This window comes from Calypte anna, chromosome 2 (assembly GCF_003957555.1).
Source record: "Calypte anna isolate BGI_N300 chromosome 2, bCalAnn1_v1.p, whole genome shotgun sequence".
In the NCBI taxonomy this organism is placed as follows: domain Eukaryota; kingdom Metazoa; phylum Chordata; class Aves; order Apodiformes; family Trochilidae; genus Calypte; species Calypte anna.
Genome location: NC_044245.1, coordinates 107,547,762 through 107,669,657, shown reverse-complemented (window position 1 = coordinate 107,669,657; position 121,896 = coordinate 107,547,762). Strand labels below are relative to the sequence as shown.

The window sequence follows — 121,896 nt, the reverse complement described above, 5'->3', positions numbered from 1 at the left end:
ATCAAGGGATGGGGAAAACTGCTGTATGAGGAAAGGCTGAATGAACTGGATTTATGCAAGCTGAGAAAAGAAGGCTGAGGGAAGACCTTATCACTATGTTCCAATAGTTCAAGGGTAGCTACCAAGAAGATGGTGACTCCCTTTTTACAAGAAGTCACATGGAAAGGACTAGGGGTAATAGGTATAAGTTATTCCTGGGGAAATTCAGGTTGGACCCAAAAGAAAAATTTTTCACAACAGTAAGAATCAGCCATTGGAATAACCTCCACAGGGTGGGCTCCCCAACATTGGACAGTTTTGAGATTCAGCTAGACAAGGTGCTGGGCCATCTTGCATAGAACGTGTTTTTGCCAAGAAAGACTAGACAAGGTGATCCTTGAGGTCCCTGCCAACACGCTATTATATGATTTTCAGATGTAAAAAAATTTAAGTCCTAGATTATTTCTTTAGTCTTCAGTTGCCAAGGCATATAACCTACAGAAGTAATGAGTGTTTGTTTGGGGTTTTTTTGTGGAATGCAAGGATGAAGTTTCCTTTACCATTTTGGTTAAGGTGAAGTCTATCAGTGTTCTTACTACAAGCTCCTCATTTGAGAAAAAGTAAAAACATTAAACACAAAGCAAAAGGAGCAGGTCTTTAGCTGGTTGGCTGCTTTTCCTTTTCTTGCAATTCTTTGCCTTGAACATGTTTCACAACTTTTATGGGTGCTAAGCTATCTAATGAGCCCTGAGTAACTATAAGAGACACCTGCAAAATCTGAGCTTTTGCCGGTCAATTGCATTTCTTTCCCCATGGACCCACATGTTTCCATACTTCTGGTAGGAGCAACAAGGGGGAAAAACATCAGAACTTGATGTGGATCTTGCTGCAGATCTATTGCAGTGACTGCTTAGATCTCCTGCTAAGTTCATTTCACTAGCATCAGACAGATGGGGAGCCCTACAGCAGAGTCAGTGCATTCCCCTGGACAGGCACTGTCTGTGTGTCTGTCCAGCAGCACTGCTGCCAGTGGGCATTACTGCAGCACAGGTAATAATAATACCACAGTGCCTATCCCACTGCCTTGCTGTAGAAGAGGGAACATTAATCAGACATTATCCAATGCAGATGGAAAGCAACACCTGCTCTAGCCTGCTTAGTAAAGCTATGTCTGCAGATAATAAGACAGTAAATGTAGGCAGAGAGATTGAAAAAAAAAATGAGCAAAGTGCAGGAGAATAAGAATGCTCTTTTTAAAAGTCGAAGGAACTTAATTTCAAAATGCAATATTGACTAACTACAGAGAACCATAAACCAAATTAAAAATAGCTCCATATAGACAGACATTTTCTAGCTCTTTTGGTAGGTAGTGAGCTGCTTGAATAGCTTTGTTGATCTTCTGTGTTCCAGCACAGATGATTTGTTCATGTTGTGATCAGTATACTACTCAGTGAACAACTGTGATTCAGTTGTTTGTTGATATTTGGGTGGAACCTGACTGATCATGAGTTTCAATGTCAACTGCAAGTGAAATGAATTCATTAAATAATCTTGGAAAGTGCTGGCAGGTAGAGCATTATCTAGCTCACTTAGCAGTGCTTATAGACTATATGTTAAAGAGCAGGAGGATATTCAGATGGTGTGCTACTCTCAGTGGATTGTTCCTTGCCCTGTCTCAAATTCCTGCATTATCTTCCACAAATAAATTTCACTTTTTCAGTTAACCTCCCAGATGGGGAAAATGATTCAATACTACCTCTTTGGCTGATGAGGCAAAAGCAGCAATGAAGATAAGGGTTGTCACATAAACCCACAAGATAAGAGATTCAGTCAAATACAAAATGTTTTGAGTTCAACACCTAAGTGTTTCAAGATGGAAAACTCCAATGTTTACAAACATAGTGGATGTCATAAGGAACATGGAAGGAAATTAAAATTACAACAGTTATCAAATAAAAATGTTCCATCTTCCTGCAGAGGAGCAAAAAAAGACATGTTTGCTTTGATTAAGAACTATCAAGAAAATTTAAAAGGCCCTTGGTTTCCTCCAATTTCTTAGCTACAGGTAAATTAAAAGCAAGGTTTAAAAGCAAACAGCTTGTGTTTATAACAGCACACCCCTTAATGCCCACTACCATTTCAGACGTGTACTTTAGCCACTTTCTTTTGTGTGAGAACATTATCTTTCACCAATTAAATAGTTATATGTGGTTGTTATATGTGGCCATGAGGTATCAGGCCACTGCAGAAGCATACTCCAGGGATACTTAGTTCTCTCTCAGATGACAGAGCCTGAGCCTGATCTGGGCAAATTTCTGATGCCTGTAGCAGCCCCAAACGACTGCATGTGGAACCAGAGAACAATTTAAGAGACCTAAGGAATAGGAAGAGATATTGAAGCACAACTGTACTTGACAGCAGCCAGGCCTCAGCTCAGCAGGTGGGAAATGTCATTGGCGAGGTCATTGACAACGTGTGCGGTTTCAGAAAGCAAGAACTCAGAAATGAGCCAGGGCCCCACGGCTGTCACAGAATGCAGCAGTCCTCAGATGCCCCCGTGTGATCCTTCAGCGCACTACAAGGTTTTAGTATTAAAGACGACCAAGAAAAGAACGTGGGTATGGGGAAGGGACTTGCAAGTACCTGGAGTTTGCAGAAACACGCTACGTTTTTTTGTTCACTCATTAATCGGGGAGCACTCAGATCTTCCCAGAGAGGAATCCTGGGGGAACACAGCTTTGGTTGCCACAAAGCAGAAAGCGCACAGGTAAATCTTATTTGAGGTGTTAAAGTAGGGTTAGAAATATTCTTTCTATAGGTTGAAATGACCCCAGTCAGTCTCTCAACCCCCAAAATATATAAATGATTTATGTCATTTTATGAAACACCTGGATGGAAATCCCATCTCTAAAACTGTCCCAGAGTACAACTACTTATTGTATTAACATCCTTAAATGCTATACTTACATAGAGAAAACTCAAAAATATTCAGTGCCCTCTTGTGGTTTGAATTATGAAAGAAGAAAATCTGTAAGAGAAGCTACTGAAGTTCACTCTTACAGCTGAGGTGGCACATAACTCCCACCTTCTCTTACACCAGTGCTACAAACATTAGCCTGGAAAAAAAAGCCACCACCTCCCTACCTTTTTCTGTCCATAGCTGCAAAAAACAGAGAACCTAAAGCAAGGCTTTCTTAAAAAACAAATGCCCATTCCTGTTAAAGAGCAGGTCTGCATGACACATGTTTGATTTTAAACATCATCCTAGTCTCTTCAAGCAAAAAAAAAAAAAACCAACAAAAAAACCAAACTCAAAACCCAAAAAACAAGCCTAAAAAACCCTCTGATCAAGGAAACCAACAAAATAAATGTTTTGAGCATAAAATAAATAAATAAAGTTTTAAAGACCCCAAACCAATTAAAAAAAATCTAACTGGTAAAACTTTAAGATTCTTTCAAACTACAAGCACACTCTGAGAAATATAAACTTCTTCAGCCATAGATGTAAACATGGCAGGCAAACTCTGGAAGTTATTGATACCAAGTTTCTTACTTACTCTTCTCTGAGGCCCACATCAGCCCCAAGATATTGAGGGCACAGCCAGAGGAGCTTACAAAACATACAGATTAAGAGGCAAAACATAGCAGCTACGTAAAATAATCTTACCTGTTTCATTGCTGATTACTTTAAAACACAGATCAGTAGGGGGGGAAACAGGGTAAACTTATGAGAATTGCTGTAAGGAAATACCTACAGAGAGAAAAAGAGAAACACAAGAGTAGAGAAAGACTAGAAAGCTATAGTGAGGATCACTTTTCTCAGTGACTGTGTCCTCATGAGCTTAAGCAAATTCATAAAAACAGTATTTCCTCACTAAGCCCTGGAAAATGACCCACAACTTCATTGAGCTTAGGAATGCATCCTAAAAGCATTCAGCAAATTTAAGGCAAAGATTAAAATCAGATGCTTGCCACAGAATGCATTTGGCAGTGATGAGTTTCCCTCCACCCCCAAATTTCCTAATAGCTTGGAGGTGTTTGGCAATAAATATAAAATTTACTCCTAGCATCTTGTCCAGAAAAACAGATAAATGACAGGAGGGGGAAAAAAAATAAAGGTGAAAAATGAAAGAAAAACATTAAAAGTACTACAGATAGAATAAGGCTGGTTATGGTTGGAAAATGAAGGGGTGGAAACTGCTTCTTCTCAAAGCAGACCTACAATTTGACAATAAAAAACAGTACAGACCTACTTAACTCACACAGAAGGAAAAAAACAAACAAAACCCAAAAGCTACACACACACACACACAAAACAACCCAAAACCCAAAACCCAACCAAAAAAACCCAAGCAAAAGAAAAAAGCTCTTTGACCCTAGGTGTGTTAATTGTGTGGCAATTTTAACATTATTGAAAAGCCTTCTCATCGTAGAGGCCCTGAACTTTGCACGCTGTTCTGAGAACAGACTTTGTGCTCTTCCCTTGTTAGTTTCTCCAATTCTAATAGCACCCCAAAAATGCTTTTGTCAGATATTCTTGTGGCTCTGCTTGCCTACAATAAAACAACCTTGGCTGCCAGGTTCTGGAGTGATTTCACAACCAGCACAATGTTTACAAGATGTAACAAAGCACGTATCTCTTAAGAGCACCTGTGAATTACTGTGGCTGTTTCAGAATAAAAAAAACAAAAAAATACACTAGCTTTTATAGCAAAGTCCTCACAGACACTCTTGTCCAAATCTCACTGAACTTAAAAACTGTATCTAAGAGGAGGAACCCAGGAATGTTTCCCAAATAGAGAAAACCTTCTACTCTCCACTACCTGTCAGAAGATGACCTGTGCACACTCAAGTCCCACTCCCTCTCTGGGAATGAAGCCCTCCTGGCTTAGGACTGGAGCAGAACGAAGAGGAGTTCTGCAGAGGTTACTTATCCTGTAACCAGCATACTGCCCATGAGAATTAAACACATTAAGTGCATTCTCTCTAAATAATGAAATATGCATTGCTATAGTAAAAGAAAATTAAATGGAATCTCTAACAAAGGGCTTACAATCAGATTTAGGAGATACAATAATCTATTTAGAGTTCAGAAAACTACATTCTAAGGGGAAAGAAAAGTAAAGTAATAAAAGCTAAATTGACATTTTTACTGTATTTCTACCATTCAAAGTAAGACATAAGCTCCATTTCATAAAGGTATTATCATCTTTCTGTCCTTAGAATATAAAAGCACAAAAATAACCAGCTCAGATACACAGGACAGAAAGATAGATCACCTAGATGCCACCTTGCTGCTCCAATAAAGCAGCCAGCACAAATTTAATGACAATTCTTTCCTCAGAAAAACTTTAACCCTTCTTAGTTAAATCTATCCTTAGGTAACAAGGTTTTGCCATTGTCTCCGTTACATACTGCATTCACTCTCCTTTTAGGAGGTTATTTCTCTATTAACATAGCACGGAACAGCAATGTACAAACATGGGAGGCAGAAAAGAAGCATGAACAAGTTTTGTCCAACCTATCATCTTTTCTGCTGGTGGAAAGATCTTCATATGTGATACAAGGTAACTTGTGAGGTGATGAATGGATCATGAGACAAAAGTCACCAGTTCAGCAGCACACACACCACTCTAACCATGCAAAGCGTGAAGGCATGCAACTGACCACATACTTAAGTTGAGAAAGCACCTGAAAAAGAAGTAGTAGCAGCAAGGGGACTGATCATCTTTATTATGCACCAAAGAGACAAACATAAAATAAAATACTTTAATAGAAGAAAAAATAGAAGGTACAATTCAAACATAACATACCCTTCTGAAACCATACGCAATGCAAACATGAAAACATTGTTAAACAGCAGTCTTCCAGTAAAGATTGCATGTTTTGAGTACAAGCATCACTCATCACAAATACACAGCTTTTTGTGTATGTCTGAGTTTCAGTGAGAAAGATCATGACCAGCAGCAGCATATTTAAATAGACTGTTACATTTCCATTAAAAGCTTACCTAGCGAATGTATCGAATGCAATCTTCATATTAAAAGTATAAAATCTTAACCAAGGCAGCTCCTGCCAATACAGATTTTAACATATGCAAATAGAGGCTAAACACTTTGAAAGGGTTTTTATATTGCATTTATACACATTTGTTGCTTTAAAATGTGCATTCAAGTCTTTCAGCATTTAAATATGACTAAAATGCTCAGCAACTACACATTAAGTGACAACTAATTATTGCTGTAGAAAAACTTGTTTCCCAGAGTTTTAAAATAGAAGTAGTTTCATTTGCAATTCTCAAGATATGTTCAAGTAATAGAAATTATTAGTTCCAGTGTCCATGAGGCGTTCTGAATCTGTATTGGCTGTAGGCATTTATTGCCACATCATATAAATATTTTATCGAATCTAAAAAAGTTAACTAAACTTACAGGTACTTATCACATTCAATAGGAAATGTATGCACTAATAAGATCCCCACGGTATGTATGTATTTTTACTTTAAAAGGAAAAAAAAAAGAAAAAAAACCCAAAAAACTTTAGCATCAGGCTACCTTGAAATTCCTTTCTAAGGGCACTATTTCATTGTTGGCTTTAGAGAGTATAAGAGAAAATGAAAAATCCAAACAACCTTTCCAGCTGGATCAATGACCCACTCCAAATCAGTAAGCAGTCACACAAGCACTAGAGCTGACAGACAAGTGAGAATATACAAACAAGAGTATGGGAGGGAAATAGGGAAGTTTGAGTACAAAATCAAAGCGTGGCCTGCTGCCAAAATACGGTATTAAGCCAGTAACAAAATGAAATATGTGTAGTTATAAAAAGGACATAACCTTCAGACATTTCTGAAATAGCCAGCTTTCTCTGTGTTTTAGCCAGCCATGCCTTTAGAGATGTTTTACTCTTCAAAAGCAGATAGAAATGTCAACTTAGAGAGTATCATCTTTTAGTTCTAACACTCAAGATATCCAAACTAAGATTCAGTTCTGAAACCCATTACACTGCAGATTGAGGCATTTCAGCCTTATCAGTTTTGGCATGTGAAATATCCCAGCATTTAAAAGAACCATCAAAACCTTTATTTGGGGAGCAAATGGGAACCAGGGCACCAGTAGACTGTACTTTGGCTGCACAACTGACATTACACAGAAATTGCCAACTAGAGTAAAAACCACTGGGGATGTTTTCTACCTTGTATACAGTCCCCATTAAGAACATGAGTGATGGTGACACAGGATAAGTCAGTCCTAAAAGGTACACATTCAGAACAGTCTGTATTTAAACCTCTAAAATGTAAACTGTGCAGCTTTCTTTTTGCTTCTCCACATCAGTGTTAAATAAGTCAATAAGTTAAGGTTCTTTTACAAATGGATTTTCCATTTAAATTAAAAACTGCATTATTGCTGTTTCCTCTGATTTTAATGATGGTCCTGCTGGGAATATGGTAATCTAAAACACAAACTCTTAAAATATATTGGTAACTTTTTTAGAGCAGATTTTTCTTCTCGACTGTTTTTTGACTTTGGATGTAAATGTCCAAGTTCTAGACAGTTTTACCAAAATAAACAAGTTGGTAGGTCTGAAGCCAGTTAGTCCTCTAGTTACCCATCCTTCCATGAAAGATAAGACAGACCAAAACTTGAATTCCAAATGCAACAGATGTTCTTAAAAAGCTCCAATAAAATGAAAAACAAGCTGGTCACAGTCATTTACTGAAAAAGTGCACCTTTTGCATGTCATCTTGAATACTTCAGAAAGTGTCATCTTCCTTAGCAGTTGGGAGTAAAGGGAAAGTCCTCATCCAGCACTTTAGCAAGCGTCCCATTTCAGTTATTCTCCAAAAAGGGGAAAAAGTAGATGTAATTATTCCTCGGCAATGTCACCGTTCTTTCTCAATGAAAGGTGAAAAAAGCCAACTTGCTCTGCATAGTTGATGTACACAACACAAATATTTTTATTTCTTCAGTTGTTATTTTCATTAACATAGTAAAGGTGAAAAACAAATCACAACATCAAACAAAACTTTGTCCTTGGATAGGAGAAGAAAAAAACCATTATCATCTCATAGATAACTTAGCAGATGACACCTGAACTTAAAGAAACTCAACATTGCAACAGAGCATCCTTACATGTCTTTCTAAAGATACTTTCAAAGTTGTTTTTGGTGAATTAAAATATCTGACATTAATAAAAGAGACCATGTAATTAATAGAGTAGTAATAGTCAGAGAAAATCAAAACAACAGTGACAAGTTCCAAAAAGGTCCCTAGCTCCACAGGGACACATCTCAGTAAAGATGTCATGTTTGAGTTTCAGCAAAATAATTCATGAAAGTCTCTATGAGCATGGAAAAAAATTAAGCCTAAAAAGTGGTTACAGCATACCACTTTTATTGTTACAGACTTCCAATCACCAACAGATAGAATGTAATTTTTCTCTCAGACAATCAGTAACACGAAGGAGAGGATATACTTTAAAAGTTCACATGACAGGATTCTTGAACTGCGTTTTGGTATTGGGCTTCTTCATCAAGCTGAAGATTCTAAACAAAATGAAAACAGCATCAAAATGGACAAATACTCAGCATGCACCATAGTCCTTAGTTTAATCATTCATTTTCCACATTTTTACATAGGAATTGCTACCCAGATCTTTATGTGTACCATATGATTGGTTATGTGGCACAGTATCTTGCATTTAACTAAGAGATACATGAGATAGGAGAAAAGGCTCATTAAGCAAAAGGATCCATCTTTTCTCCCTGGCTCCATTCCATTATCAAATAGCCAGTCCAGGAAAACTGACTGTATCATATAATTCTTACAGCAAGGCTTCCAATCAGCCATAACATCCTCCATTAATAAAAACAAAATGAGATCCCCAGACAACAGGAATCATAGATTGTTAAGAATATACTGCTTAAAATGAAAAAGCAGACACGTATCACAAAAGAGAGGTGGTTAACTCTGCTACTTTTGAAGAGCTGCCTTCCAACTTGCTAATATGCCACAGTAATACTCTCTTTAGTGCAATTCTGACAACTTCCCAAAATAAGAATTCCAATCACTAATTTTACATCCTCAAACATGGAAGATGCACTCGTGTTGAAGAGTGTAATCCCTTTTTTTAATCTCCTAGCTTTTTATGCCTTTGTCACACATCATTCAACACAAAAACATGCATCCTCTGCTGTCTTTAACCACTGAAGCTGCCTATGCCTCAAACACTATGCTAGTTCTGCACAAAGTTCAAGCAGTATACCTCAAAGCCTGTCAAACTCCACAGAATCTACAACACCAACTCCCCAGATCTGATCCCACATGCAGAACTCAGCTGCTTGGCTGGATTTATAATCCACACACCATCTACACTTGTGTGTGTGGCAAGTACTCCAAGTCCACTTACTCAAACTGAGCCTGAAAGAAGGCAACCTGAACAATTATTTAATGACATCTCTTTTTTCACACTGCAGCCTCCCTCCTGACATACTGGAATAAGAGGTCATAGCAGCAATGCCAGCAAGCCATGGTGCACGTTGACTCCTGAGAATTGTGATTTAGCCATATCTGCCTCAAAAGGTCAAAAATGTCAATAAAATAGTGTAGCATCTATTTTATTTTCCCCAGAAGCAGCAGTAATAAACTGTTCTGGAGGAATTAATAGTTCCATTTGAGAACACTAAGCTAGACTTAAGTCATCAGTTTGGAGTGGAACTTAACTGCTGACAGCATCTATTCTCATTAGCACTTGATAACAGAAAGCTATATCAAGTTATAACAAGCAGGCCTACTTTTGAGTTCTGTACAGAGCAAGAACATAGCATGTCCAAAGCACAAACAAACTTGGCAGAGATTTTTTTATTTTGCATTTTTATTTAGAGAAAAAAAAAAGTTACCATTTATTCCCCTACACATCAAAGAAGAAAAAACTTACCACAAATTCTCCGTAGTCAAACCGGTGTCTTAGATTGAGATGATTAACAAGATTCCTAGTAACCTGGTTAGCATCTGCCCAAGGAAGAGATACACAAATAGGACAGATCTGAATTTGGAGGGGAAAGAGAGAGAGAAAATTTTTAAAAAGTTATTGGCAATACAGAATGCATTGAAGACATGTTCTACAGGAATAACTAGTCTACTACTCATCCACTACCAAATACATCAGAGATGTTTGCATAAAGTCATAGTTCTAAGTGTTCTTTCCCTCAATTGTGTAACATTAAAAAATTACATTTCAACTTGCCAAATTTCTTAGTGTTTCTCTTAGGAACGGAGGGTAATCATGTCTGTGTGCCACTCTTATCACTTTCAATTATTTTAAATTTAGAAAATAAAAGTGATTACTCCATCCTACTTACTGTTTGGGAGAATTCTCATATAACCACATAACCACAGAATAGTAGTGAAGGAAGTTCATAAAGTTCAAATTCCCTACTAAAGCAGGTTCCCCTACAGTACAGGATCATGTCCTGATGGGTTCTGAATATCTCTAGAGGAGACTTCACATCTCCGGGCAGCCTGTTCCAGTGCTCTGTCATCCTCACATTCAGATGGAACTTTGTGTGTTCTAGTTCATGCCTTTTGCCCCTTGTCCTGTCACTGGGTCCCACTGAAATGGTTCTGACCCATCCACCTGACACCTGCCCTTTAGATACTTACAAGCATTGATAAGATCCCCTCTCAGTCTTCTCCATGCTAAACAGACCAAGGTTCCTCAGCCTTGCTCCCTAAGAGCAATACTTCAGCCCCTAACCATCTTTTTAGCCCTAATTTTCATACAATTAAGATGACAGAGTAAGCCAAAAGAAAAAAAATAATAACACACACACTATAGAAGTGAAAATAATAAAATACCAAACATACTTTTCTCCTTCACTCCTTTTGATTACCTTAGAGTACTTTTCAAGTAACTGTAGGTTTCACATGAAACAATAATTACATTGCAAATGGGACTCTCTAGACTATTCTGAATTACTAAATGACAAGAGTAAATGTCAGGCACAAAAGCTGAATTTGTTTCACTTTAAGAAAATGAAACAGCTAAGTTGGAAATGCCTTAGAACTGACAAAAAGTTGGACAAGAAACATTTTCAAATGAAGGTTACTCCTCAAGCTAAAGGCACTGCATTAAGTATATCTTCCTCAGACAAATGATTTTTTTCAGACATAGTCTAGCTACCACACATTGAGTATTGTTCACATAATTATAATGCAAGTAGCTTGAGAAGTGTACATAAACAACTCTACTTACAACAGGAACTATCTGATAAAGATGTCTATTGTTACAGTGATCCAGCAAACGCTGTCTGGTAAAATTGGCTTCCTGACACAGGGGGCATTTGAAGGTTGGATGTCCACTGTAAACAGAAAGTATTAAAAAGGAAGAAGTTTAAGAAGCAAAGTTAGAGAAAGAAGCAGTTAGAGAAAGCTTAATTAATCTGTTATCTTGTCACTATTTTTCATTATTTTGCTAACAGCAAAAGTCCCACCCTCACTGACATCATAGTGGATCTAATGGAGTTCCATCTGCTACTTCCAAATTGCCATTTTAAACTATGTTTATTATTTGTACAACTAGAAGCATTATTCTGAGACTTCAGAAAATTCTTTTGTTCCAACTGCACCCTCTTAATTGCTGGTAACAGCCTTTAGCTCAAATCCTTCAGGAAAGTACAGAAAAAACCCACAAATTCTAACGTCTAGATGCAAACGCAGAAGAAATTACAGGTTTTTAAATACAATTTGTTGGAGGTGTTTGTGGTTTTTTTCTAAGCTAGTAAAAGCATGATTGGCTGGATGTATTTTAATAGTGCAGAAATAAAAGCAGCCTACCTTGTTTCTCCTTGAAGCATTTGATTATTAGCCATCTCGCCATTATCAGATATTGTGTCACTACTGCTGCTTTAAATTAAGAGAAAAGAAATTAAAATTGAGATTAATTTACTTCAGTCAACATATTTAGAAATTTAACAGTAACATATATATATATAAAAGTCCTATGAATTTCAAGGCAAAACATATAATGGCTCATAGTTTCAAAACTTTTCCTTTGAATCAATGGATGTCTCAGTATTTAGTTACCATGGTGACCCTTTGCTGGAATACGACACAATTTTGCTGAAAAGGGGTGTATAAGGCAGCAGACATTTAGTCAACAGGACTGGTATTGGAGATTACAGCCAAGTAGCTCTAAAGGCTATGAACTATGTCAATGTAAGACAGATAGCACTTTCTATGTTTTTTTTTTACTTAAGATTATGTTAATAGGCATTTAACTGACCTGTGTTAACACAATTGATTTACAGCTTTCAGTTACAGCAAGATAAATTCTCTTACACTGTGCACAAAATAAACTATTTCCTACAGTAAGGGTGAGAGATAGAAACACTTTAGGAACTAAATTTTACCATATATGCACCTCTAGCTAAACCAGAAGAAACTGTTCAGACATTCTTATCCTAAAAACATGGATATTTACAGTCACAAATCTGGTCACAGGACATTGTTTATACTTCTGTAATATTATAAGCATGAGTATTCAACTGTGACATAGTCAAAAAATACTGATATAACAATATCCAGACACTTCACAGAAACATTGCTGCAAGTAGTTCTGGTAATAGCTTTAACTTCTGTGTTCAATATACTGATGGGTTGAAAACCAAATAGAGAGATGTTTGGACTGCTAGAAGTAGAAAAATATATGTAAAATAATAGTAAATACAGCCCTATGAAACTGGTATGTAAAAAAAGGTCTTCAAAAGTAAGCAAAAATCTTCACCCAAACCTAATACATCAGTGAGAAGGTATGGAAAAGAAAATTCTTCAGCTTTACTGCTTGAAGAAAAATGGTAAGTGGCATTTGTATCATATGGTATGTATCATACTACAGTTCCTTATATGTTTCATAAGATACCAGTTCAAAATAAATTCAATCAGAAAGCAAAAGTTTGCACAGTAATGTTTTGAAACAGGATACCCATTAAAACAGACCTGAGAAAAGTGGGGGCAGGGAATAAAAAGAGAAGGAAACTTCCCTGGGGCTAAATGTTTATGAAATCTGTTACAAGGTAAGCTGCTCAGCCACTGTCAATGCAAAGGAAAGCAATGTACAAATACTATAAGCTTTTTAGAAGTCCCTAGAAGACATTCCAAACCATCATGTAGAAAGGGTTTCTTCCATCTGCTAAAAGAAAAAGACCTGCAAAAACTGACATTTTTTAAAGCAGAAAAACATGGACAATGATTATTGCAAAAAGAAGGCCTGCCCTGGAAAAAAAATACTTTCCCTGAGGGCAAGGGAGAAGGAAGAAGACACCCTGATTACCTGTTCCCTGTTGAATCTTGGGAAATCTGTAACTTTGGAATAACAGAAGAAACACCATATTCATCCTGATACTTCTTACACGTTTTATAATGCTGTCTCATCCAGGAAAATCTAACCTGTAAATGAAATGTCAAATTATTGAAATTGCACTAAATAATCCAGGGACAGAAGGAACAGCTAATTCTGTCAACAGAAAGCAACGCATGCAGGAATTGCTTCTACATTTTATGCACTACAGAAACCAGAACTTCTCTCTCCCATCTCAGCATGAACATTTTCTTCCCCAACAGATCTTCAACACCTTTTTCCATAAAGCCTCCATCACTCTGTGAGACTGGAGAACATTCCCAGGCTTCAAACCCCACCAAGAGCTGTTGGGGAAACAGTTCAGAAATATCCAGGTTGTGAGCAATCCTGACTTACTTCAATTTAGGCCACATTGGGTTAATGGTTATTGAGGCCTAGTTAGAGGCTTTCTGAGAATGAGCTACTGGGAAAGAGATAACTTAATTGGCAACAGAAGAGGAAAATAATTATGTGAGAAGAATCTTTCCGTGAGAATGGTATGTGTAATTGGAATACAAAGCCACCTGCATGATAAGATGGTGTAAACAAAGCTTCTCTATATATAGTGGATGTGAGTTCTTAATAAACGATTTTTCCTGCAATCATATTGATGCGTACATGGAATCCTTAAGCCTCCGCAGACTGTTTTCCCACAAAGAGCCAGGCAACCGAGAGCTCCCCCAGGAGTGAAAGATTCAAGTGTAAACTCCATTTAACTGAAACAAAGTCACAGGAACTACACCTCCAAGATCCAAGATCAACGACTGATAAGCTACAACAGAGAGGGTACACAAGTATGGAATAAACACCACCACTCCTTCTCTGGCCTGTAACCTTGTTCAGAGCAAAACCTGTTTGCAATAAGTGTGTTCTGAGACTACCTTAACTTTTCTCTTTGAGAAAGAAAAAAAAAACCCAAAGTGAATGAATACCAATTTAAGGCTGCCTATCCAGCTTAAATGCAAGGTAGGACAATGAGTTGCTTAGATTTGTCAGAAGGCATCTGTGCTGGACATGCCCTAAATCAGAATTTCAGGTCCAACAGCACTGTCAGAAAGCTCTTACAGGTTTAAAGGATGAACAGGATGACACCTCATGTGTCTGTGCATGTCTCATGTGCAATTTAAACTGTTCTGGGGTTCTGTTTGGTTCTTTCTTCCAGTTTACCAACTTACTTCTTTCTCCTAGATTTTCATCCTAGTGAATCACATGAGCAAGCAGCTCAGGTTCCACTAGTGCTGATCTTCACATTGGTAGAACTAAGTCCCAAATGAAACATAACAAACATCAAGACAACTGCCTGGATTTGACGCAATTTGACGTAAACAAAACATGTGTGGCTGAAATGCTGCATCCATTCACATTCAAAGAGATTACTCTTGATTTCAGTAGGGGTCAATATTTCACTCAGAGTTCTGAAAATAATGGCCCCTTTTATGAAGGGAACGAAGGCAATGTAAACTGACTGATGGGGTAGGTGGAAATTACAGATGATTGTATGTACACTGAGAGTACTCAGCCTATTTTTTTTTTGTTTTAAGTTAAATTTAACAGTAGCTCTAAACATCTTCATTTCCATAGTGAAAGTTTCTGAGGTTTTCCACAGATCTGTAACTTCCAGTCTAGCTTTTCTTTTGCCAGTTCTCTGGCTATGTTCAGAGTTTTGGCATTTTGGGGGGACAAAACTGGCACTACACTTAAGAAGTCCTCATAGACAATACAAGATCCTCTTTCAGTTTATGTCTGTTGGGCATATCTATCAGGCACTGCATGCCTAGTATATTCACAAGCCATAAAAAGCCAAGTTTAACCTGCTATAGGCTCTTAAGCTCCAAGACATGAAAGACACACAGTAAAAATGTGTCTGGTCAAAAAGAAGAAAAAATTATCCAACTTTTTGTAAAGCTTTACTCTACCTGCTTCTCACAGCATCTACAGCCCCCAGAAGCTTTCTTCATACTGTTTTCAACATCTAGAGCCCTTTTGGGATATGTTCTTTCTTTTTTAGTCACGCTTCCACGGCAGAGAGGACAATGTGTTCCACTTTCTCTGATAGCTGTCAAGAAGCACTTCCTGCAAAACCTAAATCAAAAAGTTAACCACAAACACAGGTTAGCAAAGTCAAGAAAGTTAGAGACTTGGTCCTTGAAGAGAGCTGGGCAATTAGGAGGAGAAGATACATACCAGAGTAACAGTCCTACTAAATAAAAGCCTTTATAAAATAACAATAAGCAAAATTAAATAACAGAATTTACGAAGTATACAGAAATTAGGGGAACCTGGTAGCACTTGAGGTAAAGATCTCACTATTTACTGCCAAGAGTTCCTGAGGTGTGCACCCCATTGCTCATTAAGGAGATACTAAATGGTGCAGCAGACACGTGATTTATTGTCCTAAGCAGAGAGAAAAGTACTGCAAAGCTTCATTTAGCATGCATTTCCAAAGGCCTTAGTTCATCAGCTTTTGCGGTTCTCCTCTTGTACCAACTGCCCAAAGCTGTTTTGCTTTTCTACAAAGTAGCCCTTTGTAATTAAACGCTCGTCTGAAAAGTACAGAGTGGACGAAGTGAAGCGAGAGCACAACCGACCTACAGTCCTCGTTTGAGAAAACGAACAGGAAACTATGAAGTTTAAAAAAAGGTGAGTTAGGTGAGACGTGTACGACGTTTTTCATCAGCTGGGAAACTCGGCCACCACCTCTCAGGCAACCGGGGGCTCGCTTCAGGAGGCGGCTTTCCTAGCAGACAGCTACAAAAGAAAGAGGCGAGGGGAGCCTGGGGCAGCCCTTGGCATGCAAGCCTTACAGCCAGCTCCCGGCGGCCAAGTGTCCGTCCCTGGGGAGCCGCGGGGCGACGAGCTTCGGGGGTCCCCGTCCCGCCCCCCGGCGCAGCTCCAGGCCGAGGGTCGGTCAGTGGGCTGGGGGGGGATGAGGAGGAGGCGGAGGACGGAGGAGGAGGGGAGGGAAAGGCTTATGGGGGGGGAAGCGGAGGGTGGGAGGGGGGCGGCGGGGGTGGGGGGAATAATACCCACACATGCTGGCAGTTCGCGGTCCTCACGGGCGTTTTGAAAACCTCCTGGCAGACGGGACAGTAAAAATCATCCTCGTTGAAGCACGCCGGCGCCGCCGTGGCTCCCTCGGCCATGGCAACACGTCAGGGCCTCGGCCGTCAGGAAAAAGAAAGAAGGCCCGCCCTGCTGAGCTGAGCTCCGCTCCCACAGGGCCACCGCCGGGCAGCCGCCGGATCTGAGTGAGGAGCGGGGAGTGTAAGAGGGGCGGGGAGGGGGAAGGGGGAGAGGGTGGCCGGCAGAAAATGGCGGGTGGGCACCTGGCAGTAGGTGCGAGGCCAAGCTGCGGCGTAGGCGGGTGGAGGAGGGGGCTCGGCCTGCGCGCCGCACGCTCCGCCCGTCTCTCCTCCCTCTCTGGCCCGGGAAGCACCCCCGCCCCGCGCTCTACCTGCCGGTACCTAGCGAAGGAGCCGCTGGCGGGGCTGCCACCTTCAGCCGGCCCGGCCCGGTCGCAGTTCCGGTGGTACTCCCAGCCTGCACCGACTTCCCACCGCCGCTCTCCCGGGGGAGAGAGGGGCGGGTGTGGGGGGGGACGGCAGGGGCGGGACCGGGGCCTGGGTTTCCATGGCGATCGTTTCCAGGCCTGGCGGGGCTGCTGCCTCCTTCCGCTCCGCCCTGCCCCGGAGGCTTCCCCGCTCCGCCTACCCCTCTTTGCCGGCCCCACAGCCTTCCTGGGGATTGTCGCCGCGAACCTCCCCTTCCGCTGGCGCCTGGGGCAGCGGCGCCTCGGGGCAGGGCTGATGCTATTTCTGGCGCCGAAGCTCTGTGATGGGAGACGGGCCCACCCCTCCGTGTGTTCCTTCCAGGGCTGGGGAACAGCCTCAGCACCGTTCCCCGGCCCAGGCTGAGGAGATTCTTTTGTGTCTGCCAGTGTTCGGCAGCAAGAGGCAATGGCCACGCCACCACTTAGGCTCATGGTTGGGAATGAAACTGAAGCTCAGGCCTCTCTCCCTCCAGGTGAGGGTAAGTGGTGAAGCAGGCTGCGATTCTTTGAAGGATACTGGGTTTGTTTTCCTATTCAGGATCTATCACGATTACTGTTAGCTGAAAATGGTACTATCTTCCTAAGCTAAAGCGTGGGCAGCAGAGCAAATTCCAGTGACTGCCCAAAATACCTTCTAATACCTTCTTTTTTAGACCACATGGAGGCAAAATTTGAATCCCTCTAAATACCAGGAGATCTGTGTTGTGGTTTAACTCCAGCCCCACACAGCTGCCTTCTTGCTCCTCCCTGGTGGGACTGGGGTGTCAAGAGGAAGAGTAAAAGGGAGGAAACTCGTGAGTTGAGATACAGATGGTTTGATAAGTAAAGCAAAAGCCATGCAAGCAAAGCAAAACAGGGAGTTAATTCACTGCTCCCTGTTGCCAGGCCATCTCCAGGAAAGCAGAGCTTCATCACATGTAATGGTGACTTGCAAGGTCAAGCACCAGTCAATTCTGAACATCCATCCCTTCTTCCTTCTCCCAGCTCTGGTTGCTGAACATGATGTTGCATGGTATAGAATATCCCTGTGGTCACTTGGGGTCAGCTGTCCCAGCTGTGTCCACTCCCAACCTCTTGAGCATTCCCAGCCTAGCCCACTGGTGAGATGGGGCAGGAACACTCCATACAAATACTGCTCAACAGTAACAAAAACATCCCTGAATTATCAACACTGTTTCCAGCACAAATTCGAAATACAGCCCCATACTACATATTACGGAATCATGGAATCATAGAAATATGAAAAAGGCCTTCAGAATCATTGAGTGTTGAGAGAGTTTTTGGAAGAAAATGGACATGTGAGCAATTCTGACTATTTAGCTTTAGCCAGAGTGAGCTAAGGGCCTTGGGGCCCAGCTGCAAGGTCATTAAAAGATCAGCTATGGGCAAAAGATAAGGGAGTTGGCAGGAGAAAAGAAAAATAACAGGATGGGAAAGCATCACATAGACAACACATAAACAGTTGTATTTAACCCATCAGATAGTGCACTGTGGCATATGAAGAATGTGTTCTACCAATCAGCAATATGCTTATGTTATCAGCCTGACTGTGTATAAAAGGGCTACTGCTGCTCTCAATAAACAGCAAGGCTTGGATTACATTAATCTGCGTGTTGTCCATTGCACTCTTCCTGACAATTGAGTCCAACCATTAACCTTACACTGACAAGATCTTAACTAAGCCATATCCCCACGATCTATGCATATACAACTCTTAAATACCTCCAGGGATGGTGACTGCCCTGGGCAGACTGTTCCAATAACCCTTTCAGTGAATAAATTCTTTCTAACATCCAATCTAAACCTCACCTGGCACAAGGGCATTACCTCTTGTCCTATCACCTCTAACTTCACTGAACAGACCAATCCACACCTCATTAAAACCTCTACTTGTAGAGAAGGTTAAGGTTTTTCCTCAGCCTCCTCCAGGCTAAACCACTCCAGGTGCCTCAGCTGCTCCTCATAAGACCTGTGCTCCAAGCCTTTCAAGAGCTTTGTTGCTCCTCTTTGGACACATTGTAGTAAGAAGCTCTCTGTCCTTTCTGTAGTGAGGAGCACAGAACTGAACACAGTACTCATGGTGTGGCCTCACCAGTGCCCTATACAGGGGTAAAGAAAGTTATCTCTGTCCTAGCAGAACCTGAAACACTGAATGGAAGCAAGCAGATCTGAAGTGATGGGTCAGTCCAGTGTGAGAATTAAGTTGCCTGGACTGGGATATTTACTGCCCAGACTTCGGGTCAGGAGAAAATCTGCTGGAAAAGGGAGAGCTTCCTGGGCAGACATCTCCTAGGAGAGGACAGGCCTGGGATTTGAGGAGCAAGATACCCTCTTGTAACTTGTGGCTCTACTAGCTCAGGAGGTTACTGCTCCCCTGTGCTCATCACTGCTCGTAGAGGCTGCTGAGCTGTTCATCAGCAGAAAACCCCCTACTACTGAAAGTGATTAACCAATTATTTTCTTTCCTGAAATTAAGAAGGAAGCCAGGCCAGTAGATCAGAGTTGGCATAGTGGCAGCTGTTGGTGCCAGTAACTTCATTAACCATGTAAATACAGCCAGAAGAAGAAACAGAGCTACACCTGAAGTGGTAAATACCCTGCAAAACCCTTCTTGTGGGGTTTTGTGTCAATTAGGACTTTTCCACATCTGTATAGCCAGCTTCAGGCATTCCCTATCCATGCCATGACAGTACATTAAAAGGAAGAATTACAGAAGCCTCAGTTCAGATGCTACACAAGCACCTTCCATTACTCACTGGCAAAGAGGCAGCATGGTCTTCAGCCTCAGCATGCAAGAAGCTGGCAGAAGTGGGCTTCCAAGACTCTTCAGTCTTCCTGTATGCCTTCCACAAAGTATGTCCTTATACCTGGCTTCCTCAGTCTGTAAAAGGGGAGCAGTTTTTAATCACCAAATAAGGCTTCTGAGAAGTTAATTACTGCAGGTAGGGGGTTATGTCCTTTTGAAGGCAGGTGTTAAACAAAAGCGAGGATTTATTACTAAAGGAACATGATGGGCCCTTTTGAACTTTGTTGGGCAATATTTATTGATTAGAGGCTTTTGGCAGGGGGAGAAATTGCTCATCTGACCTCAGGGAAGTAAACTACAGGAAGGTGTGTGTGGAGGCATTCATGATTTTGGTACCGTTATTGTAAATCTTGAGCCTTTAATAAAGCTGTGACCTTGGAGATGACAACCAGCACACCACAGAGCAATATATAGCATGGCACTAGCTTTGTAAATCTTGGATATTTTTTGCCATTGACACAGAGAACATGTAAAGAGAAATCAGGCAGCTGAAGTTTATGAAACACATTTATATGTCAGAAAGCATTCTAAATAAGATTTTTTAGGTGAAATTAAACCAATGGTCCTGCCAGCTTTTTATTCCTCGTGATAAAATATGTTTGTGAAATGAAACCTCAGTGGTGAAAACATGTGGAACTGCTCATAAAATTTTGAGGTTTGCGGGGGGCAACTGCCAGTGAAGAGGTACATTTTATATTTTCTTTGCACAGCTATTGTACAGCTTTGTACAAATACTTTTTGAACAACTATATTGATTGTTTTTTTGACTACATGGCTGCAAGAACAGTACATATCCTTGTCAATATGAAAAAGGGATTTGTTCTGTGGGAGTGGTCAGATATGGACACTGAGCAGAAAGGAAAAAGAAAAGGGAAAGATAAAGATCTGTGTAAATGCTGGGGGATCAGAAGATGGCATGAGAAAGAGGAAGGACATCTTCCACTCTTGCCAGGTGCATCTGTATCACTACTGACAAAGAGCACTTGCAGCCACAGACAAAGGTAAGGACAACACTCCTACAGCAGCAGCCTATTTCATACAAATAAAAAGCTGTTTACATATTTTTTTATTAATTTCCTTACAGTTTTGGCTACTTTTCTCTGGCAGATCAGATTATATTTTTTTTCAGTGTCTCAAATATTTTCACAATTTTCAGCCTTTGGAGTAGCACTGTACATGACTGAGGAGTTTTTATTCTGAAGAACAGTTCTCAAAGAGAGAAAGGAATGCAGCTTTCCCAGGCACATGAAACACTGCATCTTTCTCTTCCCAAAAAGGAGCCCCTTGCAGATTCCAAGAAAAAATAGTCAAGACCATAAGTCTATTGTGAGTTTCCTTGTTAACATGTTACCATGCGACTAAAGCTGCTTTGATCACTGTACATCCTTTAATGCATGAATATGAATTTGAATTTCTTATAGATCATCTGAATCTTTGAAAGTTACCATATTATCCAGCATTTGTAAAAAAATATGTATTTTTTAAAACTCACATAGTAAGAATAAGGGTTAGTTAAACAGTGCTGTCACTCTCTTGAACAGGTTTCTACTTTTTTATTATTAACATAATATTCACATTTTGTAGACCTTGCAATATGTCTGTCACTCACTTTGCTAATTTTGAATCTCATCTTGCAGTGTAAATGGAAATTTATGTGCAGTCTTATGGGGTCAAGTAATAGTGTCCTCGACAGTAGGTAGTATGCCTGGTATTGCTTCAAGGTGGGGTTTGTTCCAATTTGTTTGGCCCTTTAGCATCTGAAAAGCTGTTGTAATTTCCATCCAGCACAGTGTTGTCATCATCAGTGTATAAAAGACTGGCCTGCTCCTGGAACAGAGCTGTAAACAAATAGGAAGAGCTGCTGTCAAAGCCAGTGTTTCTGTATACTGGATTAGCAGTGAGTTAAGTACTGTTGTGTTTTAGAAAGAGAAACTGGCAGTATTTTATTTTATCCATTAAAAAAAAAAAAAGGCATTTTTAGGAAGCAAAATTAATTTTAAAAAATTTTAAAACAAAACAATGCTTAAGAAAAAAAACCAAAACAAACAACCCACCATTTTTAGGTCCACAGAAGCTTCTAACACTCCACTAATTGCTAAATTTTAATCATGAAAGAACACATTCTCCCACTCTTTTCCAGGAGTTCTTATGCTCAGTTTGGATGACTCATATGCACGTATGCTGAGAATGACCCATCAAGAACTCTTTCAACAAGAACTTCTCCAACAGTGTTTATGTCCTGAAAAAAAAAAGTTATTGACTGTCAAGGTAGTAATTAATGTATTAGTTGATTTAAATTTGACTGCAGATAAAATACTGCAGTTAACAAAATACTGTTTTCAGTGGGTTAGCATCCATGTGTAAAGTTTACTACCTAACTTTCTACTCTTCAATGGTAAACACTGTAACATAAAGCAAGATAAGTCATTATCAAACTTGAAATAGATGAGAAAGTCAAACGCAGAAACAGACAAATTCAGTGATTAAGCAAAACCTAACAATGCTAATGCTATTTGTTAAAGAGTCCAATTTGGTTATGCATATTAGTGTGTATAGAAATAAATACTCAAGTCTTACCTATACTTTATGAAGCTTTCTATGTGTGAGCTGTCATTAAAATGCTATCATACATAGGTCTGATCCCAACATGTGCATGAACTATAGGTTAAAATTAAGATTGCTTTTTTGCAGCAAAAAAAGCTGCCCTCCATTTGTACATTTTCTTAAGTGCTTTTGCCCCATTAAAAAGTGTTATATCTTTCTGTGATTTTGTCTGGATGAACATCAAACATAAATATAGGAAAGCACTAACTGATATTCTTGAGAAATTCTAATAGCATGATAATGCTCATGTTTCATTTTCCATTTCACAGCTCAGACAGCAAATAGCTGCAGGACCTTGCAGAAATGCAGCTTCTTAGGTCCTTACAGAATAAGAATGGGTTATTAAATCATGGATTGTTTTGAGTTGAAAAGAACCTTAAAGATCATCTAGTTCCAAACCCCTGCTGTGGGCAGAGACACCTCCTACTAGAACAGGTTGCTCAAAGCCTCATCCAGCCTGGGCTTGAACATTTCCAGGGAAGGGGCAGCCACAATTTATCTGGGCAACCTGTGCCAGTGTCTCACTACCCTCACACCAAAGAATTTCTTCCTAATGTCTAACCTAAATCTACCCTAAGCAACTTCCATTCAAAGTACATCAGTTTTCATGTGAGGATCTCCAAGTCATTTATGACCATGACTCAGATGTGTAATACCATTAAACAACAACAGAACTGAGGACAGAATCCATAAGCTTGGACCTCTAAGTATCAGATTATGCTGGATCTGTACACATCTGCTGTGCTTTTTGACTCTGTGGTGCAGGTACATGCTCTGTTCATGACCTCTATATTATAAAAGGCATGGAAGAAGACACACACAAAGAAATCAAGTCCAGTAGTTTGCAAATACCATTACTCACTATGTCGTCTTCATAATGGAGTGGATGTCTGAGTTGAAGATGCCTTATAAAATTTCTGCTGATATAGCTGGGTTTTCTCCCAGGGGTTAAACAAAAATTGGACAATACTATAAATAAATGGAAGGAAATACTCGATTTTCATCTTGCAGGTCTTGCAAAAGAAATATTATCAGTGTTTAAAAACAAAAATGTGATATAAGTGGATGTGTAATGGCCAATCAGCATTCTCTGAGCAAGACAAATACTGCTAGGCATGGGGCACTTCCAGATCAGCTGTCAATTATGCTAATCCTTTCTGTGTATTTTCTGTCTGCAGACATTCCAAGGACTGTCCTCCTATATAGATCTAGTGGTTAATACATTCCCTCCTGCTACAAGAGGACAGTCATGTAAAAGCATTTGTTTTATCCAAAACAAAATTTGCTTATCATTCAAACAGTCCATGTATCAATTTGTTTAGCATTCAAATTAAGTAATAAAAATTAATCCATTTGTTTATCATCCATAGCCACTGTTTGGTTCATAAAGCAGGAAGAAACATACAGGATATCTCTGGTAATCAATAACAATTCATCTGTGTGCTTAAAACAGAAGTGCCTAAGACACTTCATCAAAAGATAAGCTGAGCTACTTCCTCTGGGTTCTCTGTAATACAAAAGTTGCAGTTGTATTTCTTCAAGCAGTATCATAAGAACACTTCATGTGCTAAAAGAATGATTACCATGAAATACACCATGTGGGAATATCCTGTATGAATATATAACTTCTATAGTCAAAACAGCTTTATGACATGTTGTGTTTATGAACATCATGCTACAAAACACAAAAACTTTTTTAAGTTGCCTTTTTTAAACTAGAAGTCCAAGTCTCATGTTTATTCCAAGTTTGAAATAAAAAAGTTGAAATAGCTATGCTAAACAATGCTGGCTTTTTCACTGAAATCCTGAAACAGTTACTCCAAAAGTATTTCAGAATTAAAGGGAAGAGTCAGAGTGTCAGTAGCAAACAACAAAGTGCATTGCTCAGCATGTTCCCTCTCTTTGCTTTGTATTAATGATATGGTGTCTACAGTTTATACACTGAGTAAAAGCAGTTTATTAAACCTGTATGTTTTAAGAGATCTCATTTTCATTTCCTTGCTTATAATTTTTACATTATTTGTAGGCAAGAATAGTTCTGAATAATGTTTTTTTTACATTAATTTTCAAAGAAGTATACAACAGAGGCAGTATAATCCATATTACTCATGAGTCTTTCAGGATAAGCTTGAATATGCAACTCTGAATTGAGCAAAAGATTTTATAATTTTCTTAGTTTTAAGGCTTAATTCTCCCCTACAGCTACACAAAACAACCATGTTTGAATTTGCACTAAGTGAAAAAATTTAAACTTATAGAAAATTAAAACTTATAGACTGACAAGTGTGATAAAAATTACTGACAATTATTTCATCTGACCAAAGTAAACAGAGTCTAATCCTAAACCCACAAAATCTGGTAAAATCTTACACATTAAAGCATTATCTCAAACAAAGGTGGATACACTATACACTCATGAATTAATGCTTCCTTTAATGCACTCAAGAGCTCTGGGTCCAGGATAATTTAATGAAATGATTGTGGTTAAAGCAGTGAAAACTGACCTGCAAAACAGAAGGAAATGGAGTGGGTTTCCCCCATCTCACCCGCTGCAGAAACAGGGGTGTTGGTTGATTTGCCTACAGCTCCTTCAGTCTGTAACCTCTCTAAAATACCTCTGTGAGACGTGAGAATTGGAGTCCAAAGTGCCTTGGCAAATAATGATCAGGGAAGTAAAGACACTCATCGAGATCCAAGTCTGCAGCCTATGGACCTCAGTCCTACAAACAGGGTCACAGAAGGACTTGCATCCTCTGTGGACCTTCAGAATGAAGCCAGTAATGTGAAGATAATTTAAAAAAAAATTATGAAGCCCCACTGTCCTATATGAGGCCCCATAAGAAGGTCTCAAATTATAACCTCAGTCCCCAGACTGGATTACACAGCAGATGTTGTACATGCATCTGAGTCAGGGCAGTAGAAATAACACACACAGAATTTAAAAGCAGACAAGTCACTGAACCTAACAATGCTCATTCTCTTGGCTGTAAATAACTGCATGCTGTATCAGTTGTAAGACTTCCTACACCATTTCCAGTGCTCCTACAATAATAGTGCACTCACAATAATAGTAGTGGCGACATATTAAGTATTACATTCTGAACACTTGTCTGTGAGAGAGGGGAAAAAGGAATGACTATAGCTAAGTTTTTCCTCTACTGTCAAAACCCATTAAACAATTAAAATATTTTATCTTTACTGATTTTCTGCTATGAGTAATGCTTGCTAGAATTAATCACTTTAATGTGTATTCAGTAAAATATATACTAATGCACATTACCACTGCTCTCCTTTCTGATCTATGGTGAGACAATGGTCCATTAGCTCATCCTCATTTACTTCATACTGGCAAAAAGGACAGGAATATCTGAGGATAAGAGATAGTGTATTGTTATTGGCTGCAGATAGAACTGATATTTTCTTAGTGCTACAAGCAATAAAAGTAGTATTTAGATTTCTTTGGTCAGATATTGTTAGAAGCTTATTTTGCCATAGCTAAACCACAGCACGGGCATATGACATGTACCTGAGTATGATGTATGTTGTTCTGACAAAAGGTCAACCTTGCTAATGGACACTGCAAACACTGCACAGAACTGTGCCAGAATTTCAGGTTATTGATCCAGAGAAGCACTCTTTAAGATAAATGTGACCTTGGAGATGAATGGATGAAAATACTGAATGCTACAACTACAGATACTTGATAAAAGCATTATTTAATTGCTGTGATACACTTGGAGCACGTGTGACCAAACTACCAATTCTCAGGAGCCATCGTTTACTACTGACACTTTCTCAGAGAGTATTGCTACTTAGTTTTCAGTACAGAGTATTGTCTTTTTGCACAGTGGAAATGCTATTTTCAGGTTATTTCTATTTTCAAATATCTGTGAATTGATGTTTGAGTTTTTTGAGCATCAAAAGAACAGTAACTGAGAGGGAGACAAGTCTTCTGAGCAAGCAACCTGAATAATAGGTCATTTAAGAATTCAAGAAGCAGATAGGGACTTCAAATTACATATACCAAAAAATCACTCTAATAATGGTAAGAAAACTATTCCTATTCATTAATAGACAAAACTAAAGGCCATTGAATTTTAAGACCTCAGTTATTCTAGAATTGCTATACACCCAAGTGATTACTGTAACAGGTCCTGACATGAAAGAGAATGAACAGGTCAAAGAATGTGAACTTTTCACATCTGATACACATACATTCTGTAAAAATATATATTCTGTATATACACTATAATTATATAAATAAGAAAAGCTGTTAGTCTTCTTACTTCAAATCTACCTCTGAAAAGCAAAGTATTAAATCATAGAATCACAGAATGGTTTGGATTGGAAGGAACCTTAAAGATCATCTGGTTCCAACCCTCCTGCATGGGCAGGGACACCTCCCACTAGAAAGTCCAACACTTCAGGTGGCCCCATCCAACCTGGCCATGAACACTTCCAGAGAGGAGACATCCACAGCTTCCTGGACAACCTGTTCCAGCATCTCACCACCCGCCCAGGAAATATTTTTTTCCTTCTATCTAATATCTATCCCAAATATCCCCTCTTCAAGTTTTAAACCATTGCCCCTTATCCTATTGCTACACACCCATGCAAGAATTCCTACCCCAGCTTTCTTGAAGTCCCTCTTCAGATATTAGAAAGCCTCTATAAGGTCACCTCGGACCCTCCTCCAGGCTGAACATGTCCAACTTCCTCATCCTGTCTTCATATGGGAGGTGCTCCAGCCCTCTTATCATTTTTGTGATTCTCTTCTGGACACACTAAGGGGCTCTATGTCCTACTTATGGACATAAATGACAGCCAATTAAATGTAGATTGTAATTAGTCTTATTCATTCTGGAAATAACCAACATTTTTGAGGAGTTCTATTTGAAAGCAAACATAATTATTCCCCAAGAAAAAAATAAAAAACCTGCTGAATTGGCAAAATACTGTTGCTATAAAACATGGCACTAAATTCTATCAAAATAAAACTAATTACAGGTAAAATGTACTATTTTAAAGTGATAACCAAAAAAAAGGCATCAATTTCAAGTACTATTTGAGTATCATGATTTTAAAATACTAGTAAAGGGTTCATGATTAATTCTGTAAAACAGAAGTTCCAATTAAAAAACCCAAAATCTGAGAATCCTTGTACTAGTTAGACTTCACTATGTTGGGATAACAAGTTCAAAAGTAGTTTTGCAATGTCATCATCACTAAGGTCTACCTTTTTCCTGCATCACCCAGCTCCTGTAGAGGTCCATATTTTTCTACATATTTTTCACAAGTTCTTAAATGAGCTCTCATTTCACTCAGACATACCTAAGTAATGAGAAGAAGCAGCTTGTTATGTTTTATACCATGACACATTCATGCTAATACATCATTCTGAGTATTTTCTAGTTTAAACCTTATTACAACACTGTGACTACACCTTGGGAAGGATACACATCTCCTGCTACTACTGGCTCAGACACTCAAATATTATGTTACTGGTTCAGTGTCTCTAATACATTTTGTAATAATAAAATTCATCTTATGAGAGTAAAGCCATTTAGAGTGGAAAAACTATTAATTTTTGGTAATTGTATTTGTTCTTTACATTGGCCCTTAATAATTTGGAATGAAATTCAAGTGACAAAAGAGAAAAATTTCTAGCCTGAGGAGGACCCTCATCCAGTTCACTTCTTGCTCTTTTTTTAATAGTGAAAATCTAGACCAACCCTATTAAAAATAATTTACTGCTTGAGGGCTGGATTCTGACAACACTGAAGTCATCAGCAAAACATTTTACAGATTCATTAAGGAAAAGATTTCCGTTTCATATTGCTGCTGCTAATGCTATTTCCTTTAGCTCAGAACCTCTAAATAACAAAACTAGGGAAGCAGAGGTATTTTCCTGATGTACTTTCTATGATGGGGAATGATATGAAATGATAAAGAGTCACCATGTTGAGGTATTAAAATAATATTTGCACAGAAACAGTGCAGAGACAATGTTTCTTATAGGTTATTCCATATGCTTAACCTTTAAACATTGATAACCAGTTTCAATGAGCCTTGGTAAAGAAATTTAAAACAACCCTGTCCCAGATATTAGTTCCATGATCATCCTGACTGCAGATGCAGCAAACTGAAATGTACCCATCCCTCAGCCACTTAATTGTGACTTCCACTCCCCGAGCCATAATTGCAAATGAAATTGGGTTTATACCAACATAGCAATCCATGCACTGGTGTGACTGAGACACCACAAGAGACTTTGCCAAGGGTAGTCTGCCAAACAGCAATAAAAATATACAAAGGTGTCTCGCCTTTAAAATGCACTAAATGCACTCTCCTTTCCAGCATCCCTTAGTGGACTCATTGTTGGCTTTATGCAAGAAATACAGCAAATCCTTTCTTCAACTGTAAGAAAGATCATAAACCCCTGCAGACACCCATATCCAGGTCACTTCTTATGCTCTGCCGCTGAAAAGCAAAAGGCTGTGCTTAACCTTTACCAAGTACTGAGAAGCCCAGCTCTGTTACAATCAGGTTTCTTTTGCAAAGCCCAATTTTTTTTAAAAATGAAATCATTATTTAGCTACTGTTAATAACAAGGTGTTGCAGTTCATGTACCTCACTGTTAGACTTAAAGGACATCTTTCCCAGATATAAAATCCATGAGAAAAAAAAAACTCAAAAAGATAAAGAAGCTGTAGTGTTAACAATAAGTAAACAGTTCTGCTGCTTTTCTTCTGTTCCTGTAATTCCTCACAAGACTGCAAATAGCCTTTTGAAAGTTCACACATTTACTTGCTGGCTTACATTTTATGATATTTTATATGGCCAGACAAGAAATATTTAAGGGTGTTGTTTTGCATTTGGTAAAACAGAAGTTACAAAGCTAGAAGGGAATCAGGAAAATTCAACAAAAAAAAGGGGGGGAGTCACATTTAAGCCATACAATCTCCTTCCACAAAACAACACAAATACAAAATTATGAGGGGAGAGCAAGACTGAAGAGTGCTAATTAGACTGGAAAAGGTGTAGCGAGACGAACCTTTCTTAGGGATCGGCGCTTCAATGTCTACCCAAGTGCCATAATAGAGACTTGGGAGCGGTGCTCTAAGTCTATAGCTCAGAGTGGAACTAGCCTAGATCAGTCCTGTGGCTCAAAGAGCTACTGACCTCTCTGTTGCCTAGCCCAAGAATGAGCTGCTCTGTAGGTGTGAGCCTCACCTTTTATTGGCCCCCTGGTCCTGCTCATGCTCAGTAGGGGGCCTGCCCTAACCGGGCCCAGGTGGACTTGATACGAGCTCACACCCACTCCTTGGCAATTAGAGGTACCTGGTTGCCTTGTTACTCTACAAAAGGTACAGAGTAAATATTTAAATATTCACCAACAGAGAAGAAGATACTTGGGTTTATTTGAAATTTGAGGTTAACAGATATAAATTCAATATTGATTAACTTTTACCTATTTGTACATGCCCTCTCCTCCACCACAAAGTCCTGTTAAACTTTTGCTCTTCACCTTGTTTTAATAAAACAAAATTAACGTTTTTCCTGTTCAAACAGCAGCATTTAAGCTTTGTTTTCATGTAAGTGATATTTCAAAGGTCTGATTTAAATTAAAGGAAAAAGGCTCAGTTTAGGTAGCTTCACCAAAGGGGCAGGCGAGGGGTATTTATAAAGAAAAAAAATCACAGCATTTTATATCTTTGTCCTGTATATTGACAGATGCAATTGTGAACAGGATTTTTACAATTAGGCAGCCTTAGTATATATTAAAAAAAAAGTGGTTTGTCCTTTTTCTAGCCAAAACCAAGGTAGGAAGGCAAGAATCACTGAGTCATTCTGGTGGGAAAAGATCCTAAAGGTCCTACCTTAATTCTGGCTAGCCTGGTGCTAAACTATCTCCCTAAACACCACATCTACGTCATTTAGCTACCTCCATCCATCCAGACTCAACCATCCCTGTGGGCAGCCTGTTTGATAACCCTTTCCATGAAGTTTTGTTTTGGTTTGTTTTTTTTTTTTTAGAATTCTAATATCCAATGTAAACCTCCCCTCATTCAATCTGAGCCCTTCTACTCTTCATTTTATCAATTGTTTCCTGGGAGAAGAGACTGACACCCACCTTACTACAGCACCCTTTCAGGTAGTTTTAGTGAGAGAAAAGGTTTCCTTCCCCTCAGCCCCCTTTTCTCCCTTTCCTCTGGGCAGCTTTTCCAGCACCTCCTCCCCAAGGCTGTAGTGTTCAATGGTTGTGACCCAAGTGATCTGACACTTGGCCTCTTTGAATCTCATAGAGTTGACCTCAGTCCATTGATCCAGCCTATCCAGGTCTGTCAGTAGAGCCTTTCTACCCTCAAGCAAATCAACACTCCTGCCCAACTTGGCATCATCTGCAAACTTACTGAGGGTGCCCTCCATCACCCTGTCTAAATGGTGCTAGTTCTCATGCATGGATACACCTCTGGAAACATGTCTGTAATTATTTAGTAGTTAGTGTTCAAGGCTGCAAACCTGTGTTTGACATTCTGTGTAGTTTCTGTGTGTGCTCTCCATCGTCTTGGCAATGTCAGTGGCTGGAATTCCCTCAGAAGGAAGGTAAGCACAGCAGCAGGGGCATGTCCATGCACTGTTCTTTAAACTTGCAGAAATACAGAAATGACAGAAGCACAGACCCTATGAGGAGAGGCTGAGGGAGCTGGGGGTGTTCAGCCTGAAGAAGAGGCAACTCAGGGGAGACCTCATCACTCTCTACAACTCCCTGAAAGAAGGGTGTAGCCAGGTGGGGGTTGGTCTCCTTTCCCAAGCAACTCTCAGCAAGGCAAGAGGGCATGGTCCTAAGTTGTGCCAAGGGAAGTTTAGGTTAGATATTAGAAAGAATTTCTTTACGGAGAGAGTGATCAGGCATTGGAATGGGCTGCCCAGGGAAGTAGTGGATTCTCCGTCCCTGGAGATATTTAAAAAGAGACTGGATGTAGCACTCAGTGCCATGGGCTGGTAACTGCAGCAGTAGTGGATCAAGGGTTGGACTTGATGATCTCTGAGGTCCCTTCCAACCCAGCCAATTCTATGATTCTATGAATCTACATATAGAAAGAAATGAGAACAAATGTAATCTCCCACAAATATGCTTCAAATATGGTAGTGTAACAAAAAAAGAATGAAATTTTTGCAACAAATCATCCCTGGTGTAAAATTGCAGGATATTTATTCTTCTTACAATGTATTGTTAAGATTATTGTAGGTATTGTTCTTGCAGCCCTATTTGCATTGAGGAGCACTGTAAACAGACAAGCTGAGCTTCCTGGTGGCACTGAAATGTAGGTGACTGTGAGGACTCAGAGCAGAAGTGAGCAATCTGCCCACCATGGTCCAGGCAAAGATTGCAGTTCATTATTTCAGAACCTGCGATCACAAAAATTATTGGTGTTTTTGTTGTTGTTGTTTGGGGGGGTTTTGTTGGGGGTTTTTTTTGTGTGTTGCTGCTCTACAGTGTCACAAATGCATCCTCAGCTAAATACCGCAGCCCTGTGATAGAGGCAAACATCAGGAGCAAAGTGCTGCAGGAGCATCAGGAGCAAACTTGTGCATGTAACCCCAGCTGTATGAATGCAAAATTTCACTTGAATAAACTGCTGGCTTGGCACTGAAACAAGTAAGGAGCTGGAGCAACACCTGCTTTACCAGTTCTACCTGGAGATTTAAATGCCATAGCTTTTAGAAGGCAGGCACCAGCCTTCTTCAAGAAATCTTCAATCACTGTGGTCAAACCAGCTGGTACCGGTGGTCATGCTGTACCAATTTAGGATGTTGCTACTCCCTTCCTCCTGTGCTGCCACCCAGTTGAAGGTTACCTACCTTTCTTTCTGTCTCCTCTCTCAAACCAGAAGGATTCATGTGTTTAACTGCCACATCTACTCAGGTGTGGGAAAACAATCTGCAGAGGCTTAAGGATTCCATGTACGCATCAATATGATTGCAGGAAAATCGTTTATTAAGAACTCACATCCACTATATATAGAGAAGTCTTATTTATATTATGTTATCAGGCAGGTGGCTTTGTATTCCAATCAACATACCATTCTCACGGAACCATCTTCTCACATAATTATTTTCCTCTCCTGTTGCCAATTAGTTATCTCTTTCCCATTAGCTTATTCTCAGGCCTCTAACTAGGCCTCAATAAGTATTAACCCAATGTAGCCTAAGTTGAAGTAAGTCAGGATTGCTCACAACCTGTATATTTCTGAACTGTTTCCCCAACACTCAGGTTGGTGTTGTAGTGCAAATTCAGCTGCTTTTCCACTTGCTAAAATCCCAACCTTTGCACCAGATCTTCTATGTCCACATTGTCCCCACCAGTTCTGTTATGTAGATAGCAACTTCAGCAGAGGAGTGGGGTTGGAAGCTGGGGAAAACCTCCTCAAGCCACCGTAAAACAACTTGGCAATGCACTCTGCAACAGCATTTCTAACATACTTGACAGTCCATGATTGATCTATAGGAGGATTTCAGATGTCATCTCTTCTGTGGAAGGCTTCTTCACATATAGCTCCTTGAAAAAAACCCTTTCCTTGTAAAAAACAATCAAAGCCTAACTCTGTAAGTTGGTATTCTGCAGTTACTTCACAGCAGTATAAATAATTACACAAAGTGCAAAGAGAGTACAGCCAAGACCCAACACGTTCCCTGTCCAAAGATAATCTCTGAATTGTTACACACGGTTTGCCCTCAGGCGGGTTTTAACTTAGATTATTCTTGTACTTTAGATAGGGTTGAAAAGGTTTCTTTGTTTCTCTGAGGAACAGAGAAGTCTTCTATAAATAACCCTGTACAAGCTACTGTACCACACACCCTGTCTGAGAACTCTCCCCTTTTAACAAATGTAACAAATATAAAATCAGATTACTATTTGCCAGTTTGTTCACCCTCTTCACAAAACTGTTAGTAGCAGGAAAAAATTTAATATGGAATCATAGAATTTTCAGGGTTGGAAGGGACTTTTAAGATCATCTAGTTCCAACCCCCCTGCCATGGGCAGGGACACCTCCCACCAGATCAGGTTGCTCAGAGCCCTGTCCAGCCTGGCCTTTAAAACTTCCAGGGATGAGGCTTCCACCACCTCTCTGGGCAACCTGTGCCAGTGTCTGACCACCCTCATGGTGAAGAACTTCTTCCTAACATCTAACCTGAATCTGCCCTCCTCTGGTTTGAATCCATTCCCCTGTGTCCTATCACTACCTGGCATCCTAAAAAGTCCCTCACCAGCTTTCTTGTAGCCTCCTTCAGATACTGGAAGGCTACAATAAGGTCTTCTCAGAGCCTTCTCCTCTCCAGACTGAATAACCCCAGCTCTGTGTCTGTCTTCATCGGAAAGGTGCTCCAGCCCTCTCATATATATATATATATATATATATTAGAGATGCAAGGACTGATGAAGAACTTCTACACTCATGTATTATATTCAAATAGTCATTTGCTACAAGTCATCACTTTGCTCAGTTGAGTATAAAAACAATTTGCCATTGCGGGAGAACAGTGGACAACAGGCAGATTAATGTAATCGAAGTATTGCCGTTTATTGGGAGCAGCAGTAGCCCTTTTATACACAGTCAGGCTGATAACATAATACAAGCATATTGTTGATTGATACAACACATTTTTCATATGCCACAGTGCACTATCTAATGGGTTAAATACAACTCTTTATGTGTTGTCTATGAGATGATTTCCCAGGCTGTTATTATTCTTTTCTACTGCCAGCTCCCTTATCTTTTGCCCGTAGCTGATCTTTCAGTAACCTTGCAGCTGGCCTCAAGGCCCTCAGCTCACTCTGGTTAGAGCTAAATAGTCAGGATTGCTCACATGTCCATTTTCTTCCAAAAAGTCTCCAACATTCAGTAATTTTAGGTTCAACAACAAAAACCTTAACTCAATTTATTACTCTGCTTTAATTGCCCAGTTGGTACCTAAACAGGTAAAACAAACAAATAAGCCAAACTTAAAACACTGTAGGTAGATGAAATAAAACATAAGCATCTCAGGATATGTACCAGGAACACTGTTAAAGCCCTGCTTTTATTTCCTCTTCTGTTTAGCTTCCAAAGAATTGCCTCAAGTCTCTAGTTAGAGGCTGCATAACACTTCTCACCTTCAACAAAAGTAATGTATTAGTTCTAGAATATACTGAGAGTACTGCAAACAGTTTCACTTTTAGACATATATATGTTTAAGTCTCACCTGAAAGGCACATAATTTTCCATGATCTGTAACCTGGAGTAAATAATAAAAACAAGCCTCACTAGGCAAATAGTAGAAAAGGCCTAGCTGGTTGTTAGGAAAGGGGTTTAGGTTCCCTGTGGTTTCTGAGATGAAAAAGTAGACCTGGAAATGAAGAAGAGGCACAGAAACATGTTAGAAAGTCTTTTATCCTTTCTTAATTTTTTCTGTATTTTTTTCAAAAATTATTAATAAAGACTGGCTTAAGCCATACTTCAAGCTGCTGTTATCACCAGAAAGATGCCTGTGCCAGGTGCCACATTTATTTGTAAATGGAGTCACTACAAAGTGGTTGTTGTTTGCTCTTGCATTTTACACCAGTATACATGGTTCTGTGCTGATCCTAGACAAGATTTTTATGTTATGCTTGCATGTGGACCAGATTCAGATTAGGGGCAATACTTTAACTATGGCTCACATTAGATTTGGGATGAAAACAACTATTAGAAATACTCACTTGGAATCTGAGCCAGAAGCACACACTAACTCTGGAATAGCTAGTCTTTACGCACAGATTTTTTTTTTAAGTAAGTGGCCCAGAATAACTGGCCTTATCCTAAAAGAGCTATCCCAAAACTGATTTTCTGGCATAGCCTGCCCTTAAGCAGAGATCGATCTGGGATGAATCTAGACGTATTTCTAGGTATTTAACAGGGAGGTAGAAAAAGAAAAAAAAAGCTGAGCACTGGTGTCACAACCTCTCTCTCTGCCCTCGGCAGAGAAACAGACACAATTTAAGGTAATTCGGTTTTAAATGGGCTGACTCCTGAGTTGCTTTCTGGGCCCACAGTCTACGGGGGCACGCGTATCCCACACTTCTACTTCACGCTTCCCTATATACAAACTGCTGATGAAACATGGTTACATTAAGTCAGTTCAAAGCCGACCTGTTCCCTTTCCCTCTTCTTTTTTTCCCAGCCCTTTCCCCTTCCCGTCTGGTGCCCGCACCCCACACCTCTCCCATTGCCAGACCCCACACCCCGACCTCCTGCTTATCTCCCCCGGCAGAAGAAATCCCGGGGCCGAGCAAGCAAAAAGCCCCGGGCTGGGGTGGGTGAGGCCGGGCCATCGGCGTCTCCGGCGGTTCAGCGCTGGTCCCGGGCTCTTAGACGTGTCCGCAGGGCGTTCACACTGGGCGGTGCAGCATCCCCAGGCACACGAAGCACTCGAAGGAGGAGGCAGGAGGCTGCCCTGGGGCTGGGGACGGCTGATGCTGATGCTGTTGCCGCCGCTGCTCCCCCGCCATCGCTGCCCCGCGGCCCGAGCCCATGGCGCCGATGGGCCGAACCGGCCCAGCCTGCGGGAGGCCCTCACCGGGCGCCGAGTGCCACCGCCCCGGCAGGGAAGAGGGAGTTCGGTCTGGACCCGGAGCCTCGACCCTCCTAGCCACCGGGTGGTCACTGTCCCCCGTGCGGGGAAAGGGGTCGAGGGAATGCCATTTTTCGAGAGAATGGGGTCAAAGATTGAGGTCTTGTAGTATCCGGGACATAGGCAATGCTGTGTGGGTTTTTGTTTTTGTTTTTTTTTTTTAAGGTTAAAAAGCATTAAAATAAAATAAACCTAGAGTATTGTTTTGGTCGAGGGAGGTGATTCTGCCCTCCTCTTGTGAGACCCCACCTGGAGTACTGTGTTCAGTTCTGAAAGTCCCGATACAAGAAGGATATGGTTCTGCTGTAGTGAGTCCAGAGTAGGGCCACGAAAATCATAAGGAAGGCTGGAGCACCTCTCCTATGGTGGGAAGCTGGGAGTTGAGGTTGTTGAGCCCGAAGTAGAGAAAGCTCTTGGGAGACCTTATAGCAGCCTCCCAGGACTTGGAGTGGGATACAGAGAAGCTGGGGAGGGACTTTTGATAAGGGCCTGTAGTGATAGGATGAGGGGGAACAGTTTCAGGCTGGAAGAGGGGAGATTTAGGTTAGACATTAGGAATAAATTCTTCACTGTGAGGGTCAAAAGACACTGGCACAGGTTGCTCAGGGAAATTGTAGATGCCTCATCCCTGGAAGTGTTCAAGTCCAGGTTGGACGGGGCTTTGAAGAACCTGGTCTAGTGGGAGGTGTCGCTGCCCATGGCAGGGGGCTTGGAATGAGATGATCTTTAGGATCTCTTCCAAACCAAACCATTCTATGACTCCCTGTTGTCGCAGTGGGTGTTTGATGCAAACAGATGCGAGACGGAGACTTGTTTGATGCAAACAAATGTCCAACTTTATTGAATCAGAAGGCAATATTTATACACTAATCTAAGAGCTAATGCCACGTATACATATTGCTGATTGGTGATTTCTACATCTCGTTACACACGTTTTAACTTGATTGGCTACAAAACCTTTAGCAACAATTAACTAACAAAGCTTATCTTTCACACATTCGAGCTTCTTCGTGGATGTTGTAATCGTGCTGAGTCCCTTAATCTAATCGTCTTGCTTACTCCTTAACCTTCAAATGTTCTAACGTGCTGTTCCTTGTGGTTACAAAATATGCTTTAAGCAGCACTGTCCTTGCACATAGCTCAAAGCTTATGTTGAAATTATCAGCAATTGTTTGGTGCTGACAGTCTGAGGCTGTACTGCCTCAATTCCCCCTTCCGATTGGACAAGATAAACTCGTTTCATGGCATGATCGAGCATCCGTTGAAAGCATTGAAAAATACAGGGTAGCAAGGTTAGAGAAAGTAAAAAAGCAGATAAAGCATAACAAACAGTCTTAACCAAACTTCACAACCATCCCGTTAAACCCCATCTTGAAAAAAGTTTATCAAACCAGTCCTAATTATCCTGTGATTGCAAATGTGCAACCCCTTCTTTAAGTGATCGTATTGCAGCATGTATAGATTGAGAGTGATCAGAAAGATTCATACAACACATTCCATTAAAATCTTCACAAATATGACCTAAAAGCTAACAATAAAAAGAGCAGTGCAACAGAATAGCACAATCAACAATCAACATATAGACGAGGGATCCCTTAGTCAACATATAAACGATCACATGAATTACAACATTAACAAATGCCTGTTATCAACACAATACTAAAAGCACATTTCACACTGCAGTGGAAGGACTTAAACAACTTTTTAGTATGAGGAAGTTCAGATGTCCACTGGCGCATAGAACCAAGGGGGTAGAGGAGGCTTATCTGACAAAAATTGGTTGGGGGGCCCCAAAAGCGTCCCCAGACCCCTCCCGGATCACAGCACGGTGGAGTCATAGTTTCCTTCATGGTTGCCAAATAAAAACCTAAAAAGCCTAATAAAATTATTTACAGACAAAATTCCAAGCCTATAAATAGCAAAGGCATACACACTCTTTTTTTTTTTTTTTTTCTTTCTCTTTTTTTTTCTTTTTCTTTTTCATTTTTTTCTTTTTTTTTTTTTTTTTTTTAACTCTGTGTTCTCTGTATGAGGAGCAGTTCTCATTCTCCTCAACAACTTTCAGGCCATGGTCTATAAAAAAAAACAAACCCGGGGGAAGCAATAAAAGTTTGTTAGTGGATTTAGATACATTTTTAGAGGTATAATTATAATAAAGTGAGCCACATATTTTCTTTAGGTAGCGTAAAAGTTACTACAGGTGAAACAGTAATAACAGGAATTATTAGTCCTGCGCGGCTCGTAGCCTGTAGGGTCGAACATTTTTCGCTGGAATCCATCTAGGTCCTTGATCTGTGGAAACACAAGCATAACCCCTCCCCCATGTTATGAGTGAATATGGGCCTTTAATTTGTCCCGTTTCCATATCTTTAATAAGGACTGGAGGTCTTTCCTGGAATTGGAAAAGATTATTACTCGCAAAGTGTTTAGCAATGGGAGGCACATCTGAAGTATAACAATTTAAAAAATTAGAAGTATATATAGCCTTGAGCAGTCTCTCTTCAGGTGTTGATAATGCTCCAACTCCTCCTTTTTGTTTCTGTAATATAGTTTTTAAGGTATGGTGGGCTCGTTTTCTGAGCAGCAGCAGTGTGTGCGGGGGGTGGGGGGGGCGAGAAGCGGCTGCGGAGGCAGGAGTGGGAGTGCTCTCCGTACCAGGAGCAACTCTTGCTCTCCACAGCAACTTCCAGCCTCCAAAAAGGCATACTCATTCTCATAACTGTGTTTTTTTTCTTACTTCTCACCAATATATAAGAAAAACTAACAACCACCACTAGAAGATTCAAAAATGAAATGATATTGCTACTAAAATCTGGTAAAGTCACCATTGACCTCCTCCTCCTGGTCCCACAATCACTGGAAAACCATTGGACTCATATTGGGAACCATTTCTCCTTCAACTATAGCATTTTGAATAATTCCCTTCCATCTAGTTACTGGATACACATTACCACCTCCCCCACTACCCTCCCCTCCCCATGCTGGATCTGGAAGAGGTAGAGCAGTGGGTGTTAAAGGGTTAAGGGAAATAGGAGCAAGAATAGGGAACGGATCAAGGGGTAAAAATGGATTAGTGCCCCATTGTTTGGGATGTTCCCCGGAGCAAAAACTAGAGTTTTTTCAGGGGTATACTCATCCTTGGTTTCCAGTTCTGTCAGCTTCTTCAGCAGTTTCCTTAGTTGCTTGTCTCCAAGTCCCAGTTCTTTCCTTGATTGTTGCTCTATAGCAGGCACTGATGGTGTTGACAGGTGGAGCAGAGGATTAATTGATGGCAACTGTGGTTAAGAAGATAAATCAGGCTTCCGAGGTGGAAAGGTGGCAGAGCAGTCGGGAGCTGCGGCAGGCAGGCACGAGGTCAGGAGTCTGCATTCCAAGATTCCTCGCCTGTGTTCTCCGGCTTCTCTCCCTCTGGGAACTCCGATGATTCTGGTGGTGTTTTCGGTCGCTTTTGGTTTTGCTTCTCAGTCCCGTTTTAGTTTTCATCCAACCCCCAGGGGGGGTCTGCATTTGTTTGGTGCAGACAGTCTGAGGCTGTACTGCCTCAGCTGATTTTAATCAGTGTGCACTAGGGTTGAAAAATCTATTAAACCGAGTAGAACTCTCCGATTTTACATGCAATTTGGACTGTTTCACCTTTCCTTAAACACTCCAGACATGCAGAATTAAAGGAATGCCAGCTCAGAGAAGCTTTTTACAAGAGAATTTTTGACTGTGCCATTATTAAAAAGATGTCTCTTTCATAGTGATTCTCTTTTGCTTTTCTCCTGCTCTTCAGTTTTTTTGGTAATATTTTTTTTCCTTTATAATTTACAATTACAGACAGTCTAACCAGGGTACTTTATAGGAATACTGTGAACTCTATTAATTAGAACTCAAAAAATGAAATGTTGGTTTAGAAATATTGCTTCTCACACATTTACATACAGCAAAGGCAGTTTAAAAAATATCTTTCTCTTCAATCAACCTGTGGTGTGATGAATTGCATCTTCTTCCCTGTGACTTAAATTTCAGCAAGCTTGAGACTGCCTTTTTATGGCTACTTAGTTGTTGTTTATGGCTACTTATACACAGTAAGTATGGCTACTTATTATCAAAATACCTCTTGCACTGTTGATTCAAGATGTTGAAATACCTCTACCCTGTTGATTCAAGACTGAATTTCTTAAAATTTTGAGGAAAATTTTAGATTGTTTTCTTAAATGTGATAAAAGAAATCTGTTTGTGGAAAGACAGAGGGGCAATTCTAATCATAGGAAAGACAGGAAGTCTCTAGTTGATTTTATCTCCTGTAGTAATACCTGGCAAACGATGGAAAACTCTGGTGTTATCCTCCCAAGGCATTTTATTATCGTATGACTTTGCATTAGGTATCACTTAATTTATTTAAGTGAAAACCTTGAAAAAAATTTTTTTGTGAGCTTGGTAAAAAACAATTGCTAAGTGAGAATCTATAGCTTGGCTCCTTTTCGTCTTCTGTCTCTAAGACTGATTACTTTATTATGTTGAAAAGCAGGAGAGAAAATCCATCTGAATACAACAGTCATGTGCCAACATTCCCCTTTAAGAAAAAAGATCCTTTTAAGAAGAATTTGGAATGAAGACATCTTTGTAAGTTCCTTTGCTTAAGGAGATTGCTATTTGAGTCAAAATAATAAAATTTACTGAATAGCAAAAATTTGTAGATTTAATACATCAGATCTTTTAACTACACAGCTTACACAGGCAATGTGAAAATCTGTAGCTTCTCTGTGAGCATGAGTAACAAAAATCCAGACACTAGAAATATTGCATCTGGCCTTAAAGCCCAATAGAACCTGACTACATTAAAAGTAACCCAAGCACATTGCAGCTTCTCAATCCCACCCTGCTGCTTTCCATGCCAGGCTGCAACAGCACTGCTGGCAATGCCTGTGGTGCTCCAGGATGGCAGGGAGCATCATTCCTGTGAATGCATCAGTCCACTGAGCTGCTGTGGTTTTCATGGGCAACAGGCCCACCTGGCCATGAGCCCCACGTCCCACCCCAGTGTCATGCTGGTGATGGAAGTGTCCTCATAAACTACATTAAAGGAAGGTCAGTTTTCATACCTGGCATGGTATAGTCTAATTTACTGTAAATTTTTTTGTAAACTGAAATGGTAGCTTTGGGTTAAACTTAGTCATTTGCTATGTGGCATGGCATAGAACCTCATAAAGTTTGATAAGGACAAGTGTAAAGTCCTCCATCTGGGTAGGAATAACACCAACCACCAATACAGATTAGGGGATGTCCTGCTGGAAAACAGCTCCATGGAAAAAGACCATGGAGACTTAGTGGACAGTAAATTCTCCATGGGTCAACAATGTACACTTGTGGCCAAGAGGGGTGTCCAGCAGATCTAGGGAGGTTCTCCTACCCCTCCTGCTCTGCCCTGGTGAGACCACACCTAGAATACTATATCCAGGTTTGGGCTTCCCAGTGCAAGAGAGACAGGGATCTACTGGAGAGAGTCCAATGGAGAGCTACAAGAACGATTAAGGGACTTGAGCATCTCTCCTGTGAAGAAAGGCTGAGAGAACTGGGGCTGTTTAGACTTGAGAAAAGAAGGCTGAGAGGGGATCTTATTAATGACTTTAAATAACTGAGGGGTGTGTGTCAAGAGGAAGAGGCCAATCTCTTTTCAGTGGTGCCCAATAATAGGACAAGGAATAATGGGTTTAAGGTAGTATATAGGAAGTTCCACCTCAACATGAGGAGCAACTTCTTTACTGTGAAGGTGATGGAGCACTGGAATAGGCTCCCCAGAGAGGCTGTGGAGTCTCCTTCTCTGGAGACTTTCAAAACCTGCCTGGATGTGTTCCTGTGTGGCCTGCCCTAAGGTTATCTTGATTTGGCAGGGAGGTTGGACTAGGTGATCTCTAGAGGTCCCTTCCAATCCCCTACGTTCCCTGATTCTATGACAGAACAGAGTGCTTTAAGTTCAACAGAAAATGTTGTTTATTTTCATGGCACAGCAAGGAAAAACTTATTTTAAATTTTAATTTTAGTGGATTCTCATATAAATTTATCTCAGATGAGCAGACATAGTATATTCATTATTACACGAGAAACTCTGATATCATAATCTGCTTGACAATGTATTTTCACATCCCCAGCTGCCTCCAGAGTTCAGTTCAATTATTGTCCCAATTAAATTTTTTTCTTTAGATGGTTGAAGAAGGTTAGTTAATCTCACATCACTGACACTAAGTTCAGAGAAATCAGAGTGGAATCTAAGGAATGAAGCTGGTTTTAATTCATACACTCACTTATTTGTCTGCACTTCTGCACATGTATACTGTAACCACACCTTGCTTCATATTCACACGGCACAAGCCTATTTGCATTTCGCTGCCTACAAATCTAAGGTGTGTGCTACTGTTACGGTTCGAAGTAATTTGTAATTTTTTGATCCACGAGAATAAAGTCCAACCACCAGGGCTCGGGTGCAAGCATAAAGTTTTATTTGACAAATCCCAGGCCAAGTGACATAATCCAGTGAAGATACGGCAAAATATGTTGCAAGGCAAAATGAGAGAGAGTTTAAAGAATGAGGGAGAGAGAGGAAAAGAGTGAGACAGACATCACCACCCACGATGCAGTGGCGTCCGTCCATCTTCTCAGAGATGGCAGTCAGAGGTCCGGTGCGGGGTGATGGGTCGGTACAGGATCCTCACGATGAGCTCATTGGCACGTTTTATCACCGTTTTCCAGGCTGACTCAGGTAATCCCAGGATCGGGAGGGAGGGAGGGAGGAAGGGAGGGAGGGAAGGGGCGGGTCGGTGCCCCACTGCTGAGGAAGCTGAGTCAGGCGCCAGGAATTTCGCCTCCCAGGGGGGTCCCGTTGCCACACCGAGAAGGACATTGTGGACCGGCCCACCTGGGGGGAACCTCCACCCGACTTCGAGGCTGAGTTACGCTCCAGAAATTTCTCCTCCCAGGGGGTACCCACCCGTCTTTATCCATCAATGTTTCGGCCCCACTGCCTTCGAGGCTTCAGCCCTTCTTGGTGTTAGCTAGCTCCACTCCAGCCGACTTTATTCCATTTAAAATTGTTTTTTGAGGCAAAGAAAATTCCACTGACTGAAACCTCACAGATATCCATATACCAACTCATGTACTCTGGCATGTATGTTGATAAGGGACCACATTATTTGTAGGGCTTTTGCATGTGACCAGGAACCACAGGTACACTCAGGAGTGCAAAAATAAACTTAATTTGGGAAAATTAATTCAAATACTGGCTGCACATTAAGAATATGTTAGTGAGCCCTTTGTTAATTTAGTGATTTGATGTCATCAAGTGGGGGCTGCACACCCACGAATTTGTCTGACAAGGGCCCCCCCAGAATCTAGGAGTTTATCCAACCACAGTTTAAAGAAATTTAGAGCAAGGATGACTAAGTGAAGTTAAAATTCTCTGAGATCACAAGGAAAAGAGGTATGTGAGACAGTGTGTGTGAGAGAGAGTGCAAGCATGTGTTTCACTTTTTCTTACAAGGAAAGTGAAAAGAATTTTACCTGCCACTCAGTTTTGTGGTGAGTGGAGCCAAGATCCCCATTGCTGAGTTTGGACATGCTTGCTTTCCTACCTTTCTTTTCTTCTACTTCTTTCTTTTGTTATATGCAGGCCTCATATTTCTATGAAAACCCTACATCGATTCTTATGGAGTCTTTTTAGGTTTACAACAGTTCATAAAAAGAGGCTCTTAACTTCAAAGCCTTGGGGCAGTAAGGCAATGAATAAGAGATCTTTAATCCTGGGCTGAGTCAGGCAAGTGGTAGATGGGTCCTTCTATGGGGAACAAAAGAGAGGTTCTAGAGTACTGTTACCTTGGAAATGTCACCCACAGTAGGATCATCAAGAGCTTCCAGCTCTCCCCACCCCTCTTTAGGTACCAGGAGATGTTGTTCACAGGAGGAGCTGTGAACATCAAAGGTACTGGGATCCACCAGACGACCATTGATCCACCAGAGTGTCCCACTGGTTCAGAAGAGCTGGGTACTGACCATCTGATGCCATCTACTCCTCTTTTTGACCCACTCTGAGGCATGGCAAGGTAAATGCTACAGTTTAACTCTTGCCCTTCCGATCTGACCTTCTGCTTCAGGCAGTGTGTCTGAGTCTCAGGACTGCCTGGGTCCACTTCAGCCGTATTGGCGCAGAACTGAAGCACCAGACACAGCTCTTACAGCTGTTCTGTGTAAAGTCTTCCTTCAGAATTACTAATTAATACAAATATTATTTTATTAGTGGGTGGAAAAAAACTTTCAAATGAACTTTTCACAGCAGCAGCTCAGTTCTGCAGAAATCTTCTGCTCTCTGGCTTGGTGGTCTGCATAAAAAAATCACAGAACTTGAAAGTTCAGGAAGATTCCAGCCCAAAGGAGTCAAATATGATGCCTGGCAGCAGCAAGGAGACAGCAATACAGCAAAGGTTAAGTGCTTTCAAGTTCAAATTTTACAATAACACTCTGGAGTTTTTTTTACAATTGAAAGCACGGATGTTCTGTCTTGGTGTTGTTTTGTTGTTTTTGTATTTGTTGTTCTGGCCTATTAAAGACTCTTTCTTACAATTTGTTCTCTTTTTCTATTCCCACCCCATACCACACCATCTCACTTCAATTCACCTGCTGTTTCCTTTGATCCATCTCTTCCACCGAAAAAAACCCCAGCATTAAATAATTCAGATGGCCAAACCATGGATTCATTACTTTGTATTAGTGCTTTGTACCTCTGTCCATTATCTGTCCTATGCATTTGTACACTGTAAGACTTTGAAAGCAAAATGTTGTGCACATGTGTGCCTTCTGCCTTGTAAATAAAGATGTTATTTGAATCCTCTTTGACTGCACTATTTTTAGCAACAGGACTGGGATACAACACTGAGCTACAGCGTGCATTGAAGATGGGGTTGTTTATCCCTCCTTACCAGCGCAGGCAAATCACAGGCTGCATCAAAGGTTCCCTGTCATGGGAAAACATGTCACATGTCATGGGAAAACATGTCACATGCCATGTGAGAGTACAGCCCAGGGGATGGCAGAGCTGTGTGAAACCAGTGTGGCAAACCAGTCCTTGGGACAGTCTCATGCTGGGAGGGAAGTGTCAGGACAGAGACAAATCCTAAGGACCAAATTCTTAAGTGGGGGGTAAACAGAATACGAGTACAGTGTATTTTCACACACAGAGAATGAGTTTGGAGCACACAAGTGTAGATTAAGAATGCAGAGCTGCTCTAATTTAAAACTATACAACCCCCCCCCCCAAAAAAAAAAAAAAACCCAAAGCATTTAGACTTTGCCCTTTGTGAGCAGTAAAAAACAAGTGAATTCTCATTCTGTTATGGCTACCAAAGATTTCTAATAGCCACACACAAATAAAACAGAAATTGAATCTCTGCCAGAAAGACAGAATGATGGTCAGAATTGTAAAATAACTTCTAATGTGAGATCACGTGTGAACAGGATTGGAACTTTTTCTGATTGACTTCAACCTATGAGATATAATTCCTGAACTATTCTACAGTAAGGGATTAAAAGGAATGGGGGAGAAGCACTGTTGTTGTTCCAAAGCATCAAAGTGGAGGTCATACTTTACAGTATCTGTGGAAACATTATTTTGGAATACCCTTGGGGAATTTACAAATGTGGATATGCCATAAATATTTGCAGAACGTTGGCCTCCAACTTGTTTTTAAAATCTATCACAGTTTTTTTGTTTTGGGGTTTTTTTTTTAAATTTTTACTTAGTAGTTTTTGGGTAATTTTCTCAGGACTCAGTTCTGAAAAACCAGGGAATTGTATGGCCTCTTAGTTTTTTTTTTACTGCTGACTTTGAATTAATAACTAATCTTTCATTCACAGAGGAAGTTGCTGACCTAATTGATGTAGATGAATGGTTCACACTAATTTCCAAATTGCTGAATGTGTTAGGGAAGTTGAGACATTCTTTTTCTGAGTTTAATTTCATTTCCAATTAGGATGTATTAATTCTGTAGTATCGACTATTAAAATAACCTCATCTTCCTTTCGCTTTTTTTTTTAAAATTGTTACACATGAGGATTTACCACGGAAATGAGTTGCACAAAAAGAGTACGTGTAGCATTGGGAGAAATAATGAGGCTTGGCTTTTTATGCCTTTGTAAATCATGCATCTGAAAAATAATAATGTAAAATAATAATACTAATTTTATCTGAATAAAAATAACGTGTGACCTCCCACTGAAACTAAGGGATAATAACATCTCTGCCTCTGACATTTGCACTTAGAAAGCAGTGATCTTATGTCTTAACTCATGCCTTAGAATAGGCTTTCTCTCCTGCACTTACTGGGCTCCTGTCAATAATTTTGGAAAACTTCCTGCCTCTGAGATGCCTGTCAAATACTCAGAAATCTGCCAATTATTCCCAGACCCTAGAGCTGAATTCATGCTTTATTATAGCATCGCTAAGCCCTGATTTCCAAAAACACGAGTGCTTTTTTGTGATGTTTACAAGCCCTGTCGTAAGGACTGTCCTCCTCAGTGTATTAAAACCCAACCCTAATGCAGCACTCCGTATTTGTAAAGAACATTTTAAAATTTACTCATTCTTAATTGCCACTGATGCTCATTGCTGTCTTCTTTCCATGTCACTTCCTTACTCAGGCTACAACCATAAGAGCAGAGCTCGGTATAAACATGTGTTAATAAATCAGTCTCAAGAAAACGAAACCATTTTGCATTACTTTAATTTTATGCCTTTAACTGAGCTGTGACAGGTCTCCTAGAGAATCCCCAAGCAATTCGTCACTTTTTAACCATTCTGCTTACTTACTTACTTTTCTTTTTAATAAAACCTCCAGAACTCCTTTTTCACGGGGTTTAATACTTCAGCAGCCTGCTCTAACTTCCCCCTCCTCGTTTAACAATCAGTGCTTTAACCGGACGAGAAGCCCACCCCGCCTACCCCCAGTCACGGCTCTGAGGGTGCCTGGGGTGAAGCGAGCGACGAGCCGGGCGCTGAGCTTGGAACCCCGACTCCCGGAGTGGACGGGGGAGCCGAACACCAGGGCAGACCCCCGGGGCCGGGAGCTGCTGAGGCGGCGTCGGTTGGCGGCCGTGGGCGGCGGCTGCCCCGGTTCCCAAAGCACCGCCGGCCGCCGCTGTATGCGGGGTAAAGCCCCCGGACAGCGCTACCCCCATCCCCTCCCCGGCCACCGTCGCTTCCCCCTTCTCCGCCGCTTCCTCCCGTTCGCGCCCCGCCCCGGTCCCGCCCCTTTGTGCCAATCACATGAGCGGGCGCAGGGCCCGCCGGGAGCGGGCGCTACCCGAGGGGCTCGGCTGAGGTGCAACATGGCGGCGCGGGAGGGTTGCTGAGCGGTCGAGTGGCCGTGTCGGCGGGGCAAGCGGCCGGAGAGGAAGCCGTAGAGAGGTAGCGAGGGGACGGCGAAGCCAGCCGGTGAGGCCGGGTGGTAAAAAGCGGAGGAAAGTGGCGGGGCCGCCTCGGGCCCCCGGGCGGCGGTGGAGGCGATGGCCCAGTGCGTGCAGTCGGTGCAGGAGTTCATCCAGGACTCGTTCGTGCCCTTGGTAGCCGCGCTGTGCAGCGAGGAGGCGGAGAGGCTCACCCGCAAGAACAACCTGAGTTTTGCCGAGCTGGTGAAGCCCTTCTGCCGCCTCACCTCGGAAGGTCGGTGCTGGGAGCGGGGCCCGCGGCTTGTTTACACGGGGAGGGAAGGGGAGGGCGGCGCCGCTCCTGCCCGCCCGTCCGCCCGGCACGGCCTGAGGGGCGAGGGTCCCGTTTGTCCCCCTTGCTGGGGTGGCTGTCCCCGGCGAGGGTGAGGCGAACGGAGCCGGGAGGCGAGACCCTGACCCGGGCCGTGTCGGCGGCGGCTCGGTGGGTGTTACCGGGAGCTGTGACAGGCTGTGCGGGGGCACGCGGCTGCCGGGGTTGTCCCAGGTGACTGCTAAGTCTGTTTATTCGATCTGTCCTTCTCTGTGGAACACTGCAAGTTAGGCTTCTCCTGGAGATATGACAGAGTACACGGCTGAGGAGAAAGGTGTCTATAAATCTAGCTCTTCCACCTGAATTTTTTTTTTTTTAATTTTAATTTCTTTCCCTTTTTTTTTTTTTTTTTTTTTAAAGAAAAAACCTCCAAGCAACCCTTACGTTACTGCAGTTTATGCTAATACTTGTACCTGGTTCTTGCTGTAGATTATCTTGGGTTTCAGGCTTGTGTTAGTAAAGTGCTCAGTCGTTGAAAGTATGGTCAGCCTTTCAGAAACGTTTCTTGTAATTTCAACTGTAAGTCTTTTTTTTTCTTCTTGCCTGTAGCTTTATGGTATATACTCTTTTGCTGATGTTCCTGTAAGACCTGTGCAAAGAGAATGTGGAAATTGAGCTAATTGTGCACCATAGGTGAAAGGGCCATGTAAAATAGCAGGAAAACTGTAAAGTGAGTTTCCCTCACTTAAGAGGAAGGATAGTGTTCTTTTGCAGTATTGCTTTAGAACAAAATAATCCAGAGTAGTTCCAAGTAACCACATTACCTTCTTCAAGTCACTACTCATTAAAGTGGTATGCAGGACAGCAATTGGAATAGAACTGCTCATTAGAATAGTAATGCACTGTCATTTGTCAGATTTTGTTTCTGGCAGAATCACCTCAGACTTCAGTCTCTTCATGTCATGTGTTGATAAAAAATGCAAGAAAATGAAACTTTTGTCCTGCCACTTGAGATAGATTTTTCACGTAGCTATTTAAAAAAACCCAGCATCTACTTAAAAGCAAGTATGTGCAAAATCTGCCTTAGTTCTGTGGCATGTCTTGATAACTTAATAACCAACTTTGTTTTTACTGTTGTTTTGCAACACTCAGGATCTGTGTGAGAAGGCAGATGATAAAAATAGGAAATGCAGAAGCTCACGTTTTTGCAGTTCTGAAATTAACTTAAGTTCTTTGGTGAAAGGCTTCGAAATCATAAAGCAAACAAAAGCAGGTGGACTCTTCAAAATGAAGCATCCACTGAAGAATACTTAATTCCTGATATAGTGTAAGACACTGAGCTCAAGAGACTGATACTGACTTGATTTCTGCATTCTTGTCAAAACTTGTGAAGGAAAGCTCCACTGTTTGATTTTCATAATTTCATAATAATTTTTTATGTTTCTGTAATTGGGACTTCTGCAGCTCAGTTGTGTAATAATAGACACCTTCAAACTTCATTTAAATCCCATGATATAGTTTTAATTCCCTAATTCTGCAGCTGTGGAGCTGTGGCTGTTGTGATGAGACAGGGTCATCCTTGCTGTTCTCTGTAGGCTGCCTAATTCTTGGCAGTCTGAACCATCTTGTTCACAACCTGACCTGAGGGTCAGAGAACCAAGAAGCTGAAGCTTCTTGAAGTACAGTGTATTTTGTTGCTGCACTACTATCTCTGTGTTCTGGTTCAGGACTCTGCAAACCTGACTGCAGTTCTTCACTCCAAATGTGACTTCCTCTTCTAACTTCACGGAAAAAAAAAAACCATTACTGACTGCTCTCAGTAACTTCTTGTGGTGAAAGATGGTGTGTGTGAGGGTAGGGAAAGCTGTACTGGGCTTTTTCTTCAGGCACTAAAATTTCTCATGAATTTTTGTAACAGTAAGCAATTTCTCTAACTCCAGAGTTTCTGGAGCTCTTATGAGAGGGAAACATGGTTGTTACAGTCTGCACAAACACTTGTTGCAAAGTGACACTGTTAGCTGTGCACAAAAACTGGAAACCTGGGATAAGTTCTTAAATAGCTCTAAGTAAATAAGTGTGACCAGACTTAGCTGTAAATTTTTCCATGGTGCTTTTTATGTTCAATTAAGAGGAAGAGAGGCTCAATTGATTACCTGATCCTGGTACAGCAGAGCCTGTGTACATGGGCATGCCTCCACAGCTGTATGTTTTATGGCTTATGATTGTTTTGATGTCTTCACTTGGGAGCAGTTTTTCTTCCTTTTTTAATCAATACTTGTGTCTTTGCTTAGTGTCTGTTTCACTGAAATGTTAATGTAAAATTGGGTTGATTAGCATGTAGTCTCTTTAAAAATAAGTTGTCCCTTTTACTTGCTTTAAGTTATTCCCTGAACTCTTCTATAGTTTGAAGTGCTCAGTCACTGTTTTGGCACTGCATTTTTAGAATCCTGTTACATTACAGGTTTTTCTCTGAAGTTTAGGATTTACATAGCTTATGAGCCTGCTGAAGGCTGCATGTTTATCAGCATTCTTATAGCAGTGCTGTTATGAGGTGAACCTCCTGATTTATGCAAAACAGTTTTTGATACACAGAAACTAAGCCTGGTTCTACTGTACATGTATCAACTGTCCATCACCTGGTTAACAGAGGTGTGGAGCCTAAACCACTGCTTTATTATTTATCCAGTGTTAAGCCATATACTTATTGTTGTTGCCCAGTCCAAGGAGACCAGATTCTACCTGTTTTTAAGTAGAATACTATAGTGTAGATGGAGGCAGATGCTCTGCACTGATCAGTATTAATCTACTTGTAACTTCTACCTACTGGCAACTTGTTAAGGTTTGTGTAGCCAAAAATACCCTTGCAACATGCAAATTGTGATGGTAGAAAATTCTGAACACAGGTTCAAAATGCTTCTTACTCTATTTTTTGCTTCTTCCATCAGTAAGTCACTTTCTGGTACTGAAGAAAGAATGGTTAAAAAAGCAAGAGAACAACTTCATTGTCCCTGTAAATCTTTACCTTAGAGGAAATCAAAATCAAAACCCTTTGCCAAACATGTATTGTGGATGTTATACCTTCACATCTATTCTCAAGTGGCAGTCTTTCTTAAATGGTGTGTTGGTCAGTAACAATTGATGCCTAATTTAACAAATGTATATATTGTATAGGTAGGTTTCCTTTAAAATAGCATCCAATTTTTAAGACTAAAAATACCATCTGAACAAATACTGTCTTGCTTGCAGAATTGATATGAGCTATCAAATGTCACTTTAAGATAGCCTTTGCTACTCTTAAAGCAAAGTGTTTTAGAGTTTTAAAAAGAAAGAGCTTCAGGTAACTCATCCTAAGCCTTAAATATGTACTGGAAGTAAGGAGGTATACGGAAAACCACAGTTATTTCATGAGTTTGTCTGGAATTCCTGGTTCATTAGTATCTTAGTCAACCCTAATGAGAAAGATCTTGTTTCTACTGGTTAGCAGTTGTTACTACTCCCAACTTTTTGAAAAATGCTTCCTGAAATGATCATATGAAAACTTGAAGTGTATAACCCTAGATATTTTTTATTAGGGATTAAAACAAGAGCTATGTTATTTTCCATTTTTGTCCTTTATGTGAGTCCTTACCATTGCTCATATGCCCCAAATATCATCTGTGTCCTGCATGGAAATATGTTTGCTCTTTTTTTATTATGGATATTGTAGTTTAGGAGAGACACCAAGGATTAATTTTAGTGTTATAGCTGCACTGGTAAAGGCAGACTGGTTTCTTAGTTGTTTGTCCCTCCCACTTCCTTTACATTTGATCTTTTCAGTAATCATGTGGCAATAGGGTTGATAATTTACTTAAATGATAAGATGGAAAAAAAATAATATACCTCTTCCTCAGCTTTCTGGTAGAAATGCCAAGCTGTATCACTTAAGTCTAGCCAGTGTAATTGCCCTCTTCTGTGTTAATACAGCCTTAGGATGAACCAGTTCAATCTGAAACTTATGGCTTGGAAAAAAAACCAAACAAAAAACAACAAAACCAAACCAACCAAAAAACTTCCCCAAAACAGAAAAACCCCACCAACAATGGATTTTTAGGTGGTTTTGGACAGGATCACTTCTCTAAACTGCTAAGTAATTGAATGTTGTACTGTGGGACTTTTGGTAGTGCTAAGTATCATAGGCATACTCAGTGTGTTTTGCATGTACTTATCTGTCTTATTGGTGCTTGTGATTTGAAATAGGAAAATTATATGAAAAATCAGAGCAGATAAAGAGGTCTTTAAATGTCTACTTAAAATGTCATGAGGTTTTTTTTTTTTTTTAACAAATGGCCTGAGGGAGCAAGATTCTACAAAGGGAGCTCTGCAGTTTTACAAGTCATGTGAAGCTTAAGTTGGGGCTGATGGTAAAATGTAGACTTGTCTGTAGTGGCTGCCTAATCAAATACTCATTAAAAGATTGGAGCTGTATTTTCAGTACAAAAGTTGACCAGTATGTGGAAGTGTGAAAAAAATCCAACTTTGTGTTTAATCATGTTTTGCTTTTCGGAAGACAAGTTGTATTGGAGGTTTTTGTTTGGGTTTGGGTTTTTTATGTTTGCTTATTTTTTTTTAAACAAGACAGGGACTTGGGGAATAAAACCAATCATATATCTGTCATGAAAGGAAAAAAGTGAAATCTTGTGATTCTTTGTTGTTTAACATATAGAAGTTAAAGGCACCCTACATATAACTGTCACAGTTACATGGAATCTGAACTTCAACTTGCAGTTAAATACCATTGTTCATTAAGTAATCTTGCTGGACTTTGCTGCCTTGTCTTTTAGACTTGGTGTTGATATCTTTGCATGGTCTTGGGACTCCTGCTTTAGTGGTGTGTTCTGTCTGATGGCATTCCTGAACAAGTTCGCCTCAACGGGATGAAAATCTTTTTAACACAAAGCCGAAGTATTGGAACCTTTGGCTTTGTTAGTAACATAAGGCTAGTAGCACCCTGTTCACTTAAATAATTACTGTTTCCTTTTTTTGTAAGTAATTTTATTGGCAACAGTGTATTTGTATAAGTAAGCAACCACTTCCCACCAAGGACTTAGATGCCAGCTGTTTGTAGTTCTGTCAAACAGAAGGTCCATGGACACTTTAACTGCACTGCTGGAATTTTTTTTTTTTTTTTTTTTGAGGCTACATAGAATGATCCACTATGTTAGGCAAAATTTGCTTATAATTCTGAAATCAATGTTTGACTGACAAAAGACTTTGAAGAATCATATAAAAGTGAATCAGGAAAGCTGATGTTACTAACGTTGCCTTTTTTTAATTGATTAATTGATTTTCTTAATTGATTATTTATCACTCAAGAAATGTAATTTTAATATTAAAAAAAAAAAACAAATAAAACTAAATCCTTTTGGAGAAAAGGGGTGTTCTAAAACTATTTCTTAAAAAACAAAACCAGACTATATAATCACACTGTAGTATTGAAAACAGAAGAATATATTAATTTTGGATAAACTAATACTATGCTATTGCTGTCTTTTTTTTTTTTTTGAATGTTATTTCTGTGTACTGAGATTTTCTCAGAACTGAGGACCCTTTGGAACACGAGATGTTATGTGAGGTTATCTATACATAGTTACTATAGGCTTTCTGTGCAAGCTGAGTACAGTCCTCAAGGAAGGGGGTGCAGCAGCATAGGACATGTTTTTTGAGTTCTTTTTTTACTCTGGCTGTTGTAAGCTATACTGAGTTTCATCAATCTGCCTAGATGAGCCTTATGTTAAACTTGAAGTAACTTCTTGTTCTTTCCTTCTCCCCTAGTTTTTGATACTCAAGTATCAAGGTTTGTGATCTAAAATTGTTGATGGAGAGGTTTAGAAAAGGAAGCAATCTTTAACAAAAAAGTCCTCTGTTATACTCCTCAATAAAGCCTATTTTTCTTCTTTTATTTTTAGTGCACATGAGAGATCCTAATAATCAGCTTCACATAATTAAAAATTTGAAGATTGCTGTCAACAACATCATTACTCACCCACCTCAGCCTGGTGCCATTCGAAAACTTCTGAACGATGTTGTGTCTGTCAGTCAGCCTGCTGAAGGACTCGTAGCTAATGTCATCACAGCTGGAGATTATGATCTCAACATTAGTGGTATGTATTGTATTTCTGTAACTTAAAATGGAATTTACTATAAGGCTTCTAACCTTAATTGCAATTCATGATATATATTATGTTACTTTGAGAGTTGATTAGTTTCAAGTCATTGTTTTAACTGATTTTGATTCATCATAGTTTTGTTTTTATACAATGCTAGAAGTGTGGCTGAACTTTTTAATTCTCTAGTTTTGTATTTCCTAATGTAATTCTTCTGAATGTATGTTAAATCATCATATAGGCTTTGACTGTGTTAATATCTCATCAAATTAGAGGTTTTCTCATTACCAAACTGATATACTAACTTGTTACACTTTGCTGAACAAATAGTAAAACTTAGTGTTGTATATTATGTATAATGTGTTAATATGTATAATATGTTATATGTTATTAACATATAGCTTCACATTGAACTTAGTCCTCCTGGTATTGTTTCTCTTTTTACTTACTGTGTAATGCATAGAGTTCATAAAGTTGTCCTAAAACTTTAAGGATAAAAAGTTTTTGAGGAAAGGGTAGTGATCTTTGACTTGTATTTCTGTCCTGAAACTCAGTGCTTTATATTTCACTGCCAAAATGTCTAGAACATTCTAAAAATGTTTTTCTTCCAGATCTCTAAGGGATAAGGCATTGTGAATAATACTAAATAAGACCTGATCTTGAGAGCTGAGAAGATTAAACTCCTTCCAATTAAGACCCTAATCCATTAAAGCCTTTGAGTACATACTTAATTCAAAGCATGTATGCATTGCCCTATTTAAATATAAGTAATTTATTGTACTTAAAGTTCAACATGCAGTGAGGACTTTGGATCTACTATAGCAAAAGATGGACCAACAGTCATGAGGATTAGAAACTGATGTTGACAGTACTTTTTTTTTTTCTTAAATGTTGGTGGTTAAAAATTGCATAATTCCACATCTTTGATACATAACTTACAAACCATATCCTCAACTTCATGGGAAATATTGATAGTACAGGAAAAGACTTGATCCTGGAAATTCTAATTTTTGAGAGTTGTAGGAAGCTTACACCCTTTTCAGTCTTTTCACCCCCGTTTATCAATGAAATGAGTGAATTACTATTATTTTGTTAAATCTTCTTGGAATTGAGGTATGCTTCAATTCTAGGGACTGGAAGACCCTAAGAAAGCAGAATGTTTTCAGTGAAGAAACTTTCCTGTTACATTTCTGATGACCTCAGTTTAGAAGTAAGGTACCAGAAGAAGGGAAAAAAAAATGGTGACTGTATCAAGCTACTGTATCACTTCCTTGCTATGAAGATGCAAATAATTCTTTTTTTTTCCTTATTTGCTGTTGGAACCTCAGATGTGTGAATTATCATACTTGACTGTCTTTAGTTTCTTAGTAATGAGGTTCTTATTTCCATTCAGACTGACTGTACCCTTAGTTAAGAGAAGAGGTGTATAATCTGTTTGAGATGGTACTGAAGGACAGAACCATGTAACATGTTCCTAGTTCTGTGGTACCCCTTTTTAGGGCCTTAGCACAAAGCACTGGTAGGGTTCTTGATGAGGAAACTTGGATCCCAGTCCATCTTAGGAAGATGTGAGAAAGTCACTACGCCTGCCGAGTAGAGTTCAGTTTCTGCATTAAATAAAATTAATATTTACTAAGAAACTAATTTTTTTTTTAAACTTTGTCAGAGCACTTTATTGAAAACCTGTGGAAGCATTCATTCCTGGCAGTAAGACAATCTTTTGGCACAGAAATTTGAAATACTTTAGTATGTTCTTTAATTGGCTCTCTTTCTTTTTTTAAATTAGTTTTCTAGGATAGTCATATTAAAAAATATTTCCTTAATCTTTATTGATGATCAGGTACAGTGTATTTTGAAGGAAGACATAAATATTCATGTGTGAGTGTTTCCAATACTGCAGTCATGATCCTTCTCTTTTCAAAAAGTTTTGTATCAACTGTAGTGACTTGGTTTAATTATAATCTGTCTTTGCTACACTTTTGGTTTGAGTTTCATAGTTCTATAATCTTGTACTGAGAGACCTGCTTATGTTCAACCATGCTTGCTTCTCCTGTGTACCATTCTTGCTCTCCTGTGGAGAGTTAGAAAGTGATCCCACTGAAGATTTAGTGTGTTTTTTTATTTTCACTTTCCCAGCTATGTTTGTTGAGGGCTGCATGATGCTTATGGTATGCAACATTGCAGGAATATGAAGGGGGAGAACACTGGGCAAACCATTTTCAGCAGCTAGCATATTTACTTGAACTGTAGTGTTACAGGTTGAGAAATCTCAAAGTAGTGGCTTACATTTTATAGTATTTTCCAACTAGAAATATAGAAATCATATGTAAATATAACTCATCATTCTTTACTACTATATAGGTTGACTTTTTTCTTCAAGCCCATATTTTGGGTTGAATCAGAAATTAGTATTGAATTCTGAAGTATTACACTGTGAAATGTGGAGGAGCCCAAAATGTTCATGATAGAAGTTAGATGAAATCAAATGTTTTCAGTCCCTGATGGGTCTGCATGGTATAGATTTTCTGCTTCATGCTAGTAGAGCATGAAAGCCAATAGCGTGTTTGCACCTGACCCTTTTTAGTATAATAATATAATGTTTTTTTATCAGATCGCTCAGTTAAAGCTAGTGTTCCTTGGTACAGTAATTGGAAAGAGACACTGATGGAACTGAACACATCCGCGTTTTATTCAGGTATTTTTTGTGGTTGGTGCCAATTTGCCAAATTGCCCTTTATTTCTTTTCCATGTGCCCCATCCACCTTTCCTTGCCATCTGCTCCAACTGTTTAGCACTTCTCTTGGCGTAGATGTGTGTTCCTCCATTTTTCCCCCCCAATCAAGAACTGCTGGTGATGGTTGTTTAATTTTTCTTTTCGTCACTTCTCTACCCCTTAATCTAAATTGCTTGGTCTTTCTGCAGAGTCACTAAGTGCATAGTGGTGGTGGGAAATTACCTGATGTTGTAAAAGCACTTTCTTGTTTGACCCTATGGAACTGTCACTATGTTTTCCCTAGAACTTCCTGTTCAGGGGTTGATTGTGCTTTTCAAATTGCAGCTGAAGTGCTGAGCATGTGTCTCTGCTATATTGATATTAATTCTGGAGTGTGACTCTTAAAAAAAGGCAACAACAAAAACCCCACAAACCCTTTAATGCATTTTCACCTAGTTTATAAAACTTATTACTTCCATTGGTTATTGACCTCTCAACTTAAGTGATGCTCTGTATTGTGGTCTGTAAGAGCCATATTTTTGTGGTTTTCAGATATTAGTAAAGTCCATGCTTTTAGGTAGTAATAGCTATCTTATCAGGAGTGTCTGTTCATCTTTGTTAGCCACACAGCTAAAAATTACAAAACATCATGAAGTAGACTTTTTATTGTTAATATGTTATGTACAAATATTACTTAGCAAATTTTTTTCTTGCCACTTTCTTAACACATTAAGAAGTTTGACTAAATTTTCATGTACTGGAAAAATGCAAGATATACTTCTTTGTGTATCTAAATGACAGTGTTGCTATGTAATACTGTAACATGAAATGCTAAATGTAAATTTTTTTCCAGATACTGTTTTAGTTTTGAACATGGTGTGTGTTTGTTATTTTAAATATCTACTATAAATCATTGCAGTCCTGTAAATGCTTTTGAGTGAACACTGTTAATGTGTGTTGTGGTTCTGTAGAGGGAATCTGGTTGCCTTTGTAGCCATTTCTAAGTTCTTAATAGGCTGACTGAAAAGGGAGAGGGAAAGAAAAAAGCCACCAACCCTTTACTTTCCTGTTTGTAGCTGGGTCAGATTTAAAAAAAAAACAATTTTTTTTTTTGCTATGTTTCAGCTGTAAAACAATTGGAAAACTGAAAACAGGGCTTGAAAGAAAAATGAAGTTGAAATTTCTGCCTGAAATAGTTTAACATAGTTTGGTTTTAACCTGAGTTACTACCAGGCTTTGTTATACCTGTGAAAAATATGCATATGAATTACTTTCTCATGGCTTGTTTTTAATAATAAACTCTGTTTTCCTTGATTTAAATAATTGGCATGTTTACATATAGGACTTAGTAAAGCCAAGAGCGTTTTATACCCCAAGTGAGTGCTCAGAGAGCAGTTGCTAGAAAGGCTATAATCAAAAGCTAGAAGTCTGCTTCTTGTTGATCTTTTCCTGTGAGTTGCACTGACTGCTCAGTTACAAAGTGTGATTGTAACTGACTTGTGTGGGTGAAGTTGTGGGATAGCCTGATGATGCATTTTTAAAATCTTTATATTAACTTAATGCACTGGAAGGTAATTTAGCATAAAAATGAAACTGAATTTCCTAAAGTTGGCTGAGAAATCAAGGTAATATTGTTTGTTGTTAGTGGGTTTTTTTGGAGTTGGGGAGGTTTGTAAAGCATTAGAAATATGTGAGTTAAGGAATGTGCTTTCTTCGGGGCATATAAAGAAAAATTTCTTCAGGATTTCTTATTAGTATATTTTATTTTCTGTACTAGTTATTGTTTTCTAGTTTGCAGATGAGATTACAATGGATTCCAGCTCACTTCAGAGTGAAATCAGGTTATCAGAAGTGGATTGATTTTGCTCTGGGGATCTTTTTTCCACTTAAGGGAAGGAGCTGTGGAATTGAATTAAAGAGGCTTGAAAAGAGAAATAATACTTCATTCCTAGACTGGTAGTTGGAGTGGGAAGAAATGGACAACATGAAGTTCATGTTCCTTAGGTGTTCTGGACATCCTTGGTTCCCATGAGTTGTTAGTCTTAGAAAAATGAAATCCCTGTTGTAAAAGGGCATTTGAACATGGCAGGTTAACACAGGAAGGTGTTAATGGCACAACTCAGATCTGAGCTTTTAGTTTTTTGGATCTCTGCATGGCCAGGTGACCTGTGTATTGTAGCAGGGCAGAGGAAGGGGACTACTGTCAAGCCAAGTCACAATGCTTCCAAAAAGCTTTAGATAAACTGGCAAGATAGTGTTTTTATAAACCTTAGTTCTTCTACCTACTCAGATATTAATTTTACTTCGTGGGAGATTCTTACATCCTTAGCCAAAGCAACTTCAGTGACTGTTAGAGGTTGTTTTTTCTTTCCTAAGAGTGTATTTAAGGGGATGGTGTGGAGGAGTTACTTTAACAAGGACTTAATACATGTGAGTGAGCCTACAATAGTGAGGAGGTTGATGTTTAAGATACTAATCAGTTTCATAGTATTTGATTAAATATTACTATTGCTCTCATTTCTGTGTATTTTAGATGCTTTCTCTTCTGACTGCTTCCCCCCTCCCTCCCCTTCTTTGGTCTGCCTTGCAAACCTTATCAGAGTTTGCAAGCTTTATTTTAGGGGTAGTCTTTCATATTTCCTTCTCATCAATGAGTAAACTGAAGTTTTCCTGAATATTGACTTGTCCTCTTTTATTGTATATTTCAGCTACTACTCCTTGGTTTGAGTCTTACAGAGAGTGCTTCCTTCAGTCCATGCTTGCATCAGACCATGAATTCTTAAACCACTATGTTGCTTGTATCCTTTGGGTGCTACCTGTCTAGTGAAGACTGTTACAGCTGGCTGCAGAAGTGTAACACAGGAGATGCTGAAATTTTACGATAATTCTTTTTGCCACTATGATTTGAAATATATCTTTTTTCAACATGTGCAATTATAAATGCTAATTTTGTTAAGGGGGTTAGGGTTCTCTTTGTGGTTAAATGTTTTTAAACCACACTTTGATGTGTCAAACTGAACTCAAAGCTAATTCCTGTAAACTAAACTTCCTTTTCTAAGATGCCTTTTGCTATAGCTTTTTAGGTACCTGTTGATTGTTCCTTATGTACAGAAGAGGCTTATGTGTTTGGGATGCACCTCCTGCTTTTTATGGCTTTTTCTAGCAGGCAGAGAGAGGAGGTTGGAGAGGTTGTTTTGGAAAACTGGCAAACTGAGTTATTTTGGACAAAAAGAAGGATGCCTAAATGTTTGTTGGTTTACCAAAAGTTAGGCCTGATTTTATTTTCTACAGGGGAACTAAAAATTTTCACTGTTACATGATGTAGCTGTTGTTTAGCTTCACGATAATTGTAACGCAGCAGATTTTGTAACACCTACTCTGTTCCTAGCTCCTTAATTTATGTTGTAATTTCAGTATGGTGGAATAGGTATATGTTAGTAACCATCAGAGAGAACCATTTGTGTATAATTAACTTGGCAAAATACTGATTCTGGCCTTTGACTTCTAAATTTTAGTAACATTTACAGTGCAACCACCATTCTGGCTTCTCTGAATTATTGTGTTTGATTTGGTGAATAGATGTAGCAGAGCAGGATGTTCTTTATTAATGATTGATTGGTTGCATTGAGGTAAAAATGTGAATGCTGCTTTTTGTTCAGATGTTGCTGTGTTTATCCTTAACATGAATTTAGGTATGCTTGTAGTTTCTTCTAGTGAACCAGAGCCTGTGGAGCAATTTTTGAAGCTGTCTCAAGAGCAACACAGAATTCAGCACAGTAGTGAATACTTATATCCCAAGTGGTTCATACCAAACACTCTCAAGTACTATGTGTTACTGCATGATGTAAGTTCAGGAGAAGAACAAAGGTAAGTATTCTGCCTTTACTGAGCTTTCAGATGAACTCTTTGACTGAAATGTGGTTGTAAATTCTTTTGAGGTTAGACATACAACAGAATCCATCTATTCTATGATGACTATTACCAAGGCAGACTTCCTTAAGTATTATTTTCGGATCTAGTTCTTGTGGTCATATAGAATGAAAATAATCAGTCCTTGATTCTTGGGGTAGATGCTTTCTTTGCTAGCTTGCTGAACTAATTATTAAAGATTTTCAATTTTTCTCTTACGTGAAGGACTGGTTTTAAAAATAGGAGAATTTTCCCTCTGAGTGTCCCTGTGGATAATACTACAAAATGGTTTGTTGTGGTACATACTTAAAAATAGAATTTGTTTGATATGAAGACAGGATAAATGCTGTTTTATATTTTCAGAGCTGACTCCATTTATGAAGAAATGAAGCAGAGGTATGGAACTCAGGGTTGCTATTTGCTGAAAATAAATTCTCGGGTGTCTAATAGAGGAACAGATGAGCAGATACCAGATCCTTGGAGTCAGTACCTTCAGAAAAACAGTATCCAGAACCAGGTATTAACAGTAAAAAGCAATTTAAAAGCAATTTATTGGTGCATATGTATGTGTTTCTACAGAATTGGCTAATAAGTCAAGATACTTCTAACATAGCTATGACTTTTTGTGAGGGCATGAGTTATTTTTCAAAGAACTGTCCTGTAGACTACTTAAATTGGCAGTAAGGAGTGTTGAAACCTAGACTGTGTGAAATAGACAGTGAAATAATAGACTTGTGCTTTGTGCACTGACAAAAATAACCTCAGAAGTGTCCTGTTCATAGTAACTTTCTACCTTAATAAAAATTTTCTTCATTTGCTTCATTTGTTGGTGAATACAACTTTCATCTATACAACAGGTCAGATTCTTAAAGCCTCACAAGCTACTTAAGAAATGAATAAATGCAAACAAATGTGGTTTCTTAATGACTCAGGTGTTGCTATATTTGACAGCTGTTGTTGATTGACTTCTATGTGTGCTTCAGTATCCTTGTAATTCTGACTTTTTCCCCCTATTTTCTTTTTCTGGCAGGATTTCTATGATGATTGTCCTTATAATGTCATTTCAAACAAGAATACTGATCACTTGATATCTGATGGCCTAGAGAGTGAAATTAAAGGTATTTTTAAAAACTATTAAAACAGTTGTGATAACATTTATAGAGCTGTCTCATGTCTTGGGCACTAAAGTCTTGAGTGTTTTGGTTTTTTTTTAGGGAATTGAGAGTAATAATTTTTTAAAATACTCCAACATAATGTAACCTGGTGTCCACAAGAAAAATGCTGTGGAGCTGATCTACTGGATTGGTGGCATTTGGTAGATAGATGTTGGTGCATTTGGTTTATTCGGTTTTAAGATGAAGCATATAGTCTGCAAACTGACAATTAATAAAAAGTAACAGGATTAAAGGGTTACCTTTATTATTAAAAAAAGTTCATGTTAGTGTGCCCTGATGTAGCTTGGGAGCTGAAGTGTATTTTGGTTTTTGTCTTTTTTTGTTGTTGTTGTTGTTTTAAGTCTGGAAATGACAGAACAACAACTTACAGAGTAAGGTGACTGGAAGAGCTTACCATGCAATTGAACTTGTGAATAGCAGAGGACAGTAAATAGAATTGAGTGCAAATTAATGCATGGCCTTATTTTAAAAAATATTTTTAAGGCAGCTGTGTAGGATTCAGATGAGAAGCACATGAAATAGGGAAGAAGTTGAGGTATCTTATGCTGCCTGACCTGACTCAGCTGAGACAAAACTTCAGACAAAACTTAATAGCCATGGTGGGACCTCGCATATGTAGGGGGGGAGCCTGCACGTGCCTAAAAAAGTGGTTTTCGAGGGCCTTACAGCCCAGATGTAGCCTGCAAACTGCTGTTTGAACTTTGCATACTCAGCTTTATATTTCACAAGTAAAATTTTTTAAAGGACTTGCTTTCACAGCTCAGCTTTGCTCAGTACTAGCTGGCACCGGATAAAGCATGCTGATTTTCTTGTATAGAAAGGAATTAATAAATAAAAGAACTATTTAAATCTTAGAGTGTCTCTGTCTACTTTGGACAGCTAGATGCAATAGTGGTTAGCAGTGCATTTCACTGAACTAACACTTTGGAGGAACTTGTGATTTCTCAGAAGGGTGTGGAAAATGAGTTTGTTTTTTTAATCTTAGAAATAGAAGAGAGTGAATGGATTCAGTGGAGCTTTATTTCAAACTTCTCATGAATATTTGACTTGATTTTAATATTTTCATAGTTCTTCTGTGTTGTTGATACCTGGGGGTTCTTTGCACTGTAGTTAAGAACAAAAACTTACTTCATTAGCTATGTTGTAGTTCCTGAGATTCCCTTAGCTCTCTGAAGAATTTCAGGAGCAATGGGGCTTGGGTAGCTCTCTGCTGCTACCTGCTCAGCATTGCTTTGTAGTGCAGAATAACTGGTGAAATAGCTTTGTTTAATGGAGTTCTGAGTAAGAAGGAATTTAAAGCAGGTTACTAAACATTTTGTTTTTAAAATGTCACTCTTAATTAACTTTATACTGACTGGAGTTTTTCTTTCTGTCTTCCAATAGATGGCCTGTCGAATAACTTTAAGACTCATCCCCTTCAACTGGACCATCCCAGCAGCAGTTTGGATACAACTGATTACATGAAAGCTTCTGCATCAGTGCAAGACTCAAAGAAATCAAATTCTGGAACACCACATGGTGCTTGTTTAACACTCACAGATCATGATCGGATTCGACAGTTCATACAGGAATTCACCTTTAGGGGGCTTTTGCCACATATAGAGAAGACAATTCGGCAACTTAATGATCAGGTCAGTTTACTCTTAGCTTTCTGACATAATAGGAAAAAACAACTGGTGTGTAAATCCAGTTAGCCAAAAATCTGTTTTAAAATGACTGGTTTCTTCTGCATTCAGTAATTCAATGATCTCATTGAAAACTGGAAATAAATATAGGAGAATAGCTGGAAGTTACAATTTTTGCTCAGTTTGTCTATTAAATACTAAGCCAGAGCAAAAACCAATTTATATCAACAGAGCTTAAGTGTGAGGTGGCTTGGTGAAAGCCTGTGAACTGTTATCAGGGATATGTCTTTGCTCATAAAATCTTATTATTCTATGCTTCTGGGCAGTTCTGGCCTGGGAAACAAAATGTACTTTTTGTATTTCAACATTAGGATACAGAACTAAAGTTGAGAAATATATTTTCTTCAATAGCTGTCTGCATAAAAGCTGCATACTTAATTGCTACTTTTTGAGAGGGGGAAGAAATGCATGGACACCCTAAGTAATTCAATTCTGGTTTGATCTCGGTGTTTTTTTGCAACTGAATATTTTTCTTTATATATAGGATTTTCTGAAAGTGTGATAATTAATATTCATGTGTTAAGTTTGACTTGTCCATATAGTTTTAAGCTTGAGGGGTTTTGATACTTAGTATTATATATATAAAAGAATACTCTCTCCCTGGATTGACTTATGGGAGTTGATGTATTGCTGACCATGTTTACACTTGGAAAGCTTTATGAAGAAAAAAAAAAGTGTGTTCCTAATAATAAGGCTTTCTGTTACACTTTAGGAATATAATAATACATTCCTAGTAATGGTAAGAAGGCATGATGTTACAATTTTAAAAAGTATCTTTAAAAAAAGATGCAGTTTGTCTTAGATAAACAGAATGATTATTCCCTTTGGAAGTTTTCTCTTTAGTGAACACTATCTAAAAGAATAAAAGTTGTGTAACCTTGCTTGCAGGTACGATTACTGCCCTTGACACTTGAAATCAATGGTTTTGCAATGTAATAATGCTTTATGTGGGTCATGATGGGGAGAGTGATCTCTCTTGAAGGGTGTATTTAGCCTAGAGTCTAGATTTCAGGTTGGTCATCTAACAGAATATATATCTTCTGGTATATTTCCAACAGATGCATCATGTGTCAGTTTTTAGGACTGAGATATCGGCAGTTTACAAAAGCAATAATGAACCTCATCTGTCTGAAATAGAATAAATATATGATTCACAATTTCTTTCTCATTGTCAATAATTCATCCTGAAGGAGTTGAATTATTTTATTCTTTTATTGGCTTATGGAAAAAAAGAATTTAGAAAGACTGAATAAAACTTACTTTTTTAGATTAGTTTAACTTATATTAGTTTCTCTCTTGCAATGTAGTGGTCTTATCTGGTGTCTTTTTGCAGTTAATATCCAGGAAGGGCTTGAGTCGATCACTGTTTTCTGCTACTAAAAAATGGTTTAGCGGCAGCAAGGTTCCAGAGAAAAGTATAAATGAACTGAAGAATACTTCTGGTTTGCTGTAAGTAATTTCAGTCCTTACATTTAGATGTAAGCAGAAAATGTATGGCTTTTTGGGGAGGGAATGCCTGTAATTATTAGATGGTCTGAGAACTAAATCAACAGTATCTTAAAAAATTTGAATTGGAGAAATCATAAAGGAGTAACAGGAATTTAGAAAAAAAGGGGAAAAAGAAACTTTACTGAGCCATCTGTCTGCTGTGTGTACAGTGAAGCTTTAAGTTGCAAAGAATGTACATGTTTAAGAGTAATAGAAATAAAAAGAAGCTAAGGTCTCCTGTAAGGACAAGTTTTTTCTTACATAAGCCAAACATTGTATATGGATGTTTTAGGTAATTGTGTAATTTACTGCAGTTCAGTGTTAAGCCTAGTGCTTTTGCAAGTGTATTTGAGAGCTAAATTAAGGGGAATTTCATAATTTCTGCACCTGCATTTTACACTAAAAACAGTTCTTAAGTTTTACCAGAATATTCATCCTGTATGCTTTGTGATTTTTAAAAAAAATTTTAATTTCTTTTTCCCCCCCTCTATGAATGAGGATATTTAATGAAAAGCACACTTTTCAAGTGTGTCTTAACCACAGAAATCTAAATAGTTCTTGGACACTATCTACATGGATTAATGTCCCCGACCCTTTCAAGCACCTTTAAATGTCTATGTTGTGTGTTTTTGGATTCATAATCAAAATGTTTGTAACTTCAAGTTTCTATATTGAACTTGTTAGCCTGGTTTGCTTTCTGCAAAGTTTGACTAACAGGTGTCTATGAGAATGTATTTGCTGTCATCACCAAAGGTTTTACATATATTTGACTAGCCAAAAGGCAGATCTATGCTTGCAGAGGACAGGAACTTACTCAGTGTTTTGGCATAAGACATAGTTCTCTAGTGAGCTTGTTCTTTAAAGAGAAATGGGGAGAGATTACAACTGCAGCTAGGTGCACAAAGTTACTTTTTTTTCCCCCTTTTTCTGCAGCTCTGTTTAGCTCTAGCAATTAATCTTACTGAGCAATTTTAGTGATAGCTGCATACTTTTTTTCCACTATCTCTTGGCTAAGAGGAATTACTGCTTTGAATGCTAGTGGAACAGTGAATTTTGTTAACAGGGAAGTAGAGTGTGAAACCAAGTTATATGTGGCAGAGAGGAAGCTGCTTCAGTTTTCTTAGTTGTTTTTTTGGGTAAGGTTGAAGCAATTTGCAAATAGAAGTTCAGATGCGAGGGGAAACTTTATAGAGCATGTCTTGCTCTATTTATTAAAATTATGACTTTGAATTTAAATATTTGTATTTATAGGTATCCACCAGAAGCACCAGAGCTTCAAATCCGGAAAATGGCAGACTTGTGCTTTTTGGTGCAACACTATGAACTTGCATATAGCTGTTACCATACAGCAAAGAAAGACTTCTTAAATGATCAGGCAATGCTTTATGCAGCTGGAGCACTGGTTGGTACTTCACATAACATACACATCTTGTGAACTTTTCCTAATAATCTCTAATATTTTTCTGAAGGTAACAAAATGCAATCTCTTCTCTCCACCTACAAATTTTTAAGAGTCTTGCCAAATTTGCTGCATATCTTTAGCAAATCATGAAGTATTCTCAAATCTATTGGCTGCTGCTTTATGAAGGGAACAAAGGTGTGAATAAAATTTGAGTTAATTAAAATGTGAAACATGGAAAGGAGAATATCTAGAGTGCAATTTCCAGCAAAACGGATGTTTGAACTTGTAGTCAGATAACTCAAAGACAAGTGTGATATAATTTTATAGTGTCTCTTTTAGACTTTGGTAAAATACTTATTTACCAGGAAGTCAAGATGATATCACTATATAGTACAATTTTTTTTTTTGGTTAAGACTCTTGAGGGGATATAGTTTTAATATGTCACTGCTGAACTTCTCTGGAAAAACATACTAATTCAGAAGTTTCTTGTGAGAATAAAGATCTATGTGACTAAAATAATTTTCAGTAAGATAAAATGGAACACTGGGGAAAATAAGCTGTGTTTTGCCGATTTTAGTTTGGTTACTCTGATTAAATTTGAAAATCTACTTTGTAGAGCTACAGAAGCAGTCTTGTACACTGTTCCATTTGATGTAAAATCTTTAAATGGGTATTTTTGTAGTATAGGCTGTTGTTCTACATATAGTAATCTGGATAATTAAGTTAATTTCTTATTGAACAGTTTGTAGAGGTCTTGATTATGAATTTTTGCAACCTACAAGTCTTTAATTACTTTAGAAAAACTTTGCTATTCTATCCTCATATGGAAAGGAATACAATTTCAGAGTACACGTTTACTACAGTTTCTTTCGAAACTGAGAATGTAACCTTTTTTTAAGCAAAACTCACAAAACAATCCTCATCTTAAAAGAGATGGTAGAGCTTTTTTTATCAAAAAGATTGTTCCTGCAATATGAAGTTGTCTCTTGGACTCGTACTGAATCAATACTTCTGCCTAATGTTGGGTGTACTGTCAACTGAAAACACTTCTGTGGGTGTATATACCTCTTCACAGAACTGTTCTGGTTGGAAAAGACCTTAAGATCATGAAGTCCAACCAGTCCAACATCTTACTGCTGGCTGGTTAATTACAAGCGGAGCCATGAATAAGCTATTGTATTAAACCCTTTTAGCAGTTAGTGTGTTTGGTGTACTTCTACGTGCCAGTAACTGATAAGATGAAGATCTTAAACTAGTAGCTGTTGAAATGTGTTTCTCAGCATTTTGAGGTTTACAATTTGTGAAAAAAATCTACAGCAACAGTAATCAATTTCTCTCGTAGGAAATGGCAGCAGTATCAGCTTTTCTACAGCCTGGAGCTCCTAGACCATATCCTGCTCATTATATGGAAACAGCAATTCAAACCTATCGAGATATCTGCAAGTATGTTGTTTACTTTCAAAACTGATTAATGAAAGACCTGGTGGCTGATCTTTCTTGCACTGCACGGTGATAGAGCCAGATGACTGAAAGATCACAAAATAACAGTAACTTTTTAAAGAATAAGATGTGTTAGTTTATCTAGACTAACATGGAAGGGGATCTGTGCCATTCTTACTATGCTTTCATATTGGATTTACCTGGTAAGACTTTGGTGGTGGGGTGACTGCAGGGATGGCTTCTGTGAGAAGACAGCAGGAGCTGCTCCCATACTGGGCAAAGACAGTTTTCCCCTAGCTCCAGAATGGACCTTCTGCTACCCAAAGCTGAGCCTTTTGGCAGTGCTTGTTGTGCCTCTCTGGTAAGATTCTTAAGAATGTCAGAATTGCTGTGCAGCATCTGTGAGAGAGGAGTGAGAAAATAAGAGAAACGAGGCTGCAGACACCAAGGTCAGTGAGGAAGGATGTGCTTCCCTGCAGCCTGTGGAGAATACTGTAGTGAAGCAGCTTTTCCTCCTGCAACCTGTGGAGGATCACAGTGGAGCAGACACCTGCACTGCAGCTCATGGAGGGCTCAATGTCAAAGCCAGGTGGATGTGCTTTGAAGGAAGTTGCAGCCTGTGGAGAGCCAATGCCAGAGCAGGTTTCTCTCAGGAGCTGGGGTCCAGACCTGCACTGGAACAATCTGTTCCTGAGGGGCTGTACTCCATGGAAAGGACCCATACTGGAGCAGTTTGAGAACTGTATCTGTGGGAGGGATCCCACACTGGAGCAAAGGAAGGGCATGAGGAGGAAGGAACAGCAAGGATGAAATGTTATGAACTGACCTAAATTTATCTCTCACCTTCCCCCAGTTCTGTGAAGGAGAAGGTAGAAGAGTTGGGAGTAAAACTGAGCCTAGAAAGGGAGTTGAGGAAAGGTGTTACAGTTTTGGTTTTATTTATCACTATACTATTCTGTTATAAGCTGCCAATAAATTAAGTCAATCTTCCCCAAACCAAACCTGGTTTGCCTGTGACAGTACTTGATTAAGCTCCCTGTCCTTTCATCAGCGCATGGACTTTTAAATACACTTTTCTTCCCCTGTCTTGCTAAGGAGGGGGTATGATTGAGCAGCTTAGTGAACATCTGGTGCCCACCAAGGTTTGCCCCCTCCCTGGAAGTGTTCAAGCCCAGGCTGGATGGGGCCTTGAGTAACCTGGTCTAGTGGAAAGTGTCCCTGCCCATGCAGGGGGTTTGAAGCTACGTGATCTTGAAGGTCCCTTCCAACCCAAACCATTCTATGATTCTGTGAAGGTCAACAAGGCTGTTGTTATTTCTGGCTGTTGGACTTGATTATCAGATCATTTATCTAGTTATCTAGTTATTACTCTAGTTGGTATTTTTATAAATACAATACTTTCCTCAAAAGTGCTCTCCAGCTTTGAGTTTTGAAAAGCTGATTATAGTAGGATAATACACTTAATATGTCAGTCTATGTGGCTGTTTTGCAGGAGCTAAACTTTCATACATTTAAAGAAGGATAAACAACAGGACATCCATCTGTCATATGGAGAAAATTTGTCAGATTTGAGGTGAAAAGTTTTCCAGGGATTAATATGATAAATATTTATTAATATGTTTCTGGTTTGCTTTAGGAACATGGTTCTGGCTGAACGCTGTGTGCTACTTAGTGCTGAAATCTTAAAAAGTCAAAGCAAATACTCAGAGGCAGCTGCTCTTCTGATTCGTTTAACCAGCGAGGTAAAACACTTTGTAGCTTTTTCCATACTTGCCCTGTTTGTTTACTTACCCAATCATTTCAAGGTTACATTCTAATTCTTGTCTTGTAATATTTTCTAGCCAAAGGTAGCAAATGAACCAGTCTAAAGCATGAGGAAAACTCCATTTACAAGGGAAGAAACGAGTACTGTTACTCTCTTTCTTTGTAGTCAACTGTCTTGACCTCTTTAAACAAACCAAATGTGCATTTGCTATCTTTGGCTTTATAATGAATTTTCTTAGCATCTGTTTAGCTCTTCTGTGGCATACTTTCAATTTAAGAGCTCATGTGTTAAGTATTAGCATGGCTTGCCAGAGCTGTAATGGATACTATCCCACATATAATCAGAAGTTTTCTAGTCTAAGTAACTGTGGTGTTACTGTAGCTCAGCTGTTACGAATCATTAGAATTTTGCAGTGCAAATGAAAGCTAGTTTGAACAATTTTGTAATATCAATTAGTTGAAATTAAATGTGGAATTGGCTTCTAACAGCACAGAAAGGGTTGCTTGAAGCAGAGTGAAACAGATGTAATACCCGTAATAGCAGAGGGTCTTCTGTGCAGCTTGAGAAGAAAGACTAACTGGCAGTTAGTTCTGGGTTGCTGGCCTGCTGCACCAAATGTGATGCTTCTGAGACTTTTCCTAGGAAAAATTAAACTTGGAAGAATTTGTGTATTTCTGTAAGTTGGTCTTAAGTACCTTTGTAGCATCATTCTTGCTCTTTCAACTAACACTTGCTACCAAAATTTGTGAGCAGTGTAAGTTATTTGAGCAAAGAATTTAAATAAAACTGGCTCTGCAAAATTGTTTTGCTTAGTCATGCGTAGTGTGCTTGTATTTTTTGTAGTTTTAAGGAAAATTTTCACAGGATATGATATAGGTGTCTCAGTATATTTGTAGTCCAAACACATACTTGAACATCACTGATAGCACTGAGTTGGGTTGTGGTAAAATCAAGTTAGAATCTGTTCCTACTGGTGAAATTATTATAGCTGTGTCTTGACATGAGAAGAGGGTAATAATAAGGAACTGTATGTTATTAAGAAATCATACTGATTCTTGTAATAAAAATTCACTAAATTCCATTACTCCCTCTGTTTCCTTCATACTGTTAATGGTCTTATTTTGTTCCTAGGCTTAGTATCTGCAAGAGGAGGGAGGGAAAAGGGTAGCAGAATATTTCAGAGGTGATAGCAAGAGTTAGAAGCCGTAGCCTGAGTAAGCAAAAAAAGCAGAAAATATTTGTTTTGTCACTGATACTGAAACAGATTGGTATTTTTTTCCAGTGAAGATCTTCATATATCAGAGTGCTTGGTATTGAATCGTATATATATATAACAAAGTGAAAAATAATTTTAGTCTTGGTTTCTTTTAAATGCATCCATTTACATAAGTGTTTGTATATAAAAGCATCTTCAGCTTCACAGCACTATTACATCTTCCTGTCCCTGTTAACATTAAAAGAAGGCCACAGTTATTTTTGTTTGTGTTCAACTTTAAGGCTAATTTTCCTTTTTGCTTTTAAATAGGATTCAGATCTCCGCAGCGCGCTTCTGTTGGAGCAGGCAGCCCATTGCTTTATAAACATGAAAAGTCCCATGGTTAGAAAGTTTGCGTTTCATATGATATTGGCTGGCCATAGGTTTAGTAAAGCAGGCCAGGTAAGTATTGTCTTTCTGCATGGAAAATATGCCTAGCATTGGATACCTGCATGTTAAATGTGTCATTAGTCTGGAAAAAAGATTCTTGGCTTATGACACTTCTGTACGGGTTGGAAGCACTCAGCTCTGTGACCTTCTGAAAATGACTTCTTCACTGATCAGCATAGTCTTTTACTTCTGTATTTGAAGTAACACAGAAGATCACTGACTTGAAATTTGTGACGTGCATTTTCATTTCTTGGTCTCAATTTTATGCACAGTGAAATTTGAGGCTTTATTTGAGTAAAGCTCAGTTAGAGGAGCGAAATGAAAAGTGTTTAAATTTGGCTTATGTTTTGAGGCTTGGCAGTCGAGATCTGTAGACTCTCATCAGTCTGTCTGAAAACAGAGCAGAACACTATTTTCAAAGTAGTTTTCTCTTGTTAATTGCTTTTTTTACTCACTGACTTTTACACTAGTCTTTGAAAACATGAACTTAACTTGTAGGATAAGTTCTGTATTGTGGGAACCAACCTTTGCTGCTTAGATTAATATTGACCAGCTGCTATGAGGTATAGGTCTGCAAATATTACATTTAGTGTGGTGAGATTGGTGGTAAAAACTTGAGTAACTTTTCTGACTTGCTGTTCAATCTTTCTAATATGACACTTAAAATGAGTGGTTAATGGGACTGTTTGTTGATATTTTTTCTTGCAGAAGAAACATGCTTTACGTTGCTATTGTCAAGCCATGCAGGTTTACAAAGGGAAGGGCTGGTCCCTTGCAGAAGATCACATTAACTTCACTATTGGTCGCCAGTCCTTTACACTTCGTCAGCTTGACAATGCTGTGTCTGCCTTCAGGCATATTTTGATCAATGATAGTAAACAACCTCCAGCCCAGCAAGGAGCTTTTTTACGAGAATATCTTTATGTTTATAAGGTAAATGGCTTGTCTTCATTCCTCAAATAATCAGTTATTTTATTACCAGTTATTTTCTGTTAAGTCATTAAATGATTCTCTGCCATACCTGCTTTGTTTCAGGATTGCTTTCTTATCTAGATGATGTGTTAATGGTTTACTGTGGCCTTCAAAAAATATTCTCTTCATCTTGTGTGTGTATTAAGTGTATTTCCACTGATGGGTATTAGTGTGACTCTTTGTTATGTGTGTTTATTACAGTAAAATGAACTCTTCCTTTTGAGCCTCATGGCTGAATTGCAACTTGTGATTGTTCAGTTTCTTTTAAATGAAGCTGATCTGGTATGTTTTGATCAATTTAGAATGACTGTTGAGGCTTTTGCTAATAAACATTTTAATAAAGACTAGCTAGGTCTGTCACCTGGTATTATAAAGTACTTAGCATTAATGTTGTACCAAATTTCATAGCTTAATATGGTTTTTTTAATAGATGAAGTGGTTCATTGACTTGTCTGAGTTTGTAGTGGTTCTGAATTGTAGTATACCACGTACACTAAGGGGTGTTTAGTGCTGATATTGCCACACAACTTGCAGCCATGTAGGTGGTTACTCTCTTTTAAAACTTGTAAGCAATATTTCTGTTTGTTAAGTTATGGTAGACCTTACCTGAGACTGGCATTTGAGTCCACAGCTCAGATGAGTTGAGTTTTGTGTAATGGTGGTGATGTAGTGAATGTAGCCTATCAAATTCTAAGTTATTTGATCCAAAGCTTGAATCATCAAAGCTTGTAATGGCCATGCAGCCACAGTAGTGATTAGAGTGCTGGATTAAAATTATTCTTTTTCCATAAACATTCCACAGACTTTAAACTCTTAAAGGAAAAAAAAAATACTACTTTGAACTATCAGAGCAGAAGCAGCTATCAGAGTATCTTAAAAGCACTGTCTGTTCAAGCACTGAGTGTTTATAACTTGGCTCCTTTATTGTTCAGTCCTAGTAATGTACAGCATGGAATCATGTACTGGGATAATGACATGACTCTGTTTTCCTCCAGAATGTAACCCAACTGTCACCTGATGGTCCCTTACCCCAGCTTCCTTTGCCATATATTAACAGCTCAGCAACCCGTGTTTTCTTTGGGCATGATCGAAGACCAGCAGAAGGTTAGAAAGCTTACATAAGCTGATTGAGGTCCCTGATTTATGGAACAAAAATATATGCAAGAATTAGTGTAATTAAAAAAATCTATCATTATGTAAAGCTAATGTTACAAGGTAACTTCTTAAATAAGATTTCAAAAGAAAAGCTTAAGTTTATTGTCTACAAGATGTTTTCAGACTTCCTATGTAAATGTGAAATCCACATATGTGTGGATGTGCTGACTTGCAGTATTTTTCGGAGCTGGAAAGCCTCAATGCAAGTCTGTAATGAACTCTGTGAAAAGGATTATTAATGCTTTAGGAAATGCTAGATGTTAGTGCCAGTGCTAGAAATTAGCTTTACAGTTAACTTGCTCTTGGATGAACTGTTTGAAACACTGTGATTCCTGAGTATAAAGTAAGCTGAGTGGAAATTCTTGCATAAAGCAGGGCTATGCTGTGGGTCTGTAGTCTGCCATAGTAAAAAATAATCTCTAATCTGAGTATGTCGTTTTGCAAATAGAAGTATACTAAAATTATCCCCAGTATGATCTTCATGTGTGTGTTTCAAACTTTCTTGCAATTTGCTGTCTTTAATCAATTGCAACATAAAAATGACAGTGACTTAAAATATTTTAACAATACTTAGCTAGTGCAGCTCTGTTGCAACTGTTGCATGCCACTGTTCTCTATCTTCTAAGATTGTCTTACTTTTACTAGGTGAAAAGCAGGCAGCTACACACGTGAGTCTGGATCAGGAATATGACTCAGAATCATCTCAACAGTGGAAGGAACTTGAAGAGCAGGTTGTTTCTGTGATAAATAAAGGAGTAATACCTTCAAACTTCCAGCCAACACAGTTCTGCTTAAATCGCTACTCAGATAACTCCAAATTTCCACTTGCTGTTATAGAAGGTAAAGTTAAGATTTATATACTTCAAAAATAAAGTGAGTTAGATAACAGAAAACCCTGTACAAATTTATTCTGAATTTAAACCAATGTTCTTGTGCAGGCTGTTTTCACAAGAATACTCTGAGTTAGGTGAACCTTCAGACTATGTTTGGGATAGCCTGTTGTCATTATTTTCTTGCATTTTTTAATAGAACCAATAACTGTAGAAGTGTCCTTCCGAAATCCTCTGAAAGTTCCACTTCTTTTGACTGACCTTTCATTGCTGTGGAAGTTTCAAGCTAAAGACTTAAATGTACAGCATGGTGGAGAAACAAAAGAACTGGTAAGGAAAGTTTCATCCTTTTAGTATCTACTGAATTTCTTTATGCATTGTTTAGTTTTTCCTAGATCCGTAGGGCACAAAGGAGCCAATTTAACAAAGGTACTATAAATGAGTTTTGTAAAGCTTAATGCACAGCAATATAATTCCAATGTTTCATTGTGTGTGTAGTACATCTATTGAGTTAAACTAGTCTTGGCCAGCTGAAATGACTTGCAGTCTTGCTGGATATATTGCCAAATATCTTACTTGAACTACTGGAGGCCCTGTATTTAGTGAAATGTGTGTTCTGAAAAATTCTGCTGGTATGACAGGAATATCTTGGTATCTCAATTAGAAGAAAAATGAAAATGTATTACAAAATGAATGTTTTGAATACTGTAGAATAACTATTTACTACTGTTTAAATTAACACTTCAACTAATGCTGCCAAACCCTCTAAAGGACTGTTCTCACTGTAATATTTTTAAGGTTTTAATATATTCTGATACTGAACATTACAGCAAATTCCTTAACTTCATTTTCTGGCCAATAGCATTTGGAACATAGTGATCTCTAAAGGTGCTTTAAGTGTTTGCCAGAGATATAAAGATGGTTTCATATAATTAGGTCTCAAGGATTACCATATGTTTTCCCTTCTGTTCTGGTCTGAACTGATAATCTAATGATATGATAAATACTTCTGTGAGTATGAATGAAGATGATTTGGAATGGTTCCAATTTATACTAATAAATTTTAAGCTTATATCTCGAATAAATTCTTACTGAGCTCTCCAGCTGCTTTAATTCAGACAGCTGAAGAAGTGAGGCATATAGGACCTGCTGGTCCTAAGTTTATGTGGTTTGAAACTTGTATGCTTTTTCTTCCTTAAACTTTAGGAAAGGTGTGGGAAGCAATATTTATGCCAGTTTTTCTGCCTAGCAGTCATAGTATCTGAAAAGCAGTTGCTTCTTTTTAGGGAACATGTGATGATGACATGATAGGAACTGAAGCAATATCCGAATTTTTAATTAATAGTGAGGAGACAAAAGTGGTAAGTACTGTATTTTATGATGGTGAAGTTCATGCTTGTTATGATCTGAACTTAATGCCAAACTGACAGAAGACATTACTGATACATGAAATACGGGGGTTTCTGAATCTCATCAGTGTGCAGAAATATCTGAAGGGAGAATGTGACAGCAAAAGAGACAGTGGGTACAAACTGAAACACAGGAGGCTCCTTATGAATATCAGGAAATGGTGTCTGGTTTTTTTGTTTGGCTTGTTGTTTTTGTTGTTGTTTTCTTGTGTGGGGTTTTTTGTTGTTGTTAGTTTGTTTTGGGGGGGGGTTGTTTTTTACTGGAATGGTGACTGAGCACAGGTTGCCCAAGAGTCTGTGCAGTCTTCATCCTTACAGAAATAAAAAAAAAAAACATTTGAACACAGTTCTAGGCAGCTGGCATCAGGGGGTGTGGCTTGAGCAGGAAAGTTTGACAAGGGGACCTTTCAGAGGTCCTTTTTCCAGAGGTCCTTTCCAACTTCAGCCATTCTGTGATTCTCCCTCTTAAAGTTAATTTTTGTTAAGATTTTAGGATTCCTTCCTAATGTAACGAGTATCTCTGAGTTTGAAAAATCTGAAGCCAGTAAATGACCTGTGGTTACAGTATGCAGTTACATTTGGCACCACTGTAAAGTAAATGTAGCTGTGTTATTAGCAATTGGACATTTAAATGTAATGATACTTTTTTTCTAGTAGCAACAACAACAAAAATTTAACGTATCTCCACAGGCAAGACTAAAGCTCTTTCCCCATCAAACAGGGGAGCTACATATTCTGGGAGTCGTTTATAATCTTGGCACTGTTCAGGGTGCTGTGACATTAGATGGGATAGACCCTTCTATTGGATTACAGACAGGTAGGTGTGTTATTCCCTTGACTTGTATGTCTGTGGAAGAGGGAGACATGGCTTCTGCAGAGCAGAACTGAATTCTGGTGTTTAGTGTTTGGCTGTTGTGATAGAAGGACTTCCTTCAGCTAAGGTTGTGGAAACAACTGGAACAGGAAAGAAAGATTAGGAATCCCATGAGAAAGGAAGTTACCACTGCAAAACCCATACTTACTGTTCCTTTTAAATCTGCGGAAATTTTGAAAAAAGATGAATTCTGAAAAATAAAAAAAAACAAAGGAAATATCAAAATTTAGGTATTCCATCTATGCATGTTGCATCTATAACAACTCTGATTCTTTTGTTGTTCGTATTTCTTATGGGTCTTTTCCCTTTGTTAGGTTTCAGCTTTTGTCTAAATGTTGCACTGAAATTCTTTGCGTAGATTCCCAGTCTAAATTTGGCTGATATAACTGAGATGACTTTTCCAGTTTGCAAAAAAATTGGAAGAGGGAATAAATACACCACCTTCATGCTCTGTGGACACCCTCCCCCTTTTCCTACAAGTTGTAGTCAAACTATTAAAGGGCACAAAGTCCCCAGCCATGGCTGTCTGTCTGAACTCATAACTGCAATGCATTGTGTGACAGTAAGCTTTGAATAGTCCTTTGCCAGAGATATTGCTTGGTCAATGAATGCTGCATGTGCCAAATAACAGAAAAATCAAAATTATTTTTGAGATTGGGTTGGGAGCCTTGGGTCACTTCACAGAAAAAAAGTTATGAATTCTTGGTTTTTAAAAATAATCAAACTTCAAAAAATTGTTCCAGGAAAGTTTGTTTCCAATGGTTTATCTGTACGAGGACGGCAAGATTTAGAAATCCAGGGGCCTCGGCTCAATAACACTAAAGAGGAAAAAACATCCATTAAATATGGACCTGATCGACGTTTAGATCCCATTATTACAGAAGAAATGCCTTTGTTGGAGGTATGTGGCTACTTTCTGTTGGCAGCTTACATTCCAACAGTGGAGTCTCAGACTTTGCTAATGACAACACCTTTCAGTTTAGTGTCTGATCTGTCAGTGCCAAATTTGTGTGGGTGTTTTTTTCAAGTGAAACTTGAAGCACTGAAATAAATATCTATCTGAAGTTGTGAAATTCCCTTTGAAATTTAAGTTGGCAATAGCTTTTGTAACCAAGTTCTAAAGGGAGATGGAGCAGGCAAAGAAGCTTTATGTTTGCTTGCCATTCATCTGGCATAGTTCTTTGAGTTGTATAATTAAAACACAGTGATCTGCCTTACTATGGTCATTAAAATTGTGTGACTGGCTGGTCAATGACAAGACTCCATAGAATATTTTAGCCAAAAGGGGCCTGCAGAGATCATCTAGGGTACCTGCCTGACCACTTCAGGGCTGATCAAAAAGCTGGAGCACATTAAGGGCATTCACAAATAGCTCTTAAACACTGGCAGGGATGGAGCATTGACTACTTTTCTAGGAGACCCATTTGCAGTGTTTGACCACCTTCTCAGTATAGAAATGCTTCCTAGTGTTCAGTCTGAACCACCCCTGACTCAGGTTTTTTAACTTCTCCCTTGTGTCCTACCACTAGGCACCAGGGAGAAGAGTTTAGCATCTCTCTCCACTTCTTCCTCAGGAATCTGTAAAGAGCAAAACATAAATTAAAAATATAGGTGGTTGTTTTCATGTGCATTTGTAATGTGGCTCAGCATTCAGATTTTTCTTTTCTCCTGTTCTTTCCCATCCAGGTGTTCTTTATAAATTTTCCTACAGGGCTTCTCTGTGGAGAAATCAGAAAAGCATATGTAGAATTTGTGAATGTAAGCAAGTGTCCCCTTACTGCACTGAAGGTTGTGTCCAAGCATCCGGAATTTTTTACTTTTGGTGGAAATACTGCTGTTCTAACACCACTAAGTCCTTCAGCTTCTGAAAACTGTAGCGCTTACAAGACTGTTGTGACAGATCCTACCTCTGTGCGTACAGCACTGTTATCTTCAGCTTCTTCTGTGGACTTTGGGGTTGGCACAGGAGGTCAGCCTGAAGTAATACATGTCCCCCTTCCTGATGCTGTTCTTCTTCCTGGGGCTTCAGTGCAGCTGCCTATGTGGTTACGGGGACCAGATGAAGAAGGTGTTCATGAAATTAACTTTTTGTTTTACTATGAAAGTATTAAAAAACACTCAAAAATGTGGTAAGTTTTTATCTACATGTTTCTATCATACTTATTAGACACATGACAAACATTTTAAGCATATATGTAAATCTTACTGATTTCTCTCAGTTGCTGTGATGATGTTAAAGTGGCCTTTTACCTGCTATTGTGAACAGCCTTTCTACTATATGATCTAATTTCCATTTAAACCTCAGTCAGCATCTAAGCCCCACTAGCTGCTTACTCTCCTCCAGTGGAATGGAGGAGAGAATTGCAAGGGTAAAAGTGAGAAAACTTGAGGGTTGAGGTAAGAACAGTTTAATAGATAAAGCAAAAACCATGAATGCAAGCACAGCAAACAAAAATTCATTCACTGCTTCCCATGGGCAGGCAGGGGTTCAGCCATCTCCAGGGAAGCAGGGCTCCATTGTGCATCGTGGTGACTTGGGAAGACAGATGCCATCACTCTGAAGGCCATCCCTTCCTCCTTCTTCCCTCTAGTTTTATTGCTGAGCATGATGTGTCATACGGTGTGGAATATCCCTTTGGTCATCTGGGGTCAGTTGTCCCAGCAGTGTCTCTTCCCAACTTCCTGTGCACTCCTAGGCTGCTTGTTGGTGAAGGTGACAGGCAGAAAAGGCCTTGACTCTGTGTAAGCACGGCTCAGCAGTTAGGAAAACATACCTGCTTATCAACACTGTTTCTAGCACAAATCTAAAACATGGCCTCATGCTAGCTACTATGAAGAAAATTAACTCTGCCTCAGCACTAATTAACTCTAAACCAGCACACCTGGTCTCTATACACACTCAGGATGGTGGTCAGATGAGCTTGTCACATGGACTGAATGTCTGCTTGTGGCTGAAGCTTTTTTCCCAAGGTAGCCCTGAGAAAGAAACCAAGTTCATATACTGTGAGGCTGCTTCATACTGTACATTCAAGCAGAGTTAGTCGAGCATGGTCAGGAGAGCAGATCAGCAAGTTATTCTTGATCATGTTGAAAGTTGTACAAATGCACCCCCTGTTTAGATTTTTCTGCAGCTTCTGAAATGCTGAAGTTAGCTTTCCATTTGGTTTTAAACTAGTCTACAGAAATAGGGAATTTTCCCCCTACAATGTTACTTTCTTTTTTTGAGAAAAAATTATTTTCAATCTGAGTTCATAGTAAGAAAATGAGGTGTTTCAGAGATAGAAGAGTTGGGTTTTTTGTTTGGGTTTGTTGTTTTTTTTAATGGACTGAAGACAGGCTTTATTTGTGCTATGCAGATATCTGTGTATCTATCTGAAGATACACTGCAAAACGGAGAAGCTTACTCTGTAGCTTCTCTTCACAGCTTACTCTGATATTATGTGAGGTAGAGTTTAGGAAACCACTGATTATCCCTTCTCCAGCATGTTTAGTAGGTAATGCAAATCAAATTTTTAGATACCTCTAATGTTTCCAAGTGGAAGTTATGGTAATGCAGAGCTTTTTTGTGGGAAAAACTTGGGTGTGTTGATGGTGTCCAAGAATGTGAATTTACACATCATTAGAAAACCAGGGAAAGTAACTTCTTCAAAGAGCTTGCTGGCCTTGATGTTGAATGTGTCTGGAAAAATGTAGAGTAGTGATGATTCTAGAAATAAACTTTCAAGATTCTCAGCTCAGGGGAATTTGTTGAATTCAGTGGTATTCTGTCTAAATGCTTTTTAATAAATTATTTTTTTCCCTCTTCTAGCCATAGAGTATTAAGGCACACTGCAGTTATTTGTACCAGTCGATCTCTTCATATTCGAGCTACTGTCTGCAGAAGTAATGCACTTGAAGATGAAGAAGGCAGAGGAGACAATATGTTGGTGTTCGTGGATGTAGAAAATATCAATACTGTAAGTTCTAATAATAATAGCTCAACAAATGTATGTCAGCAGTAGAGCCAAGACTTAAGTTTTGGGGTTTTTTTCCCAGCTGTTTTGCAAACACTTAAGTATGCCTTGCATACTTAATCATTCCAATTACTTCTGGAAAGAGAGTACTACCTTTGAAGTTATATCTCAAGTCTCTAGAAGTCTGCTACAACCAGCTCAGTCCTAAAGAAATTCCAGTACTGTAGCTTGGAGTCTTTATTTAATTAAGTTTTATTCCAAATTCATGAATGTGTTTCATGGATCATTCTGAATGAGACAACCTGTGTCCCCTGCAACTTTTCAGTGAAAACACTGGTAGATTTAATGGTGATTTGGAGTCAAGATTTAAGCTCTAACTTGGAGGAAGCTTCAGTGTTTACATTTTATTGCTCAACTCTAAAAGGTGTTTTTGCAAATACAAGCCAGTCACAGATGTATCTATTGACATAACAAAGCAGATAAAAATATTTCAGTTCTTCATTACATGCTAATTTAAATTTGCTCATTTCTCTGGTAAAGCTGCTTCCATTTTCTCAACGACAAAGCAAGGTAATGGAGTGCTATGTTTGTAGAATTCCTAGAAATGTAGCTGGTAGTGGAATCATTGAGCTGATTTGTCAGTTTGTTTTAAAGGTGTGTGCACTTCAGCTACTAAAATGAATATTGTCCTTCTTTGAGCAGGACAAAATGTTTTATGAAGCATTTAACAAGTTAACATATAACATTGTGTGAAACTTAGTTTTCCACTATCACCTCACTCTTCCTAGGAAAGGAAACCAGCCCCAAAAGCTACTTTTCATTGGCTATATATGTGAAATATATTAAAAACTGAATTCCTGAGATTTATGACCTAGCAATATTCCTAAAGTAGTCTTGGAAACTAAGTGGTCTTGCAGACAGAGTTCTGCATTGGAGTTAAAAGCCTAGGATTTGTTAGAGTAATCTTAAAATATTAGTGGGTGACTACTTTTTGGGGGATCTTTCTTTCCTCTTTGTGTGGCTTTGTTTACTGGAATTGGAAGTTGCTGTGAGCTGGGACTGTTTTACACTACAGTGGGTTTTGTCTTCCTGTCTTTCCTTTGTACTGTATTATGGATGGTGTGAATAATCTATTAAATTGAGATTCTAACAGTGCCACCTTACAATGGCCACCATGGGATGTAAAATATCCCAATTGTGATTGGTCTTATTTGGCATAATTTTTGTTTCTTCCTTAGAGTGAGACTGGTGTTAAAGAATTTCATATTGTGCAAGTTTCAAGTAATAGCAAGCACTGGAAGCTTCAGAAATCTGTGAACATCTCTGAAGATAAAGGTGTGTATCTTTATCACTAAGAGGATGGTGAGTCCAGCTTCTGCCTGATAAAAACAGTTAGAAGAATCTTACAAGGAGATGAATTTGGCTTTCAGAATAAGTAATTTCTGAAAATGTTTTGTCCTTTTCAGACTTACTGAAGCTTTTCTTTTATTAGTGTTTCAAGGAAAGTATGTTGACAAACAACTTTCAGTCTTCATTAATTTGAAGCACAGGCTTAACTTAGAAGTAAATTATTTCAGCTATGTAGAGAAATCCATGTCTGAGTTGGCTGATAATTTACTTTGCAAGAGGTGTGTTCCTTTAAATTTAACACTGATATAAATAATTTAAAGTAATGAATCAACAGCATATTTGACAAGGGCTCTATTGAGTTTTTAGAAATATACCAGTATGGTTAATGCTGTATTCTCCCTTATCTAATACAACGGTAATTTTTAAAAACTACCCTAGATGGAAAAAGTGCTGTTATTGTATCTAACAAATATTATTGTTACATGTACGCTGAAATCGTATTTACTTCAATTTTTCTAGAAATGTATTCCTCTTGTATTAATATTGAGGGTGAGCCAAATTGAATCTCTTGTCTTCTGTTCCTTATTTTTGTGTTTCCCTTATGTGTTATGGCTTACTTCCTATTCTAGAAGGAGATGGAAGGAGTCAAGAGAAGATGCATCATCTTTACTACCATGCAGTCACAGAAAATTCATTATCTTTGCTATCATGTGCAGTTGCTCTGCTTGAGTTAATTATACTTCTTGATTATCATCAGTGTGTTATTTATGAAGTTTAAAGACTTTTGGCCAATGAGATCGGACTCTGATTATGTTGAAATGGGGGTGAAAATCTTGCAACCTTTTTCTTTCAGATACTAAGCTTGCTAGCAGAGAGAGAGCAAAGTTATGCTTTAAAGCAGTAAGATGCAAAAACACAGAAGGTACGTTCTGTTCTAAATTTTTGAAAATACTATATGGATGCTGTGTGATAAAGTTGTGACATCTTATGATGCTGAAACAATGCCTCCCCTTTTTATCCCTTAGGAAATTACACATTTGCAGACATTGTCTTTGGAAACGAACAGGTAGGTGAAAAAGTGCAACTGCAGATTTTGTTTTGTGTAAGACATCCCCGTCATGTGAAAGTATCCCAGTGAAAGCTTTTTATTAAGTACGAAGCTGAGTTTGCCAGAAATTTCAGAATTCTAAACTGGTGGACTTCCAGGTTAGCCCCTCTTTTTTTTTTTTTTTTTTTCCTGTGGGGTTTTTTGTTTTTTCAAAGAGAGGTAGCATAGGATACTGGATGGTCTGGATTTCTAAGTTCTGAAATAATTCAGGAGCACATTACAATGTGAACTTTTTTGCTGTTTTCCTTTTCTTTCTAAATCTTCAGAGCAGTTCTTAACATTTCTTCAGAAAGTTCAGTATTTCCCCAGTCCTCTAATTTTCTAGTAGAGATCTGTGCATGTCAAATTGTTGTTCAGTTGTATTTTTCTTAATTATATTTTTACCAAGAAAAGTCAAAAAATTCTAATTACAGCTTTTTCTAGTTCTAGAAATAGTCTGAAAACTTACAATGGATGTAGATACCAAATTTTGAAACTACTGATGCAGACTGCAGTTAGTTTAAGGATTCTATTTTCTTTTTTTTTCTTAAAAGCTTAACATTCTAGACTACTATGCTCTTTTAATCTTTTTAAGCACATAGGTATTGTCTGAAGAAGAATCCTTTTAGCAATTGATCTTGGTACAGCAAATACTTTGCCAGAGCCTGAGGGAAGTAGGCCACTTGCATCAGATCAGAAATCTACATTAGCATGGTGTAGATAGCTCAATTTATGCCGTGTGTAGATTTTCCATATATGCATCCAACTGTTGTAAGCTCACTACCATTTCATTTTATAGGCATATAAATTTAAGTTAAGACTAATGATCTGAGGCAGATGCATTTTTAAAGTTGGATGAGCTGCATGAACTTCAGCTTTCTTGTAAGGAAATGTTCTCTAATTGAGAGGATGGGGCCTTCCCTTCTAGACAGTTACTCCAAAAGCAGATTGTGTCTGTGGGTATGAGGAATTTATAGCTCTGTTTCCCTCTGTTACCATAGCTCAGTAGGTAGAGCAACATGTGTGGCATCCTGTGGGTTTGCAAGGGGAAGCAAAGCAAAGCAACAGAACTGAAATACATGATGAGCTCTTTTAAGAGTAACTTGTGTCAGCTTGCATCCTGTTCTGAAAGCACTCTTTTTTTAATTTTATTTAATCTTGCAGATAATAAGTTCAGCCAGTCCTTGTGCAGACTTTTTTTTTCAAAGCTTGTCCTCTGAAATTAAAAGAACTCATGTGCAGTCTCATGCTTATGCATCTCAAAGGGCTGTGAAACAATCATTTGATGAGACGGTGAGATTGATACAAAGATGCAGTGAAGTCGATTTGAACATTGTTGTACTGTGGAAGGTGGGTATCTTTGAAACCTTTGTGGTAATATGGCCATGAACTATGACTGTTAGGAAATAAACTGAAGTGATGTCAAGAAGCAAAGGCAGTCTTAATAACCATTACTGTAATAAGTGTGCTTAAATAGTTTAATGTTACCTGATGCACCCAGTTCTTAAAAGTTCTCTTCTTAAAACAGAAAATTCTTAAATCTTGCATCAAAAGATTTGTTAATGCTTGCTTTTATCATAGTACTGTAGCTATGAAGAAGAGGATCTTATTTACCAGAATGCAAATATTAAGAAGCCATTGTTTGTGCTTACAAAACTAAAAGCATACATATAAAATAAATGTCATACTAGCATTTGATTTGAACAGTACAGAATTATCCATGTAAACTAGGGGGCAAGTCAGTAGTTCTGTGTTTATGAAGCTTATGATATTTTCTGGTCTGCTAATGCCTTTATTCTATTCTGTAGGCATATGTTGTGGAAGACAACAAGCAGCTTATTTTGGAGGGCCAGCATCATGTTGCTCTTCATACAGTTGGGAAGGAGGCATTTTCATTTCCTCAGAAGCAGGTAATCTAGTGTGATATTTTTTTTTCTTTTATAATTGCTTTTCCAAGATAAGCATGATGTGTTTTCTTGTAAATAAGTAGAATCACTGTGGGTCCTTTTGTGGAACCTACATCAGATACCAGTATTGTTAAATTAGCAGAGATTGCTAAATAATTCAGAATTAATTACTTCAATTTTTACTTCTCGTCTATTTTGAAATAGCTAGACTCAGCTGGAAGCTGAGAAAAGTAATACACAAGTAGATATACTGCTATGAATTTGGAGTAAGCTGTTCTGTGGTATTTCAGGATAGAGCTAGGTGCTTAATGATATTAAATAAAAATTAATGATTATTTCATAACAAAGTTAACGGTAAAATGGTGGAATTGGTTTTGAATGTTACTAATTCAGTTACAATGCACAACTTCTAAAGTGAAGACCTATAGTGTAAAATATTAGAATAGCAGAATCACCGGATCAATTAAAAAGATGTTGAAAGCTCTGGAATTGATCAGTTCATATCACATTGCATCACTTGGATGCTTTATAGCTTGTCTGATAGTTGATAGAAGATAGCATCTATAAGAAACTGGGTGTCTCCTGGTACATAAGTCTGTAACAACTATGGAAGATACCGATAAGGTTCTGTAAAAACATCAATATTAGATGCAGTTTACCTGTGTGAAGACTAATGTGCAAAATGGTAAAGAAGAAACAAGTCTTGTTTAGACTTCTTTTGAGCACTGCATTGCTGTTCTTGCTCTGGTGCTCTTACCATATATACCTTTCACTGAGCTCTTATACAAAGTTGCATGCATAGCACTATGCATAAATTTTGCCAGGAAAACAATGTAGGACAAATGTATGTTTCCCTACATATCATGGAATAATGCAAGCAGTTAACTATTCTGAATCTCTGCACTTGGCTTTGGATCATAAGCCTCTAAGTATTTTTACATCATGAAGATGATTTTTCCACTTTTTTTTTTTTTTTTTTTGCTATGAAGTAGATGGGAATAGATAAGAGTATGTAGTTTGAGCTAAACTGGCTGGTGTTCATTGGTACTGAAAAACAGGAAAATTTAAGTTCTAATTTCTGAAGATAATTATTTTTCACTTAACATTCCCCCACCTCAGCTCCCATTCTAATACAGTCTTTCCTGTATTCAGGTGTATGTAGAATGGTAGATCCCACTGCAGACATGTAAAATTAGGAGAGAAAACACTGTGGACTTGTGATTTCACTGAGGTCTGGTTCTAGCAAAGGGGTGTGGAGAGAGAAACTAGGAAGGAATTGCATCTGTATCCTAAAACAAACAACTGCACATGCTAGGTACAGAATTTTGCACATTTATTGTGAAAAGACATGTAAGAAAACTAGAGTTCCGTGTCTGCTGGATTGCATCAAATTCAGTTTTAAACTAAGAGACGTGAAGCCTGCCAGCAGCAGTAAAGAGGAATTCCTATGTACCTGAAATTTGTTTTGGGGAATACATGCTTTCCTATCAGCATTCTGTATCTATAATCCATTTCTCCTCAGTTGTTATTATTATAACTGCATTCTGAACCTTGGTTGGAAACAAAAATGCATCTGTGTTGTGATGCAGTTGAAATTTGGTACATGGGTAAAGGTGGTTGTAAATTCTGTGTCCACATGGTAAACAAAGCCCAGATTTACCCTGGATTTTAAGAACCTGTAACTTCAGGGATGCTAAGAATAAGAAATGTCATATGCTTGCTTCTATTTTTTTTTTAATTGGAAATATGTACTGTGAGGAAAGTAAATTAACTCCTTTGAAATGAGAGGTGAGGTATAACAAATGAAGTGATTTGAGACTTTTGTTCACTCCACATTTAAGAATGAAAAGGATCCCCAAAATAGGATTAAATGAGGCTAGACAGAAAATATTACACTTAACATATTAAGGATTGCATATTGTCATTGAATAACCTTGCTCCTAACCATAAACATTACTAACTGAACACTTTCAGTGTATAGTTTTAAGACTTCAAATGTAGCATTAAAATAGTTGTCTTTTAAGTCTGTATTTATTCTTTAAGTAATAAACAGGGTTGGAAACTCCAGACTGTTCCTGAGTATCCTTTGCTGACAGGATAGAAGTTGGTTGTTTTCTGTGGTCTAAACAGCAGAGGGAGATGGAGATGCATGCTTCTTACCAATGCATGTTGGTTACCAGTTCTTAAATGAGAAAGGGATTTATTTGCACACCCTGAATAGATTGTCACCTGGGATGCAATAGTCCACTCCTTGCATTTCTTGCTGTATTGTGTTTTGGTTTTGTTTTTTGTTGTTTTTTTTTTTTTTTTTTTAGCTCTCAATTGACTCAAGTCTTACTGGAATTAATCAAATAACTGAACAAATCAAGAGAACTTGCTTTATCTTTTGGTTAAATTCTATCTTCTGGTTGGCTTATGCTGCTTTGTCAGTTACGGTATATTCAGGTTAAATCTTTGCCAGCTTTTAAGGATTTAGTTTGGATTTATAGAAGCTTCTAGAACTGTTCAGGGAAACAAAGCTGCAGTAAAGTACTATAGTAAAAGAACAGTAGGTTTGTATTCGTTGGCACTGTTGTGTTTCTCAACTTCTTCCAGCAGTTGCTGGTGGATGGGTTGTTGGCTGTGCTTCTATAAAATGATCTTTGTCACGTGCCTGAGCTAGCATGTTAGATTGCTGACAGAGATGCAAGGACACGTGGTTGCTTCTGCATGGTTCATTGTGGAACATGCAATGCATGCAACAGGGATGTGGAACAGACAGCAAGATGCAATTATTTCTTTATTTCTTTATCACAGTAGCATAGTTTGTCATAGTATGATAAAATCAAGATAGAACCTTTGTTTTCTATAAAACCAAGATAAGGTTTTAGGAGGAGGCTAAAAATCTGGCTAAAATTTCTGAGTATACCCACATAAGAAATTCTATACAAATTATACATGGATACTCAAATGCATGCATTTCCTTTTTTTTTCATGTCTGTTCAAAATAGAATTATTAATTCTAAACTTTTTTCATGCTAAGACAATCACAACCATGACTATGAAGCTTACTGGTTTTCTGTCATTGGATGCTATTTTGTTTTGTTTACACTGCAGGTTTTGTTTGTTTGTTGTGTTGGTTTTTATTTGCTGTGTGTTTTTGTTTTGTTATTTCCTCTCTAGGTAGGTAGCACTGCTTTTTAGCATAGGTTACTGGAAATAGACTTCTGAGGTGATGTGATGAACTACTTACATCTCTATGTTCTAGAAGTTTAGAATATTACACATAGTATGCAGAAGGAAAAGGCTTTAATGCTTTACCAGAGTCAATATTCTTTTTGTTGCATATAGAAAGCTCTGTAGATAGTATGGAAAAAAATTCTTTTTTTTTGTATTTGTGAAAAAAAAATGGTCTTTTGTTAATAGTTTATTTCCTTGAATCAGAAACAAAAGATATCACAAAGTGATGTGTCTCTAACAACCATACGTGACTCACAAAGTGTTCGTATAGTAAACAGGTCTGAAGAGTTGTGTTAGCAATAGCTGTTTGAATCCAAATAGTAGAAGTCTCACTAATAAAAGTTAGCTAGGTGTTTCTTACTAACAGCTGCTGCTTTTTTTTGGCAGCAATGCTACTATGGGTGTTGTCTTCTGAAACTTGCTTTCAGGAATCAGGTTGTTTTGACTGAAGGTCAGCTTTATGATTGCATCTGAAATACAGCTTGTTCTTGACGTCTCTACCCTAACATAGTAAAAGGACAAAAACTTGGAATGCTTTAAGCACCCAATCACACTCAGGGCTGTTGCTGAATATTAATTCTTATTGCCATTTCCTATGTTTTTCTAATCTGGTGAATTTAAACCAAAAGATTCCAAAGGAAAAGCCCAATGTTAATATGGTGGGATGGAATTAGCAGTGTGGGGCTGAAGCATTTGCCATGCTTCTGATTGGCAAAAATTTTGCTGTGGTGGAAGGTGAGAAGCACTTATGTCATATAGATATAGTGTGTAGGGATATGGCTTAGTTAAGCCCTTGTCATTGTTAGGTTAATGGTTGGACTCTAACCTTGATGGTCATTTCCAATTAAGGTAATTAATTCTGTTATTGTGTGTCCATAAGTATTGCTGGCATGTTGGGAATAGTGCTTCTGTACTTCTGAAACACAAAAGCATGAGATTTTAGACTTAATTTTGACTAAATTCTATAGATGATATAAATTGGCCTGACCTAAAATGAACTCATTGACATACTTCTATTAAGATAGTCTCCATGTTATTCCTCTGTTTTCATTTTCAAGCAGTCTTGTAGTGTACAAAGTGGATACCTTCCAGGCAGAATTAATCTAGATGTGCTCCAGGACTGCACATGATGTACTTCTGTGCTGCTCATTCATTCCTGTGGATTAGGCCAGTGCTAGTGTAAAGTAAAATTCATAAAATGAACATAGCATAGATGCAGGCTTTTTGACAGTTTTGCACTTAAGAGATAGTAATTTTTGGTAGCACTTCTTAATGCAGATGCATCTTAGGCAGCAGTAGCTTGGCTGCAAGTAGGAATTTTTGAAAGGTAGAAGAGTCTTTAAATAACTTTTTTCCTAACAGTGAATTACTTGAAGTGGTATCTTGTGCTCATTCAGAATGGTTTTTTTACAGAATACATGGGGAGGGATACTTGAATCAAACACAGGTTGTCAGAATAGATTTAAGACTTTCTTAAATCACCACCCTGGTGGGGGGAAGTAAAATCTTAAGGGTAAACATCAAAAGCTGAAGTGTTCATTTTTCACTCTGTTGCATGAGTTAATGTTCCAGTTAGTGTACCAGTTTGGGAGGACTGGATTATGTTGTTGTCTGTCATGGTTAATGCTGGGCCAGCAAAGAGAATGACAGATTCTCTCTATTAATCCCTCTCCCTGATAAAGGAAGGAGAAAGAATACGGGAGAGAGACTTACAGGTTGGGAACTAAACTACACAGCTTTAATGAAACAGTAATATAAAAAAGGGGAAAATAAATATGTACAAATATACAGAAAAACAGTATCGTGTTCCTCCCCTCTTTCCCCTCACTAATGCTCATGTCACCACTGAGGCTGCAGGGCAACCCTGGGAAAGTCCAGCAGCAATCAGGAGCTGGAGGCAGGAACACATGGATTCAGGTTGGCACAGACTGGGACCACAGGCAGACAAAAGGATGGAATCCTCCCAGGATGCTGAAGTAAACAGGGACAGGCAGAGAAGGACCAAAGGGAAGGGAAAAAGGCAAAGAGTGAAGGGATTTGACCCTCATGATCCCTCAAATTCATACTGAGTATGATGCATATGGGATGGAATATTCTGATCAGTTTTGGTCACCTGTGTTGTCTGCTCCTCTCTAAACGAGGGTTGCAGGTGTGACCCCTTTACTCCCTTTCTCTTTCTGGAGCACAAGATATTCCTCAGAACTATGCAGTGGCCTTGGTTCTGCAGACCGTTCTCTGGCCCTAACTATAAACATCAAGCAGTATCAATCCTAGAAGCAGACACTGACTGACTGCTGTTTATTTCAGCAAGTACAGCTACTTAGAAGACACTTATCTGAAAGCTAAATTAAAAGACAGAAAACTGCTTCTATCCTAGCCCAAACCAGGACATTGCCATGATTGAAATATTCTAAATAGCCAAATATTGTATCTTCTGCTTTACATATTGAGGGACTGTACATACACTGCTAATAAAATCTGTGTTCTCAAGTGCATTATTACTAGTGTCTTAATGAAGTACTTTGCTTGGAGTTGTTACTCCATAGTTAGGAAATAGAATGAATGTAGAGAAGTTATAAGTTGCATAGTGAAGGAATCAACTTAAAACTGTCTTACAATGGGAAAGAAGCATCACTTAGTATCTCATCTTGCTTTTATATTCTTGCTTTCACATATTCTGCTTTTACTTTTAGCTTTGTTCAAGAGTTTCTTGTTAAGGCTTTATTCTATGCTGTGCATCATGGTCCTTCATACTTGACTGAACATATTAGTTCTTTTGGCTCTGTGTAACTTGATTTATGGGGCAGATGTGCTGAATTTTCATACAACTTGGAAATCAAATTGTGGCGTTTAATTTTTTCTGATATGTTTGAGAGCACATTGACCCAGACATTGAGAAAATTGGTTTTGAAATTGAAAATTTTAAGTTGTCTAATATTACATAGAGAAAGAATTTAAAATAATTGCATGTGAAGATAACATCATCTCCATCCATCTGGTAAAAAGCGAGAGTTTTTCAATTTGAAAGTGCATTCTAAGTGATTAAAGAATGTATTGGGGGCAGACTTGCATATTACACCTATCAGATAATGCAGAAAGATACTTTGACCAGTTTAAGTTTTGACTTCTCTAACTTTTAGCCTAGGACAGTTGCAGGAGATATCTAAAACCAGTTGTGAATTACCAATATGCAATTTTAGCAGTGTGAATAGGGGTAATAAATAACTTTTGTTTCAGAGTAGCAGAACATCAGACTAAAGATCCAGGTTTTTTCCTAACTACTGAACAGGTGAAGATATGGAGAGTATTCTACTTGTAAAAGTGAGCTTCTGTCTGGTTTGCTTGAAGTTGACTTTTGTGGATGGCTTTGGGCAGCAAAGAGCCAGCCAAAAAAAGAAGCAACTTTCCTGGCACCAATCACACAGTTGTGGCTTTTGGAAAGTAACTGTGAGAGCAGTGTGTTCCTCATGTTACTTCCTCATGTGTGTTTATAGTTAAAAAATGGTAAGCTTAAGCAAGAGACTATAAAATTTAAAACAGTAACAAAAAACATTCCCTGCCCCATCCGCAAGTACAGTTCTTCCAAACTCCTCTTATAATGAAAGCTTCTCCAGTCTTGTCTGTACTTCTGTCAGTATGTATGGATGAGAGCTTCAAATGAAACCTTAGCAATTTTTAAAAGGGGAGTATCTTAACCATTGTATTGGCCTTCTTATGTGCAATACATGGGGCTTGTTGTCTGTGGGAGCCCATGGCACTTTTGAAGGATTTTCAAGGAACCATGGTGGGTTAACAAGCAGACTTCAGAACTGTTCAGTCAGAACTTTTGGGTTTGCTCTTAAAAAGTCAGTACTTCATTTGGGCTGGTATTCTAGGAGTTCAGCAACAAAGTACCAGCTGTTTAATTCTCAATTTTGTTTTACTTTGTTTCTAAGTGTGAGTAATCAAAAGTCTTGAGGCTTTGAACTGCTTGGTGCATATTCTTCAAGGGAGAGTATAGATGCCCAGGTAGGGTATGGGCATATTTTTTGTAGCCTTGATCCAATTTCCCAAGCTCTTAGAGCAGAGCAGGGGTTTAATGCACCTTTAAACTTAGCATTAACTCTCATCTTAACTATTAGGTAAATGAATCATGTACTAAATGTCATGTCTCAGCCTTTGTTCTAGGTACACAGTTAGGAAAAAACCTAGACTTTGAGCAACTGAACTTGGAGACACAGACATCTTGTCTGAATCTGATACCCAGAGGCTGGCTGGAATTATGGTGGTAAATGACTAATCTTGCTGCTTTCCAGTCCTTCAGCAGAGGTGTAATTTTAGAACTAAGGGTTTGAAGTATTAAGAAATCTCTGCACTTTCACTGGTAAATGTTCCTGCTGCATTTCATGATGTTCTTGTCTAGAGATAAACCTTCGTATTTGTCTTTTGTAGGGTTTAAAAAAAATACTCGGGAATTCTGATTGGGAGGACTTGGAACAGGTAATTGACTCTAGGGCAAACTACAGTGTGTAGGATATTGATATGTGATTGAAGAGGGCATTGAAAAGCTGGTTGGACTGTAATTTGAGGGGAAAGATCAATTTAAATGAAAACATGTAATCTTCTCTGTGTTTTGTGTTGTCAGTTTTCATCAAGTTAGATACCCACAGGGTAGGGTGAAAATAACCAATTCATTCAGTGCTTAAAATAAATTTCATTGTTACTATGAAATATCTTCTTTCTTCTCAAATTATTTTTTAAGAAAACTAGTCTTTCTTTTGAGAGGAAAGAATTGCAAACCTGGTAAAATATGTGAAGTCTTTCTGGTATTACCAGCACAGGTGCTGATATATTAATACATAATGCATAATGTCCTTTGTGTCTGTTATTTTGAGTCAGTTTGTGTTGTCTACAGTATTTCTTCAACTTTCAAAGAACAGTCCATTACCCTTAAATGACAAGTATTACTTTGTTTCACTGTACTGACTTATTGATGGCTTTTAAAAATCTTCAGATACTTTTAGTAGTCAGTCACACTGCTGCAAATTCTTTTTTTCTTCTAAAGGTCGACTTTTTGGAAAAGAGATTTATAAGGGTATGCTAAGAGACAGCCTCTTCCTGCATAAATCCTGCTTGCAAAACAGATTAGATGATGATAGAGTTACAGTAGTGCTGTAATGCTGGACCAAATGCAGCCTGATTGCCTCATTTGGTGTTGTCTTTCTGTGTCATCTAATTTCTTCTGCTTCAGAGATTGATTCTTCCCACAAGTTTAGGATGAATCCCAAGTAGTGTGTCAGTGCTTGGCTTTCATACCTGCAAGATCTTGCTATACAATTCTTAAAATATTCTGTGTTATTAAATATTTCTGTCATTGTTAGCATGTTCCCTATAAGCTTGTTTGCTTTTCTTTGGGTCTGATTTGGGAAACTTGGTATTGGCTTTCCTGTTGTGAACTTTCCAGGGCAGGTGGTGGATTATTTATTTATATTTTTAGGTAGAGCTGCAGAATAGGGAACTGTAAATGCTGTCTCTTTTTCTTAGAAACAAACCAAAACCAAACACTAACAAACTACTGCAACAGTAGCATGCTTTTATGAAACTTGTATATCTAGTCCTTTCACAAGCAGCTGTGAAATCTGTCTCAAGTGAAGGTAATAGATAAATCATATCAGTTCTTCATCTAGCATGCTAAAAAAAAAATAAAAAAAAGCTTCATGATGTTGTGTAGATTTACTTCCCTGGAGTTGTAGTTCATAATGTAAAATTGTAGCTTCTGTGACTACATTTCTTGTGTTGTATTGCACAGTGCTGTATGACAGTGTCTTGAATGTCATTCTGAATTTGTGTTTTAGGAATTACCAGAAACAGTTCTCTTGAAGTTTTTTCGACCAGAAAGCACACCAGTACCTGCAAGACCAACGCCAGAGCAGCTTTCTAATCTTATCAAGACAAGTCTGCGTTATCCAGAGTCTTTCAATCATTCTTTCCATCAAAAAAGGTTAGTGCAACATTTTCTTTGGAAACTCTTGAAATACTGTTAAATTTTGAGAGATGCCGTGTGGGTTATGATACAAAAGATAAGCGTCGGGTATGCAAGGTTGAAATCTTGTGCAATTCTTGAACTGACTGCTTCAGAATCTTTTAAGCACAATGGAAGTTTCATGTAGAGAAACAGGCTTTAATACCACAGTTCAGTTTTAATGTTAGCTAGTAATATTACCAAACTTACTGGGAAAAAAAACCAAACCGATGTCTTGGTGTCAGAGTGAACAGTGCAACTACTTTGAGAATCTAGACAGAAAGTAAGAGTTACTTTATAGTCAAAGGAATTGTTATGTCTTCAGTATCTGACTTGCCAAGATTATCTACGACTGGTTCTGATTCATGTCAGAAGGAAAGGTGGTATCAGTTTGGCTGAATGGGGCTTGTCTCCTGGAAGATTATCAGAATTAACCTCTGTCAAAAAGCAGACTCTAGAGTGAATTATTTGGAGCCTGTAAAATCCATGAATCTTTCAAAATGAAAATGGAAATAAAGTCCTATGGATTCATATCCAGACACGAAATTAAATTTACTTGAAACACAAAGATGTACCCATTTAAGTTTGAATTGTTTTATCTCAAAACTCTATTTTGTTATTTTTTTCCCCTAAAGTTTTAGCTTATATAAGTTGCCTAAAGAAAGGGATTTCTTTCTTAAAATCTGACATTTTAATGATTTATAAGATGGCATATTTTAATGGCAGTTATAAAGCATGCTTTACTCCAGTTGCACGTTCATAACTTATTTGCCATAGTTGCTAATTGTTGCAAATTTAGGATATTTAAACTCTAAAGCAATGGCAAGAAATTCCAGTTGCACAAATCACTTCCCACACAGAGCTGTTTCAGGTGCAATAATATGTAAATCTGCCTCAGAATATCTTGGGGTCTTTGCAGCATTATTTGTAAAAATAATTGTACTAATTGTGAACAAGAAGAAAATCAATTCACTGTATTAATTTTATTCAGGGTAAAGGCTTAAATCAATACTAAGTGTGTATGTGCTGTCTGTTCCATCTGGGCATGGTTCTGGCTAAAACTTAAGCCAGATGCTGGCAATTCCTCTGCAGGAGACAATGTGGAGTAGCAGTATCTGGATAAAATGTGCTGAACAGTTATTCAGAGAGTAGAACACTGGATCACATTATCACACTTGGAAATATCTATTGTCATAAAATTTCCTGTAAACATAAAGCTAGCAAAAGTATAAATAATACCTTTCTCAGCTCCCATTTGCTTTGGTGGCTTTGGTTATAAGTAACTCATCAATGCAAGTGATTTTATTGCTACCTACACTCTGACTCTTGCGTAACAGAAAACTACATACTAATTTTATATAACTTGAAATATATCTTAAGTATTTAAGAGATATTAAAGACTATCCAAAGTAAGACTTTTTTTCTTTACTATGGAACTGTTTTTCTTTGCAGCCTCTGTCTGGTACCTGTCACTCTTCTACTTTCCAATTGTTCTCAGGCTGTTGTAGATGTGATGATTGATTTGCGGCATAAAACAACAAGGTAATGTGGGGATGTTTAATAAACCATTTTTTTTCTGAGAATACTTCCCAGTTTTGGGGACTCCTGTAATGTTCTTCCTGTACTGAATATCTAGGATTTTTTTAACACTGTGTTCCTTGAAAGAATTGAAGTTGATAAAAGGTGATTTAGTCAAATGGGAGTCTTCAGTCAGTGCTCAGTTTTACTTCTGGCTATTGCTAAAACAGCACCTTGAACTGTTACTATTGAATAGTTAAACTGCAGATTTTTTTTTTTTTCTAGGAAAGTGGAAATGCTTTTGAACTATTGAAATATGAGCTTCAGCAACCTTACTTTATTAAATACATGTTGTTTGGCTTTTGTTTTTTAAAATAAGTAATTTGTAGAAAAATTTTGAAGTTTAAACAAATACTTCCTCTTGCAATTTGACTTTATATAAAATGCCATAGAACCTTATTTGTCTTTAAGACTTCCTTGTGGCTTGTCACCTGATTCTTAGCTTATGAAACACCTTTTGCTTAGGTCTGTAGTATGTGTGAAAATATTAGTCCTGAGGAAGTCTCTTGTGAATTGTTTCTAAAAGTTTGACTAAGTATTTCTGTGGGAGAGAGAGAATTCAGTTCCATGGTATACCACTGATTCTTCCATTTCTGTTAAAACAAGCTGATTTAACCTGTGTACTTTGGGTCACACCCTCTCACCCCCTGGCCTTTTCTTCTGTAGACATAATGATACTTAGTCTGCTTACCACAAAACAGATTGTGGGATTCTTGGGGCAGGTGTATGTGTGTCAGATTGTCATGGGAAAATGTTGGTATCTTGCCAACAGTCCATCCAGGCAGGTAAGAAATTAAAAGCCCAGGGCCTAATTCACAGGCTCAGATATAGATAAGATTTAAGTTTGTGCTATGTTGTGCTAGTTGAGATTAGGAAGCTATTCACTAATCTGGTGGTTTTTTCACAAGATGTTCATATTTTGTAACAGCATTATAAGATGTGTCTCAGGAAAGATAGTGTGTACCTTGAAACTTCTGAAAAAATGACACACTCCACACCTCGCCTCACCCTTATTAACACAGTATCTATAAAGCTGTATATATCCATGTTAATTATTTGTGTGATACCCACTCTCTTTAAACTTGAGGTCAGGGACAGGCCTAAGAATGCCTTTTATAGGAATTCCTAAAGCTGTTCAAGTTTTTATCTTGTTACTGTGTCTATTATTAGTGTTGCATGCCAGTTCTGTAGAAAACTGGGAATACACTGGAATTCAACCCTGTACATATGTATAAATATTCTGTATATAGTGTACAGTATAAAGCATTTCTTTGGTTCCTCATAAAGATGTGTACTGATTCATCTAAGCCAAGGGGAGGAAAGAGTGCATTAAGAGTCAGAAAACATTGAAATGTGTAGGTGAAAGAGACCTGGGGGTCCTGGTTGACAAGAAGATGACCATGAGCCAGCAATGTGCCCTTGTGGCCAAGAAGGCCAATGGCATCCTGGGGTGCATTAGAAAGGGTGTGGTTAGTAAGTCAAGAGAGGTTCTCCTCCCCCTCTATTCTGCATTGGTGAGGCCGCACCTGGAGTATTGTGTCCAGTTCTGGGCCCCTCAGTTCAAGAAGGACAGGGAAGTGCTTGAAAGAGTCCAGCGCAGAGCTACTAAGATGATTAAAGGAGTGGAACATCTCCCTTATGAGGAAAGGCTGAGGGAGCTGGGTCTCTTTAGTTTGGAGAAAAGGAGACTGAGGGGTGACCTCATCAATGTTTTCAAATATGTAAGGGGTGAGTGTCAGGGAGATGGAGTTAGGCTTTTCTCAGTGATGACCAGTGATAGGACAAGGGGTAATGGGTGTAAATTGGAGCACAGGAGGTTCAAGTTGAATATTCGAAAAAATTTTTTTACTGTAAGGGTGACAGAGCCCTGGAACAGGCTGCCCAGGGGGGTCGTGGAGTCTCCTTCACTGGAGACATTCAAAACCCGCTTGGACACGTTCCTATGCGAGGTACTCTTGGTGGCCCTGCTCTGGCAGGGGGGGTTGGACTAGATGATCTTTCGAGGTCCCTTCCAACCCCTATGATTCTATAATTCTATGAAATGTATTTGATAAGAAAAAAGGAGACAGAGTTAAATTGAGCTGATGGGTGGACATAGAGATCCATAAAGATACATAAGGGTGGGTACCTTAGGTACTCTGAGTGTGGATGTTTGTGGGCATGAGGTATGTGTGATGTAGCAGGAAAGAAGACAGCTTTTTGTTTTAAGCAGCATTTAGCATCTTGATAAAACGTAAAGTGCAAATCTGTCTATAATTATGACTGCAGCTGTTACCCTTTCAAGGTCTAGCTTTATTTTGCTACAGAATCCTTAATTTCTTAAAAATAAGGGAGGTGTGTGTGTGTTTGTGTGTGTGTGTGTGTGTGTGTGTGTGTGTGTGTGTGTGTGTGAAGCAAAGCATGATGCATGTGGGGCAGTCAGTCACTTCAGGGAAATTACTGTAGCGCAAGTAGTCAAAAAGACTTAGCAGCTTCCAAGACAACAACGAATGGCAGCGGGCACTCTTGCATCCAAAGACTGCCAGAACTGTAACTTAAGTTCCCAACTTCTGACATCTTTTCAAAAGTTCTCATAAAGCATAGGCAAGCATATCTTTAAGGGGTTGTTGATGGAGACACATTGTGCAATCTTGGGCAAACCTGAGGTTGGAGGGAATGGTGTGAACTGGTAATACAGGCTTCAAATGCAGAGAAATAACATTGTTACCTTCTTTTTCAGCCCAGAAGCACTAGAAATCCATGGATCTTTCACGTGGCTTGGGCAAACCCAGTACAAGCTTCAACTTAAAAGCCAGGAGGTCTGTAGCTTGCAGCTGAAAGCTTGCTTCGTTCATACAGGTGTCTATAATCTTGGAACCCCCAGAGTGTTTGCCAAGCTAGCGGACCAAGTAACTTTGTTTGAAACGAGTCAGCAGAACTCCATGCCTGCACTGATTATTATTAATAATATCTGACCACTTCCTGGAAAAAATAAAAATCACACTAAAAGACAAAATAAATAGGATTCTTTTCTTATATTGCTGGTTGACGTTTTGCTGCAGTTTTTGGAAATAGCACCTCAGACATCTAACTTGTACTAAAGATTGTGTAGAAAAGAAAATAGCAAAATATTCAGACAACTTGTCAGTTTGTTTCTCAATGCAACGCACGTTGGACTGAAATTACGTTTATCCTTTTATAATGTATTTCTTCTCTGGTAATTATGATATTCATAACACAAAATACTCTCTAACTCCAGATCTGAACATATTTGTATGTCCTATGCCCTGTCAAAAATGCAGCTTGACTGCTGTTACAACTTCCAGCATGGCGTGTTTAATATTTGTGGCTGTATTAGGATATGGTTCGGGAAGAAACTCTCATTGGCTTTTTTCCTGTCTGAAGCCCATTAGTCATGATAAATTCCAATGTTACTGTGAAATTCAATAAGGTCTCTCAAATCCATTTCTGTTTCCCATTTCTTTAGTTTAAAATTTTATTTTGAGTTTTCATGTTTATGGGAACTGGTGACCTTTCGAGGTTTACGTACAAGTCCCACCTAAGGTGTTTAAAAAAAAAAAAGCTTCTTCACCCAGTTTGAGTATTTCCTCATTCATCTCAACACAGAATGCACTATTTCCAGAACCATGAGATTGTCATATAAATTGTCACTTCCTTTATTATGTAACTATAACAATTGATCTGTTTTAAAAAAAATCTACTCAAGATTTTCAAGAAATGTATTATATTTATAACAAATGTACTGTAAATAGAATAAAACATACACCATATTCGCTGTATCTACTTGTGCCCTTTCCTTTCCTTTTCAGATGTATCAGTTGGCAGGTGCTGATGCTGTATATATATTCTGTATTATCTGCATGGTTAGCTTTGCTCAGGTGAAGTTCCTGTCATCACAGGACATTGAAACAGACATTGCAACTTGTAGTGGGTGCTATATTTGCCTTTTGAGTTCTTATCCAGTGTACTTGAGTATGATGCAGGTTTCAGCTGTCTGAGAAGCCTCAATTACTTGTGATGTGCTGGGGATTTTTAATTGGAGTTCTAGCTGCTGAACATAGTGAAGGCTGTGTGGAACAATCAAATGCAGCAAAACTAGGAGTTAGAGTTGGGAGTTTATGCTGCATTAGTTCAGCAGAGTACAAGGAAAATCACACATCTAAAGAAATGTAAGGCTTTTGACAATCTGCTCTGTCTGGTGGCTGAAGGAAATTTCTTCAAAGAGTAGCAGTAGCTTATGAAACATTATATTGCCCTCCAGGTGTTTAGTTTTGTTTTGTTTTTCTGAGGTCAGGTTTCAAATTTTCTCATATTCAGTACTACTGGTGGATTGTCTCCAGGACTTAAATTTCCTGAGAAGTGTCAGAACCCATTCACAGCACATGACCTTTCCTAGCTTCACTTAGTATGGCTGTGGATCATCTTGATAAATCAATTGCACACTTTGAGTATTATCTAACCATGAATATGTTGCTTCAGGCATAGAGTTCTTTTCTGCTGTTGGGCAGACTGGAAGACTAATCTTTCTAAATGCTTCTTGGCATTGCAGCCTTTAAGCTATGTCATCAGTCCTCTTTCTGTCTAGGCACCCTTTTAGGGAAAGAAGTCATTATTGATGCCATTCAGCCATGCAGCTGTAGGCCACAATAATCTAAGTCATGGTTGGTGTATTTTTAAGACGACTTCAAATACTCAAGTGGCACAGGTCACTTTTTTCTGATAAAGGATGTTTCCATAAGAGTTCTGTGAGATTTAAGTCAGAATTTTAACTGCTTTTCAGCCTTGTCATAAGGAACTGGTAAGAAATAGTACCTGCTACGAGTTGTATCTAGTGACTTGTACTGTTCTGAAGAGTCCACTTGCTGCAGGCTTGACTAACTATAGATAAACCACCAGGCTGTGCTGACCTGGTGGCACATGTCTTATCTTACAGTGATCCTAACTTTCAGGGTAAGCAAACAATTGCTTGCTATGTCCATTGGTGCTACTCTAAAAAAACCTGTGTTTAACACAGCCTGTAGCTTGACTTGCAGGAAATCCTGTGTCCCGATGGACTCTTCAAGTTTTTGGGAATGTTTATGGTCAGCTAATGATGTGGCAGGATGCTAAAGGAGTTGGAGTAATGTTTTATTCAGCATGGGTAAAATTAGTAGTGTCTTCAGCATGCGGTTTCTGTATCTGTGCATTTAGATGTGAATTTTATATGTATATGAAGTTTCCCTGAGGAGTTCTGCAAAGCACAGCAGTATAGGCTGTCAAACCAACTGAGAAGCCAGACTTTGATTATGCTGTAGACATGGAATTATGTAGCTAAAAAATCCTAGACAAACCAAACTTGCTTTCTCTTCACTTATGTGAAATTTCCTCTTTGTTCTCTTTCCTTACATGGTAATACTGAAAATACCGACATTTTTATTTTGTCATGTTTTAAGACCATTTACTGAAAAGTAGTATTTATGATTCTGACTTCTAGAACTCAGCATGCTGTTACAGAAGACTGCTGTCATGCTCTGTCCAAGGAATGATTTTATTTTGTTATCATTAACATGCATTATTTCTAAATTGGCACTGATTCCCTCATGGTGTGTGGCTGACTCTGCACTTCATGCTGTGTAAAAAGCGTAGAGCTGTTCAAAATAGAGTTTGAAAGGTAATGATTGGTATCTGAGAACAGAAGTTTACTCTGAGGTTGCTTAGGAGGGGACATGAGCACAGAGGCAGAGCTAAGCCTGGCTCCTAAAATTCACACATAGAAAACTGCCCATGTGTAGACCCACAGAGATGGTGGAAAACAGTTGTATTGAAATTAAAATCAATCTGGTCTTGCTATTGAGCAGGTGTCTCCACAAAGGCTGAAATTCTGCAACTTTGAGCACAATACTTCAGAAGACTCCCAAGAACCTCCTGCAAGCTGCACGAGCATCCTATTGAGTCTGCCACAGCAGTGTTACTGCTCAGAGTAGATCAAAATATCACATCTCTCTTTGAGGTAACTAGGAAAAAACATCTAAATTTACTGGGTCCAGGGGATCTTGGTTGTTTTTAGGAATCTACTGAACTTTATTTTTTAATTAATTCATTTATTACCTTGTTAGTAAAAGTACCGTAAAATCAGTAACATAAACCCATGAGACTTGCCAGGCTGGAGCTTTTCATGAAATACTGTTTCATCCTGGGATCTGGTAGGAAATTTGGGAATAATTTAGTCCTCCATTACAAAAACAATGTATGGAATTATTTGTGGTTTAAGCTGTGGCACCAACAGGTATCGTGAAATGCAGCGAATTCTGCCATCAATTTAATACTTCAGGGCATCCATTGCTCCATGTTGTACTATGGGAGATTGGGTGGTTCTGGGATGCTTTGCCAAAAACTGGTGAAATTCTGCTCTGACATCATGATTTTTGTGCAATGGAGATCTGGAGCAGTAGAGTTTTATACTGTCTTCAGCAGGCTGGGAACATGACATAGAAAGCATGCAAAGTTTGTGAAGACAGAGTTTGGAGACAACATAAATCCATGCATTGGGTGACTTCTACACTCTACATCACTTAAGCTTGAAAATGAATTCTAATATGAATTGATTGGATATAATAAATAAATATCAGTTATAGTATGGCAGCTAAACTACTTCTACTTTATTAATTCAGGCAGCCTGCATTCAACCAGACTTCTGTTCTGTTCTGAACTCCTATAAAGCAACAGGAATAATCTTCCTGGTTTAGCTTGCATGTGCACAGTGAAATGGGACAACTAATCATAGAATCACAGAATCATAGAATTGGCTGGGTTGGAAGGGACCTCAGAGATCATCAAGTCCAACCCTTGATCCACTACCCCTGCAGTTACCAGCCCATGGCGCTGAGTGCCACATCCAATCTCTTTTTAAATATCTCCAGGGACGGAGAATCCACTACTTCCCTGAGCAGCCCATTCCAGTCTCTGATCACCCTCTCGGTAAAGAAATTCTTTCTAATATCCAACCTAAACCTCCCCTGGCACAACTTAAGACTGTGTCCTCTTGTCTTGGTGAGAGTTGCCTTGGAAAAGAGCCCAACCCCCACCTGGCTACACCCTCCTTTCAGGGAGTTGTAGAGAGTGATGAGGTCTCCTCTGAGCCTCCTCCAGGCTGAACAGCCCCAGCTCCCTCGGCTGGAGAGATCATAGGATCATAGGATCTGTGCTCGAGTCCCTTCACCAGCCTGGTTGCCCTCCTTTGGACCCGCTCCAGGACCTCAATATCCTTCCTACACTCTTTGCTTACAGAACTTGGATACGTTCATCAGCGGGTGGGACTTCAGGCAGCACCTAGTGGTGTTCTGCTTGTAACAACTGTGGCATTTCTGAAGAGTTTCTTAATAAAAACCCTAGAAGGATGCCACCTGGAGATAATAGAAGGGAATAGGTGCCTGAAGGGCTCATGAATTCAGCCTGAGTTGCTTTTGGAGTCATCTGTGACACCACCTGCTAAGGGTGCTGAGAAAACCACATGCTGGGCAGAGTGAGAGGGAAGGCAGAAAGTGCACAGAAGGAATGGGCTGGGTATGTGGCATGGAAGAGCAAGAGGAAACTCAGCCAGTGGGAGGTGGAGGAGGAGAAGAGCTGGACAGAGCTTTCAGGTGCAAGCTGAGGTCCTTCATTGTGATGGAAAATAAGGATGGTGTCTGGATGGTACCTGTAGGCAGAGGGGTTACATAGGGAATGAGCTCAACTGCTGCTTTTTTTTGAACTAAGAGGACCAAAATTTGGCTTTTAAAAGCATGGTTGCTGTCATACAGGCAAACCTTGTCAAAGCAGGCAAGTTTGACAGAAGGGTTGGAAAAGATGGGGCAGGTTTAGAGAAACTGTGGGAAGGAGAAGGATGGGATGTCACAGTTTGAAGCCAGACAAAAATAAACATCAGAGCAGCGTGAGAGCAAGGCCCTGGTGGACAACAAGCAATACCTGCTTGCAAGAAAGTATTTAGAAGTTTGCATATATCTTGATGCTCCATGTAATTTGTTGTTCAGGCTGTCAGCCATAAATTCTGGAGTAATTATAGTTGGTGGTTACCAAAAGAGAAAAAACCTTTCACTATTTTGTGGGCAAAGACTGTTTTTAATGACTCCTAGGCATTTTTATTTTTTTTTAGGACTGATTTTGATGATATAGCTGTGAAGTTTTCAGAACTTATTGCCTTATCTTAATGTTTAAACTAAACTCTTCAGTGCATTGACAGGAAAGATAACAGCTTTAATTTAAAGTTTAAATCACAACCAAGCTCATCTTCAATGTCTCTTTCTTAGACAACATAATTTAAATCTTGTTTAAACAGCTGTGTAATGGAATAAGGTCTTAACTAGCAATAAAATCCTAAATGTCATATATATGCTGCAAATATACAGGCTTCTGAAATAGTTTATCACAAAACCAGCATTAATTATTGTCTAACTTTAATAATTTAATAATTTATTTAATAAATAATTTAATGATTGTCTAACTTGTATACAATATGGTCCTTTCCTTACTATTTGAGCGTCATTTTGACTACTACTGTCTAGAAAAATGTCTACCAAATTACTTGAAATACATAAGAAGTCCATCCATGCGATGGAATTAGAAATTCTACAGACTAGTGGGCTTTCACAATAAGGTTATTAAGACATATTCTGATACTCACATGAGTGAGAAGCTGTGCTTGCTCTAGGAGGTGGTTGCAGCTTCAAGTTTGGACATAATTGGTCTTTGACACACAACCTGGATTAGTGTTAATTAGTGAGAAATCCTCTGAAGTCCACTTAATTTAAAAGTTGTTTCCTAAAATTAACTATGAAAGCTGTCATATATCTGAAATCATGCACTTTTGCTGGTAAGACTTTTGAGTTATCTCTACAGTGAAACAAGACTGAGCTACATACGGTCGGAAAAAATTTTAGAGTGAAAGATGAGGGGTAAAAAAGGGGAAAAACTGATTAAGTTTAAAGCATTACAAAAATACTCTCCCTTTTCAATTTCAAAATAATACAACTTTAACTTTCTAATTGGAAAAAGGACAATGATCTAGTGTCTCAAATGCATCTTCATAAAAACAAATCCTTCCAAAGTAAAAAGTTCCTTCTATGGATTTTCCGGAGACTTTCAAAAATTACACTCTAACTTTTGCATCTCACTTTTCTGAATAATAAATGAGTATCTTGTCAAAATCAAATGTAAAATCAAAGACCATCAGTCATGCCCCCCAAAGTAGGTAGTTCCTGAGAAAAGCACCATAACCACTGAGAAGGTTATGGATAAATCACAATAACTGTAAAATGGATCCACTACAGTGGTTTTAAAGATAACAAGACCATGGTGGGGGGTTTTGGGGGGAGGAAATTCATATTTTTTGTTCCATGAAGAATCTGATATTTGACTGAGGGTCACTGAGGGCCACTTCAATTCAGGTTCATTCCTATCCTTACAGCTCATGAAGTTTCTTCTAGTCCATGCAGTGTGGGGATCTGGAGACACTTGTTCCTCTAGCAAAGAAGTCCATTTTGGAGGCTAAGAGATGCAACTGGCATCATGAGCAGTCAAAAGATAATCACAGTCATGCATTCCACTAATCTCAAACAGAAAACATTTAGCAGGGAATGCTCCTGAAATCTATTGCTTCCCCATAACTTTATAATTGGCACCCAAGGATTTTTGTAATACAACAGAAGAGGACATCACAGAGCTATGAAGTTACACTTAATCAGTCTGTAGATCATCCTACTGCATAATATGGTTTGTGACAAGGAAGTGGGAGTCAAATATGGTTGATTGTATAACTGAAATTATTTCTCCCTGCTCCTTCCTCAACGAGGCCTCACTTGCTGTTACATTTTTTGCAATTCTGGTGTGATATGTAGGGGGCCAGGAAGCTGCAACAAGTGCAGTCAAGGGAGTCACATTGATGAAGTTGGTTGGGATGTGAGGAATGTCCTCAGAGACAGTAAGCACCTCTCCATCATGTGTGCCATCACAGAAGCCAGTCTGCAAGTTTTTAGGGAAACACTGCAGCTCCAGAACAAACTGAGAGTTATTTGGTGTTTCCATCCCACATGAATCCCACTGTTATTACGTGTGCACTGGAAGCACATGGGGGTTGCTCACAGTCACCAGTGGAGTGGGTCTCTTGCCTGGCTTTTGGGCACAATTTGGCCTTCCAAGTCAAACTTAGATGGATGTCAACGTGGGGGATCTTGTTCTGCAAGTCTCCTGTCACCAGCCTTCCACCTGCAGCTTAGGGCTTGTCTGAGCTAACCAACACCTATTGCCATTAACTGCACAGAAGACACTAAGGTGCCTTGGCAAGGGGGGGGGGTGTCCCTCCCTCCCTCAGCACCAGGGCAGCTCTGCAGGCAGCAGGGAGAAAAGGGCTGACACTTCCTACCCACTCTCCTGTGGCAGTGGGATTCCTGGGATTCCAGTGATACAATATTTTTCCCTCTGATACTGAGAAATATAGGTAGTGGTTCTGTCACATTGCTGTTCCTTATGTCTTATGGCAGTGGGAAGCTGGAAGACTGATTCACTTAATCAACAGTTTTGTGAGATTTGTCTACTCTGTCTTTGGTATTAAATTCCTGTCTCAGGTGCTGTGGAAAATACAGAGAAATTGCATTTCTGAGTATAGGCCACTGCTCTACTTTTGTATCCTATATAAAGTTGAGCATTGCTGCCATCTAGTGCTTTCTACTGTTAAATGTCTCTTCTGTCGCATCAGTAAGCAGCCATCACTTTGGGTTTTTTTTTTTCCTCTTTTTTCTTTTCCTCTTTTATTTTTTATACTCTTTTTTCTTTATTCTTTTTTCCTTTCCCTTTTTTCTTTTTTCTTCTTTATTCTCTTTTCTTTCTTTTTTCTTTTCTCCTTTTTCTTTTCTGTTTTCTCTTTTCACTTTTTCCTTTTTCTTTTCCATTTTTTTTTTTTTTTTTTTTCCTTTTAAGAGTTGGATACTCAGGTGCCAGGAGGTCCATGCCTGCTGCAGGTGAGACTGTGGGGTCTTATGTGTTCTATCAAGACCGGGCTCTGATTAATGGAGACAGAATTTCTCTGCAACTTTGTTCCCAAGACAGTAATGAAGTATAAAGACCAGCTTCAAACCGTACTCCCTAATTTTAAAGCTCATCTTCTGATTCAATATCAATTGTGTTATACGGCTGTCTATACTAGAGTGTCACCTAGATCAGGTAACAAAGGTCAGGTCTCTGAATTGCAGTGGATACAGAAGAGACAGCAGATTTCAATTTATTCTATTCTTATTCTGGTGACATAAGGCATTATTTCTGAGTATAGTAAAACATAAAGATATTTGCAGTAATGGGAATCCACTGAGGGAATTTGTCTCTTCTTTCATATGCACATTGCCCTTATTTCAGTCACTTGAAATCTTAATGTTTGCTGTCTTTGCAGTATTACCATTGAACAACTTAATGGACAAAACTACATTTATAGAGGAAAAACCAGTCTGGAACAGAAAATAATAATTTTCTCAATGTTTCAGGTTTTTAAACTTCGAATGCTGGCTGAACATATTCCAGAACTGAGTGATTTCCTGATCCTGTTTAAATCAAGATTTATTTACTTTATTTATTTCTATTAGTTTACAGGACTAAATCATTAATTTGTAAAATGTCACTTGGCTAATGAGTTCTGCTAATTGCTTTAGTGGTAGCTGAAAAAAATGAAAAATTAATTTGGTTTAAAAAATGTTGTTTATACACTGTAGCAGTGTATAAATAAATTCAGCTGATGCTTGCAGTAGCTCTCCCTTTGGGTTTTCCTCTTTTCAAGTTAGAAGAGATGTGGTGTTCTCCTTCTGATAATTGTGGGGCAGTTCTTTGTTTCCTCCAGGATGGTGAAAATTCTGCTCAAAAAAACCTGTAGTTTTTTTACACATTGAAGGAAACAATTTATCTATAATATTTATACAAATGTCTCATGATCCTCAGGTATTTTGAAGCCCTAAGATGAAGGAATTATTACTTTATGTTGAGGTTGCAGAGGAAGTAACAGCCACTCCTAACCAAGAAATTAATAGTTCTTGAAATTCACAGGCAAAAGCTTTCTTTCCTCTTTTCTCTGTGAGGAATCCATCAGGTAATATGCCCAGTTTTCCCTTAACTCCTTGCAGATGCCACTGTCAGGGAATGCCAGAGTGAGATGCCAGAATGTGGCAGGGACATGGGGTCCACTTCTTGTAGCTGCTAACACTGAGTTTTGTAGCAAGACGAACCTTTTTTAGGGCACGGCGCTTCAAGGTCCAACCAGGTGTTCCAGCAGAGACTCACAAGTAGTGCTCTGAGCCTATAGCCCTCAGAGTTGACTAGCCCAGATCAGTGCTGTTGCTCTGAGAGCGACTGATCTCTCTGCTGGCTAGCTCAGGACTTAGCTGAGCCTGTGAGTTTGAGCCTTACCTTTTATTGGCCCCCTGGTCCTGCTCATGCGCAGTGGGGGCCCATCCTAATCAGGCACAGGTGGGCTTGACACAAGCTCATGCTCACTACCTGGCAATTAGTGGCACCTGGTTGCCTTGTTACACTACAGAGTTTGATATTAATGATGTTTGCAGCTAAAGCTTGAGCTCTTGGACCCAAAATGACACTTGGAGACTCTCAGCTTTTTGTGGAGTGCACTTCTAGCTCTCCCCATGGCAGTGGGACACTTGGAAATGTGATTTGAGTGTGCCAGAAGCTCTGTGGCCATAAGACAAGTTTAAAAAAAAAAAATAAACCAACCAAATTTCCCTCCCTACTGCAACACTGTGAGTGACTGAAGGGAGAAAGGGAAGGGCAGTGGCAGCTCAGGGCATTTCTGGCTCTGCTTGGGAGGAGCAGTAGGAAGCCTGTGAGGGAAGAGAAACCCAGAAAGTTTTCCTCCTGTGACAGAACTGATTGAACACGTCAGAGGAGTTAAGGGGATGAGGCACAGGAGCCACAGGGAATACCATTTTTCATCTTAATATTTGTTCTTAAGACTCATATTTTTTATTCTCCACACCACACAGGGGAGATGTCAATGCCTTGGAGGTTCATGGTCTGTTTCTGACTGCTTTTCAAATCTACTCTCTTCATCTGTGGGTCAAACAAGCCCGAGGCATTCTGGATGAATTGTATCCTCAGCTATGCTAAAACCACTATTATTTTATAGATACGAATTAGAGCAGAACATTTCTTTAATGTATTCAAAGGGCCTTTAGAAATAGAAGTATTTAAGAGACCTTCTCTATAACATACTTGGAAAATATTACAAGAAGGAAGGAAATATTTTATTCTTGTCACATTTTTGCTTACCACTGCAAGACAGGGTTCAAGGAACATGTGTGCTTGCTGAACATAGTTCTCAGAAAAGTTTTCTTCTGTCCAAGATAATACTGCAAGGTTTTTTTTCAGTATGCTATGAAACTTGCTACTGGCTTGAATTTTTCTGAAGGCTTGATAGGTGTCTTTAGGATTTTACAGTATCCTTTCCTAAAGGATGAAACTTGACAATTGCTGTGAAAATACATTAATTTTCTTAGCATTTAGAACTTGCCATTAAAAATGGGATGTTTAAACCCCTTTCAGTGCAGGGCTCAGTGATACACTTCTGTTACACAAGATGAATGAGAATGTATTCCCCAGGATGACAGTGGAAAAGCAGGTATGTAAGGGAAACACTTTTCCCTTTGCTGCCATCTGCTTTGCTGCATCACTTTGGCTGCTTCATATCAGTGGAAATGAGGAGCAGCTATGAGAGAGAAGCTTCATTGCTTTTTTTTTTTTTTTTTTTTTTTTTTTTTTTTTTTTTTTTTTTTTTGGGGTGGGGGTCTTGGACAGAATCTTTATAATGAAAACTTGCAAATTTAAGTGCATAGGTTTGAAACTAACAGCCTTTTTGTGAGCTGATGCTCTGCCTGTTGGTGCCCTCTATCTCCCCGTGAGAGAGGACACTGCATGGCAAGGCTTCTCTAAGCCCTGCAGCACCTGGTAAGAGGAATGTGAGAACAAGAGCTCAAGCACCTTTTTCTTTCTTTGACCACATGAAATAATTTCAGAGACAGCTGTGAGACCAACATGAGAGCTTTAGAATCCTCAGGAGCAGATGGGTTGTCAGTCCAGAACCCCCTGCTTGCTCTGGCAGCTGTGTTCCTGTGCTGTATGGTGATGGTAAATGAAATGAAAAGGGAAATGTGCTTTCCATAGTCCTAATTAGAGAATTTTACCAAATAAAGTTGTCTCCAAGTACATTTGATCCTGCTCATTAGGAATACTATCTTGGTAAAAATCTTATATACTGCTGCAGAGAGGAAAATGTGTTAATCAGGTAATTGTTCTCATCAGGGGTTTTTAGTCAAGTATAAGTACTTAGGAATGGTGATACATTTTCAGTATGGTGTTACTCATACAGTAGTTGCATGATGGATGCATTGACCAAGGTATCATTTCCAAAGACACTGAGAAGAGAAATAAATCCAACACTGGCATCCCCACAGCAGGCACTGGCTCCTGGATGAAGAGAAAAAAAATGTCAATATCTTTATTTCAAAAGGCTGATGTTATGCATGATGAGCACAAAGCCAACTGATTGACACACTGCTATGGTTTGAAATTTGATACTGATGATTACAAGAGTCTGTGGGTCTATGAAATAAATTGAAGTTTGCCATATTTCTTTAAGCAGCAAGCACAAAAATTGCTGAGTTATTTTTGCTTCAAATTTTGTCACAGTCAAGGGGAGGTTTGTCTGAATAAAAGCAGGATATAGTCTTCAGATTTTGTAATAAACAGCAGACATTATCATTCTATTGTCTCCTGCAATCTTCTGTGTTTTTCCCTAATATCTTCAATTTTTTTTTTTTTTTTTTTTTTTTTTTTTTTTTTTTTGGTATAATTCTTATGTCATGGTTCCAATCCTAGCTTTAGTGGTAAAACAATACTAACAATACTCTTTTTAGTCAATGTACAAGAAGGAGGCTGAGATTAAAAATAACTTCATTATAGAAAAGGGCTAAACTCCTCTTCAACTAGAGTTACAGAACAGAAGACTTCATTCTTGGCTGACTGAAGCTCACAAGAGCTTCTGCCTTTTGGGCCAAGTTCTTGCCATGTGCAGAGCAATCATCCCCCAGCTCTCATTTCCTTGTCTGCTCCCATCATCAGCAGCAGCACAGCAGCACCATCAGTAACTCCTGGAGCTTGTCCTGGCTGTGTGTCTGTACCAGAGGGCTCTTCCAGAAGTTCTAACACCATCTTGCACATCACCAGAGTGGGATGGGCTTCATGCCAACTGCTGCTCATGGACCACAGGTACTGAGTTTAGCCTAAACTGTTACATTTAAGCTTAACTTCAACAGTTAGTGTAGGGATGGTTTTGATTGCTTAAAAGAGGAACTAGAGCTGCTGAGAGCAGCTGTCTTGGAGGAAATGGTCAGCTTGAGTGCATGGATAAAACGCTGGGATGGGATCTGAATGGAATGGTTTATTAACTGGTTAAAATTTACTGAGCAGCTACCCTCTCCTCCATCTCCCAAAAGGCTTTAAAAAACGGTGTTTAACTTCTTTCTCCTTAGATTGCTGTACCAGAAGTTCAGGGTTTTGCTTATAAGCAACATTACAGCAAAAAGACTTGTTCTAGGTATTTTACTTTGAAGGAAATTACTGTTTAAGTAACTAATTCAGATTAGTTGTGTGGAGCACCAAATCACGTGTCAAGAAGTAAAACTGCAAAGTCACTTGATAACTAGCAAAAAATGTTTGGATGCTATATGCTCAACTTGGGTTATCTTTTTTATTCACATGAAATACCTTTATCTTCAACTGAATTATTACTGGTAGAAACTGGAGTGCAGTAACCTCCTAATTCTGCATGAAATGAAACCAGTGGTAGAACTTCTTGGAATACAGCATCAGTCTCTGTGACACAGCATTTTCCCTGTGTTTCAAAGTGCAAAAGCAAAGGGGTTTTTGAGAAATGGCTTTTGAAATGTTTGCTTCTAATGGTTAGGGAGAATTTGGTTAAACTGCTGCTCTCTCATGGATTGCCAGAAAAAAACACTATAAAAAAAACCCACTATAAAAACCTTTGCTGCTGCTGTGTGGGAGTGATGGTTCAGCAGCATCATACTTGGTTGCTCTTTCTGTGGTGACACAAAGAAAATGGAGCTGACAGCTAAAGGGAGAGCCAAGCTAAAACCTATGAAAGTGTCTCTCAAGGGATTTTGATTGCTCTAGAGTGCATCTAGTGGTGTTCTTCCTGTCACATTGTGGGTAAAGGACATCTAGAAAAAAAATTATATAGCTAAGAGTTGTGGTGAATGGAGTTTACTTCTGCTGGCTGATAGTCACTAGTAGGGTTCCCTGGGGCTCAAGACTGGGGCCAGTTTTGTTTAATATCTTCTTCAGTAACCTGGCTGAGGGGATTGAGTGCATCCTCAATAAGGCTGCAGATAACACTCAGTTGGGAGGAAGGAAGTATTGGTCTTCCCGAAGGTGGGAAGGCTCTGTAGAGGGACCTGGACAGGCTGAATCATGGGACTAAGGCCATTTGTAGGAGGTTCAACAAGGCCAAGAGTCAGGTCCTATACTTAGGTCACAACAACTCCATAAAACACTTGGGGAAGAGTGTCTGGAAAGCTGTCCGGAGGGAAAGGACCTGGGGGCAGTGGCTGACAACTGGTTGAACATGAGCCAGCAACATGTGCCAAGGTTGCTAAGAGCATCCTGGCTTGTAACAGGAATAATGTGACCCCCTGTACTTGGCCCTGTTGAGGCTGCAGCTTGAGTGCTGTGTTCAGTTCTGGGCCCCTCACTGCAAGAAAGACACTGAGCTGCTGGAGGGAGGTCAGAGAAGGGCAACCAAGGTGGTGAAGGGTCTGTAGAACAAGTGTCACAAGGAGTGGCTGAGGGAATCAGGGTGGAGAAACAGAGTCAGAAGGTAGAGTATATTATCTCTACAGCTACCTGAAAGGAGGCTGTGGCAAGGTGGAGGCTGGTCTCTTCTCCCAAAAAACAAGATAAGAGGAAATGGCTTCAGGTTAAGCCAGGGGAGGGTTAGGTTGATTATTAGGGAATGTTTCTTCACCAGAAGTGTTTTCAGGCACTGGAACAGGCTTCCCAGAGAAATAGTGGAGTCACCAACCCTGACGGCATTTAAAAAATATGTGAATGTGGTCCTTAACTGCATGGTTTAGTGGTGGACATGGCAGTCCTAGGGCAATGGTTGGACTTGATGATCTCAAAGGTCTTTCCCAACCAAAACAATTACGTGGTTCTATGAAAAGCCAAGCAGAGCTGCTCTTTGGGTAGAAAAGCTGGTTGGCATGCTGCAAGTTTAGTGTTCCTAGGAAGACTACAACTAGACTCTTTGCATACAATCATACAAGCAAGCAGGTGCTGTACTTAGGACTAGTTCTGTGTTCTTTGGCAGTGAAAGCAGTGTGAATATAAGACAGAAGAGAACTTTACTAAAAAAAAAAAATAGAAAAGAGTAGAAGATCAGAATGTGTGGTATGTTTTTTTTAGTGAACTGAAAAATACAGCTTTGAGACAGGTGAGGACACTGAATGATTTTGAATGGGCGGGGAAAATCCACCTTCAATTTTCTTGGTCTGGAAACATCAATGTCAGAAGGTGTCAAACTAGACCAACCTTTTATCTTTGGGTGATACTCAACAGCCAGGGGAACCAGGGAAGGTAGTGGGGGCAGCTTGACAACAGTCCCAGCACTCAGCAGCCTGCAGCCCACACCATCCCTGCAGGGGCTGAAAGAGGAAAGAGTAAAACTGCACTATCTGCTCTATGCCCCCTCCTCTGTAGGGCACTTCACTGAGACTACAAGTGGTCACAACCATTCCCCAGCAAGCTGAAGGATGCCCTGGTGCAGGGCAAAACCCATGGAGACCATTAGATCCTTGATTTAGAAGTGTTCCTCTGCTGGAGAACTCCTCCTCTCTTGGAGCAACAGCTTCAAGGAGAAGTAGGCAGCTGCCTAGGCCAGCAGAGCTGAAGAATCAGCCACTGATCTGGGCTTCTCCCTGGTTCATGGGCTTAGTGTACTGAATATATTTTGTTCCAGATGTAAAATACCTGAGACCAATCCTGTCCTTCTTGCACTGTGGTGATTGCGTCATTATTGCCAATTACACTTTGCAGTTACTCATGGATTTTAATCTTATTGTTTTATGAACTGCAACTAATTAATCCTCTCATTCCTCTCAGCTCAACAAACTCTATAGACAATCGTCTGCATTTTGGTTTCAGATGAAGGAGCACAGCAGAGATTTCAGGAGACTTGTCAGTGTAATTAGTGGAGTCAAGGTGCTGGAAATTGGTCTGCTGCCACTCGGAATCCAGGAACAGCTCTGGCTCTGCATCTGTTATTTGAAGGAGTCACACCATAAAATTAATAGCTGTGAGCTGAAATAGGGATGAGTCTTGTTGTCTTTTGTTTGACGTGTCTCACTTTCTGAAGAGGGTCAGGGCCAACCTATTCCATTGACAGAGAGACACTGGCAGACACTGTCTGCCAGTCAGTTGTTGAGATTTAGTTCAGAGAGACTGGCAGAAGCCATCCTGAGTGCTAAAACATTTTCCTTTTCAATTATCTTATTTCTCTGCTATGACACTCTGCTTCCTATCAGGCTTCATGCCGAGACAAGGCTGTTGCTGAATGGTGATTACCTGCTGTTCACAGAAAATGATGTGGTTTTATACAGGTAATTTTTCCAGTTCTGTGTGGATGAACACAGCTTCTCCATGGACTGTAGTTGCAGTCAGTGTACTCTCTGATGTACAGAAGTGTACAACAGGAATTATGCTGCTTTAAAATACTATCCTACTCTACAACTTAAAAAGGATTTGCTTTTTATTCACTGTCCAGTCCATGGTTCCTCACTGCAGCTCACAACACTAGGGTTGTAAACAGCTTTTTGTGTCAAGCCAAAGCCATACAGCCTAATTACCAGGGGAGGGGGTTCCTTCAATATGCTCAGGCTGCACCTCTGGTGGAGAGGCAGATCTAGAAATCTGGAAGACAAAAAAAAAATAGGCCCCATTTTAAATATTTCACAGGGAAAGTTTGGTCCGGACCCAAGGTATCAGGAAGCATTCTGCACAGTTTGATGTAAGTGGCATATCCAGCTCATTTCTCCTCTCAAAATATTTCATTCCTTCCAGTTTTTACCTGTGCTGGACGAAGTTTCACTCCCAATTGCAAGCAGATTTTCACAGTTTCTTTTTTCCTACAAATTCCACAGTCCTGAGTCAGGATATCTGTGGTAGGACAATTACATGACAGTTTTGTCATGTAGGTTATTTTTTTGTTTGTTTGTTTGTTTGTTTTAGGGTTTTCTTAGGAGTTGGTTTGTTTGTTTGTTTTTTGTTTTTTTAGTTTTCTTGAAGCAGTGACATTGCAAGGTCTGCTCTAAATGTGGATTTTCCAGATGAACTTCTCTTGTTTTGCCAGCTGGCTGCTTTGCAAGGCAGGAAGGATCCCCCAGCAGCTTTATGCTTCCATGGTTCCTGCACCCGAGTGCTGCCTGCTCAGCAGATCAAAATAAAAAGCACTCCCAGCTAAACCCAATTTGACCAGGCCAATGGAACCAAGGTATTAACAAAACCATAAGGCAGAGTGATTTTCCAGAAGGTAAAATATTAGGTCCTGTTTACTTCTCAGTCTGGTCCTTGCCCAGCCCAGGTGACTGGGAGCTGATTTGGTTCTGCTTCTTTTGATTATCAAGCCCCCACTTCTATCTCTGGTCTTGGTCCTGTGACTTGCTCTTCGTTGCTGTGATGGCCCAAATGCATTCATTGCTGACAGCTTTCTGGAATCAGTATTCAATGGGTTTAGCTAAAAAAAGAAAACAACTAAAATAAAGTGAAAGTTACTGTACAGACCGTACTGTCTGACACAGGACAGACTCATCGTGGCTTCTGTTATGAAACTGTTATTTCTCTTTGTTGTGACACCAAGCACATAATGTGAACATAATTATCACCTAATTTTAAAGAGCTGTGTGGGCTACAATACATGAGGTTGGTGACAGCTGTTAGAAAGGTGAAGCAAAATGCAGAGCTGATGAGTGATCTATGTAATACAATAAAAGCTGCAACAAGACCAAAAGAAAAAAAAAGAAAACAATTTTAGTTATGTATTCAATATTTATCTAGTCTTTAAAACAAAAGGTAGAATGCCATGTTTTTCCTCAGGACATTTCTTTGGAAATATGACTCACTATTCAGTGTTTATTAAAGAGGTGAAGACAATGCCTTTTCCTTTGGCATGGATTTAGAACCTCCATCCTGTTAGGAGAGCTGTCATGTATGGAGAAGGAATAGGTGAGATCTGCTAGGAGGAGTATTGTTTTGGCAATGACTGCTGACTCTGCCTAAGCTGAGGGCAAAATCCCATTTTCTTTGTTGTCTGCCACAAAAGCTTGATTTAGATCTTGTGTTTGTTAACTCTTGAACACCGTGTTTCTGATTTGAAAGCCTGGGGATTTTATGTGCCTAGAAAATCCCAGTACTTGCATGCTGGGAAGACTAGAAGACCTGTCCAGTTAATTTCAGTGGTACAGAAAAGAAATGTATCCCCATTCTCTTCCCAAGTCTCACAGGGTGCAAGCAAGGGCTTTAGTATTGTTATCTATCTGCACCATGATGCCTGCACAGGTACCCTGCCACTGACAGATGTTCCTGAAGTGTTTAACTCTGCATGGAGTGACTGTTTCAGGCTGCTTGGTTAAATGTGTGGGGATTCAGCGTGCACTTTTTAGGTGTTAGGTATGGGGTGGCTGAATTTACTCTGGAGGTTTCAGAGGTTATCATAGGCACATTGGAAATTTAATCACCCACATAGGAATTCTGCAGAACCATATTTTCCACATCATTCTGCCTATCACAGAATTTAATTGTGGATTATACTGCGGCGAATCCAAAGAGGCAAATTATAAGTCATTAGCAATATTAATTATGTTTCCACTAGACTGCAAGATATATGTTGATGTTTTAGAAACGAAGACAGAGAAGGGACCTTTTCCTCTATTGTGCTGCGCCGGCTTTGGGCCAATGCAGTTCCTTTGTCAGTGCAGTGGGATGGAAGAGAGTTGTGCATTTTCACTGATCCATCATGATCCTTAAGTTTAATCCAGTACCTTGCATGGTGCAAGGCTTGGGCATCAGAACGAACTTAAAGTAGGGAGGGAGGGCTGCCCTTTTGGCCCTCTGATCCTTCTCTGTTTGGAGAAAGCCTGGAGCATCTTGACAGCCTTTCTGAGTTATATTGGCTGGCTCTGCCCCTTGCAGGACTTCTGGCCACCTGAAGATGGTCTTGAGTTGGCCAGTGTTTAAAGCAATAACCTCATTATTTTGAACACGTTATATTGAAAAATTAATAGAATCATAGAATCATAGAATTGGCTGGGTTGGAAGGGATCTCAGAGATCATCGAGTCCAGCCCTTGAACCACTGTAATATGTTCAGTCATGATTTTATTGACAGAAGAAAATGGAAAACTGGAAGTTTTAAGTTTTTAGTTGCCTGTAATCAAACCCTTAAGTATTTTCTAACACAGACTTTTTTCTTTTCCTCATCCCATGTGACTTTTGCAGAATTTATTAAAGATGACTGGTTTGCTACTGCCTAGCTCTTGCTCTGTACCAGAACTTTTAGTCTGAGAAAGATAAAATCTACCATAGTACCCTGGTGGCCGGTGGGAGGAAATACGAGAGAGCAAATTCTCTGGGGCAAGGCAGAGTTTAATATGTACTGTCTATGTATTAACAAAGTCAAAACATCTGGGTGGTGAAGAGGAAAGGAATTGTGCAGGTTACTTCAAGGCAGTGCATTTTAAGTGAAAAAATGTTTTACTAAGCCACCCTGAAACACTCCTAACAGTAAGGCTGAGTGACTTAGCAGAAATGCGTTTGAGGAAAACAGGCAGTTCTTTGTATGTATCTTCCCTAACTAATCAGGGTACTTGCAAGTGAGCTGGAAGATCACATGTGGAAAGCTTGGCTCTGCAGGATTTTATTAAAATGTAGAAAGCTAAAACAGACAAGAAAAGTTTAACCAGTTCTTTCCCCTCCCTCTCACCTCAGTTTCTGAGACTGAGGGGTCAGAGCAAGGGCAGTTTGGCACATTAACACCTCCCCAAACTCCAGTTTCTTAGATCTAACTAGCAGATTATAAAGGATAGTGATGTTTTGTAGGAAAGTTTATTTTCTTCCTTTTTATTTTTTTAGCTTTTTGTTTGTTTGTTTGTTTGTGGTTTGTGGTTTTTTTCCTTCTCCTTTCTCTTTTTCCATCTGATTCTTAAGAGATTAAAAAAAAATAAAAATCAATCCATCCCCAAGAACTATTCCGCATCACAGGTTCTGTATGTTAGTTCAGGTTTAAAATAAAATCTCTACAATACATGAAAAGGATTCTCCAAGCTTGAGCCAAGTCACCTTTGCATTTGTCTATAGCACCATTCCCTTATATGACTAAAGTGGTTATGACCAAGGACACCCAATAATCTCACAACAACTTCCAAGGCTGTCTTTGCTGTAGTTCTTTGATGACTATGATGCTAATTTTGCCCCAGAATAAACATATTCTTAGCTCAAAATAATAGGCCTTTCCCTTAATGTTGATAAGTTATAGCTCTATGTCAATCAGAGCAAATGGCTTCTGTCAGCAGCCAAACACTGCTGCATTTGTATAGCTCTGTCTCTTCTCAGTGTTTTATCATTTATACTGCTTCCAAAAATTCCTTCCATTTCTTGCATTTAAACATTCCTTAGAGGATATCAGTAGCATAATATTTGGACTCAAGCTTGAGAATATATCAAAAGTTAGTATTTTAATGAATATAATCTTAAAATCTACCTAGCTTCAGGGGCAAACCTGCAGGAGGTTATACAGTCACAGGCAGGTGTTGTGATGGAATACACATGCCTGGGAGGAAAGGACATGAATTCCACATGGACATGAAAGGCTTCATGAATTCTATTGTCATAGCATTTATCATGAGAGGTACAAGCTCAAGCTCTCAAGAGCATCACCAGTACACTATGACAAATGCTTCAACCAAACTCCTAGAGCAAGCACCCAGGTGTGTAATTACTTCCTAAAATGTCAGTCATCCTGAAACAGAATCTGTCCCACAGTCAGGTGGAAGCTGTCAGAGTAATTAGGTTGAGATATCCTCTTCTTCCTCACAGACAGAGACACAACTGCAGTCTCAGTTTCAGTTAAGGTGACAAAATGTTCTGAAATGCTTTGCAGCAAACTGGAAGTGTTAGTCTGTGCAAAAACACACTTGAAGCAAGTCAAGTTAGTCCAGCCAGAATATCCCAATGCTGCTACTTCACAGCATCTGTAATTACGCAGATCTCCTAGTGACCTCTGCTTAAATCCACAGAAAATCTTGGGAGATATTTCTCTGGGAGATACTGTGCTATCTTAAGTAGCAAACCTACCTGTCACAGTCATCAAATGCTACAGTGACTGACTTAGAAAGGGAGGCATGTGTAGAAATGATGCTGCCTATTTCTATAGATGAAATTCAAATCAGAAAAATAGTGTCTTTTTTTCCACACCAGAGCATATCTGCATCTTCACAGAAGATGGCAACTACAAAAGCCAACAGTCTGGTACTTCCTCCTTTTTCCATTCCTCAGTTTAGATTCCATCTTGAACACACATAGCTTTTAAAAAACTAGCAAGCCTTTACATACAAAATCTTGTAGTGTCAGAAACTCTACTGAGAATGTCAGAGAGCATTAGGGAAATATTTTCACTGAATTAATTAAATGGAAAAAAAATGTATGATCAGAATGATACCTAACACCTTCTGACTACCTCAAGAAGTCTGCAGTAGTGATATGATTAAAGAGGTGACAGGACAGTCAAGGGACATATTCTGTTGCTAAAAGTTTTAAAATTCAATAGAACTGAATTAGCCCTTCACTGAATGAAAATGATGAATTACAGACTCTGCTTAATTGCTTGTATTAGGAACAACTAAAAGTAAGGTGGGATGTTACCTGCTTTGTCCTGCAGCAATGATAACCTTTTTCTTCAGCAGCAATAAAAATTAACTAGTCTCTTTGGTAAGGAGTAACTTGCTCTGTAATGTTGTCAATATACTCTTGGAACATCTGTTTCAATATTTTATAGTGTATTGATCTTTCTTTTCAAGGAAGATGAAATAATATTTTTTCCTTCTCATTCATAACAACATTTTTTATAATATACATATATATTTTTTACAAGGTGTTTGACTGGGGACCAACCTTTTCTGCTGTACTTATTTGGTCTTTACCTAAAATGGTGGGTATCCAGCTGCTGCAGAAACACAGATCCATAATCAAAATGGACTATTATTATTTTTTTAATTATTTTCTCCAGTGTTATGAAGATTCATGGTAGATCCTTTAAAACTGAAGCAGTGTTGCAGGAGCTGAGTATCTGGGCTCAGTTCCAGCAGCTTAGACTCTAACTCCCAGCTAATGCTGCTCAGCTGGTAAAACTAGTTAATGCTGTGCTCTGTTCTAGTGAGTGCCATCGGATTAAATATTTGTTAGAAACTCAGTAGTATCCTTACAGCTTTACCAGCCTGAGAGACTGCATATTGGAATGAGCCTCCGCTGCCTGCAGGCTCTACCACAAGGATGCAAAGCCAGCTCTAATCTCTAGTGCAAATGGCTGTGATACCCTGGTATTAAATCTGGGCTGCCAGCTCAATGCAGGGCTTATATTGGTGTCCTGGTTTGAGGCAGGATGGAACCAATTTTCTTTCTAGTGCTTTTACTTTTTTGTTAAATCTCTTCTAAGAAGCTGCACTTGCTGAAATTACTGGCATGCTTTGCAGTCATTTCCTGCTTCTAGGGCTGATAATGCTTTATGTTTACAGCTACTGCTGGAAAATGGTATGCACAACCAAGGCCACTGCCTGGTTCTGAAAAATATCTTATGCTCTGTATAGTTAAAAGGGTCACACCTGTGACACTCCTTTGGGGAGGAGAGGGCCAGACAGGTGACCAAAATTGACCACACGGAGCATTCCATCCCATACATGTCATACCTGGTATAAATTTGAGGGATCACAAGGGTCAATTCAGCTCTGGGGTCTGCTGCTGGCTCCAAGAGCTCAGTCTGGGACTTTTCCAGGTCCTGCCCTTCAGTCTTGTTGGTGACATGAACTTTATGGGGTAGACATGAAATGTGATTTTGCTTTGGCCTATATTTGTACATATTGCATTATTTCCCTTTTCATTACTATTGTTTCATTAAAGCTGTGTAGTTTAGTTTCCAAGCTGTAAGTCTCTCCCTTCTGAGCTTCTGTCATTTGTTGAATTGCTGACCAGTATTAAACCATGAAAAATGGCAAGCTGGGCACTGTGGGTTTGCTCATCCTTGAGAAAAGAAGAGGCAGTTTTAGGTTCAGTCTTCGGTGATGTAAGGAGGGATTTTAGGAAAGGCAGACTCTTCTTGGAAGTATAAAGTTGAAAGGACAAGGGGCAATGAGCACACATTGTACCAAGGCACAAGGGAAATTCCAGTCAGACATAAGGAAAAAAGTTCTGTCATGATATTGCAGTTCTGACTTAAATTGGCTAATACATTCAGATACACATGGAGTAAAATTATGTATGTGCAGGCACATCCCTAATGGAAGAGATGTAAATGGGGACAACCAAGTATAATGTGGGTTCTGTTTTTACCTGCCAAATTCATAGTTAGCTGTTAGATGGCATTGGTATTACCTTGAACAAGTGAAATTAATGGCAGGACTTCAAGTGGCTGCAGATGGTTTTGGATGCAAACCCATGTGTCCTGTGATTCATACATCGTATTCATTATATCAGGTTTTGGTACTTCCACATCACCTAAGACATTAAAACTTTACTTTTATTTCCATGTGTCACTTCCTGGTTACTTATCTTCATCATGTTAACAGACAGAACTAACAAAGAACTTGCATTCCTTAAAGTCTCTGCAACCCAAAAGTGGTGAAGAATATGCTTCTTACGTGATGCTTGGTTTTAGAGAGTTCTGATGACAGTAAGATTTCTTATAAATGTAATGTTGATCTTAAAATCTTAAACACAGTATGTCTGAATCACCCACCTCTTCATCTTCAGGAACATGTGTCTATTTCTGCATTACAATAGTACTTGGTTTTTAATACCTTCACTGAATTATTTGGGTATTGTCTTCAGCATTAGAGCATTAGCTGGTAATGAAGATAAATCCTTGAATTAGTCTGGGATCTTTGCCTTGTTTAGTTATGCTACGTTATGCATATTTTCAGCACACAAGGTCAGATGGAAAGCAAATTCTATCAAGAAGTTGCATCTTGCCCAAAGGATCACCAATGAAAATTATTTCAATAATGTCTTTGGTCAGTTGCAAAATTTATAATGAGAGCAGGTCTCAAACCCACAAATCATTTGTCTCTCATCTTCATTCAAAGGCAAGGCTTAATTTTATTCTGCTGTTTAGTTATCAAC

At 38.9% G+C, this 121,896-nt stretch overlaps 3 protein-coding genes across 8 annotated transcripts; 1 reads left to right on the top strand and 2 right to left on the bottom strand.

Moving 5' to 3' along the window:
- Positions 1-5,682: 5,682 nt before the first annotated feature.
- RNF138 (ring finger protein 138) lies at positions 5,683-17,062 on the bottom strand. Of its 3 annotated transcripts, none has more exons than XM_030446235.1 (8): positions 16,829-16,957; positions 16,405-16,618; positions 15,291-15,456; positions 13,309-13,424; positions 11,814-11,882; positions 11,233-11,338; positions 9,916-10,023; positions 5,683-8,524 (listed from the first exon to the last, which is right to left on the bottom strand). In XM_030446235.1, exons 2-8 carry the CDS (start codon positions 16,515-16,517, stop codon positions 8,456-8,458), a joined length of 747 nt encoding a protein of 248 aa, XP_030302095.1. In that variant the 5' UTR covers positions 16,518-16,618; positions 16,829-16,957; the 3' UTR covers positions 5,683-8,455. The 3 variants fall into 3 exon arrangements, with proteins under 3 accessions (XP_030302095.1, XP_030302094.1, XP_030302096.1); XM_030446234.1 differs by lacking the exon at positions 16,829-16,957 and adding an exon at positions 16,701-16,801; XM_030446236.1 differs by having other exon boundaries at positions 11,814-11,879; positions 16,405-17,062.
- Positions 17,063-19,676: 2,614 nt separating this feature from the next.
- On the bottom strand, positions 19,677-35,868 carry RNF125 (ring finger protein 125). Its single transcript, XM_030444685.1, is given in 6 exon segments — positions 19,677-19,805; positions 25,615-25,643; positions 25,646-25,701; positions 27,571-27,665; positions 30,858-31,019; positions 35,734-35,868. Coding segments are annotated over 6 exon segments (606 nt in total).
- Positions 35,869-47,282: 11,414 nt separating this feature from the next.
- Positions 47,283-99,195, top strand: TRAPPC8 (trafficking protein particle complex 8). 4 transcript variants are annotated; one of them, XM_030445344.1, is made up of 31 exons: positions 47,307-47,679; positions 53,661-53,855; positions 56,470-56,553; positions 59,280-59,369; positions 60,264-60,438; positions 60,844-60,997; positions 61,511-61,598; positions 63,039-63,286; positions 64,674-64,789; positions 66,080-66,230; positions 67,574-67,674; positions 69,308-69,413; positions 70,962-71,093; positions 71,790-72,014; positions 73,049-73,157; positions 73,854-74,048; positions 74,238-74,368; positions 75,325-75,399; positions 76,138-76,264; positions 77,065-77,222; positions 78,008-78,450; positions 80,130-80,277; positions 81,513-81,609; positions 82,478-82,546; positions 82,650-82,690; positions 83,876-84,061; positions 84,520-84,621; positions 92,269-92,316; positions 93,672-93,817; positions 95,291-95,380; positions 98,136-99,195. In XM_030445344.1, the coding sequence occupies exons 1-31, from the start codon at positions 47,523-47,525 to the stop codon at positions 98,368-98,370; spliced, it is 4,422 nt and encodes a 1,473-aa protein (XP_030301204.1). In that variant the 5' UTR covers positions 47,307-47,522; the 3' UTR covers positions 98,371-99,195. The 4 variants fall into 4 exon arrangements, with proteins under 4 accessions (XP_030301206.1, XP_030301204.1, XP_030301205.1 ...); XM_030445346.1 differs by lacking the exon at positions 56,470-56,553 and having other exon boundaries at positions 47,283-47,679; XM_030445345.1 differs by lacking the exon at positions 92,269-92,316.
- Positions 99,196-121,896: the final 22,701 nt, after the last annotated feature.

Bases quoted from the DNA above. Each gene is read 5' to 3' on its own strand.
- RNF138 (XM_030446235.1), bottom strand. From the start codon at position 16,517: ATGGCCGAGGGAGCCACGGCGGCGCCGGCGTGCTTCAACGAGGATGAT. The intron at 13,425-15,290 runs GTAGAGTAAAGC...TTTCATTTACAG, and splicing joins GTAGATGCTGTGAGAAGCAG to GTTAGATTTTCCTGGATGAG. The intron at 11,883-13,308 runs GTAATCAGGGTG...CTTAATTTAAAG, and splicing joins CAAGATTCAACAGGGAACAG to CAGCAGTAGTGACACAATAT.
- TRAPPC8 (XM_030445344.1), top strand. From the start codon at position 47,523: ATGGCCCAGTGCGTGCAGTCGGTGCAGGAGTTCATCCAGGACTCGTTC. The intron at 53,856-56,469 runs GTATGTATTGTA...TTTTTTTATCAG, and splicing joins TTATGATCTCAACATTAGTG to ATCGCTCAGTTAAAGCTAGT. The intron at 75,400-76,137 runs GTAAGTACTGTA...GTATCTCCACAG, and splicing joins ATAGTGAGGAGACAAAAGTG to GCAAGACTAAAGCTCTTTCC.